General features: G+C 41.6%; 1 protein-coding gene across 7 annotated transcripts; it reads right to left on the bottom strand.

The window, feature by feature from the left end:
- Window positions 1-5,957: 5,957 nt before the first annotated feature.
- TRIM2 (tripartite motif containing 2) lies at window positions 5,958-114,970 on the bottom strand. Of its 7 annotated transcripts, none has more exons than XM_081303628.1 (12): window positions 114,759-114,970; window positions 60,813-60,994; window positions 56,715-56,952; window positions 42,943-43,094; window positions 41,600-41,780; window positions 40,034-40,757; window positions 25,288-25,391; window positions 23,913-24,080; window positions 18,701-18,869; window positions 17,540-17,610; window positions 12,640-12,780; window positions 5,958-6,445 (listed from the first exon to the last, which is right to left on the bottom strand). In XM_081303628.1, exons 1-12 carry the CDS (start codon window positions 114,876-114,878, stop codon window positions 6,293-6,295), a joined length of 2,403 nt encoding a protein of 800 aa, XP_081159754.1. In that variant the 5' UTR covers window positions 114,879-114,970; the 3' UTR covers window positions 5,958-6,292. The 7 variants fall into 7 exon arrangements, with proteins under 7 accessions (XP_081159754.1, XP_081159753.1, XP_081159758.1 ...); XM_081303627.1 differs by having other exon boundaries at window positions 60,813-60,997; XM_081303632.1 differs by having other exon boundaries at window positions 114,487-114,878.
- Between the last annotated feature and the right edge of the window lie 10,976 nt (window positions 114,971-125,946).

A 125,946-nucleotide genomic window follows, 5' to 3' on the forward strand; every position in this document is an offset into this window, starting at 1 on the left:
TAAGTATCTGATCTGTTTCAGCAACCAGACTGTAAGCTTTTGGATGGAACAGTCTTCATTTTTCATCTTTATATCCCTTACACTTAGCTGAAAATCTGGTGTACAAGTGCTTAGATAATTGTTCAGCGACCACGGTAACAACAACAACAACAAAACCAGTAGGATGAATAGAGGACCGAATGTCTATTTGCCCTGCCTGTCTCCTAATTTGGGCAGTAGCAACCTGTAGCTTAAATGAACTCTTCTCGTCAGAGAGATGTATTTGGCTTTATGTGAAATATGTTCCAAATGGGCCATCTGAAATATGCTGAACCCCCCACCCCTGCTGAGTCTGAAAGACTCCAAGGGGGCACAATGGTAAGGGTACCTCCGTGGGTAAAGAAAAAAATAAGTGAAGAATAGAAGTAGGATTCAACAATATTAATATTCACAGTCAGTAGTCAATGGTGTCATGTGGGATCTTTTTCTAATTTCTGTTGTTTCATCTCTCCTTCTAACTTAGGTTTCCTCTTTCAGAGTTCCAATCAATTCTGAATGTTTTTGAACCCTCAAGAAAACAAAAAATCCTGCATTGTTCACAAAGGATACTTAAATTTAACCTCAAACTTAGATGAATTTTAGTGTTCATTCTGTCACAGTAAATATGAATCAGAAGCTTAATGATTAAAGTCTACAAATGTATCTGGAAATGTATGAAAAATGTATGCAAACATGTAAACATGCAAAACAAGCTGGAAACTTGCTTACAAACAACAGAGAGAGGTAAGATTCACTTACAGGAAGACAAAAGAGTAAGCACCAAGCCTGGACACCACACATAATTGTGGAAAAGATACCGGCCCCTAGATAAAGGAATTTAAATGACAACTTTGACATTATTAATAGAGATTATATTTAAGATTTTATTTATTTATTTATCTGTAGATGGATGCAATACCTTCATTCCATTCACTTCTACATGGTGCTGAGGATGGAATCCAATGCTCCATATATGCCATGCAAGTGCTCCACACTGAGCCACATCTCCAGCCCTTAAGAAACATTTTGAGGACATGAAAACTAACTTTTTTGAAAAGATGTGACATTTATACATTTATCATCAGGGTTCTCCAAAGACTGAAGTCCAGGGGGCTGTCCAGGTGTGTTCATTATTCATCTTTGTATCCCTTACACTTAGCTTAAAGTCTGGTGCACCAGAAGTGTGTTCTCCAGATGATTTGACTAGTGCTTGCAATGCATGGCCAGTTGCTTGATATGACATAGAAAGTTTTATCGTAATGAACTCTATGTGATTAAATTCTGGGCCCTAAACATAATGTTTGTAGCGAGTTCGCTCTCAAGTCCTTTGGTCTATAGAAATGTGTCTGCTGTGACTGTGGACGTTCCTGTTATCTTGCAGTTCTTTAAGGATTATAAAGACAATGATTTTCACTTTTATAACTCTCTAAATACATATGCTGGACATGTGTGTCAGGATTTTGCAAATTCTTGATTAACATGCATCCTAAATGCTAACAGATGGTTGGCAACATAACCAACAAAAATTTTACTAAGCTTCTTCTCATTAATATAAACAGTTTGAATTATTGCCATCTTCCATGTATTCTAGAATATTCCTTTAGTCCCCTTCTCTCAGGGAAATAATTTGTTAAATAAATAAACATTCACTCTAGAAATGGAGAAAACAAGCTTTATTATAATGATTTGAGATTTTTTTGTGCATGGTAAAGATATACATGAGTCTTGTTTCTCCTATGTTTCAAGACAGAATTAATTTAAAGTTTTATTGTAGACTAAAGCATCCAAAATACTGTGGTACGTATGTAGCTACGAACATACAAACACTTTGATGCACAGCGTTCATTCTTTAAATAGGCAGTCAGCATTTTGATTCATAAAATAACAAATGATAAGAATATATCAGTATCAATGTCAGAGAGCGCAAGACTTAGTGTTCTATACACAAAACATATGAAACGGACCTATAAAGATGGAATGTACAAAATCTAAAAAGAAAACAAAGGAAGCAAAAACCCTTCATACTCATACCTTGGATTGAAAGGCTATAGAGTTGAGAATGATACAAAAGAATTCTGTTACGAGAATACACTGTTGTGCTGGGGAGTAGCTCAGTGGTAGAGCGTTTGACTACCATGCGCGAGGCCCTGGGTTTGATCCCCAGCACTGCAAAAAAAAAAAAAACCAAAAACACTCTTGATGACAGAACATTCCCCATGTCATAAAGCAAAAGCATTGAGTTGAGTTTAAGGCTGTGTTGCTTTCAAAAGTTAATGGAAGTGCTGTACATTCATTGGAACAACATAGCCAATTTATTAACCTATTCTAGAATATTAATAGCTTTCATACATTCTCCACAAACAGATCACACAATCACTGCCACACAATTCATCTTTAGAAAGTTTTTAAGATTAGCATCATGATTTGTAGCTTACTGTCATTTAAAACAAAACAAAAAAGTATTTATACCAAATAAATCTTTAATGGGCACTTAGTTTCCTTTATGGCAATGCTAGATTCCTAGATATCAAAAATATTAAAAATAATTGTAAAGTTTAAAACCCTGCAACATTTACAGAAAGCAACAGTATTATACGACTTCCGGTTAAAGCAAAATTAGATAAGGTCTGCATCAAATAGCTTCAATTTTATCCTGCCTGGAAATGCCTTGTTTTTAAATTATTCAACTAAAAACACTCCTCCCTTTTCAGAAGCTGGTGAATAGAGAGGATGTCATAGTATTCAAATGTACAAAAAGATTTTTCCCATTTGAAGTGATCTGCAGATTATTTGCTGTTGACTTGCTGTTTCCTCCAATTTATTCAGTAGGTATTACCTAAGCATTTATGTTGACCCTTCAGTATGAGGATCCATAGATACTAAGTAAGGTACTACTATTCCAGTTAATTCCATTCTAGGATACCCTGTATATTTAGTAGTGGAAGCAAGTGTGCAATAGTTGCATGGATCTGGGGTATTAATTGGCCTCAAATCTAGTCTTAAGGAAACCTGGAGACTTGTTTAATTATGGGGTCTAAAACTTCACCAAAATACTATATGCCATTAAAAAAATGGCAAACACAGTCATAAAGGCTTTTTATTTATGTGTTTCAGGATGGTCAAGTAACTCCCTCCATCCCCATGTCCAGCAGGGGAGGTCTGTATTGGGGGAAAATGCATCGTCACTGACCTTCAAATCCTAATTGGCAATACTATGCTATAAGTGCCCGGGGGAATTTTGAGTGAGTACTTTCTCAGTGCTACTTATCATGAATGTATGACAGGTTCTATACACTTGACAAAGCGAAACCAAATAATAATGGTAGCCCAGAATAAAAGCCACTTATTTTAATATCCTTCTCAGTTTACCAGAAACCATTTTCCATAGAATGTGACAAAATTTCATTTAAATCTTATCTATTTGTATCTTATCAGCAGCACTTTCTCCCCAAAATATGCTCACCAGAAATACAGTAAATGCACATATGTATCCAGGTATGAAATGTTATCTATATTTTAATATATATGATTACATATTTTGGGGGAAAAATATAGTGTTTCCTGGAGTGCCCATAGCATAGGTTTAGTTAAGAGACAGCGGAACAGGTCCAAATCAAACTATCTATACATCCATTCCAGTTTGTGCCAAAATTGACATGGAAATAAATTAACTATGTATTTAGGTACTTGGCCTGATATGATATAATGGAGGCTGATTAATTTTTAAATTCATTTCTAAGTTCATAAGTACTTCAAAAGAAAAAAAAAAGAAAGAAAAAAAAGAAAACCCTCTGTAGGTAAACTAGTTTTAAAATCAATAGTCTAGGGCTGGGGATGTAGCTCAATGGTAGAGCATTTACCTAGTATGTCAAGGCCCTGGTTCAGGCCCCAGCACTGCAAAACCAGAGAAATAAACAAACATTAACAAAAAACCCAACAGTCTGTGATAGAATTTAAATAGGAAGCCATTTACACTTATGAAAATAAACTAAAATTAACAACCAATTTAAAAGGTTTTCTTTTAAATAGTCCAGGAACTGTTAAGAGTCTAGCCTCCCTTTTAGGCAGAACATTTTATAGTAAATGGCAAAATGAAATTCCTTCCCCCAGGATGTAAACTCCAAGGAGACAGGGATGTTTTTGTTTGTTTTATCTATTAGTCTATTCCCAGTGCCTAGAACCTAGAAGGGACTCTGTAAATAGGAACATTTTAATTCAAAGTCTTGGGCTGCAGGTGCAGCTCAGTGGTAGAACTGGCGCTTACATTTGCAATTTCCAGCACCAAGAAAAAAATTAAAAAAAAAAATCAAAGACTTATTTCACTGGCATTAGGAAACATCTTAGTTTAACATTCTAAAAATTTTATTGGATTTTATAACTTCATCACACAGACTTGATAATTCAAAAACTAAAAAATTAAAAAAAAATTAAAAAATACTAAACCTAAATGTTACTCTTTCTGAAAAAGCTTTATTTTCAGAGCTGATTTGGGCATAATAAATTTAATGGACAACTGGAAGTTGCTAGATTCCCTTCCAATTTTTAAAAAGTCCTGTATAGAGGATGGCTGAATTTTAAATTAGTAAGTAATAAGCATCACATTCATATAATAATACGTACAGGAAATGTTTTCTTATAGTACAAGTTCTAAGGTGCTTTTAATGAAAAAGATCCCAAAGTCATTATTGAAAACATCAAACATGACATCCTGTTTGGTAGAACTGAGTAGAAAATTAAACAGTGGAAACAGACTGCATCTTATTTTACAGTATCAATGACAGATTGACTAAATTGCTCTTAACATTTCTCAAAATGCATTTATACTTAGTTCAGATGTAAGTCCAGTTCAACTTTTATTTTGACCTGTTTTTCTCATTTTTCTTCTCTTTTGAAAACACAAGACGATCAGCCACCACCATCGTTCCCGGGAAATGGCAAACATCAAACCTGTGTTAGGGCTTGCTCCACAAGGACGGCTTGAGCTGCATTAGTAAAGGAATGTGCTGAAGAATGGCTGGACAGAATGCTTCTGTCTTTCAGAGTGCTGCCTATTTCAATACACCAAAGCTATATATATATTTATATTATACATTCTATCTTACCCTAATCATGTTTACATAGTCCCTTGATACCTCTACTATTCATTGAACAATGATAAATAACCATAACATGCTCTTACCTGTAATGCTCTCAAGATAACAGAACTTTGGTAACACTCGCTAAGGGGAAGTCATTAATCAATCCACATGCCTTTGGTTGACACCATCGGTCCTCCAAAGGGCTGCTTATGGCTCTCTGTCCTAGGATACTGGTGTCCTACTACATGTGCTGACATTTTGCAGAAGGTAAAGCTCTTGCTTTCATGAAGTGGAAGAGGAAAGAAAGACACATGTGAAAACATGGCACAGATACAACATGACCTTTTCTTGATTACGTTCCAGTATATGCATCTGGAGTTAATGGGGCTATTCGTTGACTGTAAGGTAGTATTACTTCTGTAAGATGACTTTTCAAAGCATCAGAGATTTTCAGGTTTCTCGGAAAATGTACTTTGTTTTCTGATACCAGGTGAGTGGGAAAGAGAAGGTGAAAAGAACAGACAGAAAGGATCTTTGATCTAATCCAGAAAGGCTGGGAAATCTGCATTGACTCTCCAGTGTTGTCTGCAAATCAAAGCTGGGAGGATTTTGCAAGACAGCCTCAATTTTTTTTTCTGAAGTAAGTAATATGTAGTTGTCGATTACCAGCTCCCCCTGCCCAAAGAAGGAAGGAAGGAAGGAAGGAAAGAAAGAAAGAAAGAAAGAAAAAACCATACTGTAAAAGTGAGGTTAGAAGGTTCCGCAGGTCTTCTGACCTGGGTTAAATAAAGTATATAAGGACGACAGAATTTGTTTTTGGAAGCTCTGCGCAAAGGCTATCATTCACAGGATCAACAAATATTTTTACATATGCTAGTTTTTGTTTAATGTTTGTTTGATTTGCAAAATTAATTTAACTACATAAATCCCTGTCCTATAAGCCATAGTTCACAGGTGTAAAACTTCGCAGTTTGTATATTCAGTAGAAGACTTTTTTTTTTAAACCCTAATAGTGAATTTTAGAAATTGGATGAGCAGTTTTTTAAGGAAATTGTTACATTCAGAAATAACCATGGAAAGTTCATCAACGATTCCTTCTAGCATGAAAAGTCTAGTCATAATCTGGTCCCGGGTGGAGAAATCCATTCCAGTTTATAGTGCAAGACCGTCTCGAGGGGACATCCGGCTGGCCACCGTTACTGTAGGTATCGATAGACCTTGAAACAGTGATTTCCAGAGTCTGCAACCACAACATGGCCGTCTGAAGTTAGGGCTAGGCCTTGGGGGCCGTAGAGCGGGTCAGCAGATGTGTTAATGTAGGACAAAAACGATCCACTCCCATCAAACACCTGTGAAAACAGAAAGCCAGATCATCAGGGAAGACGTGATGGTAATGTGCTGAAATACGGTTTACAGAACGCTGGATGCTAACAGCTTTAATATAAAAGTGTGCTCACTCCTAGGTTTTCTTAGACTCCTTGGGCATAGCCCTTCCCTCCACTCATTCTTACCTTGCTTCTCCTCCTGCCTCTCTTTGCACCCAGAGTCACTGATAGAGAACACTCCCTTGGCTGCCAGATCTCCCTTTGATTCTGAAACTAGTCGCACAATGATTTGGTAGGGACGGCACTGGATAGTGCTTAAAAAATGAATGAACCTTATTTTTCAGGCTGTTTTGTCTTCTTTTCCTTCCAGCTTTAAATCTCCACCTCATGCCCACTCTTGTTTTGTTTTGGGTATTGGGGATTGAATTCAGGGGCACTGGACCACTGAGCCACATCCCTATTTTATATTTTTATTTAGAGACAGGGTCTCATTAAGTTGCCTAGCGCCTCATCTTTGCTGAGGCTGGCTTTGAACTTGCAATCCTCCTGCCTCAGCCTCCTGAGGTGCAGGGATTATGGGTGTGAACCACCTCACCTGGCTCACGTCCACTCTTAAGGAGAAAAATCAGCAACCAGATCAAAGAATGATCCTGAGTCACAATGGGCTATGGCAAAAATCGAGATTTTTTTTTGCTTTTCCCAAAAAAGAATAAATTGTAAGAAGTCCATGGTTCAATGTGTATGTTTAGATATGAAAAAGGTCTTCTTTTTGATTAATAACCTTCTTATAAAATAAAAGGAACAAATTGAGGTCCTTATGCTTTTTCTTTACCAGAGCCAGCCTGGTTTGTTTTGACCATATACCACTTTCTTTGGCCCACGTGGTGTTTTTGTTGTTGTTGTTGGTTTTTTTTTTTTTGGTAGTGATTTAACTCAGGATTGAACCCAGGAGCATTCCATCACTGAGACATATCCCCAGCCCTTTTTTTATATTTTTGAAAGAGGGTCTCTCTAAATTGCTTGGGGCCTTGCTAAGTTGCTGAGGCTGGCTTTGAACTTGTGATCCTCCTGCCTCAGTCTCCTGAGTCACTGGGATTTACAGGCATGTGTCACCACTTCCACTGGCCCACTTCGTGTTTTAAAAGGCAGTGTAACTAGTGGTGCTATGAGGGCCACAATTTTTAGCACTGATAGTCCCATATAGTCCTATTTAGTGAACTTGGTTTACTTCTGTGGTACATTAGACCCTTGACATAGTTCTCATGAGATAGAGAATGTCTCTTCCAATATAGATGTCCTCTGGGATAATTAAGCAAGGTAAGTAAGTATATTGGAGAAATCAAAGCATTTGTTATATTTATAGTCTCAATTCTTTTCCTGAGAAGTACCTGTTTCATATTCAAACTGATGATGGAAGCGGTCCTCACAGAGATACCTGAAAGTGGCTGGATTTGACAGTGCACTCTGGGTTTTCAGAAACACATACGGCCACATTAGCAAGGATGAAGAGTGCCATCTGGAAATATGTATTTAGATCCATGAAGGTATGAACACAGAGAAACTAGAGAACGGTCTTCCTTCAACTTGAGGATCCAAAAGCTTTGTTCTTAATGTAAAGAATTATGTTTTAGTGCTTTTTTCCATTTCTGGAATGTAACCAGTTTTGTTTTGTTTTTAATATTCAACCAAAATGCCAGATGCCATTCTATTATTCCTAAGCCATGCAAACATAAATTCATTACTGTTATTATAGAATTGTTAATATTTTACTTTGAAATAACTAGATTCACAGGAAGTTACAAAGACAGTAGTAAGAGGTCCTGTTTACCCTTCATCCGGTTCCCTGAATGCTTCTGTCTTCTATACTTACACTGCCGCATAAAACTCAACAAATTGACTAAGATATATGCATATAGATTGTATGTTATTTTATCATGTGTACAGATTTGTGTAACCACCACTAAAATCAACAGAACTATTACATCCTCATGAAGACCTTACTCTTGCTACTCCTTGAGAGTTACCCGACTTCCCTGCCCCGCTGCCCTCACAACCACTACTCTTTTTTTCCCTCTCTATAATTTTGTCATTTTTAGAATGTTACATAAATGGAATCACGTAGTATGTGAACTTTTCAAAGTGGCTTTTTCACTCACCACAATGCCCTTGAGATGCATCCAATCTACTGAGTGTATCATTAGCCTATTTTAAATGCTGAGTAGTATTCCATAGTGTGGAAATATCACAACTTGTTTAGCCATAAATCTACTGAGGGACATCTTGGTTAATTCAGTTTGGGGCTATTACAAATATCCGTTCTATGAATGACAGCATAGAAGCTTTTATGTGGACATAGTTTCCACTTCTCTGGGATACACTCCCAGGAATGCAACTTCTGGGTTGCATAGTAAGTATATGTTTATAGTTTTTTTAAAGAAACTGCCAAACGGGCTGAGGAGGTGGCTCAAGCGGTAGCGCGCTCGCCTGGCATGCTCGGGGTGCTGGGTTCGATCCTCAGCACCACATAAAATAAAATAAAGATGTTGTGTCCACCTGAAAACTGAAAAAAATAAATATTAAAAATTCTCTCTCTCTTTAAAGAAAAAAAGAAACTGCCAAACTATTTTCAAGGTTGATTGTGCTATTATGTGTTCCCAATAGCAATGTAGTAGTGATCTAATTTCTCCACATTCTCACCGGTATTTGGCATTATCAATAATTTTAATTTTAGCTGTTCAAATATGATTGCAATAGTACCTCATCATGGTCTTAATATGCACTTTTCTAATGTCTAATGATGTTGAACATCTTTTCATGTGTATATTGAGTCAATGAAACTTCTCTTTATCTCTCTTGTCTACTTTCTAATTAGTGTAACTAGTGGTGCTATGAGGGCCACTAGGGTTATTTTATTGTTGAGTTCTGAGAATCCTTTTTTCTTTTTTTGGGTACCAAGGATTGAACCCAAGGGTGTTTGACCCCCAAGTCATATCCCCCGACTATTTTTATATTTTATTTAGAGACAGGGTCTCCCTAAGTTGCTTACAGCCCTAAGTTGCTGAGGCTGGCTTTGAATTCATAATCCTCCTGCCTCAGCCTCCAGAGCTGCTGGGATTACAGGCGTGTCACTGCACGTGACAGTTCTGAGAGTCTTTACACACACATGGCGTAAGCCCTTCGTCAGGAATGTGGTTTGAATATGTGAAGGCTAGAGAGGAAAAAGGGACAGAAAGGGTGGGGAAGGGGATCTCATGAAAATCAAAGAGAAATAATAAAACAGGAAAGGGAACAGGGCATGGGAGGATGGGGGAGGGCAGGGGTGACATAATGGGGACTGATATTAACCAAATTATATCATTACACTGTGTGCATGTTTGACTATGTAACTACAAATTCTACCATTATGTATAACTGTAATGCACCAATAAAAAAAGTGGGGGGAAAATGTGGTTTGTAAATATTTTCTCCCATGTCTGTTTGCCTCTATTTTTAGCCTTATCTGTTTCACAGATCCAGATGTTTATGTTTGATGAAGTCTAATTTATTCTACTTTCCCCCTTATGCATAGTTAAAAACCTCTTCACCAAGCTCTAGATCTCCAAAAGTTTCTTAAAATCTTTTAAAAGTTTGTTTTCTAAAACTCCAATCTCCTAGCTTTCCATTTAAACCTATGATCCATTTTGAGATAATATTTTTATAAGATGAGATTTATTTATTTTGCCTCAGTGGTTATCTTATTTGCAACAGCCCCATTTGTCGAAAAGGGTGTCTTTGATTCATCCATTAAATTGCTCTATGTCTTCCTCAAAAAAATCAGTTGGCCATACGTGTGGGGGGACTACTTCTGGATTGTGTCCTGTCGATGTGACTGTCCTTTCACCAGTACCACATAGGCTTAATTAATGCAGGTATATAGAAATCCGGAGAAGCAATTCCTCTCAATTTATTTTTCTTTTTCAGTATTGTTGTAGCTATTCCTGTTTCTTTGCTTTGCCATATAAATATTAAAATAATCTTGTTTGTTATCTACAAAAAAAATACTGCTTAGATTTTGTGTTAAAAACCTGTATATTAATCGGAGTCAGTTGATGGTGCTTCATGTTGATCTATCCCTGTTGAGTCTTGTCATCCATGAACATCCTTTATCTATCCCTTTATTATTTAATCTTCTTTTATCAGCATTTTATAGTTTTCAGCATATAAATACTGGATATATTTTGTTATTATACCTAAATATTTCAATTTTTCTTTTTTTTTTTGCAATTGTCAGTAGTATTGTATTTTGAATTTTTGGCTTCCATGTGCTCATTGGAAGCACACTAGTACAGCTGATTTTTGTTATGTTGATCTGGTATTCTGTGATCTGACTCAACTCCCCTATTAGTTCTAGGAAACTTTTAGAGATTCCTTGGCATTTTTCATGTAAATGATCCTTTATCTTCAAACATGCAAAGTTTTAAATTTCCTCCTTTCCAACTTGTAAGCTTTTCATTTCCTGTTTCTTCTTTATTGTGCTGGCTGAACCTTCCCGTACTATGTTGGATAAGGATGGTGAGGACAGATATCCTTGCTTAGTCCCTGACTGTACACGAAAGGTGTTCAGATGTTCACCCAAGAGAAAGCTGCTAACCAAAGGTTTCACAGATGTTCTTTATCAAGTGGAGAAAGAGGGCTGGGGATGTGGCTCAAGCGGTAGTGCGCTCGCCTGGCATGTGTGCGGCCCGGGTTCGATCCTCAGCACCACATACCAACAAAGATGTTGTGTCCGCCGAGAACTAAAAAATAAATACTAAAAATTCTCTCTCTCTCTCTCCTCTCTCACTCTCTCTTTAAAAAAAAAAAAAAAAAGTGGAGAAAGAGTCTCTATTCCATCATGAAAGTGTATCAAATGCTGTCAAATGTTTTTTATGCATCAATTAATATCATAATTTTTCTCCTTTAGACTTATAATATGGTGGATTAATATTGACTGACTTTTAAATTCTAAGCTGGCCCTGCATCCCTGGAATAAACTCTACTTGGTCATAGAGGGATTTTTACATATTGTTGAATTCCATTTCTCAGTATTTTATTAAAAATTCTGGGATGAACACGGTGTATTTATGAGGAATACGTATGTCTGTAGTTTTGTTTTTTTTTTGTACTGTCTGTGTCTGATTTTGCTATCACAACTTCAGCAGCAGGATTCAAAGTGAGTTGGGAAAGTGTTTCCTTGTTTTCTCTTTTCTGGAAGAAACTATGTAGAATTAGCATTAATTTTTCTTTAAACAGTTAGTAGAATTCTTCAGTGAAACCCTCTGAGCCCTGACATTTCTTTCTGGAGAGTTTGAAAACTATGAATTAAATTTCCTTAACAGTTATAGGGCTATTCAAATTATTTATTTCATACTGAGTGAGTTATACAATTTGTACTTTCTGACAAATTGTCCATTTTATCTAAGCTGTTAAATCTGTAATATGTAGAGTGTTTACAGAATTCTCTCTCTCTCTCTCTCTCTCTTTTTTTTTTGGTAGCAGGGATTGAACCCAGGAGCACTTAACCACTAAGTCACATCCCCAGCCCTTTTAATATTTTATTTAGAGACAGGGTCTCTCTAAGTTGCTTAGGGCCTTGCTAAATTGCTGAGGCTGGCTTTGAACTTTCAATCCTCTTGCCTCTGGGAATACAAGCATGAGCCACTGCACCTGGCTTATGTGTGCTTTTTAAATTGAAACACTAAATAACAAGGAATAGCTAAAGGCTTAATAATTACTATAATTTTATGGTAATGATGAGTATAAGTGACAACTGGGGGTGTCTGCAACAACTGTAATCTGACATAAAAATTTCTTTGATTTTTTTCTTGGTGACAAAATCATAGGTATTACTAAAACTACTGTGGATTGTTACCTATACTCAAAATAAAGGGAAATGACAATTTTCACTCAGAAATTAGTAAAAATAATAATGTAGTATTTTTGCTCAATGAATTTTTTGAATTCCATCCGTAAATGAACCCAAATTGGGGTTCTATGGGATCCATGTTTAAAGCCCTGAAATAGAGGATCTCCTGCTGTAGGCATGTGCCTTTGGTCTACTCCAGCTTGCATTGTTTGGTCCTTCTGGTGACTTAACCAGTGGAGAAGGGAAAACACTCCCAATCTGGGGGACACCAGTTCTTCTTCATTCTGAACAAATCCTAACATCTAACCATATTCATGATGGGTATTCAGTGTACCTGGATCCTGCTGTTTCCCCAGTCTGCCACAATGATGTTTCCATTGGAATCCACTGCTACACCTGTGGGGGCATTAAACTGCCCATTTCCTTCTCCGTTGGAGCCAAACTTCAACATGAATTCTCCTTCCTGATTAAACACCTGTGGAAATATTTTTAAATTGTTTTACATTAAAATCATGGACCCAACATTAGGGACTTAAAAAATCTCTCTCTGAACAGGTTACTTGCAACAAAACCTGTAATATAAGGCATTCTGGGGGGAAAAAAGTAAATCTACAAACTGAAGCTGTCTATCACTTGTGGTTCTTCAACGTACTACAGAAACCTGATTCATAATTTATTTAAGTCACTCTTCTCTTTCTTACGGTTTATATCTAGTTATTAAGTACTGATGTGAAAAATACTTTTGTTGTAAATCATAAAATACAAATATAAGGTGGTATGAGTAAGTAGAGCTATAATCTTCAGCAATATTATTCTTTCTGACTTAAATAGCTCAATTTCAAGAATGGACATTGTATTTCCAGTGGGATAGAAAGTCATTCAGTTTGGACCAGAGTGGGGTTTTTTGTTAGGTCAGAAAGCTCAGAATCTATTACTGTTTTCCTACATCACATAACAAGAAAGAGGAGGCTGGACTCCATACAAGAGGAGATTCAGTGTGTGTGTGCGTGTGTGTATGTGTGTATGCACAGCCACTTGCACAATGGCAGCAGGTGAAGAGTAAGCAAAGGACTTAATCCAGTTAATATAGGTAGTCTATATGATTCTAAGGCTTCGACAAACAGAACCTACAGAGATTGTTAGAAGTGAGGGGATACATAGAACGCTTTTTTTTTTTTTTTTTTTTTTTGGTACTGAGAATTGAACTCAGGGGCACTTAACCACTGAGGCCCATCCCCAGCCCTTTTTTATATTTCATATAAGACAGGGTCTTGCTGGGTTGCTTAGGGCTTTGCTAAATTGCTGAGGCTGGCTTTGAATTCATGATCCTCCTTCCTTAGCCTCCCAAGCTTCTGGGATTATAGGCATGTGCCACCACAGAAATCTTAAGCAAATTCTCTTTGATTTCTGATGTGATCAAGCAATGGAATTTGCTGTGGTTAAGTAAATATTTTTATTAATACAATGTTACTATGTTTTATATATATGTGTGTGTGTATATATATATTTTATATATATTATATATAATACAGAGTACTGATTTTGAGATAATTAACATTTTAATGTGTTAATGTTATCATTAACATTTTAATGATAACACTACAGTAAATATATTCTATCTTGATGCTTAGATGATACTTAATGGTTCTGAAATGTCTCTTGAGACTTTATTTTAAACATCCATCACCATGATGTCTAGATGCACAGAGATAGTCACTAACAAATCAAAAAAGGACTACACTCCAGGTACCTTTAGAGTAAGATGACTTAAATGTGGCCTGAGAAAGTTCACCATATGTGAGCGTAGATCTAATTTGAGGATGAGCTCAGAACCTTTGAGGACTTCTTTGGTTCTTCACAAGGAACAGACATAAGAACAACCAGCTTTCATTATGGTGTTTTAAGTTTTCCCTGACTGAAGGCTGGGGTGTGGTTCAGTGGTTCAGAACTTGCCTAGCACGTTCCAGGACCTGGGTTTAATTCCCAGCACACACAACCCCTCTACCTCCCCAAAAATAAAGCATAAAAAGTACCCTGATTCTTTCTGTCACCTTTTATCCACATCTTTCTAATTTTAAAGACCAATGGGAACAAATAAAATATATAAAAGAAAAAGGCCAATGGGAATGTGTCTATGCTGTTGAAGACACATTTATTATTCTCTGATCTTTCCCTGATTAATTCCTACAAATAATAAGTTTGTTTGTACTTATCTTTCTGAGTCACTGTATTTCCTTGGCATAACTGCTGCTTCTTCATATTAGAATAATGGAGAATGCTGAATCTTGCCTTACTTGTTTTATAATAAAAAGAAAATATATGTAGTCATCTCCCCTAATCTGGGGTTTTATTTTCTTCAGGTTCAGTTACCTATACCACTGGAGCAGGAAAATATGATGTGCAAAATTCCAGAAATAAACAATTCATAAATTATAAGTAACTTTCATTATAGTATATCGTTTTAATTGTTCTATTCCATTATTAGTGATTACTGTTAATGGCTTATTGTGCCTTATTTATAAATTTAACTTCATCATAGGTATAAATAAGAAAAATATAGTATTTATATAGAGTTTGTACTGTATAGTTTTGGGGGCTCCCCCGGGGGTCTTGGAACTATTCCCCAATCATGTACTGCAGGGGCTGGGAAGTGTAGCTCAGTCGTAGAGCACTTGCCTAATGTGTGAAGGCCTGGGTTCAATCCCCAGTGTTACGGGGGGGGGGGGGAAGTACTGTAAATTGCTAAAGAACTAACTAGAGCAGACTTACTTAGTAGCACTGACTTATGAGTACAGTTTTTACATTTACCAACAGAGAAGTGACCTGAGTTCAGAACTACTGCTGTCACGTGGGAAACCAAAGAGCCCACGTATTTCAGACAAGTTGCACGTCAGTAGCTATCAGAGAGAAGAGAAAAACAAAAGGCTATGACTTTCTTAACTAAGAAGAAAACTGGGTTTAAAGAATTAAACTAATCTATCTCTACTGTATTGAGAACTTGATGAGTTTTCAGAACTTTAATGATTATAAATTTCTCATATTTTGTTTTCCATCTAAAAGTCATTGAATTACTTAAAAATCATTCAGATGAAAACATATTAAGAGGCAGAAATATGAGCTGAGATTTTTATAACTTAGCTCTCTGTTAAGTATTTATAACATTAAAAAAACTGACAATAATTCTTTCTTGATTTCAAAATCTTCATCATGTCAAATACCTGAATGATATGAAAGTTTTTCTTGATAACCCTAGCCCTAATTATACAAACACATTCCCCCCTCCCTTCTCTCGTTTGTTTCTAGAGTGTCAGGGCTGATTAATAGGAGCTGTCCCACTACAAACTGTTGATCCATAGAGGCTGCCCAGAGCATAGGACAGGAAAGACTCTGAGGCCACCAAGTAGCTTGGTGGAAAAGAGCAACTGGATTAATCATTGTCTTCCGGTGGGTGGGTGGGTGGGTGGGAGGGCAGCACTTATGCCAGGCATTTCCTAGTCTCTGCCCCTGTGAGGATCTTTCTGGGTTTTGTTCTTGTTGAATGCCCTGGAGCTAAACAAATGGTTCCTCTATAGAGTGATGGAGGGTAGGAAGAAGGATCACAGCCTGTGTTCTAAAAAGTGTCAATCAGAGCTGATCAATAGAAGCTGCCCACAGCGACCCCCTCACAGAAATATGAGCTCATTCTACAGCAGTGTTATGGCCCCTGAAGATAGGTACATGCTCACTTCCTGATGCCTTTTTGATATTTTTTCCTCCTCCTCCTCCTCCCACCCCAGTGGAATTTTCCTATCATCTTCTTCCTTTAGACACCTCCCTTAGAGTGGGACCACAGGGAATGCAGCTTATCTGCAGTGGGTGTAGGGGGCGCTGTACCACTGTATGAGCAACCCTGGAGACAACATCATGGCAGAGAATTGCTATAACAAGGCAGGCAAAGCTGGACATTCTTTGCCCTCATCCTGCCCCATCTCCCTGGCTTACTGTGCTCTACTCTTTGCACAAGAGCTGACATTCATCAAAAAAAGCTCAATGACTTTCCATTTACTCAGGTTAAGGAGATCTTCCAGGATGGGCTGAGAAATGTAGCAATTAAGAAGAACTTCTGAGTATTAAAAATCCTACTCCTTACCTGGCTATTCCAGTTACCAGCACAGAAAAGTAATTATTAACTTTGGTTGCTCAGCGGTTGTCTCTAAGTGCAAACATTAGTCATTGGCCTACCACTTAAGCTGTTTCCTTATTTTTCCATCAAAATGACTCACTTTTAAACACTTAAATGAATTTATAAGAAAAACTTTGGATCAGTTTTATGAGTACAAACAGTACCACTTGATATAAAAGAAGGAAACCCTAAAAATATTTTTCTTTTTTTTGGTAGTGCTAGAGATCAAACCCATGGCCTCAGGCATAATAGGCAAAAACTCTACCACTGAGCTACATCCCTAGTCCTAATCATCCTAAAAATTAACACATTAAAATGTCAATAAATAGTAAGATTTATAAAAACCAAATATGTGTGTCAGAGCACTGCCCATGGCCACCTGACATACATCAGTGGTCAAGAAGATCAATAAGTGTTTTCTCGTCATAACAGTAAAGCAGAAATATGCCTGAGTTACCTTATTAGTTCTTGATTTTCCTCATAATAATGTTTAAATTTTCCTCTCCCTGTACTCAGTAAGAAGGATGTACTATATTATTTAAAAAGGCCCATTATTTTCTAACTAACACCAAAAGTGTGAAAGTATTTTAAATTATGAAATATACCATATGAATATACATAATTCCTAACCCACTTCCCCCAAGTCTGTTGAAGCACAATTCTTGTAGATTTTATTTTAAAGGCATTTTGGTTCATGAAAATTGAAAAAGTGATTTTTGTTTTAATCTGTCAGATAGCCACAAAATATTAAGTTTCAGAAAGTTCTGTTTCTACATTCAAGAATTTGCTTTTTAAAACTTAATTTTCAGATCGTCTTTGATAAATTTTCTAATCATCTTTAATAAAGCAACTGCCACTGTATTTTGTTCAGTTCCCTGACTCTTTGAAGTCTGTATGTCCACATGAAAATCTGCATTTTTAAGCATAAGCAAAATCTACTCTTTTTTGGTTGATTTCCTTAAATCCTGAGTATCTATGTAAGTATTGTACGTTGTTCTCTCCCAGACCAATTTCTCCACAAAAGCAGCTTAAAAAAAAAAAAAGTAAACAACAACTGATGTGTTCATAGTACCTTGACAGAATGATTATGGAAATCTGTAACAATAATCTCATTATTGCTATTTACAGCTGCAAAATGAGGACCTGCAATAAAAAATGGAAAAAAAATTATGTAATGACTACAACAACAAAAATAATTGCAACAGGGCAGTTACTATAACAATAACAAACTGAATACATTAACTTGATTATTTAAGAAAGAACAAATAACCAAAGACCCCCATCCCTGCATGATCATATAGCCAGCCCTTTGTGCTCTAGATAATGTGGATCCTATGTTATTCTGCACTTGGGATTGTCTAGTCTGACTTTTCCCGGATCAAGCAAAGAGTTCCAGCAGCCCTAACAAAGTAGGACCGGCAGTAAGCATCAGAATTCATTCTCCACACCATCATCTGAAAGTCACACCTGACAGCTTCTCTGAATACATTAGTCTTTTTTTAGGATCCTAAAAAAAAAGTGTTTATTAAGGAAAGATATGAGGACACTTAGCCCTGGAAAAGAGACTCCAGTATGTAATTTTTCTTTTCTAAAAAATTGAGCAGGAAACCCACTTTCATAATTTGGAGTGACATTCAGAACCTGGCAGGACAAAGAACTGGAGACAAAGCCACAAAGAAAGATTATGCAAATGAATGTAAAATGCCCAAAGCATCCTTTCAAAATGAAAATGAACTGTGTTCAGCCTCTTCTTGCAGATGTGAAAAAACCGAAGCTTGTGATTGCTAAGTGACACTCCCAGAAGAGAAGTAAGAGACTTCCTCCCTGCACTTGGCAAACATTCTGAACCCTTGTTCTCATAATCACTTAGGTGAAATAAATTCCAACTAGAGGCTCTTTAAATAAAACTTCAGTATGGAAAACAGGAGTTACTCCATTGTTCCTCAAAGAGTTTTATTTTAAATGCATATTTTACCTAACATAAATATTTGAGGAGCAGACTTGTGCACTGTGAATTGGGACCCCAAAGCAACCACACATGAACTGTAGTCTGACTTACTGGTGGAGTAACTGAAAAGCATCTAAGCATGCTTCAGCTTAGATTTCATCCCCAGCATCTTTCCCCAAAGCCAGCAAACACCCTGGGGATGTGGCATCTTCAACATGCTCCATCATGCAAATGAGAGCAGAAGAAGCATAAAAAAGGGGGTTTACATATTACCGTGGAGTGTACCTGCAAACTGCCTGTCCCCATTTCCTCGGCTACCAAACCTGGTGACTATTTTCCCATTTGGTTGGAAGATAAACACGCAGCATGCTTTGTTGTCCACCACAATAATGTGCCCGTTGCGGTCCACAGAAACTCCTTTGGGCCCCATCAGCTTTCCCGATCCAATTTTTGTCTGTTAGAAACAAGTGCAGAAATTGAGTACAGACCTCAAAGTTTAAAACACTAGAGAACATGAACTTAGATACTGTTTCAGTAAACGTTGGCTCGAATGTTCAGGCTGCACAGGTACTCAGGCACCCAGTGATCTCTGTCTCAGCAAACTGGCTTTGTCACATCTAGTATCTGCTATGAGTATTTATATGAAAATCTTATTTTTTAAAAGGGATCGCCACCACCAAAAATGTTCTAGAATTTCCTAGCCTGGGGTCACAATGCCCTCTTCTAAAGAGGCGGTGTAGTTGAGTGACAGGTCAGTCACTGGGTTAGGAGTCAGAGAACTGTCCTGCTGCTGTCACTTGCTTTCAGCACCCCCGATGTGGCCCAAATTTAATTGCTTTAATTTCCAGATTTCTCATCTATTAAAAAAAAAGTCAAAAAACCCCCACCAACCTGTGTTATTAAACTTTCAATGGTACTTCTGGAATATGTGTTAAGTAAAATAATGTAGGTAGGGCTGGGGTTGTAGTTCAGTGGAGAGTGTTTGCCTAGCATGTGTGAGGCACTGGGTTCGATTCTCAGCACCACATATGAATAAAATAAAGGTACATTGACAACAAAAATTAAAAAAATAATAATAATGTAGGTAAAGGGTTTAATGTGGAGCACACAGTAAGCACTCACTAAAAGGAAGCCATTGTTGTTATTGTTACCTAGCACTCTTGATGTTGAAACTGCCAGGCATCTGCCACTGACCTTGACTAGAATTCAGTTCCACATGAGTGGAAGTCGCGTCTGTTTTATCCACCACTTCCTGGTGTATAACAAATACTCAACAAGAATTTACTAAATAAACTTTAAAAGACTAGATTATTAGTGGGTAATCATGATGAAATGGTTTCACTCTTCACTTTATTTTAAAAGGACAGAAAAGCATGAGATTGCTATCAACCATATATCATAAACACTTTAAGTTTCATTCATGTTCCTGAATCAATTAAATTTAGTGAATACATAAATGCATGTTGGAGATGCAGTTTAAATTAGTCTCATTTTTCTACCTCCGTTTTAGAGCGCTCATAAAGAACTGCTTCACGCACTTACCTCTACTTACTAGCTCTACAGACCTGAGCACCCACCATGTACTCGATATTGTGTTCCAGGCTTGTGGTAAATAAACACAGATAAGACACAGCTTCTGCCTCAAGGATGTCTCTGTCACACTGGCACCCATGCCTCAAGCGTCAGAGGGAAGCACATTTATGTGTGTTTTTATGAGAGCTCTTTCAGCTATATTATTGAACAAAGCAAGGTATTGAGTAGGGAGTACAGTCTTGAGTCCACTTGGGTTAAGTGTATGCACACAGGCATGTATGTATAGTCAGCCCAAGCATCCTGGGCTCTGCAAATGCAGACTCAACAAATCTCAGATTGAAAATATTCAGAAGACAAAAGAAAAAAGTCTGTGTGTGTGCTGAACTTACACAGATTTTTTTTTTTTTTTTTTTTTGGTCACTATTCCCTTAACAATATAGCATAACACTATTAACATTGCCATTTACATTGTAGTAGGTATTATAAGTGATTTAGAGATGATTTAAAATATACAGGAGAATGTGACTAGGTTCCATGCAAATTGTACACCATTTTATCTGAGGGACTTGAGCATCTTCAGGTTTGTTATCTAAGGGGTGGGAGGTAGCTGGAACCAATCCCCCATGGACACCAAGGGACAATGGTACTTCTGAAAGGAAAAGTGAGAAACCAGTGTCTCTACCTTAGAAAGCGGTATTAGTGGTGGCAGGAGACACACTCACTGTTCATTTTATACTCTTAGGCACATCTTAAAAGCCTATTTGCATGTATAACTTTTTAAATTAAAAATTAACAAACCCCCATAACATTCTCATAGGTTCGACCCCAGACCTCTAAATTTACTAGCAGAGGGTGGGTGCTTTCTCATAGTAGGGATTCAGATTTGGTACAACCCTTTATTCTTCAAGTTTATAAATGATTGAGATTCAGATTTAATCTCTTTGGACAAAGGAATACAACCAGAGCAAGGAAACCCTGGTTTTCTTGGCAAAGGAATCTGTTGTGTAAATTTGATTCTGATTCTGCAATCTAGCCCAGAGATCAAAGAGGCTACAGCATAATGGCATGTAAAGAAATGGCATAATTCTTTCATGTCTGAATGGAAGGGACGTCAACAGAGATCAAAAGCAGAGCCGGCAATCTGATTACCACCACCCGATGTTATGAACACTAGCAGTTACTTAGAATGGTGCAACCACACAATACCTAATGGATAACTACCTAGAACAAAAAGGGACAATAAGGTATGCCCTCCATTTTGTCATGTAATGGCCACCAGGGTGGACCTAAAAGAACTAGTTACATGTTGAACCAAAACTTCTTTTCCTTCCACCTTCCACCATCACTCTGGTTTTGTTACACTGGATTCTACCAGTAAAATAAAAATCATCTGGATTGACTACGTCCCCTCTGTTAGAATAAAAAGCAAAAACCTCTAAACTGGCTTTGGAATGATCAAATGAGAGTATTTAACTGAACAATTAAGTTCTTAAATCGAAGAGGGAAGAGACGAGCTATTTTAGAATATGGCGGCCATGGGGACCACCACCATATCTATTCTGTGTTTGTTTTGATCACAAAGGTTCCTGGATGGACTAGAAGATTCAAGCCAGGAGGGAAGATGAAAAGGAAAAACCTTAAAGGAGGCAGAGAGGAATAAAACTTGACACAAGCAATCAGTGAATAAAAGAGAGGGAAAAAATAAGATGTTACATCTCTGCAACTATTAGGAATGAATAGAAAGAATCTGCAGTGAGGTTAAAGATGTCTTTCACTTGTTTAATTTTACTGAAGGAAAAAGAGCAACAATATCTTGATAGTAAGATTTCACACTTGAATGAACTCTATTTGTAATACTAAAGTATTTTTGCTTGCTATCCTTTTACCATTGGGTTCTGATCAGCAATCAGAGTATTGCAGAAACTGTACCATATCCAATTTCCCATTCCTCCAGAGGGTGAGAGTGGTTTTTAGTATTTATTCCAACTAATACCAATATTATTCCAACTCCAAGCCTCCAGTTCTTCCAAGAAGAGTGTATATAATACATAGTAATATACATGTAATATAGTATATATCACATAGTAAAGTATATACTACTCTTCCAAGAAGAGAGTATATCACAGTAGATTATTGAACAGTGGTATACACAAAGCTTACTTGAGGAAAGGCTTCTCTCTTAGATATCAAACTCCTGCCTTCCTATGTGAAACCTATTTCAGTTTTAGCTACTGAAGGTACAGACAGACCATGATTTTTCTGGAGTCTGAAACAAGAACAAACAGGTTGCCTCCAAACTACATGAAGGCTTTGGAGAGGTCACTCAAGAGTTTTCATTGCATCCATATTAGAGTTGTCACATTTGGGTATGTCTTACCCAAATATGAGGACAAAACACTAACAGCAAACTTTGTGCCATCATCAGGGAACCAGAGGGGTCATGAAAAGTGGCCTCTCTAGAGTATTAGGTTGGAAATAATGACCACCAGGAGTCCACATGACATCCTGGAGTCAAAATCATGGCTGCTCAAACAGACTTCATTTTTTTTGAATGGGGTTATGAAAGGCATGGAAAAGAACATTTCTTAGATATGCAGCTGCTGAGGTTCAAGGAAGTTTCATAATTTGATGAAAGCCAAAGAATTAATAAGCCAGAGAGCTGGGTTTCTAGTTGCTTGATTTGTCTGAGTAAAAGTTCATATTGTCAATTCAAACAGAAGTCTCTAATAGTTTGAATAAGGGGAATATGGAAGGCATAATACATAAGGTCTTCAAAAAGACCTTTCATGTACAAAATGGACTGGATGATAACAATTCTGGATGACACCTTGGAAGAGAGATTTCTGTTATTACCACTGGGCTGTCTTTGGTGACTCATTGAAGAAATAGAAGCTGTGATGGTTTGGAACTTAAATCATTCTCCAGGCCATATGTTAAAGACTTGGTCACCAGCATGTAGTGCTGTTGGGAGCTAGGGCCTAGGAGGAGGAAGTTAGCATTCAGGATGTACCTGTGAAGGGGATACTGGCTCCTTCCTCTTTTTTTCTGCTTCCCTGCAGCTATGAAGAGAGCAGTTTCCTATGTCCTGCTTACCCACTGTGATGATTCCACAATGGGTATAAAACCACAAGGCCAAACAACGAGGGACTGAAGCTTTCAAAATTATAAACCAAAATGGGTCTCTCTTCCTCTTAAAGTTGACTTTCTCAGGTATTTTGTCACAGCAACAGAAAGCTGATTAACACCAAAACCATTTTTACATTTCCATAAATATGAGAGTGGGAGTAACAGCGAAAAGGTCAAATGATGGCAGGATCCCTCAAAGTGTAGCTCAACCTGCATCTTTTCTTTAAGTTCAGCCTCCATTTTCTTTTCCTTTCAAATCTATGTTCCTTAGCACAATGTTTTTAGATGGTATGAAATAACTTATGACTGATTAGAGGCTGCCATGAATTATTTCCTGTCCTTTCTTGTATATTTATCTTTTTTCCTCCCTGAGCTTATACATTTTTCAGAAGGCAGAAACCATGTCTTATGATTCTGTTTCATTCTGTTTCTTCCATGTCATCTGTTTCAGGCCTGAGAAAGTAGAAGGCACTTCTATGTGACAAGTTATAGGTTAATGCAAGGGTTATAAATTGCTTCTTCCTAACCATTTTCGAAAGGATGATGTTTTTCATTGAAATGGGGTCATAAGGACAGTTTTCCTCTAAATCTGGTTAAAAAAAAGTACCTGTGCAAACTAATTGCTCTATAAAACGAAAACACATTTATGAGCATCTGTATGAGCAGGTTTATAAAAACAATCAGTTATTCTCATTTTACAAAATTTAGATATCAGATGTCTAAGAAGAATTGTTGAATATTGGATTGGATTTAAAAAAGAAAAAAAAAGACCATTTCAACTTTTATTTCCTATTTCTTCTTCTCTATGGTTTAGTGATCTATTGATACTTGAGCTTACCTTAAACTTTCCATCTGATGAGAAGATGCTAACCCACTTATTATCATAATCTGCAATGATTATGTCCCCACTGGGGTGCACGGCTACTCCTGTGGGCCTCTGCAGCTGCCCAGGAGAGCGTCCTCGTATGCCAAAACGACTCTTGAACTGGCCATCATTGGAAAATATCTGTAAAACAATTTATGTTGATTGAAATGTTCACAGAAACCACTCAGGAAGAAACAGGCAAGGAGATCCGTCATAGATACTATAGGTTAGGACATGCCCTCACTGTTTAAGAAAAGCCTACAGACACATTAAAAGGCTCTTGGAGCTGGGATTGTGGCTCAGCGGTAGAGCACTTGCCTCGCTCACCCTGGGTTCGATCCTCAGCACCACATAAAAATAAATAAATAAAATAAAGATATTGTGTCCAGTTACAAACAAAAAATAAATATTAAAAAAAGGCTCTTTCCTTAACTACATGTCTGAAGACATGAATGGTGTGACTCCACATTGTGTACAACCAGAGATATGAAAAACTGTGTTCTATACGTGTAATATGAATTGAAATGCATTCTGCTGTCACATATAACAAATTAGAATAAATTTTTAAAAAAGAAAACAACCACTGATTTAAAGGCAGCATTAATCCGTATAGTTTAATCAATTTCAGCACAAATTTATTCTGGAATAGTACTGTGAAGATCTGTTCAGACTATTGAAAAGATAAATGTGAAATGAACACAAAAAGGTTCTTGTCTTATGGGAACTGAGTGACTGAAATGAATTGTGATAGCAGTCGCTTGGGTTAGAGTGGCCTGTAAGTGGTGTTGTAGAAAGGTCAGTTCAGTTGTCTGCCTGTCAACAGTGTTACTTGCCAGGTTGTCTAGATCTGGTTTGGGCCTTAGCATACGATGAAGCTCTTTCATTTTCTCTACACACATACGGCACATGTTAGAAGATAACGCAATATATGTTGTTGCCTTATGAACTTCTTATAAAATTCTTTTAGATGTTCTAAAATGTATATTAACATTATGCATGCATTTATATGTAAGATTCCTAAAAAAAAATGTTGTGCTAAATGGTTAAAGTACATAACAGATTTGTTGATAATTTATGCAATGAATTAATATTCTAGATTGTTTTAAAGATATAATTACTTATTTCCAGATTCTACAATCTGATTATAACCAATATCAAAATTTATATTGTTTATTTTGATTTTGTTCTACATTTACACATCAAATTAAAGGATAGAATATGTGTGAATGAACATGGAAAAAAAAGGCTCTTTCCTTGTACTATGAATCTTAAGTCTAAAGTAGGAAAATATGTAACTATATTGGTTTTATTAATATAAGTAGTTAAAGGTACACAGTAGGGACTCTACCTGGACACATTGATTGTTACTGTCTGCAATTAATATCTTTCCAGTTGTAGATGCAGCTACCCCCTGAAGATTCGTAAACTCTCCTTTATTTCTTCCTTTGGTTCCTAAAAATAAATGATAAAAGCACAAAAATCAAGCACAAGAGAATTTTATTTCTCAGTTTCAGAAAGGAATTACTCAAGCTTCCATTGGTAATCTGAGAATTCATTGTTTTTATTTTATATTTCCTTTTCTTGTAGGGCTAGGGATTGAATCTGGGACCTTATGTGTGTTAGAATGAGCTATACAATTCCCAGCCCCTACACGGTGTTTAAATAATACTTTTTTAAAAAATGAGATCCCTTCCTCCATGACTTAACCCATATGCTACTGAACTTTTCTTCTAGACCAATAAAGTTTTTGCAAGATCACTATTTTAGGGCTGGGGTTGTGGCTGAGTGGTAGAGTGCTTGCCTAGCATGTGTGAGGCACTGAGTTTGATTCTCAGCACCACATAAATAAATAAATAAATAAATAAATAAATAAAATAAAGGTCTACCAACAACCAAAAATTAAAAAAATCATTTTTTAGGCAAATGCAACCTTCTCATATTAATCTATACATGCATATTTACTTGATTAAAACATACCAATTTCCACAAAGACATAATAATAAAAATGAATATTCTAATCAATGAGATGCAACAAGAGAGGAGCTTTACTTTAGGAATTTTGTCAAAACTCTACCTTCTTACTCAGTAGCTCTTAGAAGAAAACTAGACCCTTGATTTTCAGAGCATTTAACAAACTATAAGACCACAGATAGTATGAAAGGGCAGGCTGATTTGCATATACTGGATCCATTTATGCATTATTTTCTAAGATTCAAGATCTCAATAACTGTGTATTCTTCCTGAAATTACAAAAGGTATCCCAACAGGGTACTTTCCAGATTAAGTAAATTAGAAAGACAAAGGGAAATTAATACAAGGAAATATTCTCACCCTTTTTTTTTTTTTTTTTTTTTTTGATTGGTACTGGGGATTGAACCCTGGGGCACTTTACCATTGAGCTACCTCCCAAGTCTTTTTATTTATTTATTTATTTTCATTTTCTTAATGGTACTGAGGATTGAATGCAGAGGCATTTCATCATTGAGCTACAATCCTAGCCGTTTTATTTTTTATTTTGAGACAGGGTCTCATTAAGTTGCTTAGGTCCTTGATAAATTGCTGAGGCTGGCCTTGAACTTGTGATCCTCCTGCCTTGAGAGGCTAGATTTAAGGGCATGGACCACTGCCCCCAGCTAGACTCCTTTTTTTAAAGGGACAGATAAGGCAGGGGGAAGAAAAGCAATAGCACCTATAGGTTAACAGTTATCTGTTTTTGTTTCAAAAGATGTTTTTATAATTTACTTCAATAGAACTATATAAGTATCAATGGATGGAAACAGAGTAAGCTTTGTTCCAGAACAAATGATCCAGAAGGAGGTGTAAATTTTAATTGCTTGAGAAAGAAAACTATGTCTTGGGTTTTATAACTGAGTTTTATACTCAAAAGAGCCATTTGATGATTTTGTTTTTAGATATCAACACAGTGCCTTAGGAAGGAGGACAAGAGGACCCATACACAAGGACCCACTGAGGTTGGCTGACTTCTAACACCTGCAGAAGTGCCACCTGGGAATCCTGAGCATCAGCTCTCCTGAAACAGATTTTTGGGTTTAAGAAATGAATCTGGTCATGGATTACAGCAGAGCTGCTTGGATCTCAAATGGGCTGGTTCTTACCAGACCCACATGGCCGTCACCTGATTGAAGTCACATCAGGTCTCTTCACTACTTCTGCATCTCGGCTACTCTCACTAGGATGAAAGGAAACTTGTGAGGTCCAGCTCCTCCAAAGAGCTTTTCCTACATTGTGAAGGAAACCGTACTGTTTTATTTCAAATGTACCTGAAGAGAGGATTTTTTATACTTGATCCACACAGAATACCCTGGATACACAGGAATATGGCATCAGGGAACATGCTTTAAAAATGATATGTCGGAGCCGGACATGGTGGTGCACACCTGTGCTCGCAGGTACTTAGGGGACTGAGGCAGGAGTTCAAGGCCAGCAACACTGCTAGACCCCCATCTTTAAATAAATAAATAAGGTGTGGAGGCATCTGGTGGTAGAAGGCAGTGGAAGGTGTAGTTATCCCTTTAAGGGGATGTGTACTAACGTGTTATTCATTTTTGGTCATTTCTACTGATTTCTATATAACTGAGCAACAGATACGGCAAAACTGAAGGACCACAAAAAGGAAGAGTTCTACAACATTCAGCCTAGAAATACTGTTAAAAGATAGTAGAGGAAAGGTTAGGGCTTCCAAAGAATAAAAATAAAAAATTTTCAAAAATATTTAATAAGCAAAAGCAGTGAATTTTGCAAAACAAGGAATGCACAGCCAGTTAAAGAAACATAGTTGAAAGAAGAGTCTTAGAACTCCCATTGGAACATGAACAAAAGAAGAAGTAACTCTGTAAAGAAAACCCAGGCTGCTGTAGATGGTTGCTTACATAGAATTGGAAGTGCATCTGGGGCTTGGAGGGCGCAGAGGTACAGGTAAGAAATACTGAATGTTGGGACCAATGTGATTCTGCAACCTGTACACTCAGAAAAATGAAAAATTATACCCCATCTGATTCAAATGTATGATATGTCAAGATCATTGTACTGTCAAGTGTAACTAATTAAAACAAATTTTAAAAAAGAAAAAAAAAAGAAATACTGAATGTTGGGGCTGGGGCTCAGTGGTAGAGCGCTTGCTCATCACCAAGTAAAAATAAAAAAATAAATAAAATACAGATATTATTTACAAGTAAAAAATATTAAAAAGAAAGAAAGAAAGAATGAAATGTAATGGGAGGGGGCGCAGGAAGACCCGGGTGGAGTAGAGAAACACTGACTTGCTGTGCTTTTGGTCCAGGTAGCAACAAAATGCCTGCAACCCTCCCTCATTTGATCTTCTGTCTGTTACTAAAAACAAAGCTCTATCACTCAGAAAGACTCCGCAGGCAGCAGCAGTAGATAAAAGAAAAGGGGGAAATGGAGAAAATAGTTAAGTAGAAGTCAGAAAGATCCCGCTTGCCTTCTGGAATCATGGAAGTGATGCTGCAAGACAGAGGAAATATAGAAACAAAAATGCACTTTTGTGCGTGTGATGTGGAGACATAAACATTCTTTTTGAGCCTTAGTAGAATCGGAAATAATTGCATTTGGAAGACAATTAGACTCCCTACTAATACTGTTGAGACTCAGGGGAAGGAGAGCCTATGTCCACCTGATGTGAGGGGCTCGGTAGCTGCCAATACGAGGTCACCAGAGCAATGGAACTAGGTTGCAAGTGAACACGCTGCTGCAAGAATGTGTACTTACAAGTTTTTTTTCTGTCTACTTTGATGTCAAAGATTTCATTTGATGGTTATCCAGCAGCTGGAAAAATGAATAATGTGAATTTTGAAAGGAACTATGAACAATTTAGCAATAATCCCATAAGGTCATTAAAGGAGTTTTTCCAGATGCTAAACTAATCTATGAAGCATAAAGTGAAGTTTTTAAGTCCAAAGCTTCTCACCCATGTTCTTCCAGGTCACTTCTACCCACCCTTCCAGGAGGATGACAGAAGGAAGGTGAGCCTGTGCATTGAATGGGGATCAACAGATGCAGTTTTCCTCTCACTACCCACTCCAACTTGGTGTGAAAATTCATGCTCAATAAAGCAAAAATACTCTGAATGGAATAGTGCAACAAAATCTAACTGAGCCACATGTCGCCTCGAACAGTTTCGTCAGCCATGCAGGTGGGTCACAAATGTTTGCTGAATGAACGAGTGCGGAAAAAGACAGGCATGGGAAAATGAAATATTTGAATGTGTTCATAGCATTTCATGTACATTATCTCATGAACTCTTTATAATAATCCCATGAGTAAGTAGAACAAATACTATCATTTCCACTTTATAGATGAGCAAGTTGAAGCTAGCCGCATCACACATGTAGTTAGTGACAGTGGGAAGAATAAAACCAGGTTCTTCTGACCCTTTATGTAACAATTTTTCCAACATATACATTGCTTCTTTCTAATTAGACTTTAAAATACCAGGTTTCAAAGGTAAAGGTAATTATGCTCTAGGCTCATGCTGGTCATATTTTTCTATTAATATCCTTTAGAAAACTCCATCCCTATCACACAGCATTTTAACTGCCTTTCTGTACTCCTGGCTAGACTATAAGCTCACTGAGACCTGGAGCAGCATCTGCCCTATTCACTGCTGCACTCCATACTGCGGTGCTACTGTGAGGATCTTGAATGTCTGGGCCCCCAGCCTATGGTGCTATTAGGAGGTGGTGGAACTCTCAGGAGGTAGAACCTCGTGGCAGGAAGTCAGGTCATTGAGGACATACCTTGGGCTGGGGTGATACTGGAACCCCAGGGGTACTGCTTCCTCACTGCCATGAGGTGAGCAGCTTCCTTCACAGCTGCTGCCTGGCCACAGGCCCAAAAGCAAAGAAGCCAGATGACCATGGACTGGAATCTCCAAAATGAGAAGCCAAAATAAATCTTTCCTCTTTTTTAGTTGATTATAATCATGGAGTTTGTTCTAATCATGGAAAGCTGACTAACAAGGATGAGATTCTTGAGGGGTGGGGCAGGGTTCCTATAATGACCTTAGATGTCAAATCAGCATGACCTTCCTCCTCACATATTTTAGGGAGAGGGTGGTGGCTTGCTGAGATAAGGCAGGGGTAAATGCATCTTCCTCTGAATGCATGCTAAGTGGCTTTACACACCCATTTTAAATTACACTGTTGCAGAGTACAAATGAGTGTTCCCTTCAACTCTCCATCAACATATAAAGGTATGGCGAATGAATCACACAATTTCAAACAATTCAGTTGTAATTCTTCCCCTCCCCCCCACATCTTCCAGTTCCCCTGTTGCTCAATGACTTTCTTTCTTTTTTTTTAAATATTATTTTACACTTGATTTATTACTTTTTTATTTATTTTTTTAAAGAGAGAGAGAGACAGAGAGAGAATTTTTTTAAAAATATCTATTTTTCTTTAGTTCTCGGTGGATACAACATCTTTGTTGGTATGTGGTGCTGAGGTTCGAACCCGGGTCGCACGCATGCCAGGCGAGCGCACTACCGCTTGAGCCACATCCCCAGCCCCAATGACTTTCTTTAGTAGCTAACAACACCAGCTCAGGCTTCTAATCCAACAAACTCTAATAGTCTGGGGGAAAGAATCCCTGGGTTCAAGGAATCATCATCAAGAGATGCTCTAGGCTACTTCTCTAAACTCATTCAGATTGTTTCCCAATACAGTATGAGAGTCCCACAGTAACTCACTCCATGGACAAACAAGTTTTGAGGCATGGGAGGTGCCCAACAGCTCAACTTTGGAAAACCACAGTAGTTAAAGGGCATTCAAAGGGCATAAGTTTCACTTCTCTAAGCCTCTAATTCTTCAGTGGTAAGGATAATTATATGATGTCATGGTAATTTGGCTCCCCAGGGTAGCGGCTGGGAGGGTGGAGGAGGGCTCTGATGGAGCATTTGCCCATTTCCATATCCTTAATGCTCCTATTGTGGCACATGTCAAACCACCAACATGAAACCATGGCAAGGCCAGTATGAACTGGCCCAGTTCTACACCCCCAGGGGTGCTTTACCACTGAGCTACATCCCCGGTCCTCCTCCTTGTTTTTCATTTTGAGACTCACAGTCGCACAGTAGGTGTATTATATTGCATTAGGACCTGCAAGAATATTATGTCTACTAAGAATTTTAAGTGAAATGACATATAGAAATCCTACGTACTAAGGATTTTAAGTGAGATGACATACAGCATACTCCTGGTTCAGAGAATATCTGTTCTCTCTCCTGCATCCATTCCCCATCTTTTCTTCCTTGAGCCACGACTTCTGTCTTTGACATTTCATTAAAGCTCATGGTTTAAAGGAACTTCTACTTTTCATTTACAAATGGATCTCTCTAGCCTTGACTTCTTTGTTGAGCTCCAAATCCACACTCCATACTGCCTACCTGGATGATTAGAACTGAAATGTTCTTGCTTGCCTTCTTTCTTGTCTTAGCTTGGTGGATGATGACACCAACTATGATAATCGACATTTATCAAGTCCCTGCTTTGCGCCTGTATTGTCCTAAGCCTTTACATGCATTCTTTCAATTCTTCCCACAGGAGGAAATGCATTAATGTCGTCCCCATTTTACAGATGAAGAAACTGAGGCACGGAGGTCAATTTTTCCCAAGTCATATGGCTAACGAGTAGCAGCTTGGAATTCACACCAAGACGGTCAGGTTTTCAGCTCTTCCTGTCTTCTTAGCTACTTATCTTAGTTATTATTTCTATACTAGAACTATGAATAATTTATTAATTAGTCCCATTTACTTTGCCTCCCTAAAACTATTGAGGTTTTATTCAATACCAAGCCTTGTTCTAAGCTTTGCTGTGTATTAAATTCATTTAATCCTCACAAAACCCCCTTATGAAGAAAATTCTTTCTTTCTTTTTTTTTTTTTTTTTGCACTGGGGATTGAACCCAGGGGTGCTTTACCACTGAGCTACATCCCCAGTCCTTCTTCTTGTTTTTTATTTTGAGACACAGTCTCCCATCTATTGATGATGATTCTTTTTCCCAGACTATTAGAGTTTGTTGATTAGAAGCCATGAGCTGGTTTTGTTTGCTACTAAATTGTTAGGGTCTTGCTAAATTGCTGAGGCTGGCCTCGAACTTGTGATCCTCTTCTTTCAGCCGCCTGAGTTGCTGAAATTACTGGTGTGTGCCACCATGCCCGGCTTTTTTCTCTCTTTTATAGAGGAAATGAAGGCACTGAGAGTTTAAGTAACTTTGGGGACTGGGACTCAGGACAGCCTAGCTCAGAGCCTGCAGTGTTAACTACCCACACTATTGCCTCCCATCCCTATAACACCCAAGTCCAATAGCTGGGAGTTCAAACTCATCACCAATTTCTGCCCTCTCTCTCCTAGGCATTTTACAAATCTGCTGTTTCCTGTCTATTCCATTATGTCACTCTTAATTCTGGTGCTCATAAGAACTCGTATGGACCACTGTGAGTAGCCTCTTAATAGTCTCTCTGCTTCCAGGTCAACATTCTCAATAGATCTCCTACTGTCCTCAGGTACTCTAGAAAGTCAAAATCTCAGTAAGTCATGACACTACACTACATCATTCAGTGCCTCCTCCCCACAACCTACAGAGCTGTGTTTTTCCCACTTCATTGTGTGTAAGTGTCAATGAAGCCTGCAGAATGCAGACTCAGTTCTTCTGCAGAGATTCAAATTCTGGACGTGCGGTTCAGAATTCAAGAATTTTCATTTTTACCAGGCACCCTGGGACATTCAGATGTGCATGGCTTGTGGACTATACTCCAAGGAAAACAGGTTTACAGAACAAGTCCCAACTCCTGACCAGGGAAACATAAGCTGGTCTCTGCTTGCATCTCACCTCATCTGATGCTTCAGGATGATGGAGTCATTTACAGTTCCTCCAACTACCCAGTTTCTCACGTTCGTGCCTTTGTACTTGGTCTCCATTATCTGAAAGACTCTTTTCCTCCTTCCACTTGAAAGGTTCCTCCTCAAAGCCAGTTGATGTTTAGATGTCATCTGTAGGAATGTTTCCTTAACTGGCCCGCCCTGACTTTCATGCTTGATTCATACTTAAGGGTTAGGGTGAGGGTTAGCAGCTCTACTGCTGAGGCACAACCCCAGCCCCGGGACTAAGTTTTTAACACATCTATCTTCTAAACTGGGGCCTCCTCCAGGATTGCATCCTTCTTTTTCTACCTCAGCTTAGCATAGAAAGTGCTCACAAAGCAGAGCCACATCTAAGTAGGGGGCTGGAGGAGGAATGAAGATGGTGAGAATGCGAATTGCAATTACTCCTGAAAATACTTCACCTCATCCACAAAGGGATTATTCACTTTCATGAATACACAAAATTGACACATGTATTTACGGTGGTGATGGAAACCCTAATATAGATTTTATAAAACTATGTACCCTTATGCACAAAATCAGTGCCACAAGAAGCTTAGTAAACTTGAGATAAGCCGAGGGGACAGCAGACTCGTGGTTGCCACCTCACATGTGCAGTTGAGTTTGGCTGATTTCAGGAATACATGCAGCTGTCTCCAGCACATGCACCGAGAGATTGTCCAAACCATGAATGCTCTATTATGCACTAAGAACCTGAAGTTCTAACATGAAAGTGTTACTGAACAAGAAAGTTGAACTCTTGTCATTATTAATATAAAACCTACCCATGTGTAGCCAAAAGTACAAATCATTGAAAAAGTAAGTTCCTGGGCCGTCCCTGTTTGACATTGTCTAATGTTGTCCCATGCATGTGAATACATGTGAATTTAAGCACTGAAGTCTGATCTGCTTCTCCCTGGGCCTCAGAACTGGGCCCTGATAGTGAGAGAGAAATTAAGGAGGAAAGTGAAATCATGCAGTCCACCGTGACTTGATCCTTCTCAAAGAGACACAGTTCTTATACAACACTACTACTGTCTTCTGAGTATGTGTGTGTGGGGGGGATGATAATGACATTATCTTTGACCTCAAGGAATCTACAGTCTTGTTAGGTCATAAGACCCAGGCATAAATAAAATCACTGTGGATTCTAAAATAGAAGGTAGTCGTTGGGAGAAGGATAACATGGTAAAAACATTCCAGAGACAAAGATACCCAGGAAGGAGAACACTTATGTCATTCGGGAAGCAGTGGAAAGCTGTGCATGGTGGTGCACGCCTACAACCCCAGTGACTCAGGAGGCTGAGGTTGGAAGATCACAAGTTTGAGGTCAACCTGCACAAATTAGTAAGACTCTGTCTCAAAATTTAAAAGGTTGGGTATATGGTTTAGAGGTACAATACTCCTGGCTTCAATGTCCAGGAATGAAGAAGAAAAAAAAAAAACTGTCCAACTACAACAAGAAATAAATAAATAAATATTACAAAAAAATAAAAATAAAAAGAAAGAAAGAAAGAAAGAAAGAAAGAAAGAAAGAAAGAAAGAAAGAAAGAAAAAACAAAACACTGGGCTCCAGCATGGATTTGTCCAACGGCATCCTTTTACCTTCCTGCTCACTCTGCATGAGATGTGCATGGTCTGAAACCATCAATCATGTTTTCTCTTTACCTCCTTATTCTCTTCACACTGGTCCCTCTGCTTGAGATGCCATTTTCACCCATCAATTTGGCTACATCCTACTCAATCATTCCACTCCTGCTTTAAATTCCTTCTTATTTCTGTAGCCATAATATAGCCCATCATAAAAGAGTAAGTCATACAAACTGTAAGCTCTTTGAGGGAAGAATTCTCCTATACTTTCATCAATAGCATAGTGCCTATTAGGAACCAAGTGTCCTAGAAATTTTTTTTTTTTTTTTTTTTTGGTACCAGGGATTGAACTCAGGGTCAACCACTGAGCCGCATCCCTAGCCCCATTTTGTATTTTATTTAGAGACAGGTTCTCACTGAGTTGCTTAGAGCCTTGCTTCTGCTGAGGCTGGCTTTGAACTTGCCATCTTTCTGACTCAGCCTCCAGGGCTGCTGGGATTACAGGCGTGGGCCACGGTGCCCAGCTAGAAATGTTTTTTGAGCTACATTATTACACACTGAGTGCTGTCTTTTGACTAGACTCTGGGTTAGAATATAAAGCTAAAGAAAAATTAAACAACAACTTAAGAATATATTTAACTAAGAAGGTGAGATCTGTACACTAAAAATGGTAAGACAGTGATGAAAGAAATTTAAGGTGACACAAGTAAATGAAAAGATATCCCATGTTCATGGATTGGAAGAATATTGTTAAAATGTCCATCTAAAAATTCACTGCAATACTATCAACATTACAATGACATCTTCCACAGAAATAGAAAAGTAATCCTAAAATTTGGAACCCCAAATTCCCCCCAAATAGCCAAAGCAATCTGAGCAAAAAGAACAAAGCTAGAGGCATCACATTACCTGATGTAAAATCTACTTCAAATCTATTATTAAAAAAACAGCATGGTACTGACATAAAACAGATACATAGATAATGGAACAGAATAGAAGATCCAGAAATAAGTCCACACATTTATAGTTTACTGATTTTCAACAAAAGATGCCTAGAACACAGAATCTCAGTCACACAAGAAGAGTCTCTTCAATAAATGGTGTTGGAAAAACTGTATATATATATATATTTTAATAGCTTTATTTTATTTATTTATTTTTATGTGGTGCTGAGGATCGAACCCACGGCCTCGCATGTGCGAGGCGAGTGCTCTACCACTGCATCACAACACAGCTCCCAGAAAACCTGTATATTGATATACAGAAGAATAAAATTAGATCCTGGTCTCATATTACATATAAAAATCAACTCAAATGGTTTAAAGACTTATACTTAAGACCTGAAACTATAAAACCACTAAGTGAAAACACAGAAGAGGGGCTGGGGTTGTGGTTCCATGGCAGAGCCCTGGCCTTGCACATGTGAGGCACCGGGTTCAATTCTCAACACCACATGAAAATAAACAAAATAAAGATATTGTGTCGATGTATAACTAAAAAAAAAAAAATTAAAAAGAAAAAGAAAATTTAGGGGAAAAAATCTCCATGACTTGGTCTGGGCAATAATGATTTTGAATAGGAACTTAAAAGTATAGGTAACTAAAGCAAAAATAGACAACAGGATCTTCCAAACCTAAAAGGTCTGCACAGTAAAAGAAACAATTACCAAAGTGAAGAGACAATCTACAGATTGAGAAAATATTTGCAAACCACACATCTGATATGGGGCTAATATTACATAAGGAACAATTCATTGGTAAGAAGACAACCTCATTATAAAATAGGCAAAGGATCTGAATTAGACACTTTTCAAAAGAAGATATGCAAATGACCAACAGGTACATAAAAAATGCTCAACATCATTAGTCATCAGGGAAATGAAAATCAAAACCACAATGAGATCTCACCTCAGATCTGTCAGGCTGCCTATCATCAAAAAGACAAACTGTAAGTGCTGGAAAGGATGTGGAGAAAAGGAAACCCTTGTGCACTGCTGGTGGGAAAGTAAATGACTAGAGCCATTATGGAAAACAGTGTGGAGGTTCCTCCCAAATTAAAAATAGAGGTACCATGTGATGTGGCAAACCCACTACCCAATATATATCCAAAGGAGACTAAACTGATATGTCAAAGAGACATCTTCAGTCTCATGTTCATTGTAACATTATTCATGACAGCCATGTTATGAACTCAACCTAAGTTTTCATTAAAGGATGAGAAGACACAGAAAATGTGATATAATGAAATACCACTTAACCTTTAAATAGAAGGAGCCCTTATAATTTGTGACAACATGGATAAACCAAGGGGACATTATGTGTTAAGTGAAATAAACCAGACACAGAAAGACAATTATTGCATGATTTCACTTATACATGGAATCTAAAACAATAAAAACTCAAAAGAGTAGGATGGGGCTATGTCTGTAGCTCAGTGGTAATGTGCTTGCCTGGCACATGTGAGGCACTGGGTTGGATCCTCAGAACCATATAAAAATAAATAAATAAAATAAGGGCATTGTGTCCATCTACAACTAAAAAAATTAAACTAAAAAAAAAAAAAGAGTAGAATAGTGGTTGCCAGAGCCTGGGAGTGGGAAGATTAGGGAGATGTTGATTAAAGGTGACAAAATTTCAGTTTGACAGTAGGGATGGGGGCTCATGAGAACTACTTTACATTGTGGTGATTATAGTTATTAACAATATGTTGTATATTTAAAAATTGCCAAGAGTAGATTTCCAGTATTCTTACTACAAAACTTCATAAGAGTGTGAGGCGATGCATATATTAGCCTGATTTGGCCATTCCATGACATATATATATATATATATATATATATATATATATATATAATATATATATATATTATATATATATTATATATATATATATATATATATATATATATTATATATATATATATGGATATGCACATATACATATATATATATATATATATATATACATACACATATATATACACATACACATCATCTTATATACCATAAATATAAGCAAATTTTACTGGTCAATAATAATAATAATAATAATAGACCAGTAAGACTTGCTTTTCTGTTCCTACATACCTGAGATGCATTGCATTTGTTACAGACTAAAATCCATATGGTGAAATCCCAACTTCCAGGACATCTGAATGAAACCATGTCTGAGAATAAGATCTTTAAAGAGATGATTAAGTTAAAATGAAACCATTAAGGTGGGGTCCTAATCCAATATGATTAGTGTCCTTTTAAGAGGAGGAAGAGACACCAAGAGTGTGTGTAAACAGAGGGACAACATAAAGACAAAGCCCAAGAGGATGACCCTGAACAGATGCCTCAGAGAAACCAACTCTTCCACACCTTGGACCTAGACTCCACCTTGATTTTGGATTTCCAACACTTGATCTTGAATTTGTAACTCAAAAGTTCTAGTTTTAGAACTGTGAGAAGATAAATTTCTGTTAAGTCCCTCAGACTATGCCTTTTTGTTATAGAAGCCCTTGCAAACCCCTTCATTAATAAACTCAATCATCATGCTGTACACCAGGCACTAAGTTCTTTATAAACATTTAAACATTCAAACACCTTTCTACCAGTGTCAGTGAACTATGATGGCTCCATTTCTGAAGAGCGAGGAAGGAAGAAAAGAGTATCTCCTCCTCAAAGAACAACTCACAGAGTTGGGGAAAGTACCCTTCTTAAGAGACAAGTATCAAGACGTGAAGATGGTGTTTATCACTAGTAATAACAATAGTAAAATTTTAGCCAGCATTAACTGAACACTTATTGTACATAGGTGAGTGTCAGGCATGTTATAAGAATTCTTTCTCATTTTCCCCCACAGCAACCTTAAAAGGTAGGAATAGTTCATTCCCTTTATTTACAGAGCTTGGGAAGGGCAAGCTAGTTATTCAGTGAGTACAGAGAATCAGGATTAAGACCCAGATGGGTCTGATTTCAGTATCCTGCACATTGCCTAAGGAAGTGGCTGGGGACAGGTGGTGGGTTTTGAATGGGAGCATGAATTTGTCCTTGATGGAGGAGGTCATTGGAAGCAGCAATCTTTGAAAAGAAAAGGTAGTAGGGAGAATTTAACAGTCTTAATTTAGCTTCTCTTATAGGCCAGGCATTAAGCTTTGAACTTAGAACAAACAGTTCTGAGAAGCAAAAATTCTTGCATTTTTTGTTATGGACATCAAAACTGAACTTCAGGGAAGCTAAAAGATCTGACCAAGGCTCAAGGAAGTGGTGGAACTGGAGTGACTGACATGGGAGGCTCCTAATCCTGCATCTGCCCAACTCCTCTGCACCCTCCTCTGCACCCGCATTTCTGACTGCCAAAGAATGCATGAAGGCCTCCAAGCTCTGAACGGGCAAGTTATATGTCACACCAGTCTTTACCAAGATGCAGCCTCACACATGACCAGAGCAACCCTGCCCAAGAATGTTTCAAGGACCCTCAGTTTTCTATGATGTTCCACGGAAAAAGTCTGATGGTCAATAAAGTTTGCAAGTGCTGCCCATTATCCTTGTCTTGCCTCAGAAATGCAGTGCACAGCAGCAGAATCTAAAGGTGTTGAGAAGTTCTACAGTTTAAAAAAAAATCTGTTTCCTTCATTTGGCTGAAGATTTCCTCAATTTATTTGGCCCACATTGGTCAGTTAATATACTGTGCAGCACCCTTTTAGAGATACTGCAATGTAGGACTAAACATGGGGGAAAGAAAGGCAGGCTGGGGCTACTTTCTGAAACTAACCAAAATGCAGACTTTTTTTTTATAACTTAAGAAGGATCAAACCCTTTGTTGTTTACGTTTAGTTTGCTTTCTACTGAGAGAACAGTTGAAAAGCAAAACAAAATAAAAAATAAATAAAAAAAACGATAGGCAATAAATCAGAGGAGGGAAGGGCTATTTACATTCCTAAACCTCTTAGCTCATCCTGCACCTTCTATCTTCCACACCAACCCCACCCCAACCCCCTTCCATTCTCCACCCTCTTGCCCCAGGGCTGTTCTCCAGCTAGACACAAGTAGTGGCCACCACAGCTTGCAATGCCTCCTGCCCCTAACCCTTACAGCACAGACATGGTGACAGAGAGGCATCAAAGGTCTACCCAGGGCAACTTGGGCTGACAGATTTCAGGGAAACTCAAGAAGCTGCCCGAGTCAATCATCTCTCTGCCACTCCCATGGGGTGGGGGAGGAAGACTGCCAACATTTCCTTTCAAATTTATGGGTGCTGTGCTTCTTCTATTTCTCTTTCTGCTTGTTTTCTAAAATGAAGATGCAGCACTTGCAAGTTAAAGAACAGAAGGAGAAGGGACAGGAGGAGGAGGAAGAGGGAAAGATGAAGGAGGGAGAGAACAAAAGGAGGGAAAAGGAGGAGGAGGAAGAGGAGGAGGAGGAGGGAGGAGGAGGAGGAGGAGGGCAGCGGCAGACAGCTTCAGAGAATGCTCTGCAGGAGCTAGACTAAGAAAACCTACCAGCAGCACCCAAGCCCGTCTGGTGTAAATCCTGAGCTGCAGGGTCTCCCCCTCAGCCACCCCTTAACCAAAGCCACCCAGATGCTCGGGCACCAGGCGCAATGCACCCTCTCCTTACCCACTCGAAAGATCAAATCGTCCTCGATGGGGTTCTCTTTTCGCTTCCCGGTGCTGTACATGCTCGCAGGTCTTTTCACAGCTTTCTGCTTGACGTGGCCGCTCCCTGGGGACTTGACGCGCCGCTTCACGCCTTCAGTGGTGGGAGACACGTCGGTGGACCGGATCACCTTCAGCTTAAACGGGCTGCCTCGTATGTGCTGGTCGTAGAGTCTCAGAGACAGGGTGAAGTCTCCTTCCTTCTGGACCGTGTACAAAAATTCGTAGGTGCCGTTTTTGTTGTCCAGGATCTCCCCGTCCGCCACGCTGCCGTCGGGGGTGCTCAGTTCAGCCGTGAGGTAGGCATTGCCGGTTTTGCACAGCTCGCCGTCTTTGTCCTTGGTCGTTATGGTAACGGACATGGGCTGCCCGATGATGGTCTGCCGCAGCCCCTCGCCCGTGGCCACCGTCTCGGAGGCCACCGCGTTGGTGGTCAGAATGGTCCCGAGGTTGTGGATGGACTTCTTGAGCCCCTCGGTTTCCACGATGAAATCCAGCTGATCGTTTTCACGCGGGTGCAGGGGGAAATCTTGGTCGGCCAGTTCGTTCAGCTTTTCGCTCATCTGCTTCTTCACCAGCAGCACCTCCGTTTCCGTGCCATGGTTGAGGGCCTGCGCTGTGAAGTTGCTGCAGCTCTTGATGCTCTCCTGCCCCTGGAGCAGAGTATCCAGCTGCGACTGCAGCACCTGCCGGGAAACAGGGCTGGTGAGCTCTGTCTGTGGGACTCCTGCCAGGCACGCTGGGGCACTGCCCTCCTTCTGCAAGAACCTTGCTCTACACCTGCCCACACAGAGCGAGCAGCCTTTTAACCCAGTGAACCCAGTTCTAATGCAAAATCCTAAATTGCATTCCCAATACTTTCTGGAGATTTCCCTTTGGCCTCCCCCTGCCTCATCACCCACCTATGTATTGCTTGGATCACGCCTTTAGATAACAGAAACCAAGACGTGGCAAACAAATTGCCACGTTGGACACCTAAAATATGTATTATGTAGTATCTTTCCTGAATGTTCAAAACTCTCCCATTGCCTTGCAAAGGGACAGAAACCAAACAGATGAAAAGCCTCCACAACTGAACATCAGAAGCTTTCCTCCCTGCTTTTGTGAACAGACATGCAGAGTTAAACAAAGAATGCAGGCAGGGTTCACTTTGAAGTTGACTAACAGGTTGGTGTGGATGAGATGGCAATTAAGGGACGATTCCACATTATAATTAAGGAAGGAAAACAATCCAGTTTAACCCTAAACCCTGAAAGAATTACATGATACTCAACCTCGCCTTCTGTCAAATTATAAATTGCTACTTAAGGTCACAGAATTAAACAGTTCTGCTGCAAACAGGAAAGAAAAAAAAAAGAAAGAAAGAAAAGCTAGATATTCTGTTGAATGAAAATTTAGTTACTATACAGTGGGGGACATTGATGGACCCATTTGGGTCCCCTTTGTTGCTGTCAGTGACACAGCCAGTGCTGTGAAGTGTCCAATACCACGTCTCTTTCAGAATATCTATGAGAACATGGAGTCTTACTTTGTGTTTGAGGCCATAGTTGACCTCCAGTTCCATAAGCAGCACGCTCTTTCGCACATTTAACGTCTTCTGGAGCTCATCGAAGGTGGAATGGATGTCATCCACGATGCTGGCCTTTTGGTTGGTTAACTGATGAATGATTTCTGAGATGAACTGAAGAGCAGAATCTATTTCTGGGAGCCTGGAGATGGTTGTTAAAGATTATTATTTAACATCACTCTGGAAGTGGTCCAAAGTCTCTCCAAACACTCTGTTCTGTCAAAACAACAAAATATTTTTCTATCCTTTCATCATCTTTAAAAAATAATAATGGAATAATGGAATGAATGAAAGTTTGAGGTTCCACATCTATTTCAATCTATCTTCTAATTTTAATAATTGATGGTACCAAGACTTGAAGGTCAAAGAAAAAGAAAAAAAAAAAAGACCTGAAGGCCTTTGAAAAGCAATTATGACCAGATAATTCTTTGTTCAGGGGATTGTTCTGGGCATTGCAGGATGTTTAATGGCATCCTGTCTTCTCCCAGAAGGTAACAGCATCCCTCCACACAGTTGTGATAGCAAAAATGTCTTTATACATTGCCAAATGTACCCTGGGGAAACATAATCACCAGAACAGAGTCACTGTTCTAAATATATAGCTGTACCATTTTCCCCAACCACATGAAAACTTATCTAAATTCAGTTTCCTGGGAAGGTCTCATAAGTTTCCAAGTTCTTGTCATTAGTATAGAATAACTTACAGTGTTCTCACTCCAACTATTGACCATTGACTATCAGCAAGAGATCTACTATTTTGACTGCTTTTCAACTGGCTGTTAAAAGTTTCTGGCTCCTGTCTTTCTCACAGGTACTCTACTCCTCATGTCCGTGCCAAAGAAAGAAACGGAAAGCAGGAAAACACAAGGGAAATTGAGCGTTCATTGCTCAGCACCATTTGGTAGGGCTCACACAGAGAGGAGCCAGTGGGCCTAAGTCTGTGTGTCCAGAACAACAGCTCAGGAGTTCCTCAGAGGGCCCAGTCTGAGGCATGAATTTCAGAGATCTCCTGAGAGCATGTTCCTTGAATGCACTTTCATTCATCTCATCTTCCTAAGAGACTCTGACAAAAAATGCTGCGACTCCTCGTATCAGGCAGTTGGAGGTTTGCCAAGGGGCAGGGAAGCCTTCACCACTCACTGGTTTATGATGACAGACCCATAATCATAGGAAAATCTAGTTACGACTGAGATCTCGAAGAGTCACCTGAATGCATTATCGCACTGAGACCACAGACCATGGAGCCAGCCAGGCCTTGGGCACAGAACAGGCCCTGACTGGGAGCCTGTGGAGGGAAGCCGCACCTTTTGTTGACAGCATCCAGCTGGACCTGGAGTGAGGCCTTGTGCTGCTCCACCACGTCCTTGAGGGGGACCGTGGGGTGCTCTGCATGCTCGCCCTCAGTGCACTCCCGACACATGGCGGTCTCACAGGACTGGCAGTAAAATTCCATCACCTGTGGGTTACATGAGAAAAGTTCCAAGTTCATGGCCACTGGTTGAGTGCTCACTCTGCAGGAATCAGTTCTCTCACTTAATTCTCCCACCCACCCCACACTGTTGGCAGTATTATGTCCAGCTTCATGGCAGAAAAGGAAGAATAAACTTGTTTTTGAGCACTGACGATTGAACCAAGAACAGTTTAACACTGAGCTATATCCCCAGTCCTTTTTTAAAACTTTGTTTTGAGACAGGGTCTTGTTAAGTTACTTTGGGCCTTGCTAAACTGCTGAGGCTAGCCTCAAACTTGTGATCCTCCTGCCTCAGCTCCTGAGTCGCTGAGATTACAAGTGTGTGCCACTGTGCCTAGCTGGAAGAATAAACTTTCATGTGACATGTCACAAACAAGGTGGGTCCAACTCCAAAGCTACCGCTGTGGCCATAAAATCAAGATTTTGGGAAGCTATTTTCTAAGGCAGAACTGTGTAGGATTATTGTTTTAAAGCCTTTTGGTCTTGGACTTCTTTATGCTCTTTATAAATTATTGAGAACTCTTTAAGAACCTTTGGGTATATGGATTATGTCTACAGATATTTGCAATGTTAAAAATTAAAACTGAAGCCAGGCATGGTGGCACATGATTGTAATCCCAGTGACCCCAGAAAGACTGCAAGATAAAAGCGCAGCCTCAGCAATTTATTGAGACCCCTTAATTGCATGCCTGTAATCCCAGCAGCTTGGGAGGCTGAGGTAGGAGAATTGCAAGTTCAAAGCCAGCCTCAGCAAAATCGAGGCCCAAAGCAACTCAGCAAGACCCTGTCTCTGCATAAAATTTTAAAAAGGGCTGGGGATGTGGCTCAATGGTTAAGTGCCCCTGGGTTCAATTCCTATTTCCAAAAATAAATAAATAAATAAAGCTGAGAAAAATTTTAAAGTATTAATTTATTAGAAGGTCATTTAAACATTGATGTGAATGATATAGTTTGTGAAAAACAACTACATTTGCAAACAAACAAACAAACCCTGAGAATAGCATTGTTGCCCAGTTTTTGAAATCTCTGCAGCACCTGGCTTAACAGAAGACTGTTGGCTTCTCATGATTGCTTTTGCATTCATTTTGTTGGGACAGCACATAGCCTACAGCCTTTCCAAAGTACCACAGTACATTCTTGAGAGAATGAGAGCAAAAAAGGATATCTTCATATTGCTGTATTGTGAATACAGCATTGACCTTGTGGACCTCTGGAAAGGGTCTTGGAACCCACAAAGGTTCCCGAAGCGCACTTTGAAAATTGCTACTGTTTGGGTCAGAATAAGCTGAACTGAGCGGTCTGCATTTGGCTCTACCATTTACTTTGCTGAATGATCTTAAGCAAAAAATTACTTAACCTGACTGTGTCTCAACTTCTACCTCTGTCAGTGTAGACAATAATAGTAACCTACTTTACTGGGCTGCTATTAGGATTATGTAGGTTAGTTTGCACAAAGAACTCAAGTGATGCCTGGCCCTGGTTCAAAATATGTTCTTAATAAGTAACAGCAGCTATGATGATGATAATGATGATGTTATCTGGTTCCCTGAAAATAAAACCACTGTATCCTGGTCATCCTAGTCCTTGGGCTCTCAGTGAGAAGTAACATCCTCTAATTTATTAAGTTTTTTTTTTTTTTTTTCCTGTACCAAGGATTGAATCCAGGGGTCCTTAACCACTAAGCCACAACCGCAAGCCATTTTTATGTTTTATTTAGAGACAGTCTCACATAGGGCCTCACTAAATTGCTGCAGCTGACTTTGAACTTGTGATCCTCCCATCTCAGCCTCCCAAGCTGCTGGGATTATAGGAGTGTGCCATGGTACCCAGCTATTAACTCTTTCTAAGGTTTTAAGTTTCTAAGTACAGAAACTCACCTACCCTGAGCCTAGTTCAAGCCTTGCCTGTCGTAGGAACTCAGCACTGCTGAGTGAGTAAATGAGAGGGTATTCCTAGCCACAATTTGGATGGTAGGTATTAGGGCAAACAAAAGACACCCCCTGACTTATTAAGACTCACTATTTTACACAGTACTTTCTGGAGTGGATTCTCCCAGGAATAAACAGTCTGCTGAAACCCCAAGGAACCAGATGCAGATCAAAGTCCTTCAAACCATCTTCCAGATTTTAGATTTCATGTTTCATCACAGTTTGAAGTGGGCACATAGTAAGTTAGGGAAACACACTTTTGTGTGTGTATTATATATTTTTTGTGGGTATTAATTCCATATATTTTGCTCCTTTGCAGACCATTTAGGAATGCACTTGGATTATCAATTGGAAGTTTCCATTCTTGACCCTGCTTCTGCTCAAAAAACATTTCTCTACACATTCCATTGATGAGTATTGGGGAATTCAAATGAAAATCCAAATCTCCTAGAGGAAGATCATGATGCTAGGCACTCAAACCTTATTTTGGAGGAGGTCTGATTCAATCTAGCAGAAGGTCCAGCACTTAGAAATGGTTTAAAAATTATTTGCCAAAGGACTGGATGAGCTAAGGAACCCTCCCAAGGGATCGTTCCTTCTCTGGGGACAGGCCTGCTCTCTGAGGGAAGACGCTTCAGTCACTTTCTGTCATTTTACATTCTATTCTTGGACAGTCCTTCACGTGACCAGTAGATGGAGTGATCTAAAACTATATGAAGTCATATAAACTTCCTATCACAAAGTTTTTAGAAATTATTTTGGGGATACAAACATGGTAAGAATTTATAAGCCCTGTATCATATGTATTGTATTCATTATTTGAAAATATTTTTAATCTGATGGGAAAAAAAAAAGGGCTAGTGGAAGAGAGCATGAAAGAACATTCCTCAGTCTATTCTGAGATTCTCCTTGGCATATCCTCCTCCTCAGGGATCTGTGAAGTTTACATAGTTCTCCTGAAGGCTGAGGATCCTTGCCACTCCATGGCTTCAGCCGAAGGTGATTCTTACATCGGAACCTATTCTTTCTAGACTATTAACTGGATTCCTGTTTACTGATATTTCACCTTCACAGTCAGGGCTCAGGAAACCCTTCTAAAGCAGACCCAGTGCCGGGCATGCGTGGCACAGGAGAGTCCAAGAGTAGAATGTGGAAAGACTCCTTCCCAAGCGAGTCAGGGTGTTGGGGCTAATAAAAGTGTCCAAGGGAACAGGACACATTAACAGGGCTATTCAATCACTGGCACACTTCTCACATCACCAAAGGCTGAGACTGAGAGAAAGGGACATGCCCTCACGTCTGGAATGGGTCTGAGCCAAAGGTGAATTTTATTTGGCAATCAGTGTCCATATTGTGTTGAGAAGTCACAAAGGCATATTAGTGACATTTTCCTGTTGTGAGTTAAGTTCTCCAGCAGTCTGGGAGTGAGATGACAAAGGATACAAATGAGAGAGAGAGAGAGAGAGAGAGAGAGAGAGAGAGAGAGAGAGAGAGAGGGAGGGAAATAGATACAAAGTAACACAGAGTCACTAAAAATACAAAAAGTCCTCAAGGCAAGAGCCCATTATTTACAAGAAAGACTAAGCATCTGTTGCCATCACTAATCCTCCTTCAAATTAATAATTGAAAACAGTTGATGGCCGAGGAGTGACATCACTGAAAATGGCAGAGTAAAGAAATCTGTCGTATCACTAGCCGATTAGACTCAACCAGGGGAACGTGTTAGTGGCCACACATGACAAAAATCAAAGACTTTGGGCTGGGGATGTGGCTCAAGCGGTAGCGCGCTCGCCTGGCATGCGTGCGGCCCGGGTTCGATCCTCAGCACCACATACCAACAAAGATGTTGTGTCCGCCGAGAACTAAAAAATAAATATTAAAAAAAAATTCTCTCTCTCTCTCTCTCTCTCTCTCTCTCTCTCTCTCTCTCTCTCCTTCCTCTCTCACTCTCTCTAAAAAAAAAAAAAATCAAAGACTTTACAAAACTGATTCTGAAAAGTCAACAAACCAACAAGAAGACAAACAAACAAAACAAAACAAAACAAAAACACCATAAGGAACAACAAAATATCATAGGGAGAAGGGAGAGTCTGCATTCTGGAGTTGAAACATTATAATATTTTAAATGTCCAGTTTCCATTAAAAAAATAAAGCTTAAAAAAAGGGAAAACAAACAAACAAACAAAATGAAATGAAAAAAGAGAAAAGGAAAGAAAAGAAAGTATGGCCCGCATCAAAATATAAGAAATTAATAGAAACTGCCCCTCAGAGAGTCCAGATTGAATTTCCTAGATTATTTATTTATTTTGGTACCAGGGGTTGAACCCAGGGATGCTCAACCACTAAGCCAAATCTCCAGCCCCTTTTTATTTTTTATTTAGAGAGAGGGTCTTGCTAAGTTGCTGAGGCTGGTTTTGAACTCATGATCCTCCTGCCTCAGCCTCCCAAGCCACTGGGATTATAGGCCTGGGCCATCGTGCCTGGCTGAATTTACTAGATTTTAAATAAACTCCCTTTTATATATCCTCATGGAATTAAAAAAGAAGAAGAAAGAAGAAAAGAAAGAAAAGGAAAGAAAAAGAGAACTAATGGAAACTATGAGACCATGTCTCATCAAATGTAGAATATTAATAAAGGGAGAGAGATTATAAAAAGGAACCAAGTAGAAATATTTTAGAATCAAAAGTAATTATATTAAAATGTGGTGGTGCATGCCTGTAATCCCAGCAGCTTGGGAGGCTGAGGCAGGAGGATTGTGAGTTCAAAACCAGTCTCAGCAATAGCAAGGTGCTAAGCAACTCAGTGAGACCCTGTCTGTAAATAAAATACAAAGAAAAAACAGCTGGGAATGCAGTTTAGTGGTTGAGTGCCCCTGAGTTCAATCTCTAGTACTACCCCCAACAAAAACAAAGATTGAAAAAGGGCTGGGAATGTGGCTCAGTGACTAAGTGTCCCTTGGTACAATCCCCAGTATCTGGAAAAAAAAAAAAAAGTAAAATTCACTAGAGGAGTTCCACAGAAGTGAGTAAGCAGAAGAAAGAATCGGTGAAGGTGAAGACAGGACCATAGAGATTACACAGAAATAAAAAAAAAGGAACGAAGAAAAAGTCACAGAACCTGAGAGACCTGTGGGGCACCCTCACATGTATCAACAATGTACCATGAGAGTCCCAGAAGGAGACAGAGAAAGGGGATAAACTAATGGCTGGAAACTTCCCAAAATTTGAAGAAACGTGCAAATCTATAAATCTGAAAAGTGTAATAAACTCCATGTACACAACACAAAGAGATCCAAATCAAGATACCGTTTAGGCAAACTGTTAGGAGACGTGGAGAATCTGAAATCAGCAAGACAGCAGTGAATCATCACACACAAGAGATACTCACCATGAACGGCAGGTTTCCATCAGAAAGTTCAGTAGGTCCAAAGACCCATTGAGAATAGGTTGGAAGTGAAAGGACAGGAGAAGATATTCCCTGCAAACTGTAACCAAACTGGGGCCACCGTGGCTGGTCTAATGCCAGTCAAAAGAGATGTAAGGCCAGAGTGTTGCAACAGACAGAGGACAGTTACACTTGACCAAAAGGACATAATGTAATTTGACAAAACTAGCTAGACTGACCAAGAAAAAAGACAGAAGCCTCAAATTACTAAAAATAGGAAGGAAAGGGGGAAATTACCACTGACAGGGAAATAAAAAGAATTATAACAGATAAGGATAGTAGTATGCCAGCAAATTGATAACCTAGATGAAATAGACAAACCCCGAGACATATGCAAACTTCCAAAACCTGTTCAAAGGAGAAACGGAAAGTCTGAATAGACTTGTAATAAGACAAGTTCAAAGAAAAGCCCAGAATCAAACAGCTTCACTGATAAATTCTACCAAACATTCATTCCTTCATTGAGATAGGGTCTCCCTAAATTGCACAAGCTGGCCTTGAACTTGAGATCCTCCTGCCTTAGCCTCTGGAGTAGCTTGGTTTACAGATGTACACCCTGGCACCCAGCTTTCCGACAAACATTTAAATAGGAAGCAGTACCAATCCTCAAACTCTTCAAGAAACTGAAAAGGAGGAATATTTACTAAGCCATCCTATTAGGCTACTATTTCCTTGAAACCAAGGAGAAGAAAATTACAGGTCAACATCCTTTAAGAATATAGATAAAAAAAAAAATCCTTAGCAAAATATTAATAAAAGAGGCTGGGCCCTGTGGTGCATGCCTGTATTCCCAAGGACTTGGGAGACTGAGGCAGGAAGACTGCAAGTTCAAGGTCAACCTTGGCAACTTTGGGAGACCCTATATCAAATTTCGTGTGTGTGTGTGTGTGTGTTGCTAGGAATTGAACCTAGGGCTTTATGCCAGGCAGTACTCTACCACTGAGCCTCCTATCTCAAAACAAAAATAAAGAGGACTGGAGTTGTAGCTCAGTGGTCAAGTGTCCTGGGTTCGGTCCCCAGTACCTTCCACACCAAAAATGCTAACAAAAGAACTGAGCTACATATTAAAAGGATTACACAAACACAAGCAAGTGGAATTTATCCCAGGAAAGCAAGAGTAGTTCACAGATGAAATTCACTACATGTAGTATATCCCATTAATAGAAGGAAGGGGCTGCTTATGAGTATGGAGATTCTTTGGGGGATAATGAAAATGTTGTGGAATTAGATAGTGGTGATGTTTGCACGACTCTATGAAGACACCCACAAATTGTGCCCTTTTCAGTAGTTGAAATGTTGAATTTGACGTTGTGTGAACTTCACCTTAAAACCCAAACTCATCATTGCTTTGAGGAGAGAGCAGCAGACCTGGGGTCACTGGCCCCCATTCAATAGCCTAACTGTGTCTTGGAAGCAAAGGCCCTGAAATAATTTTGAAGTGTCCATAGCTAGTCATTCACAAACACTCGTGCTTGGGTTCTGACATCTGCGACTCCAGCTGTAAAGTGTACAGCTCAGCTGAGCTCATCCATCTCATCCATCCCCAGTGAGATGAGGTCGCTGCTCTCAGGGCTGGGAGATCATGCCAGAGGCCAGGATGAGCTTATTGCATCAGAAGAGGAGATTGGCAGGACTGTGTGTATTTCTAACATAAAAAGGATGGTCAGGGCCTAGCAGCTAACCCTGAAATTTCTGTGAGGATCCTAATAATTAATCCTGGTGGGGATCTGAGGACTTGTTAGTGGCAAAACATTCTTCTTTTTTTTAATTGGTTCTTTTTAGTTAAATATGACAGTCTACTGTCCATTTTTATATAATTATACAAACATGGAATATATCTGATTCTAATTAGGACTCCAGTCTTGTGGATGGACACAAGGTGAGATTCAGTGTGGTGTATTCATATACGTATGTAGGAAAGTGATGTCAGATTCATTCCACTGTCTTTCCTTTCCCTATCCCCTGCCCTTCCCTTCACTCCCCTTTGTCTAATCCAGTGTTCCTCTTGAAGGCCTCAACAGGAAGGTCACCTAAGCAAGCAATAACAAAGGTTCCTGGTCATTTGTGTACCTGGGCTCAGGAGACACGAGCTCAAGTGTCAGCCCGAAGTGCAGAGACCCTCTTAGATCACTAACCACTATTCCTCCTTTTCTTTTGTGTTTGGACAGAGCTGAGATGGCAGTTTAATTAGGAGACAGAGTGTCACAGGCACTTAAAGCAGATGACAGGCTTTTATCCACACGTGCTAATCAGCACCAGGCCGTTATGATGGCAGCATCCTGCTTTGCTGTTAATTACCCGATTTTATTAACCTTCAGACGCTTGACTTGTTTTTAAAGATTTACCCATGGCAATTAACTGCAGCAATTTGTCTAGAATATTGCATGCATTTGGCTTGAATATGCAATGAGGACCCCTATTTCAGAGCAGCAGCACTGAACTTCTACAGTCTATGATCAAACAATAGAATGATTTAAGACACACGCTGCTCATTTTCCAAGGCCTCTTGCTGGTTTATAAATTTTATGATTCCAAAGACTCCTAATGACTCAGCGTCACACAGTGCTCAAAATATACTTTAAATAGCTTCATTCACCTCAAGGAGGGTCAAACTCTTCAGATGGAGTTAATTTTTAATGTGAATTGATGAGATGTGTTTGATAGAAAGCAGGATGAAGTTTGTTTGTTTGTTTTAAAGAGAGAGTGAGAGAGGAGAGAGAGAGAGAGAGAGAGAATTTTTTAATATTTATTTTTTAGTTCTCGGCGGACACAACATCTTTGTTGGCATGTGGTGCTGAGGATCGAACCCGGGCCGCATGCATGCCAGGCGAGCGCGCCACCGCTTGAGCCACATCTCCAGCCCCAGGATGAAGTTTTAACCTAAAGAATTCTTTAACTTTGCTGGAATTAGCATCTCTGGGAGTGTTTCCATTTAGCAAGTACCCAAAGGTCTTCATTGCTGAGGTGTGCTCAGGAAATACATATTTAGGAATGCTTTCCTAATTTGTCCTTTAGGCAATGACAACAGATTTCTCTTTCCAAAGTTTCCCTGAGATGGATAGTTCTATTTTATAAGAGTTCATAGTAACTTTAAGGACCCAACTTTGATTTCAGTTGGTAGCACCACCGCTTCTTTGGGCACCCAAGCTACACACCTGGAAGTCACCTAGTGTCACTTGGGACTGGTGCCTCTGCCCACCAGCTCACTCAGTCAACTCCTTGGTCCATTCCTCCAACCTAATTCCCACAGGCCTGGACCAGGGCTCCTCTGAGGGTTATTCTAGCAGGTTCCCAGGTGGGAAACCTCCCCTGTGTCTGGCTCCTCTACTCTGAATCTACCCTCACTATCTCTAGCTTCTTTGAAATGAATTTGATGTAGGGTCTCGCTGAATTGCTTAGAGCCTTGCTTTTGCTGAGGCTGGCTTTGAACGCGAGATCCTCCTGCCTCAGCCACCTGAGCTGCTGGGGTTACAGGCGTGTGCCACTGTGCCTAGTGCTTAACAGCCTTTAATGAAATAGCTCCCCATGATTCAGGACAAACTCAAGCTCCAATGGCATTCCAGAGCCCTCCATGTCCCAGATTTTACCTGTCTAGCCCGTCATCACTACTTCTGGCTCCTGGGAACACTGGGCTGATGGACAGCACAAAAGTCTCTTTGCTTTCTCTACTCTCTCTGCAACTTTGTCTCTTCTGCACAAAAAATCCTTCTCCTTTCTATACTGTATACCCTGTGATCCTACAATTAAAAAAAAAATCTAAACATAAACGTATTCATGTATACCAACAAACATGTCGTTTGTTTTGAAAAACATCCAGTTTGGAGCTGGGGGTATAGCTCAGGCGTAGAGCATGTACTTAGCACATGTGAGGCCCTGGGTTTGATCCCCAGTATCAAACAACAACAACGACAACAAAATAAATAAAAATAAATCCCCCTCAGTTTTAATGGCTACCCAACAATCTGTTATTTGGACTTAACATAATTTAACAATGTTCTTAATATTGCACATTTAGATTATTCCCAATTTTTACTGAAATATAAAAATTGTAACTAACATTTTTTTTCTCTTCTTTTGTGGTGCTGGTGATGTAACCCAGGGCCTTGCACATGATAGGCAGGTGCTCTACCACTAACCTACATTCCCAGACCCACAACAATCATTCTTAATATTAAGTCTTTGTCTTCATATCAAAGTATTTCCTTAGAAATATTTCTATTAGTGAAACTACTATATTAAAAGATGAATGGTGGTAGAAAACACTCATTACACTTTATTAAATTAACATCAACTTTCTAAAGAGCAATTTACCCTTCCACCCACGACATATAAAAATATCTCAATATACATCTCCTCATCAGCACTGGCTATTATCTTTTCAAAAAAAATTGTAGCTGATTTGCAAAGATTTGATTATTTGTGAAGTTTGTTTAATATCTGTGTGTGAGTGTGTGTGTGTATGTATACAAGCACATGCACACAGTTATTGGCCACTTAGAAAACTTCCCCCTGTGGATTTTCTGAGATCCTTCTAATTTTTTTTGTGTGATGATCATAGTTTTCTTAACTTGTAAGTTCTCTTACATATTAAGAATTTGCTACGGGGGAGCTGGGGTTGTGGCTCAGCAGTAGAGTGCTCGCCTAGCATGCGTGAGGCCTTGGGTTCGATCCTCAGCACCACATAAAAATAAATAAACAAAATAAAGACACTGTGTCTAACCAAAAAAAAAAAAAAAAAAAAAAAAGAATTTGCTAGGGTATTTTAATTAAGAAATTCATAGCTACTACCACAGTTGAATTAATAGCTTGTTATCGTCATTAGGTTTTGCCATCAGGGTTATGAGTACATCATACATGAATTGGGTGGTTTTCTATCTTTCCTTTTATTTCTTTTATCCTTTCTTCCTTTTTTTTTTTTTCTTTTTTGTGGTGGTGCTGGGGACTAAACCCAGGGCCTTGTGCATCCTAGGCTAGGACTCCACCACTGAGCGACATCACCAGCCTTTTTAAGACACCGTCTCGCTGAGTTGCCTAGCCTACCCTTGAACTTTCAATCCTCTTGCCTCAGGCTCCCCAGTAATGGGGATTACAGGTGTGCACCACTATGCCCCACAAATTCTCAATCTTAATAGTTTAGTTTAACAGATTTTAGAATATATATTTTCATTTGTGGGAGGCAGATATTCAAGTGAAAGAGTACTCTTTTCTCTGAAATTTGCCTTCTCTTCTCTAGAGCCACTGATACTATTCTAGTTCTATCTGATGGTTTCTCTTTGGAAAACAATAAATTCAGAATTGGCCCAGCAGGGTGGCACATGCTTGTAATCCCAGTGACTCAGGAGGCTGAGGCAGAAAGATTGTTAAATTCAAGGCCAATCTCAGCAATTTAGCAAGACCCTCAACAACTAAGAAAGACCCTGTCTCAAAATAAAAAATAAAAGGGGCTAGGGATGTGGCTCAGTGGCAAAGCACCCATGGGTTCAATCCCCAGAATCAAAAAATAAATAAATAAAATAAAAAATAAATCCAGAATCAGTGTCCCATCCTTTAGTCTCTGCTATTCCATTCCTCCGTAAAGCCACTGAAATAGCCACCTTTTATTTAACAGATCTCAATGCTTTCACACTGCTTAAGGAATTTCAAGCAAACATTTTCTTGATGATATTTATAGCTGGTCACAATCTCTCCCCGTAGCTTTCTAAGCTCCTCTCTGTAACTTCTACTGCCACCTGTGCCCGCCATCACCTCTTGCCTGATGCCCGAGCTGCTCCCAGCTACCAGCCATTTATAAATTCCACCACATCCTTCTTTTGCTTAGTGATGTTACCTTCCTTCCCCACTGCCATCATTTCCTTTTTGACATTTTTGCTACTTTACATTCCAAACTTAGACCAGGGTCTAAAGCAGGTCTCCTCATGTTTCTAAAATTTACCCCTCTATCAAGTTGAGTCTGGCCTACACTTGAAGGGGATTCTCGTGGCTGACTCTAAAGGCCTTCTAGAACTGATAAGATGTGAGTTCCAAGAAGAGACAGACAATGTTCAATATCAGCCAGTGTGGGAATGGTCACAAGAACACCCAAACTGCTGTTAAAGGCATGCCTTTAAGGTTTTTTTTCCCCCCCCAAATTTACCAGGTAATTCTCCTTTGGAGTGCAATGCACAGAACACCTGATAGCTATTAATAGTCTCCTGTGCTTTCAGTTAAATAATGACTGATACATAATACAGTGTTTGATTGAAATTCCTTAAGCAGTGTGATACAAAACACAATGTCTCTCTCTAGTGTGGGCTACCAAAGAGCTCAGGATGCCATTTCTTCCTGGTCTAGCTTTTATGACGTGTCAATTAGCTTTGTGACTTAAACTATTCAAGCCTGAGTCTTTTCATCTAAAAAACGAAGGTAACACCAACTTTGCAGAATGCATTTGAAGAACCAAGTATGTTGTTGGGCAAATCTGTTGGATAAACGTGCACTGACTGGCTTCCATGTGTAAGATTCTGCATTTGGTGCTAAGGGGAGTAATGAACCAGGTCCCTGCCCACATGGAACTCATATTCTAAAGGGAAAGCCAGAGGACCCTTAAGTAGCAATCTGCAGCCAGGTGCAGAGATGCATGCCTGTAATCCCACCTGCTCAGGAGGCTGAGGCCAGAGGATTGTGAGTTCAAAGCCCATCTCAGCAACTTAGTGAGGTCCTAAGCAACTCAGCAAGAACCTGTTTCTAATGAAAATATTTAAAAGAGCTGGGGATGTGGCTCAGTGGTTAAGCTCCCCTAGGTTCAATCCCTGATGCCAGGGGTTTTCCTGTAGCAATCTGCAAACGAAGTGGGAGCGCCATGGAGCCAAGAAGGAAGTGACGTGGAGGGCCATGGTGCAAGAGGTGGCCTGCCTCGGCTAGCCACATAAAGAAGACACAAACAGCATTCCAGGCAGAAGGAACAGGACAGTCAGTTCTGCAGGTAAGAAACCATTTGGCAAGTCCTAGGAGCCCAGGGAAGCTACGGCACAGTGGGCAGAGAAAGTGACGTGACATGACATCATCAAACAGTACTGCGGCTGGTAATTATTACCTGCCTCTAACAATCCCTTGCTTGCCTTAGTGATTGTATTACACATGGGCTTTTTATTATAAGCAGTTAAGTACTTTAAAAGTGGCCAATATATAATGAAAAAAGTGAACAAAGTCATTGATTAGAAATTGTAGTAGGGGTGTAGTTCAGTGGTTGGGCACATGATGAGCATGTCCAGGCCTTTGATTCAATAACATATATATATTTATTATTATTATAATTTTGGGAGCATGGTGCTCGGAATTGAATCCAGGGCCTACTTATGCTAGGCAAGCACTCTACCACTCAGCTACACCCCCAGCCCAAGAAAGAATTTTAATAGCTACCTTTATTGAGAGTTTACCACATGCTCCATATGATTCAAACATTTCATTTTTCCTGTGTCCTATATGGTAAATATCATTATTACTTCCTTTTGACACAAGAGGAAATGAGACACAGAGAGTTTAATAAAGTTGCCAAAGCTGACTCAGGGATTATGATTAGGAACAGGACTTGAATTAGGCCAGCAGACCCCAAAGCCGGTGCTCTTTGCCATGACACAATGCTGTCTCTTCAGGTTACAGAACATACTATAGTCAATCAGTTATCTGATGACACACAAGTGACACTCGTTCTTGCTAATAGGAAAACATATTGGCAATTCATAATCCATGATCTATTACTTCTAATCCTAATCTATGATTCATAGCCTCAAATTCTACTTATAGCCTCAAATTCTATTTATTATTAAGGAATGGGGCATAAGGGAATATAGGAAAAATTTCCATCCCAAGAAAAATAAACAGCTCTAATTAATTAACATCTTAATAATCACTCTCAATTTGCAGAATGTATCCATTATTAAATCTTTACCCATAATTTATGACACAGATGTTGATGTGGGACAAGTTATGCCCAGCTTGCAAACAGGTACTGACTTGCTCTCCTGAGGATACCAACAGTAGGGGCTAAGCAGACACAATCAAAATGGATCTTATTATTTAAATAATTCTGATCAGAGAAAGTGAGCAGCCCAACATATCTGAGTGCTGCAAAAACCAACCAACCAACCAACCAACCCTCACTTTCCAGGTGGAGTTTTTTAACCTATCATCTCTGTTGAGCCCAAGGTCAAAGCCATCGGGCTTCTGGGCAGTGTCCACCATCCCCTTTACTTACATTCCCATCGTGGTTTGGGCAAGAGAGAGGCTTTCCCGCAGCCACAGCGGTGACGGTCTCCAGGATGGAAGACTCCTCTATGTTGCTGCCTGGCGTCCGCTGCAGCACGTCCATCAGGTTTGTGATGAAGAAGTTGTTCTGAAGCGCGGCCACCCCTTTCTCGGGCAGGATGGAGGTCTGGCGGCACACTGGGCAGGAGAGGGTTAAACTGTGGGCGGGAATGTAGTTCTGCAGGCACCTGTTGCAGAGGAAGATAGGAGGACAGTCAGCATGGAGCAGCCCAAGGGATGGAAGCACCACTTCCTGCACATTCCCTCCATGTTCTCAACAATTATATAGACCACGTTGCAGAAATCCCTTCCAGAGTCCTTAACTAGGGAAATGATATTACAAAAACCAAGAGCTAACCTGTTCTCACAGTGGTCCTGTCAAGCAAAGGGCTGTGCTCATGGAAAGAAAAGCGTCATTGACTTCTATAGCGTTTTCTAGAGTCTTGGCACACAGGTGTGGTTCAGGGTGAGCCGCCTACGCCTCCCAGGGAACTGGGTAGAAATACAGAATCTCGGGCCCCGTCCAGACTACTGGATTCCAATGTGTGATTCACACACACATTCAAATTTGAGAAGCAATGGTCTACAATAGTTAGCACAGAGCTTCCAAACGTGTGGACGTGGAAACATGTCCAACATTTTTGTTAGCGCTGAATTCATTATAGAGACCATAATCAGATACTAAAAACACATGAGAGGGGAAATGTTTGGGTGAAGCAGAATGGGACACCCAGACTGAGTCAGACCATCTCTTCTCCTTCCTCCCCTTTAACAGGCATCAACTAAATTCATTTAATTAAAGAAATAAATCACTAATAATGACCACCATATTTATTCAAAGTACTTCCAAAGAAAATCCTATTATAATCACCTTAGACAAATGAGGACACACAGGCAGAGAAAGACTAAGGTGATCTGCCCAAGGTTAAGTGCAGAACAGGATTCAGAACCCAGGCAGTTTGCCTCCATAATCCAAGCTCTAAACAACCAGACTTGGGGCTGAGGGTGTAGCTCAGTGGTAGCACTTGCCTAGCACATGCAAAGCCCTGGGTTCAATCCCCAATGCTGCAAAAATAAAGCACAAACAACAACAAAGACTATTTAATGTTTTCCTGCTGCTTAGCCAAATAGAATTCGAAAATCCCTGAATTGGTCCCACTCTCCTGGTTTTTCAGAAGGAAAAACTGACATTGATGAAGGTTGATTGATCTTCTCTGTATCACAGAGATAGCTAGTACTGAATCAATATCAGAAATGAAACAGTTTTCCTTAAGGTCACAAATGATACCTAAACCCCACAGACCTCTTTCAACCCTATCTTTGGAGACTTCTCAGCAGCATTCACCAAGCCTCACCTTGTCCCTCTCCTCTTCTTTTTTGCTATTTATCTTCCTTTGTCTTTCTTACACCATCTGATCCTCCCTCTGTCTTCTCTCTCTTTTCTGAGTTAATAAAGTTTGGAGTTACCTGAGGTCCCATCCTCAGAGATGTCTCCTCTGAGTCCCATACCTGTGTGTCAACTGCCTTCTTGACATCTCCTCTTAGATATCTCACAGGTCCTAAAACCCAACAAGTCCAAAACCAAACCATCTCTTCTTCCTATCTCGATAATTGGCACTTCCATCCATTCATCAAAGCAAACCAGAAATCAGGAGTCATTCATCAAACAGTAATTCCCGCCGCTGACCTTCATTCCTGTATCCAACCCATCACAAAAGGCTGTCAGTTCCCAGGTATCTTTCTGCCCCCTCCAGTTCTCTTCACTGCTGCTACACCAACCTTTCTTGGACTTCGGCAATGGACTTTCACCTCCATCCTGTCATCTCCCCTTGTACTCCCTGACCCTTCTCCATATCACACTCAGAGTAACCTCATCAGAATCTCAAAACTCACTCTTTATATCTCCCCGTCCTCCCAACATGGATTCTACTGCCCTGTTATGAAAATAAGAATCCATACTTTGTAGCATGGATGACTCACGTATTTTGTCTCTCCCTCTCATGGGTCTGTGAAACTTCTTGTGACGTGTCTGTGCCTTTCACTATAGCACCTCTGCCCAGACCTGAAATCCTTTCCTTTACTCATTCCTCTTTGCTTAATATGGACTCTTTCTTGGGGTTTCTGCTTAACAATTCTGCAGGGATGCCTTCCCTGAAAGAGCAGTTGCCTCTACCCCATGGTTTTCTGTGTGATCATGGTACGCAGCCCTTGTTCCTGTTTTAATGTCACATTAATTGGAGACTAGGGAATTAGGAACTGGCTCTTCACAGCCAAGGATGGTGTCTGGTGTTGCTCCTTCCAAGCCCCGTTGATGGTGCCTTGGAAGACGTGGGGTAAGAGAGCAACTGTGACGGTGTCACCAAGCAGCGGGTACGCGTGTCCAGCATAAGGGGTCCTACGGGTCAGTCTCCTGACAGTGAGCCAAACTGTGAAGTTCCATCTCTACAGAAATAAAATCTTCTCAAGGGAAGGAATTCCCTCCAAAAGGAAATCATTTCAGTGTTCATGGTGCTGGAATAATTCTAACGCATGGCATTCCACAGGGACTCGCCATAGCAGGAGCTCGCGCAAATCTCCACCACTTGGTGTCGGGCAGAGAGCAGGGGTGGGCTGGGCCAGACCCAGGCCAGCTCAGATGCCTTGTTCTCACCTGTGAGTGTAAGGAAAGAGGACCCCCAAAACAGATGGGATACTAAACCAGGAATGGAGTCACCTTGAATGACTCTCAATGTGGTGTACAATGAAAGCCACCCTATGCCAACTGCTGCAATCAAGTAATGAAGGTGCCATGTGGACATGGGGACACATGCACAGTTTTCTGGGATTCATGTTTTAGCTACACCCATTATGTGGTGGGGAAAAAAAATCATACTCTATTTAATTACTTTGGAATATAAGTTACGAAGCCTTTAAGCCAAAGTATAAAATGAGTAAAATAAAAGGTGTTGCTACACTATATATTCCACCACTCAAGCAAACAAAAGTCTATATATACACGTAAACACACACACTCTCACACACACAACCTCAAACAAACAAAAACCCACAACTACAAGTAATAAATCTACCATCTCTCTCTACCAATCACCATCACCAAGGATATGGTTATTCTTTTGCATTTGAGACCTTCCAAAGTAAATCAACAATCAGATAACAAATGTGTGTTAAGTCGATGATAAATATCGTCATCATACATTTGAAGCCATTGGAAATATTGATTTCCATTCCATCATGGGGGGTAAAGCATTTTAATTATGTATATTAAATAATAATAAAAATGTATGTAACAAAATGCTAAAAAACATAATTACCATTTTGCTTTTAAGAAAAATATGTCAACTTTACTATGAAAATACTTAAATTGGGCCACAGATAAATTAATTACTTAGAAAGTTTTTATGTCTAAGTTCTTACAAGGTAAGTTAAACAATAGGGTAAAAGCATATTTTGGTAACTAATACCACACTTCAAAAAAAAAATCCTCTCAATAGAGACAAATAAGAAAGTGTGTTTTCTTAAGGTAATTTCTAATATATATGCATTTTATGTCGTCTTTTCATTTATCTAAGACATCTCAGTGTCCCAAAGTGACATTAATAAGTGTTTGAAGTATTTCTGAGGAAAGAACGCTGTTCTGTGAACTGACCCCTTATACGGTATGTAGGTTTCTCTCTGATTTGTTACAGATCAGGAAAAAAAAAAAATTTACTTACTTTTTGGCCAATTACCACTGCAGTTTGCAGTTGGCAAAAACTATTTCATGAAGAACAAAGAAAAAAATTTTAAATGTTTTTATCTTAAACTACTTTTTTAATGTTCCACCTCCTTTGAAAATGAACCAGTCAGTAGTTACCTGGTTGCTTTCTCTGACTTGCATTATTTGAAATACAATACGTTAGCTCATGATTGGGTTTCTAGATGTCTGTCGGAAGCACAAGCGCTTCATTGTCTCCCTTGGGTGATGGTAGAATTCTGGGAAAGAAGCCTGCGGTAGGTGGTAGGAGGTCAGTCTGTGCAAGTCCCTTCTCCAAGCACCAAAGAGGCTTACCTCTCGCAGAACGTGTGCAGACAGGGGAGAACCTTGGGGTTCTTGTACCGTTCCAGGCATATACTGCAAATCAGAAACTGCTTGTCAATCTGGCGCACCACAGGACTTGGGATGTTGGTGGCTTCACTGGCCATCCTAGACCACTGACATGGGAGGCCGGCTGTCTTTGACCCTGCACACTGCTGCTGTCAGACAGAAAAACCAAAATGGAAAAATATATAATCATCCATAGTGCAAATCAACCCCTGGCTCTTTTACCCAAGGCATCAAGATATACACAGGTGGAAGTCAGTCAGTGACCTCAAAATGACCATAGCCAGCCCTCATGGCTGTTGTTTGTTTTGTATATGCTTGTTGGGTTTCAAGGCTGAGCGGTGGCCAAGGGAATAAATACTTATAGATAGCTGTCTGTTCACACCTTCAGCCATAACTATATTTGAATACATATTTGCCTTTTTCTATTCTTATCTAATTCAATGTCTCCCCAACTATTGTATTTAAAGGGAACAGAATATGCTTAGGCAAAATGTGCCACTTTGGTGTAAGGATTATTTTGAACTAAAGGCTGCTGAGAAACAGCAGACACAAAAGGAGCTCTCTGTCTTCCCCCGTTTGCCTAAAACTGTCATAAAATTCCTTTGTGAGGAGGAAATGTCCATTTGTGAAGGTGCTCCTCTCCTATGCCAGAAAGACCAGAAGACTCTTATCTCTGGAGATGGCAAGGTGATGAGCCTGTTTAACCAAACTAAACAAATCTTAAAATGTAGACATCGTACATTTTCCAGTCACCTTTCTGCAATTTACTGCCCTTTGCAGTCCAGCCCCGCCTTGCCTTTGTAGACAGCTCTCCACAATTTATCACCCGTTGTTAAAATGGTATATAAACCCCCAATTCTAATGACTTCCTTGGGTTTTCATTTCTTCTCTACGAAGTTTCCGTATGTAAAATCAAAAACATTAATATTTACACAATTTGTATATGTTTTCTACTATTAGTCTTTTACCACTTTAATTTACAGGCCCCAGGGAGATAACCTAAGAGAGCAGAAGAAAAATTTTTCTTCCACTACAAATGATTAATATGCAAGATAGAGAAAAGATGAGCTGTGGCTGGGGCTCAGTGGCAAAGCGCTTGCCACACATGTGTGAGGCACTGGGTTCAATCCTCAGCACCACATAAATATAAGTGAAATAGGGGCTGGGGATGTGGCTCAAGCGGTAGCGCGCTCGCCTGGCATGCGTGCGGCCCGGGTTCGATCCTCAGCACCACATGCCAACAAAGATGTTGTGTCCGCCGAGAACTAAAAAATAAATATTAAAAATTCTCTCTCTCTCTCTCTCTCTCTCTCTCTCTCTCTCTCTCTCTCTCCCTCCCTCTCCTCTCAAAAAAAAAAAAATAAGTGAAATAAAGGTATTATGTCATTAAAGAGAGAGAGAGAGAGAGAAAGAGAGAGAGAAAAGATGACATTGCCCCAAGAGCCAAAAATAAATAGGAATTGGGGGGAAAAATGCTAAATGGAGATTATTAGAATTTTGAATTAAAAACTTTATATATAGTGTTTTCCTAAGAACTAAAGGTTTATAGATTGAAAATTAAAATGTTTCTGCCATGGAGCCAGGTGAAAAAGCTGGAGTTAGCCCCTGTAGTTTGAAAGAAATATGCATGGGTATTCATGTGTGTGCATTTGAAGGACATGGAGAAGTGAGTGAATTCAGAGGAGGTTGCAATATGTCAGAGATCACACCAGAAAAGAAGAAATTAGGAGAGAACACTGAGAAGAAAGCAGAGAGCCCAAGAGTGCAAAAAGGAGGAGAAGTTATAATACAAAACACCCATCCATTTACCACTTCAGGTGTTTACCCCAAAGGGGTAAACCAGGGATGAACTAAAATTCACTTCTCAATTTTTCTAAATATTTGATAAGTTGTCCCCAGCCCTATATATAATTCCCAATGGAAATACTCTCCGCCCCTTCCCCTAAAAAGGGATATTTAATATAATTATAGTAGGAAGTGCTATTATTAGTCTCACTCTATAGATAAAACAAACCATACATGCATACACACAAGGACACAAAACAGCACAAGCCAGGTACGGTGGCTCACACCTGTAATCCCAGCAGCTGGGGAGGCTGAGACAAAAGGATCACGAGTTCAAAGCCAGCCTCAGTGGAAAGCAAGGTGCTCAGCAACTCAGTGAGACCCTGTCTCTAAATAAAATACACAATAGGGCTGGGGATGGGGCTCAGTGGTGGAGAGCCCCGAGTTCAATTCCTGGTACCCCTCCTCACCAAAAAAACCCCACATACAACAACACAGGCTCAGTCAAGTTCACCTGCATGTGACATGCAAACTGAAGAGAGATGTATGCTTCTAAAACCCATGGCCTCTTCACTCCCTAAACCCCTACCAGCACCACCTTGACCTTGTTTCATGAAGACTGTACAACAGAAGCTTGGTTTATATATGACACTTGAACTTGACCTGTGACCAGCATTTGAAGCTGGTAAATACTGAAAAACCAGCCCCTACCTCAGAGCAAAGCCTGTCCAAGGAAGGGGGCATGACTCTTGTCCTTGGAAAGACCCACAGAGCACTTGTAGGCACATTCCCTCCCTGCTGAGTTGTTTATCTACAAATAACAGGAGAGATCTGCTGCGCCAGGTGTCCCTGACTCAGTCAGGCCAGGTGAGGACCCATAGTAACCCCCTAGCAGCCACCAATCAGCATGAGATAGGGAAATACCTGGGATGCCAGATGACCCTCCCAGTAGTTTATGGTGTTGGGAAAGTACGTAGTTCAGCAAGAACACCCCTCTTGGCTTAAACCAATCAGTTCAAATGAATCCCCTTCTTGTAGTAACCAATCACCCCTACCCAACTTGCCAGTGAATGTGCTAATCATGTTTTAGAGTTGTTTGATTTTCTCGCGGTTTGTGATGATTTGGTAAGAGATGCTATGATGTATGTGAAGTCCCTGCCTTCCCCAAAGAGTGTATAAAACTGCTGCAAACCCTGGGCTTGGGGCCTCTCAGCGTCACCAGTTGCTGTGCGCGTGGAGGACCGAGCTAGCTCGCAATAAACACCTCTTTGCTGCTTACATTGATCATGGTCTCTGGTGGTCTTTTGGGGGTCCCAAATTCGAGCATAACAATACAACATAATTACAAAGTCAACAATTTGACACTCTTTTCCAGATGTAAATGATAGCTTTCCTTACTCCCCAAGAAATCACCAAATTTTTGAAAGGTATTTCAACTTTCAGTAAGAAAATTCCATTTGGATATATGTGAATACAGTCATATAGGTGACACAACCATTTCCAAACTCCACATTTTGCAGACAGGTTCATCAAAGAGTATGATCAATAAACATATAGCACCTTGGGAAACACGTGCTATCCAAGAGCGTTGGTTCAGACAGAAGTCGGTGCACAGTTAAGCAGTGTAGGTGTGAATGTCTAATTAGCCAGCATCACCAGCTAGGCTTCTCATAGCCTGCCTCCCTAAAGAACCAGAGTAGAGAATTTTATTCACTGACTAAATGCAATGGAGCTAGAATGTTGGTGCACTGTCTGCTTTTTTTACCACATCCCTATGACTTCAGAAAAGGAAAGAATTTGTCTATCTTAAAGATAAGGAAACCAAACCTGAGGGCTTAAATGACTTGCCCAAGGTCATCCAGTAAAATCAGTAATCAGAAAGCTCAGATTTCAAGTTTTCTGCCTTATCAGAGAAGTTGATGAAATCTAACCTTAAACAAGTTTAGGGTTGGGAATGTAGCTCTGAGGTAGAATGCTCGCCTATCAAGTGCAAGGCCCTGGGTTCCATCCCCAGGACCACAAAGCAAAAAAGTTTCACATTTCACAAGTGTGGAGGGCATAAAAATGATAGAGTGCTCACCTCAGCAACATTAAAATTTGAATGACATAGAAAAAAATTGGTATAGCCCCTGCACAAGGATGGCACAAATATTCATATATTTTAAAAAATGATATTGAGGGATGGTCACGGTGGCATACACCTGGATTCACAGTTACTTAGGAGGCTGGGGTGGGAGGATCCTAAGTTTGAGTCCAGCCTTGGCCATTTAGCAAGACCCTGTCTCAAAATAAAAAATAAAAAGGATTGGGTATAGCCTCCTGGTACAGCATCCCTGGGTTCAATGCCCATTACTAGAGAATGAGGAGGAGAAAGACAGGCCAGGTGGCACATGCCTATAGTCCCACTTACTCAAGAGGCTGAGGCAGGAGGATCGAAATTCAAAGCCAGTCTGAGCAACTTAGAGAGGTTATAAGCAATTTAGTGAGACGCTGTCTCAAAATTTTAAAAAAGGACTAGGGATGTGGCTCAGTGGTTGAACACCCCTGGCTTCAATCCCTGGTACAATGAAGGAAAAAAAAAAAAAAAGAAAGAAAAGAAGGCTGGGGGTTGTGGTTCAGAGGAAGAGCTCTTGCCTAGCATGCGTGAGGCACTGGGTTCGATCCTTAGCACCACATAAAAGTAAAATAAAGGTATTGTGTCTACCTATCACTAAAAAATAAATGTTATAAAAAAGAGGAAGAAGATATTGAGGACTGGGATATAGCTCAGTGGTAAGAGTAACATGTATAAAAGTCCTGGGTCCATTCCCCAGCATGAAAGAAATAGGAAAGAATGGAAGAAAGATGATATTGAACTTATCAGTTAAAATAATTTTCTTGACTCCTATAGTGAAAGAATTAAAACCAAGAATCAATAAATGGGATGGAATCAAACTAAGAAGTTTCTTCTCAGCAAAAGAAACAATCTGTGAGGTGAATAGAGAGCCCACAGAATGGGAGCAAATTTTTACCCCTCACACATCAGATAGAGCACTAATCTCTAGGGTATATAAAGAACCCAAAAAGCTAAACACTGAAAAAACAAGTAACCCAATCAATAAATGGGCCAAGGACCTGAACAGACACTTCTCAGAAGAGGATGTACAATCAATCAACAAATATATGAAAAAATGCTCATCATCTCTAGCAATCAGAGAAATGCAAATCAAAACCACTCTAAGAGTTCATCTCACTCCAGTCAGAATGGTAGCTGTTATGAAGACAAACAACAATAAATGTTGGCAAGAATGTGGGAGGAAAGGCACACTCATACCCTGCTGGTGGGACTGCAAATTGGTGCAGCCAATATGGAAAGCAGCATGGAGATTGCTTGGAAATCTGGGAATGGAACCACCATTTGACCCAGCTATTCCTCTCCTCTGACTATACCCAAAGGACTTAAAAACAGCATTCTACAGGGACACAGCCACATCAATGTTTATAGCAGCACAATTCACAATAGCTAAACTGTGGGGTCAACCTAGATGCCCTTCAGTGGATGAATGGATAAAAAAAATGTGGCATATATACACAATGGAATTTTACTCAGCCTTAAAAAAGAACAAAACCATGACATTTGCAGGTAAATGGATGGCGTTGGAAAAGATAATGCTAAGTGAAGTTAGCCAATCCCAAAAGACCAAATGCCAAATGTTTTCTCTGATATAAGGAGGCTGACTCATAGTGGGGTAGGGAGGGAGAGCATGGGAGGATTAGATGAATTCTGGATAGGGAAGAGGGGTGGGAGGGAAAGGGAGGGGGCAGGGGATTAGCAAGGATGGTGGAATGTGATGGACATCGTTATCCAAAGTACATGTATGAAGACTTTATATACAAACAGATATGAAAAATTGTAGTATATATGTGTATTAAGAATTGTAATGATAAAAAAACCAAAGTACATGTATAAAGGCATGAATTCCTTTTAAAATGTCCTGTTTGTTCACAATTGTAGCATGTTTTTGACCTGGCATCTAAAGCCTGTTGTACTGCAGCTGCCAAGACTTGCTCTTGTTCATTAATGTCTCTACATAATTTATGTGTTTAAGTCTTTATGTTTCCATGGTCTAATGGCCTCCTTGCACCAATGATTTGCTTGCTCATAAGCCACTTGTTTTATTAATGGCATTGCTTGTTCTGAATCCCCAAAAACTCTGGTAGCTATTTGAATAAGCCTATCTACAAATTCAGTGTAAGGTTCATTAGGTCCTTGTATTATCTTATGATAATTGACCTTGTAAATCTCCATGTCCTTGTAAAGTCTTCCAAGCCCTAACTGCATCTGCAGCAATTTGTGCGTATACGCCAGGATCATATCTAATTTGTCGCTGCTGATCCTCAAAAGGTCCCTTTCCTAACAACATATCTAGATTTCTGAGGATAACCGGCTGCTGCATTTCGCCTAGCCGTCTCCTTGCAAAATTCCTCATTGGCAACCTTCCATAACAGGTATTGTCCTCCATTTAGCACAGCTTTACACATACTAGTCCAATCTGCTGGCGTCATGTTCAAGTTGGTAATGGATTCGACCAAGCTTACAGTGAAGGGTGCTTGAGGACCATAGGTTGTTACAGCCTCTTTTAGCTGCTTCACTGTTTTGAAATCTAAAACATGGTGATTTCGCTGCCCTCCTGCCGCCTCAAATACAGGGCATGCTAATCTTTGAGGTCCTGTCTCAGGATCCCATCTATCAACTATGGGGGTTGAGGGCCACTCAGCATATGTTGTCTCCATAGGTGGAGCTGTTGGTTGGACACTTATGCCCTCTGGTGATAGAAAGGTGTTAGTAGCAACCTCCCGCTGTAACTTCTCTCCGGATAGACCCTCCTTCTCTAAACTTTTTTCCCCTGTCTGACTAACACAAGAGACTTCCTCTTTTACTTGATTTAAAATGTCTTCTCCTAGACTAAGCAAACAAGATTATACCAACGTCCATAATGGTAATGTGCCAACTGGCAGAGTTCCTGGGCTTTCCTTTTGTATCTTTTTAAAATATTCACCATGATGGTTCCATTGTGATATATTTAAGAACCCCTCTTTAATGAACCATGGGCTACACCTTTGTATCTATCGTCTTAACGTATGCCTTAACTGTTCTTGATTTTACTGAGATGCCTCCTTCCTCTAGCACTTTACTTAACGCCCTTTCGGTTTGGTTCTTATTAATTTTTAATTCCATATTTCCGTGACGAAGATACCCTTCACTAAGATAATGCAAAACAAAACCAAGACAAAATGAAACAAAAATGCAACAAAAATTCATTAGATCAGCCTTTCTATCCTCCTGAAATGTCCATCCGTCCTTTCTCCCTATCTGTTCCTCAGACGCAAATAGTTTTTCCTCAGTGGTGAGCGGTTTTTCTTCGGTCCCACCCATCTCCAGGGACTGGCAACTTAAAACAAACGTGAAACAAAATGAAAGAAGAATCTTTAAATGGTTACCCATCCTCTCGCACTGCCCTCAGGAGCGAGCAGTTTACCTTATCACTTACCCTCAGGCGTTCCCCGCACGGGCCACCAAATGCCTCAGTCTGGCTGGGCACAAAATAACGGAGCCGCCACGAGGCACTTGTAGGTTCAAAACAGGAACTCCTTTATTGCCCGAACTCCCGCCACCCACGGGGCCCTTCCAGGAACCACCAACCGGAAATCCCTCCTCCGGAACTTCCCCAACCAACTGGAACTCCCCAGGAATCCCAGTGATAACTCCAAAGTAGCTGGCAGGGGTCTATATACAACTAAATACGCAGATTAACTTAACCATTATCATCTCAATGGCTCGCTGGGGTCACCTCTCAACCACTCCCTCTGGCAAAATGCTAGGCGTCATTCCGACTTGACTGTGGCCCTCAACATACTAAATATACAAAGATGAAAAATTGTGCTCTATATGTGTAATAAGAATTGTAATGCATTCTACTGCTGTCATGTATTTAAAAAAAATAAAATCAATAAAAGATTTAAAAAATAATGATTTTCTTTACAATAGCTTTTGAAAGTTTTTCATATTATCCTTCGAAATAATCAGAGCCACAATGGGTATGGAAAAAAAGCAAATACATCAAATTGGTATTTATTCTTTTTCTGAACCTTAGAATTTTAGACTCAGGGCAAAGATAAACATTTGTTGTAATCGAATGACATATGTTGACTAAATGGAATTTCTTAAGCCAACATTTTTATGCTTTAAAGTTGAAAATTTTTTTTTCGCTTTCTAATTTAATAATAAGTAGTGTCATGGATGACGCAAGTCTTTGTTAGTATTGCTCATTTACCGAGCAACTGAATTACGTTTACTCATTAACACTAATTTAAAATCATGACAATATCACAAATCTGTCACAAGTGACCTGTTGAAGGCATCTGGATTTTTACAACTCTCAGGATCAACATGAAATTTCCAATCCCCAAAGATCCCCAAAACATTGCCAAGATAACACTCCTTCCCTGAACATAATGGCAGTACTCAGAATAGGGACATGTCTGACTGCTCCTAAAGGGACACTGTGCTCAGAGTAACTATGCCAGTGAGCACTGTGGGAGCCTGCCATCCCTCCGAACATTCTCCATGAGGGATACGCAAAAATACAAAAGAGCCTTTCATCAGAGTGTCTGGGCACTACCAGTTTCTGGTCCCCTTTTCCTCTCTGGAGGTGTCTAGAGAACTTCTGCAGCCTCCTCACCAGCAGAAATCAGTGCACGACAATAAAGGTGACCAGAAGACAGACAGACCTACTCTTCGGCTGGAGATTAGCAAAACTAATTTCTAGAGGGATGCCCGTGACAACGTGCCTGGAACCTTGTACCTGATGGAGCACCCCTGCTTTTGGATGCTGGAGCTAACATCCATCGCAATGACAAAAGGTCAACAGAAAGGACAGGGTAGAGAAGCGAAGGTAGGGAAGCCATTTTTAAATGACGTAGTCAACATTAGATGGATAACGACATTAACCAGTTCTCAGAGCCTCCAAGCGGCAGACTGGCTGGGAAGTGGGAGCAGCAGCAGTGAGCTTATGAAGGTGTTCACTCCCCGCTCCAGGCTCTGTTCAGTGTCACCTGCTCGATGTGACCATCTGATCCTGTGCAGAAGGGCAGCTCATCCCCAGGCCCTTGTACCTTATCCTGACTTTGCTGTTCTCTCCATAGCATGGGTTGCCCTGCTATGGATGCCACCATTGTGCCCCCGCCTCCCAAAATCATATCGAAGCCCTAGTTCCCAACATGATGGTAGGTGAAGACGGAGCCTTTGGAAATTAGGTCCCCATGACGGGATTAGTGCCTTCTAAGACACAAGAGTTCACACTTTTTCTCCCACATGAGGATACAAGAAGGCCATCTGTCGAAACCCAGAAAAGAGCCCTCACCAGAACCTCACCATGCTGGCACCTGATCTCAGAATTCCCAGCCTCCAGAACTGTAGGAAATAAATTCATGTTGTCTAAGGCATCTAGTCTATGGTGTTTTGTTAGAGCAAGAAATCTAATTAAGACACCTTCTATCTGGGGCTGTGTGGCTCAGTGGTAGAACACTTATCCAGCATGCACAAGCAAGCCCAAAACAACCAACCAAAAAACTCCTAATACTGTATGTAATCTATTTATTTTACATACTGTCTTTCTACCCCCTGCACTGCCATCCCACCCAACCAGTGTTAGGTTGACTGAGGGCAGTGATTTTTGTCTGACTACTCATTCCAGTAGTCTCAACATGTAGAACTATGTAAGCCTAGTACTTAAGAGCCACTTATTATTTTTTAAATGAATTGGAACTAACAGAGCATGACATGGAAACGTACTTAAGCACAGTAGCAGAAAAGAACATTTGCGGACTTATGTGACAAAAAGCATAGCGATTGTGAACGTTGTCATTTGTCATTAGACATCACCTGCTCCCTGTGAAGGACAATCTAAGGCTTAGCAATATAAGCTTTCATCTAGAGAGTAATTTTAAAAAAAGATTTTTTTTAGTTGTAGATGAACACAATACATTTATTTATTTATTTATTTAATGTGGTACTGAGGATCCAGGGTCATTCTACCACCGAGCTACATCCCCAGCTCACTTCCCCCCTTGTTTTGAGACAGGGTCTAGCTAAGTTGCTGAGGCTAGCTTTGAACTTGCAATCCTCCTGCCTCAGCCTCCCTGTCACTGAGATTAGAGGCATTGGCCACGAGCCCTGGTTAGAGGGTAAATAGTAGTGACATATTTTAACACGATCACAAATGCAGAAAAATAAACAAACATATATTGAGTACACATATGCACGGTCATAAAAAGTCTGAAAAGATGGCACACGAGTTCCTTGTTAGTGGGGGCTTTGCTGACTAAGTGCAGCCTGTGGTGGGGAAACAACGCAGCAATCCCACAACTAAATCCTTGTGCAGAAAAACCCTGCCCCAGCATTTCTTTCCTCACATCATCTCTGACGTTTTTCCTGGCTTACTTTCACAACTTGGTGAAATGACCACCAAATGGAAAAGAATTTGATAGGAGATGAAAAAAGAGAAAAATGCCTGTGTCCGCAATTCTAAGATTTTGACCATGTTTCTCACCCCCAAAACAAAACTGTTTGGATCAGAAAGAATCCAGACTCTTCGTTGCTGACACCAGCACGAGGAAGAACAAAGAAAGACAGAAGAGAAAAGCGAGAAGGGAAGGGAGTTGGCCAAACTAACTTGTCAGGTAGAGAACATGGCTGGGGAACAGAAACCAAGAGCCCTCTGAAAAATGAAATTCTAACATGTGATTTGTGGGTAAGTAGAAGTATATTTGATTACATGTACTCTGTCCACACACACACACACACACATTCAGTTGTAGATGAACACAATTGATTGATTGATTTTTATGTAGTGCTGTGAATCAAACCCAGGGCTTCACATCTGCGAGGCAAGCGCTCTACCATTGAGCTACAGCCCCAACCTCCTATCTTTTTTTTTTTTTTTTGGCAGCTTGGGCATTGAACTCAGGGGCACTTTACCACAGAGCTATGTCCCTAAGCGTTTTTTTTCATTTTGAGACAGAGTCTTGCTACATTGCCCAGGCTGGCCTTGAACTTGGGATCCTCCTGCCTCAGCTTCCTGGAGGAGCTGGGATTGCTGGTGTGCACCACAGCACCTGGCTTCAATCCCATTCCTACAGTCTAGTTTTATGACATTTCTCTTTGTTGCCCCTTTGGGTAAATGTATTTATTACTACGCTTACATTTTTGTTCTTGGGCCAATGACAAGGGTGTGGGCAAGCAAAAATCACCATCTCTGGAGATAAAAAAAAATCTTTTGGTACATTTATAAAAAGGAAATCTTGAACCATTAAGATTATTTATAATTCATATATTACCCTCTACCTGCCAGAGCAGGTGACACCCAGCGTGCAAGGCACAGGTGAAAGCATGCTTAGAGAAACAGGTATTTGTAGTTATTTTAGGTGATGAGCCTGCTAGCATTCACCTGTAATTTAATTTGCATTGTTACCGAGGAACAACTAGAAGAAAGAAAAGAGGACAATCTTAAGTGAAATTAAAACAGGGTGACCCACTTCCAGTTAAATCAAGTCTCTATCCCAGATGGGCCATTTTGTAAATTAGAAGGCTGGATGCATTCTCTTTCCTGATAGTGTATGAGTGTGTGTGTGTGTGTGTGTGTGTGTGTGTGTGTGTGTGTGTGCGCGCGCTTGCGCGCGCGCGCGCTTGTGTGTAGGGGGCGGGGCATCTAATAAAGAGCTGTCTACTTTAACTTGTCTCCAGGCAAAGATGTACCCAACTTCCCAAGTCACTCCCTTTAATTTCCAGGGTCCAATGTATGATGTGCTGCCTTTTTCCATATCACGGTTGATTTTTGAGCTGAGCTCCAACTTCTCTCCATAATACCTACACCTGTGTCCCCAATGTCTCTCTTCAGTGTAGCGAGGTCATCGTTGGCCATTGCCTTCTTTATAGAAAGCCTCACCTCTGGCTTCAGGTCTTAAGCTTTGATTTGGGTTTTCCAACTTTCAGAGGCTGCTTCTGTGTGATGGAGTGTTAAGTGGTTGGGCTGATTGACCCTTTCGGTACCCTGGGACAATCAAGATGAGTGGGGTCTCTTCTCCCTCCATCAATCATCCTGTCAAGTCTCTCTCCCCTTGCTTTCCTTGTGGGTGACATAAAGAGGCTGAACATTCTTGGACCGAAAGAAAGGCAGCGGTGCTCAGTGGTGGGGACAGACTCTGGGGATGGGGAGAGGCTGACAAGAAGCGGGCAGAGAAATTTATTTATCATCAGAACTTCAAGAGACACAAGCCTAAGTGGCAGTAAACCCCTTTTGGCCACTGGAGTATAGGAAGTACATTATTTACTTCTGTTGTTGGCTACAATGTTTCCTTCAATTAATAGGTTTTCAAGAAAAATAATAAAAAGCACTTAGTGGAAAAATGGAGGCTATTGAGACTATGAAGGCAGAGAGGGTCACGGAGAAGGGATGTGAGATTAGTAGGAAAAAAACAGCAACCCCTGGTTTTTCAATGATGCTATTTGACTACTTAACTCATTTTTTTTTCTCACTTTCTAGTCTTAATCTAAAACTCCAAATTTAAGAAGAAACCTAATTGGTTAAATTCAGACAATCTGCACAATAGAAATATTAAAAAAAAAACAACACATTTGACAGCAAATTGTACTCTGACACTGAAACACTTGTATAAGCAATAGAGACACAGATGGCAACAGAGAATTGAAAAAAGAAAGAAAGCTGTTACAGTTGTGTGCAAATTGTCATTTTGTCACAACGTGGAAGTCATTCACTCACATTTTTTGAGGGAAAAAAAAGACAAACTAAGAAGGGGCTGGGGGGTGTAGCTCGGTGGTACTGCGCTTGCCTAGCACGCACAAGGTCCTGGGTTCCAACCCCCCTGGAAGGAAAAAACCCTAAGATAGTAAATAATTTGGCAGTAAATGCTTTCAAGTTTGGAAGTATTTCTCTTCTGTATATCCCAATAATACCTATAAATATTTGCTTAAAGTGTTAGTTTTATCAGAGAGAATGAAAAGGGGTATGAGAGAATCTTAAAAATTAAACTTTGGTAAATTTTAAAAATTGCTACATATTTGGGATTTTTCTTATTTTTTTTTCTTTTTCTTTTTTTTTTCCTTGTGCAGAAACCTGGGAATAAACAGGATTTTTCCTATTTAATGAAGATAAAAATAAAAGAAGGTCAAAAGCTTAGAGAAATTAAAGCCTAAAGTTATCCGGATGAAGACCATTTTCATTTCTTAGTAAAGACAAAGAATGAGTGTTTTGACTTTCACAAATCACAAAGTCTACTAATCTTTTGTTATCCTCTAAATCTTAACAATTAAGTCATCTCAGGATTGGAACATTAACTATGGTGAAAATGTGTAGATTTTATTCCCCCTTTTTAGACAAACGTGTGGGTTAAATATGCTGCATTCACATATTCTGAAAGCACATTCTATCTGAGAATTTTTTTACATTCAGCCGAGTTTTAACCTTTGCAATGCAAATCACTTGGGTCTTTCTAGGAGAAATTGGAAAGAAATGCTTAGTGGTTCAGGAAGGGCTACCAACTGAGATCTTGGCATAAGAAAGCGGCTTTCTCCTACCACAGTGCACATGAAACTTCTCATTGTGTGCTTGCTGGGGAGGGGCCTGCATTATTTAACATCACAGTGGATTAGGAACAGTGCCAATAAAGCATCTGCCCCCCCAATTAATGAAAGCCCCCCAAAATTCACCCTAGGCAAAATGAATCCTAATACTATTTGAGAAATCAGTTTAAAGATCTGAGCAAACAAATGGCTCTTCTTACATACTGTAGGTTTTTAAGAAGCCTCCGATTGATTCACAAGGAATAAAACTGCTGTAATATGATCCAAGCTGAAGAAACGAACTGATAATTATTTATATACCTCATCCTGAGTCTATATGTTCTTTAAAGCTAGGACATTGAAATGATCTTTTCTTCAGACAAAAATATTTTCTCTTTTGATTCTGAATGCATTGATTAACATTCAATTTTTAGCTTTCAATAGCCTTTCTGCATGCTCTTCTATCTCCTACAAGAAGAACTAATGACAGGGTGGGGCATTCTTGTAGAAAAAGCTCTGACACAAAAATATTACCCACAGTTTAAGGAAGTGAAACCTAAGGGCCAAACCAAAGATTTTTTTTTTTTTTTTCCCTGCTCAGTGTATTGCTACCATTGAGCTCCACCCAGATTTGATTGTACTTCCAAGGCAGGAAAAAAAAAATTGTCTGAAAGAAAGAAATCGTCTGCTGTGTATTTTTGTTTGTTCGTTCTCAGTGGCATTCAGAATTCAGAGGGTCGAGTCGTGCATTTTGAATGAATGGGTTTCCAATGGTAACTGGGAGCCATGGAACTCAACCCCAGGGTTCTCTTAATAGTGGGCAGGGTGGGGGGGAGGGTGCATCCCACGTTCTCCTCCACCCTGGGGTATAGAGGAAGGAATCCTGCAAATTAAATATTTCATCTCGACAGAAAGATACAGGGATTTTTTTTTTTTTACTTAAAACAAACCAAGACAACATTCAAATAAAGACCAGGAAAAAAAAATAAAGATAAAACCTAGCCAATTCACATAGAACTTGATGGAAAAAAAATCTTGCATAACTTTGCCCCCATAACTGGTTAATGTGATGCCTTTGTTTAAGCAAACAGTGGATCTCTAAAGAGTTACGGAGCATGCAGCACCACTAGCAGAAAGGGGTGGGGGTGAGGAAGCCAGATACAAGAGAGAGCAAGAGAAATCAGTTATCAACCTGGCACAGCACGAAGCAACCCGGACCTCTGAACCTACCCATTTCTGCAGACAGATTAATCAGGCAAAGAGGAATTAAATCCTCCCGAGTCTGTCGCTGGAGCTCCGCGGCAATCCAAAAGAACAAAGCCCATTTCTGCTACCATCTCAAGTCTGGAAGCACCATGCAAAGAGACTGGTTAAAATTCCCTACCATGCAGTGCAGCCATCATCAGAAGCCCAGCATATCTTCTGCTCTAGGGAGGGATGCGCCAGCTCAGGAACAGGACAGAGGAGGAGGAAAATGGAGGAAACGAGAGGAGGCTCAGCCAAGTCGGCGGGACTGTTTCTGGGTCATTAACAAGTGGGAGACCCCCTTCGGCACTCAGACCAATCAATCTTTATCTTATAGGACATCTTTTCTCTCGGCGCCGGTGGAAAGGACTGCAGCAAGCCCTGCAAGGGATTGTGGGATAGGGATGCAGCAGCGAGCTGCGCCGAGATTCGCGGGCGGCTGCTGCGCCTCTGAGTCAGCAGTCAGCTGCTCGCGCGCCGGCTCGGCCGCCGGGCTCCATCCCCCGAACGGGGCTGCGGGATGCACGCGGGGAGGAGAGGCGACCGCGCACGTCGCCTGCGCAACGCGGCCAGGATTGGTACCCGAGCGTGACAGATCAGAGAGAAGATGTGCTGCCACGCAGGGAGAAGAGACTCGAGGGGAAAAACCAAGTATCGGGAAGTTCAGATTTAGAGGAGTGTTTGGGGTGCGTGTGAGAGCACCCGCTAACCTTGGTTGGTCAAAAAAAAAAGGGGGGTGGGGGGGGTGGGGGAGAAGTAAGAAAGAAGAAGAAAAAGAACCCATTGCCTTAGATGTTTCAAGTAACTTTTGAAAAAGCAAAAAAAAAAAAAAAAAAAAGGTCCAGTTTCACAAACCTTTACCAAGCTCCCCATTGCAAAAACAAACAAACAAACAAACAAACAAACAAAAAAACAGTTCTCTGCTTTTTTCTCATTCAGAGAAAAGGCTTATGGTGCGTTTATCTGATTGAGGAGACAGCAGACCCTCTTTTCTGATGCTGAAGTTTTCTGTTGAAGGTTAAGAAACTTAACAAACTACATATGCACACAATCTAATTTCTTACCAACTTCTTAAATTTATTTTAAGAATATTAATAGTATGAAAGTGGTCAACAAATAGGTATAGAGAATGATTAGGAGAGCTGAGGATGTGGCTCAGCACTTGCCTGGCATGTAGGCATGGGTTCAATCTCCAAAAACAGGAAAAGTGATAGAGCCTCACATTACAAATAATACTTTCGAATTAAAAAAAACCTTACATATGGGAATGGAATTCACAATCACTCTTTTTTTCAACTCCTTTTTAATACAGAACACTGTATCTTTTTCAGTTATCAAAGTGATCACTAATCATTTTTATTTCAATAAGACTACATATTTGATCTGCATGTTTGATTACATTAATATTTATTACATTGTTTCCATTAATATTTATTATATTCTTTCTGTGTAGTCAAGCATTGCATTGAGCCCTCACAGGGGCCTTGGCTTCGGAGAGCAGTTACCCTTGGTGGTAGCAGAGGTCCAGGAGATCACAGAGAACCCAGTGAAGTCCTGGAAATGCATGGACACGTGAATTTTGGCACACAGTCTTCCAAAGCATAGGTGACCATCTGCTACAGAGTTTCGTGTGTTTAAACAGCTTCTTTGAGATGTAAATTTATTCTCCTGTATAAAATATACGGTTCAGTGGCTTCTAGTACTTTCACAGAAGTGGGCAACTATTACCACTGTTAACTTTAGAACATTTTCATCACCTCAAAATAGAACAACAACAACGTTATACCCTCTAGTTGTCAGGCCCTAACTTCCCTTCTCACCTCCCATATGCCTAAATACTCACCAATCTACTTTCTGACTATATATTTCTACTTTCTATGGGACTCTGCCATACAAGTAAATATATGTCACATAAATGAAATCATCTGTGTGATCTTATGTGTCTGGCTCTGTCTTTCAAAGTTTGTCCATGTTGTAGCATCTATTACTATTTCATTCCTTTTCATGGCCATTGTCCTCTGTGTGCATATAGCACACCCTATTTATCCATTCTCATTATTTGATGGACATTTGGGTTTTTCCACTTTTTGGCTATTATGAATAAGGCTGCTGTAAACATTTGTATGTGAGATTTTGTGTGGACCTATGCCCTACTTCAGAAGCCTATAGTTTAATGAGGATCAATTCCTGAAACTCCAGGCAGGCTGTCCCACCCCACAGTGTCCTCTTCCTAGAACAAGTCCTCACAAAGGTGTCTGGCCTGCTGTGGAGGGAGTCCTCACCTCTTTTCACTCTGCTACTGAGCCCATCCCAAATCCAAATGCATTAAATGCTGGCCCCTCCCCTAGCACATCCTTTCTTCCTTCTCTCCCTCCTTCTCTGTCTCCATGCAACCCAGATTCTTAAGGTTATATATATGGATTGGGTCTCTGTTCGCAGAAGATGGAGAAGTGGGAGAGATCCTGGTCTTGCGGCTGAGCTTAGAGTCAGAGAAGGTGCACTTATTCAATCATTCATTCCAATGAACACTTACTGAACATGAAGTATGTTTCAGGTATTGATTAGGCACTGAGGACACAGAGAAGAATTTAATGAATTCTGAGCCTTTGGCAAGGTCACAGTCCAGTTTGGAAGATGGATTAATAAGCAGGCCATTGTGATGTGGGGTGGCAAGTGCTTGACAACGAGAGGAACTGTGTGCTCTGGGTGCCCACAGGAGGGATATGATTTGCAAGAGCATTTCAGGCACAGAGCACAGCACAAGTAAAGACTTGGAGGTGCAGGCCTGTAATACCAGAGACTCCGAAAGCTGAGGCAGGGGGATCACAAGTCAAAGCCAGCCTCAGCAACTTGGCAAGGCCCGAGGCAACTCAATGAGACCCTGTCTCTAAATAAAATACAAAAAAGGGCTGGGGATGTGGCTCAGTGGTTAAGCACCCCTGAGTTCAATCCCCAGTACCAAATAATAATAATTATAATAATAATAATAACAACAACAATAAGAGTAATAGCTAAGTATGACTGGAATCTGGGTAAGGGTATGACAAATGGGGATCATATTTCTTTTCAATCTTTTGCTTGGAATTAGAAACACCTCTTCCTTAGAAATAGCATTACATAGGATAGTGGGGTTCCAAACACCTTCACCACTATGGTTTAATTACTATATGGGTAAAATGGGGTTTGAGGGCCAGGCTGGAACCTAACAAATACACATAACATTGCTGATTATAGAAAAATGCAGCCTTATTTTTAGTTCATGCTATGGCAGTGAGCACAAGTGCTTAGAAGTTGGGGCTTGGGTTGCCAAAGGATATATTAGCAGTCCACGGTATCTTCGCCTTGGCACTCCCTAGTGACGGGTAGAGGTGATAGTGGCCTTTGATCTTTTTCTTTCTGGGTTAGAGTTTGCCTGGATTGAGATTTCCAGCAACCAGATGTGGGGCCTCAAGGGCAGAGAGGTGGGGCTGAGTATGTCAAGTCAGTGGTAGAGCATGTGCTTAGCATTCACAAAGACATGAGTTTGATCAGCAACACACACACACACACACACACACACCAGAAAAGAGCCCAAGATCCTGGAGATTAAGGTTGCTGCACACCTTACTGACTCCTTGGAGAGATCTTTCCCCTTGTCACTGTTTCTGTCCAGTTGAAGGGACATTAGCATTAATTGTCAACAGCCAGTTTGACTGTGGTGTGCATTTGCATCTCTGATGTGCATTTGTGACTAATAAGGTTGGGCAGGATCCTGAGAGATAGTGATCCAGAATTTATCGACCCTGTATTATGTGCCAGACTCCATCCAAACACTTTGTATATGGTCTATCAAGGAAATTCCTTCTAGGAAGTAATCTTCAGATGGCATACAGGGCATTTATAATCTGCCTTCCTAATTTTTCTCCTCCTTCTGTCTTACCTAGTCATATTCTAGTTCCAATTCCTCCATGAATCTTCTCAGCAGTGTCCCTCAACCATGGGATGCCCCATGAAGTGGTCAGGTATGTATTTTGAACTGTCATATTGGGTGTGGGTATGCGTGTACTACTGACATTTAGCTGTGGGGACAGGGATGCCAAACATCTCCCAAGGCATGGGAGAGGCCCATACATTTGTCCCCGCTAATTGTCAACAACATCCCCTTTGGGAAACACCCACCTCTAAGCTCATGTACCACTTGCTCTACCAGGAACACTCTCATCTTCCTCTGGTTAACTCCTCTGACTCCTTCAGAGCTCAGCAAAATCATAACTCACTTTTGGAAAGATTCTCTGACTTCCCCTGCAGCCTTCAGACGCTCCCACACCCAGTCTGGATGGGGTGCCATTCCTGAGAGCTCTATGGGATTCTTTGCCAAACCCAGTTGGAGGTTTACATCTTTGATCTCTCACTCCTTAGCTCCTAGTGTAATGCCTGTCACGTGTAGCTGCCCAATAAATAGACACAGAATGATACAAGGGATGGGTGATATAATATGGCATAAAGATCAAAGTTCATCTCACAATTGGAAAATATTTGGACTAGACACCATTAGAAAGCAGCAGTTCTACATATCTGCTTAGTGGTTGAAAATTTAGAAAATGCCTTCATAGTAGATTTTCTCTTTGGTCCTCAAAGAAAACCCAGAAATGGGTAGAATAGGCTTTAATTTTAATGGAATTTGAGGTTTAGAAAGACCAAGTCACCAGCTTAGTGTGGAGTAGCTATTATGAAGTAAAAGTAAACTAGAGTCTATGTCTCGTAGCTTTCTCTGTTCCTCTTTTGGAATGCGCTGATGGTCCTTCAGAATTGGCAAGAGCAGAAATGGTCACCAGGCAACTCCAGAGTGGCACAAAGCCAGCTGATTAAAGAGGTGATGTGTTTCAGAGAGAGATAAGCACAGTCAGCCAGAAGGAGGCAACCTGAAATCGAGAGCTTACAAACTCTGCCCAATGCAGTTGTTCTTTCACTTTTCTCGTCTTTGCTTTCCAAAAACTCTATGAAAACTATTGCCCAATGTTCTTATGAAAGAGGATGGTAAGGAACCTCTGTTTCCAGCCTTCTGTTCAGGCATGGGCAGAGGGGAAGAGATGTTGTTCTGAAGGATTTCACAGGTCCACTCTTGGCAGTCAGTGGGGTTGAGTGGTTTGGGGTAAACCCCAACAGATTCCTGATAAGGACCCCTATCTTAGACGTTGGCATCATTCTTCAGTGGCTATCGGGAGGTCTTAGACCAAGTAAGACTGTCAGAAAATGATCGTAGGTGAAACACGTTGGCCTTAGCTGTTGGTATCATATGAACAGATGTGAACTAACCAGAGAACCAATGGAGCCAGCTCCATCCACGAGGTCACACTATAACTGACCTGGCATTGGGATCACCCCTAAATATGGTACATTTCAAAACCATTATGTGATAGGCAGTGTATTAGGTATGAATGATACAAATATAAATGACATAAACAAAACCCCTCAAAATCAGTCCTGGGAACACATTCCCTTCCTCCAACTCACAGTTGATTGGGTCTCAGGATTCAGGACAGCCCTTCTCAGCTAGGTGGTGTTTGAAGTAAAGGGGACACAGATCCTGCACCTGTCTCCCTTGAGAATACTTTTTGTATTTTCCATAGGGTATTGCCTAAAACTGAAGGCACAACCAGGTGGGCTCTGCCCAGCAGAGAACAGAAAATAATCATCTTTTTCCTGACTCCACACCTGTCCTTTTATTAATACTACTGAGTTAATTGTACTTTTCTTGTCACCTTTCTCATATGACATATATGATGCATATTGAACAGACAACTAATATCTGAGTCCAGTAGGTCTCCAAAAGGAATTTCCATTGGTCTGATATAATTTATTCTTACAGAACTCAGGTTGCTTTCTTTTATAGGTGTTTCTGAACTATCTCATTAATAATCCTTCTCTAGAATTACCCTCGATATCAAATTCCTTAGTCTATAATTTGTGGGTTTCAGCTTTTTATTTGTTTTTCTTTTCTTTTTTGGTCCTAGGGATTGAACTCAAGGGCGCTTAACCACTGAACCATATCCACAGCCCTTCTTTAAAAAATTTTTGAGACATGGTCTCACAGGTCGCTTACAGCCTCACTAAGTTGCTGAGGCTGGCTTCAAACCTGCAATCTTCCTGTCTCGGCCTCCCGAGCCATTGTCATCTTTTTGTCTTTGTAAATGAAAATATACTTTCCTATCTTGGTCTTGAGAAAACTCTCCCTTCCCCTAAATCAAGGCCTCTGATTTGACAATCTTAATTATGTCTTCTCCCAAGAACCCGGGAAGTGATTTATGGAAGTCAGGAGACTGATTTATTTACAGCAACAGAGATTTTTCATATATATATTATAATATGGGTATGATCTCATCTTTTATATATATATATATAAAAGTACCACAAACCCACATGGCTTAGGACAATACAGTCTGGAGACCAGAAGTCCAAACTGAAGGCATTGCCAGGGCCATGCTTCCTCTGAAGCCTTTGGGGAGGATGTTTCTCGCCTCTTTCCAGCTTCTGGTAGCCCCAGGCCTTCCCAGGCTTGTAGATGTGTCACTAGGATCTCTATCTCCATCCTAACCTGGCCCTCTGGCCCTCTTCTTCCTGTGTGTCTTTGCTTGTTCACATTATAGCCTCCTCCCTGTGGCTCTGCTTGCTCGCTTTCTCTCCCTCCCTTTCTCTCTTTGTGGTTCTAGGGATGGATCTAGGGCCTTGCACATGCTAACCTCTCCACCACTGGGTCCCATCCCAACACCATTTTCTCTTCTTATAAGGATCCCAGTCACATTGGATTAGGGCCCACCCTAATATGGGTATGAGCTCATCTTAACTTGATTACATCTGCAAAGACCTCTTTCCAAATGAGGCATCAGGGTTTAGGACTTCAATAAATCTTCTCGGAGGGACACAGTTCAACCCAAAACACCTATTGTGGATAAAAGGTTAAGGAGGTCTGGGCTAGTGCAGGCTCTCACAAGAGTGACCTGGCTCTTCCATAGCCTTGTTCTCTTGAAAACAGAAGAAAGATAAATGGAAAATGCTATGTCTGTCTTACCTATGGCGTGACCTGTGGAGCTGGGAGTTGGCTCCATGACCAAGAAGGCATAAAAGATTGGTGGAGAAAAGGGTCTGCAACTTCTGTGGGTCAAGGTGACCTGCACTGGCTCTTCTCCTGGCTCTCCTCCTGGGTGTATTCCTGAGAGGGTGAAGGGTCAATCAAATGCTCAGCAGTCTGTCTGCTGTTCCATGTTCTTTGTAAGCATGTGAACAGAAGGCTCATTTGCTTTGCCACTGTTTGACTTGGGAAGTTCAAAGTGGACTCTCTGTCCAGAGTATACCTGGCATAAAACCTCCCAGTGCTAGCTCCAGATTCCTGAGTCTACACTGATGCACACAACAGGAACGTGTTGTTTTTCTAAGGAGTTTCATGCTGACACTTGTCACATGAACAATGAAATTCAAGGTGATGTGCTCCTTCCTCGATTGCTCCGTGGTTTACCTTGTTTAATTACCAGCGGTTTGGTTTGCAGCGCTGGGGATGGAACCCGGGGCCTTATGCATGCTAGGCTAGGGCTCTACCACTGAGCTACACCCCAGTCGAGGAGTGATTTGGAGTTAGGGATTCTACCCAGCAACTCTCCCTGAGTTGTCATCTTACAGGGCACGTTGCTGATAACGCCTTGCTAGGTTCCCGGCTTCCTCTTGCTCACATTCTGTTTTTTATTTTTATTTTTTTACTCTAATTTGTTATGCCTGATAGCAGGATGCATTTCGATCCATAGTACACATATAGAGCACAATTTTTCTCTTGCTCACATTCTTAAACCAATACGTATTACACAGAGAACCTTACAAATGGTCCTTTCCTGGCCAGGTAATCCGGCCCCTAGGCCTCTCTCTACACAGTGATCTCCAACACCCTGCAACCTCAGCCCTGGCCTCCTGGCCGGCCCTGCCCAGAGCGTCTGCGGCTGTGCGCCCGTCTCCATGGCAACAGGCCCCGCCCCGAGGGAGGCCCGCTGCTGGGCTCCAGCTGAAGAGGCGCGGGCGGGTCAGGGCTGAGACCACGACCGCCCCGTGGGGTTAGGAATTCCTTCCCTCCCAGCCCCAACTCTGTTGCTTCCCTGTCTGTCCTCATCATCCCTCACAGGATCTGTCTGTAAGAGAACGGATTCAAGTAGGGGTGACCTGCGGGGGAGGGGTCTGGGCTGCAGGGACAGCCCTCCAAGTCTGAGGCACTGGGACCCAGCCCAGCCGGCCCTCCAGGAAGGAGCGTGCTCTGCGCTGCTTGACCTTTCCCGGTCCTGGACCACGGCTCTCCTGCCTCCAGCTGTAGCTTCAGGTTCCAGCGGACGTGCCCTGGGTGCTGTGGACTTGAGTGTGACCTCTTCCAGGAACGTGCCTGAGGTTCCCTAGGGCTTCTAGATCAGTGCTCTGGAGTCTAACCTGGAGGGGGTACTAAAGTGGCACCTTGGCAGAGAGAGATAAGCTGAGGACAGGGGCCTGGCATCATCCTCAGAGGCTGCCTCCTCTGACATGTCATCAGAGAGAGTGTTTTCCTAAGCGGGCTGTGGGGCTCCAGGCCCCTCCATCACCCATCCCTCTCTTCCACGCGCACTGTGCAGTCAGCATGTGGCTATGATTAAGGCACAGGCTCCGGAAGCACATCGGGATTGTCTCTACTGTAGATCCCCTTATCTGCCCGGATACGTTTATGGCCCCACCGAATGCCTTGAATTGCAGATGGTAATGAAGTCGATATACAGTATGTTTTCCCCTATACCTACATACATGCACACATATAGCTATGATGAAGTTTAGTTCATAAACTAGGCACCGAAAGAGATTAACAACTAATAATAAAATAAAACAATTGTGGGCTGGGGCTGTGGCTCAGTGGTAGAGTGCTTGCCTAGCACGTGTGAGGCACTGGGTCTGATCCTCACAGAAAAATAAATAAATAAATAAATAAATAAATAAATAAATAAATAAATAAATAAATAGCTTGGTGTCCATATACAACTGAATTTAAAAAAAATAAAAAAATAAAACAACTGTAACAGTAGACTATAATAAAATTTTTCAAATGTGGTCTCTGGCTCAAGATAATCTTATCATTCTTTCACCTTTGGCACTTAAAGGAAACACTTTACAACTCTGTCTGGGATATTTGAATTGCCACCATCACTATTCCTTTGCTTTGGGCCATTATTAAGTAAAATAGGAGTTATTTGAACACAAGCGCTGACCTGATCACTAGGAGGCTACTGCATACCTAATGGGCAGGTAATATATACAGCATGGATACACTGGACAAGGGGATGAGTCATGTCCTGAGTAAGATAAAGACCATGATGTGAGATTTCACCATGATACTCAGAATGCTGTTCAATTTAGGATTTAGGAATTGTTTATTTCTGGAATTTTCTACTTTAGGTAACTGAAATCCTGGAAAGCAAAATTGTGGGTAAGGGATGACTAATAAATATATCTTTGGGTTCCTTCTTGCCTCTGTTAGGTCATTTGCAGAGGGCCACCTTGTAAGGCTATCGTAGATAATTAAATGGGATAGTGTGTGGGTACCTTGGCCCCTTGCTTAACACACAGTGAGTCTCGAGTTACTATAATCAGAAGCAGTGTGGTGCAGTGGTTGAGAATGGGCTTAGAGCCAAGGATGCGTTTGGGTCCCAACTCTGCCACTTACAAGCTGAACGACTCTGAGAAAGTAATTTAACCTCTCTGTTATGGTTTGGATCTGAAATGTCCCCCAAAGGCCAAATGCTGCAGGCCTGTGGACCAGCCTGTGGTCACCAGCTTTAGGAGGTGATGGAAACTCTGAGGCCTAGTGGGAGGAAGTGAGGAGACTGAGGGCATGCCTTTGAAGAAGATGTTGGGACCCTGGCTCCTTCCTCTCCCTCTTTTTATTTCCTGGCCACCAAGAGGTGGGGAGTTTGCTTTACCATGGGTGCCTTATTGTGATGCCTCATCACAAGCCCAAAATAAAGAAGCCAACCAACCATGGGCTGAGCCTTCTGAAATTCTGAACCAAAATAAATCTCTCCTCCTTTTAACTTGTTGTCTCAGGTATTTTGTCACAGTGATGGAAATCTGACTAACACTCTCCCTCTGCCTCCATTTCATCATCAGCATGAAGGGGATAATAAGGGTACCTACTACACAGGTTCAGTTTTTGTCAAGAACCTGATACAACGCCTGACGTATTGTAGGCAGGCACTACACAAATTATTATAATTGTTATTATTAGAGCCACTATTAGATTTATAAGCTTCTTTAGAAAGGATTCATTCTTTTATTCCTGGAACTAGGCTCAGTTTAGGATTCAATCAACATTTGTTTTTTTAGGTATAAGAATAAGTAAGTCTAATATACCACTCTTCATTACCTTCTCTCAGAGCTAAATAAATGAATAAATGACAATGGTCCAAATCATGAAAAATAAGGAGACTCACCGACACACGTCAGTGTGCCAGGCTGGAGGCAGCTTCCCGCAGCCTCCTCACCCACTCAATGCTGGTGTCCCTGCAGGCAGCCTGGATACAGTTAAGAGGCCCAAGTGCAACTTTGTTGCTCCTGTTGAGTCCTCATGTTAACTCCAGTGCCAGGCCAGGCCCAGGAAGGTCCCTGTCCCCCCATCTGCCCCTTATTCTCACCGGAAAGACACCTGATGCTCTCTGCTGGTCTTCGGCCAGTGGAAATGAGTCCCCACTGGCCAGCACGGTCCCTTACAGCCAGCAGCCTTCTTGGGAAGATAAGAAGAAGAAAGACAAGAAACGACTCCTTTGATCCCGTTCCAGAGTCAGTTGTCTTTTTCCCGGAGGCCGGGAGACCTGTCGTCCTGTCCTCTGCATGTCTGAGTGGTCGCTGACTCACCAGGCTCCCTCAGAGGTTGGTAGTGTGTCTGGGCCAGGTGCCAGGAAGCCACGGTGTCACCAGAGGGGAGGGACGGAGGCAGGAGGATAGGAGCAGATGGCCGCAGCAGAAGGAGCACACCACCAGACAGGGGTGGCCATGCCTGTGAGCTCTAGTATGGGGAAGCAGCAGCACGGAGCCATCCACGGTCAGGCCAGTGCCAGGGACACCCCAGCGCTTCCTTGATGATGTCTTTCCTCTTTTTTTCTCTTTCATTCCCCCCTTTTCATGCCTTATCCCCCTCTTCCCTCCTTTCTACCCACTTCATGCAACTTTTTTTTTTTTTTTTGGTACTGGGGATTGAACGCAGGGGCACTCACCCACTGAGCCACATCCCCAGCCCTATTCTGTATTTTATTTAGAGACAGGGTCTCACTGAGTTGCTTAGCGCCTTGCTTTTGCTGAGACTGACTTTGAACTCGTGATCCTCCTGCCTCAGCCTCCGGAGCTACTGCCATTACAGGTGTGCACCACAGACAGAGCCATGCAACAGACTTTTAATTCAGTTTTTACTACATGCAGGGCCACAAACAGCCACTACCCTTAAGCAATTTAAATACTCTCACTGAGAGAGACAAACACAAACTGTCAAGTAAACAAAATTAAATTAATTAAAATAGAAACAAATTAAATCTGGAATAAATAACTTTTATCTGTGTCCTCTACTGCAGACCCATCAAGGACATGCATGGATATTGCACCAGCTGAGATGGCTTTTTGTGGTGGATAAGTGTTAAGGCTCTGGAATCAGACAAATGTGGTTATGAGTCCCAGCTCTGACACTGATCAGCTGTGTGTAATGGGCCAAGTTACACAACCTCTCTGATCCTCCTTTTCTTCATCTCTAAAATGGTGATTAAAAGAAATATGCTGTATAGGTTGTCATGAAGATTCAACAAGACAGATTTTTAGCATAACTGGCTGGTACACAGTAAGACTCAAAAGATGTCGACTATTTTTGCTGTTTTTTAATTTAAACCTGGGGTCAGCAAACTTCTTAAGTGAAGAGAGAGACAGTGAACACTTTGGGCTTTGTTGGCCAATACAGTACCTGTTGCAATGACCCAGTTCTACTGTGAGACAAGGCAGCCTTAGACAATAGGCAAGCAAATGATTACAACTGTGCTCCAATGACACAATATTTTAAACACTGCGATCTGAAATTTTATGTCATTTTCACACATCACAGAATATATTTTTTCATTTTTTCAAATCATTAGAAATCTTAAAAACCACTTTATGGGCTGTCCCAAAAACAGGCTGGGGGCCAGAGTTGACCTGCAGGCCAGTTGCCCACTCCTGCTCAAGCCCCTGAAAAAGCCGGCACTTCCTCTCAGATTTTGCTTCGGAGGAGAATCCAGCTGGTGTGTCCATGACACCCTGGTTCTGTGGATAGGTCCTAGGACACAAGCCAGACTAATGAGGTCAGGAACAAAGGCTCATAAAAGAAAAGTGAAAAGCTCATAAAAGAAAAAACAATACCTATACTCGTGCGCAAGTCAAGATAAGTGAACAGAACCTCCTATTCACTGGCACAGGATGAGGAATGGGGGAGATAATCGGTTCCTTAAATGCGCGATGACTTCTGGGTTTTGCAGGTGGAGGCAAGCCGCTCCAGACAGGCGCGAGAACCTGCTGTGTGTACACTTTGCTTTTCAGCACTACGTGCAAAGAAAAGCTGCCACAGGAGATATCTTACATCAGAGGGTCGTAAGCTCCCTAGACTTTAGACCCTCAGGATAGAAAGGACAATCCATGCTAAGTGAAGAAAGCTAGGGAACATGAGGGAGGGCAGGAGGAACCTGCTGGAAGCAGGCCCAGCCCCACCAAAATGGAAATAAAATCCCATATCATTCAGTTGTAAATCAATCAGGTACCCCAAGTAACATTGTGTGACTCCTCAGTCCCTTTCCTTTCTTTCTCCCTTTTCCTCTTACCTCTGGAAAAAAGACACTGCATTTCACTTTCTGCTACATTCGAAGAAGACTTTCAGTTTCAAGTTCATATCAAATTCCTTGCAGGCCAGATATTCTATCTCTGATGATATGAAGACCTACTACTATTCCAGAGGCATTGCAATTAATAATTCAGCTGGGCTCCCGCGGCCCAGAGGGAATGCAGAGCTTTTCTCATCAACTCACTCTAAGAATCAAACCTGATCCCTGCACATCTGACCGACATCCATATCCAGCCATTATTTTCAGATGAAGAATTTGCTTATCCAGCCCAACTGAAGGACTGAACAGTCTGCCATGTCATAATAATGCCCTCTGACTTGGTGGGGACTCTCCTCTGGGAAGAACACAGACCATGCTTAGTAATTTGAGCCACAGGTAACCAGCTGGGTCCCTACAAAATTGCCTCTGTATTTTAACTGCTGGGAAAGAGTAAGGCTATTACCACCGGCTTCCTCAGAAAAGGTCTGGGATCTGGAAAGGAGTCTAGTCAGGATGGACCCTACTGCACCCAGTGCTCCTTCTTTACCCAGTAAGAAGCACCAGGCCTCCAGGCATGGTGGCATATGCCTGGAATCCCAGCTACTCAGGAGGCTGAGGCAGGAGGTTTGCAGGTTCAAGGCCAGCCTCGGTAACTTAGTGAAATCCTTTTTCAAAAGGGTTGGGGACAGAGCTCAGTGGCAGAATTCATGCTTAACACGAACAAATCTCTGGGTTCAATCCCAGCACCAAATAAAGGGAAGTGCTGTGGGTCCTTGGAAACTGGCCGACACCTCGCACTCATGCTGGCCCCCAGCTAACTCTCAGCTCTTCAAAACACCTGGAGCTCTATGGACAAATCCAATTTTGTCACCAATGCACAAAGAGACACAGGTCTCAGGAGATGGTTTGACTCCCCCTGTGCCATACAACACAAGGGCCTGTGTCGCTCTAAAGTCCCTGCCACCATCATGTACAGCCAGACCTGGGGTGTTCTACAGGCTGCCTGGGGTTCTGTGGAAATTATTCCCCAGTAGAAACTACTGGAAACACAAGAAGCAAACGCCTTGCTAAGTGAGATGAGAAAACTCCGCTGAGAGAGAGCAAAGGGTTCTCCTAACACTACTGGCCTGCTCCAGGCATTAACGGTTTCAGTTCATGAATCTGCACATGCCCCTGTGGAACAGCAGGAGCTCTCCACAGAGTGGAGAGACAGGAACCCGCACAAAGGACCACAGCACTAAAAGGTTAAAATCCAGCCAGTCGCATGGCAAAGGGCAGGGAAAAAATAAACCACGACATCCGGTCAGGGGGGAGTCACACAGAAGGCAGACGCCTGGGAATAGAAAAGGAAAAAAAAAAACAAGTCATAATAGACCAAGGCCAACTACCAGCTCTGAGTGGTTGGTTAAGAGCTGCATGTCCCCAGAGCAGCCATGACAGTAAACCCAACACCAACACAAGCATAGAGAGTAGAGGGTAAGTCATCAGCAGTTGGTGAAGCCTTTTAATCCAGTCAAATTGTGAGCCAGGTGAACGATAAAAACACACGTTTACCCAAAGGACCCATGCTGTTGGCATCAGATGGCCACCCTACTGGACACCTGGCCCTCTTCCTGCTTGTCCCTTCATGGGCCTCTGAAGAATTCCTTTTTTTTTTTTTTTTTTTTTTTTTGGTGCTGAGGATTGAATTTAGGACCTCACACACATCCTACCACAGAACTACACCCCCGGTCCTCCATTCTTTTCTTTTTTTGTATTAGGGAGTTGAAACCCAGGGGAATCTCAACCACTAAGCCACATCCCCAACCCTTTAAAAAAAATTTTTTTTAAAATTTAGAAATTTAGAGACAGGGTGTCTCCCTGAGTTGTTTAGGGCCTTGCTAAGTTGCTGAGGCTGGCCTTGATCTGGTGATCCTCCTGACTCAGCCTCCGAAGTCATTGGGACTGCAGGAGTTTGCCCCCATGCCTGTCAGGCATGGACATTTATATTTCCCTGAAATTTTCCTTCTAATTAAGATAAATATGGATAAAGGAGACATTACCTAACAAAAGTCATGTTGTTTGCTGAAAAGAATACGATAAAGCTAAGAGGATGAGAAGAAAACCTGGTGCAGGCCACTTACTTAGGACATTTATTCTTTCCACTTTTAGTCAACAGTGATGCTAATGTTTACTGGGCACAAGTGGCTTGGACACAGAAGGGGAGTCAAAGCAGTGTTATGGTGATTGCATTCTCTGAAGATGACAGATAGGATAACATTTTCTCTTGGTCGGAAGGGAATGGAAAGAGAACAGACTGCAAAAGAGAGCTTTTTAAAAAAAAATTTCAGACATTGATGGGCCTTTATTTTGTTCATTTATTTATAGGTGGTGCTGAGAATCAAACCCAGTGCCCCACACATGGTAGGCAAGCGCTCTACCACTGAGCCACAACCCCAGCTCCAAAAGAGAGCTATCTTTATGATAAAAAAAATCTCCCAAACAATTCTACGGAAGCCAGAGTTAACTTCTAACTAGAGAGCACCCGCAACAATGCCATGTGGGGTCCCACCTTCAGGATCTCTAATTACCTAAACACCTGTCAAAGGCTCCATCTCCAAATCCATCACACTGGGGCTTAGGGCTCTACCTGTGAATTTTCAGGGGCATGATTCAGTGAAAGACAGGGAGCTTTTAGGCTTCCATACAAAGGAGCCCGTCACTTTTGTCTCCATGACCTCATCTTCTGGCTATGACCAGGGCATGCACACCACTTCTGGTCACTGGACACACTGAGATGCTATGACCCAAGCGCAGGACATGTAAGCACACAGAAAATGCATGCCATTGATCTGCAGCTGCTGCCCTGACTCGCCCTCCAAGCCTTCTTTAAAAGATTTAAATTGCATTTATTCTATGACCATCATAGTTTGGATATGAGGTTTCCCCAAGAGTTAATGCAAGAGTGTTCAGAGGTGAAACAATGAAAGACTGAGAAAGTGACTCATCAGTCCATCCCTATCTGAATGGACTTAGTGGGTGGTAACTCTAGGCAGGTGGGGTGTCCCTGGAGGAGCCGGGTCACAGGGGGCATGCCCTGGAAGGGAGTCCCTTCCCTGAGGCCTGAGCACTCCTGCTTCCTGGCTGCCATGTGGTGAGCAGCTTCTCTCCACCATGTCCTTTCACCAAGTTCGGCCTCATCTCGGGGCCAGAGGAATGGAGCAGGCCAACTGTGGACTGAACCTCCGAAACTGAGAGCCAAAATAAAATTTTCCTCCTCTAACTTGTCTGGTATATTTGGTCACAGTGAACAAAAGCTAACTAATAAGGCCTTCAGAGAGCCCTAGGTTATTTCGCTCCATTTTTTTTTTTTAAACTTCTGTCCCTTTGTACAGGCCTCCCCTCTGCCTGGAGTGCGTCCTTTCTCCCCCCCTCCCCCGTACCAGAGATTCATACGGAAAACTCTCCTGGAAGGCCTCTCACCCTGGCCTCCTTGGAGTAACCACCAATTCTTCCACACACTTCTATTGCTGAGATCACTGTCTGCGGGAATTCTGTTTCAGGTCCGCCTTTCTACATCTTTCATCCTTAGCTATCGCATATGTCTCCAGCACCCACAGATATCGCAGGGTCGAGGTAATGAAAAGTGCCCAGGAAACAGCAGTCACTTATTCTATGAGTAGTAATTTCTCCCCAAACACCTTTTGGCTCATGGCTTATGAAGAGGAAGGGCCATTATATTTTTGACTGCGGATTAGGTACCCAGCTTCTATGCTAGATCATCCCTTTTATTCAAGACAACTTTATAAGATAGAAACTATAGTCATGCATGGCTTCATGACAGGAGAAGTGAGTCCTGGATAGATTTCATCACTGTGCAAACATCACAGTGTACAGAGACCTAGACAGTAGGGGCTACTCTACACCTCTGCTATACAAGATGCACAGAATGTATAGCCTGTTGTTCCTAGGGCTATGATAAATGAAAACTCCACAAGATTAAACCAAACACAACAGAAAATGACACAATGAAACGCTGGGGAAACACAAACTGTCTGAAGGTGCTACTGGCATAAAATGGCAAACTTTTTATCTAAGTGGGAGAACATGTAAAATAACAATAAAAAGAATTGTGCAGAAAAAGCATGAACCAGTCACAGTCATTTCTTATCATGATCCCACATTATGCACGGTACATAATTGTATGTGCTATGCTTTTATAGCACAGGTTTGTTTATATGTTTATACCTAAACATGTGAGCATGTGTTGGGCTGCAACATTCTGGTGACTCCATCAACAGGACAGGAAATTCCCAGCTTATGGTAGGTACTGGGTATTGAACTTAGGGGCACTTAACCACTGAGCCACATTCCCAGCCCTTTTTAATATTTTATTTAGAGACAGGGTCTCACTGAGTTGCCAAGCCTGGCTTTGAACTCGAGATCCTCCTGCCTCAGCCTCCTGAGCTGCTGGAGTTACAGGTGTGCGTCACCGTGCCCAAGCCTAGAATCTTATGGGACCACCATTGTATGTGTAGCCTGGTGTTGCCTGAAATGTTGTTATGCGGTGTCTGATGGTGTAAGTTTGAATGCAACAGAGCCTGAAGAACCATTTTATTAAAAATATTACTTACCAAAAATGTCAAGGGTCCTATCTGGTCTATTTTGAATTAATAATACTGTGGGAGCTTAGTTATATGAACTCCAAAAGAATATAATGCTTGACAGTAAAGGTTTACCAAGTAACATGAGTGTGTTTGTGATTAAAACTCAACATCTTGGCAAAGCTTAAAACTTATCAAAACATGAAAGTGACCAAGAACCGTCAGCTTGGGATTGACAGGAAGGCCACCAATGCGGTAGAGGAACGGCCTACCTTGTTCCAGTTTACTGGTCTGTATCAGTGGATTGCTCTGTGGGACACACCCCTGGTCCTTTCCACCTGGTGGATTGGAACATCACCACTAGTATGATTCCTCAGAGCACATGTTCTTCAATTATTCTATTAGCATTTTTTTAATTGGATGAAAAAATTCTTTTAAAATAATTCCATTGTTTGAATGCATCTGCTGTTGTTTTGATGCCCCGACAGATGATCTTCTATTATTCTGATTTCACGGTCCAACCTCAAAGTACTTGGAAGTCTTTTTTTTTTTTTTTTTTTTTTGGCGGGGGGGGGGTGGTTATCAGCTATATATATATTTTAAAATATTTTATTTATTTAGTTGTAGTTGGATACAATACCTTTATTTTTATTTTTAGGTGGTGCTGAGGATCGAACCCAGGGCCTTGCTCACACTAGGCGAGTGCTCTAGTGCTGAGCCACAACTCCAGCCCAGTCGTATATTCTACATGTCTCTCCTATATCCAGAAAAGATGCCTTTTGTGATCTTTCACAACAGCCAATTCATTACCTTTACCTCCATGAACTCTGCTCGGGTACAAATTGTGAAAGTGCCATGTGTCGTGCCTTTTTAATTTTGGAGGTAAGCTCCCACTGAAACACGTTAAACAACCAAGAACTGGCAAAACCTCCCCCAGACTATGTGCTAACCGGTTGATTTGAGTGCTTTAACCTGCTTCTGAGTGTTGCTTAGAGAGGACATTCACACACAAAAGCTACTGCCACTACCACCTTACATCTCGTCTTAACTCTGGGGTTAGGTGGAGAGAGGGACAGAAGGACAAACAAATAAGAAAGCCCAACTTCCTGGGCCCAGCAGGGAGGGGAACCGGGGAATGAAGAATAGGCACTGTCGAACAGCTGGTATAAGGTACAAGAAGAGGACAGACAGAAGGGAAAGCTGGGACACTAAGTAGAAGCTACCCTGTGAATGGCCCTAACTGCCAACGTTCTCCACGTTCCCTGTCCAGAGCAATTCAAGAAGCACAGGAAGGCAACAGAACTCTGTTTAAGAAGATCAATCTGGCTGCAGTTACCAGGATGAGTTTCCTGAAGGAGAGAAGGAGGGACACAGTTCACTACTCACTCATTCATTGCTGTGTTCTGAATTCTCCACCACAACTCATGTTGAAGTTTAATCACTGTTGCATGGAAGAAAGCAGTGGACCAGAGCTGGGCCTGATGGCGCGTGCCTCTAAATCAAGGAACTTGGGAGGCTGAGGCAGGAGGATTGCAAGTTTGAGGCCAGCCTCAGCAACTTAGTGAGACGCTGTCTCAAATTAAAAACTAAAAAGGGCTGGGGATGTGGCTCAGAGATAAGGCATCCCTAGATTCAATATCTAGCCTTCCCCCCTTAAGAAGTGGACCAGGTGGGACCTTTGAGAGGTGATTAATCCACTCATGCATTAATGGGCTAGTGGGTTACCTTGGGAGTGCCCTTGTTATAAAACGAGCTTCCTCTGTCTTGCCATGTGATGCTCTGTACCACCTTGGGATTCAGCAGAGAGTCCCACTAGCAAGAAGACTCACCAGTTGGGACCCCTTGACCTTGGACTTCCCTGCCTCCAGAACTGTAAGAAATATATTTCCTTTTAAAAAATGTCTTTATTTTATTTTTATGTGGTGCTGAGGATCGAACCCAGTGCCTCACGCATGCTAGGCAAGCGCTCTACCTCTGAGCCACAACCCCAGCTCCATATTTCTTTTCTTTATAAGTAATCCAGTTTGTGGTATTCTGTTATAGCAACAGAAAACAGACTAACACATTCGAGGAAACACTGATTGATCATGGTCTATATATTAGGTTCCTGCAATGTGTCAAGGGAACTCTGGATACAGAGCTAAACATATGGAGCCCTCAGGAGACAAAGAGCCCAGGGGGGAAAGAAGCATTATAGTCCAGGTGGCCAAGTGTTCTGGTGGAGGTGAACACAGGCTCCCCTGGGCCTACCCTAGAGGAGGTGACACTTCAGGTGTAGTCTCCAGGGCCTGTAGGGACTGGTCAAAGGAAGAAGACTGGGAAGGGTAATCTGGTCAGAAGAAAAGCCAGTACAAAGACACAGAGTCTGCAAGAAGCTGTGGTCAGAAGAAGGTCAACTGAGCCTTTTTTAATAGTTAAAATAATCATTATTATAAATCAAATAATGATCTTGGCCATCTTTTACATACTTGGCATGTGCCAGGAACAATTTCTTTTTCTTTTTTGGTATCGGGGATTGAACTCAGGGGCACATAACCACTGGAGCCACATCCCTTTTTATTTTTTACTTTGAGACAGAGTCTTGCTAAGTTGCTGAGGCTGGCTTTGGACTCACAATCCTCCTGCCTCAGCCTCCCCAGTTACTGGGATTACAGGCGTGTGCCACCATACCTGGCAGGAACGATTCTTTTTTTTTTTATTATTATTATTGATTTTATTTTTTAAATACATGACAGCAGAACAGGAACTATTTTTTATACATGATAATTCATCACTTCTCACAAATCTATGAAGGAGGCATTGTTATGCCCATTTTACAGATGCACAAACTGACTCTGACCATTTCAGAAATTCCCTTCTCAGAGTCACACAGCTATCGGCTACAGATTAGGAGATTCAAATCCAACGCCTTTCCAACTCAAAAACCAGTGTTTACTGATCCCTGAAGGACAAGGAAGAATTAGCCAGGCAATGAAATGCGCACAAGCACCTTAGGCAGAGGACACCTGAGGGTATGTGGGTGTCCCTGAGAAAAGACCAAGGACAAGCAATTAGGTGTCACTGGAGTGTGAAGTACAAGGCCAGGGGCAGGGGAGAGGAAAGGCAGCCAGAGGCCGGGCTATATATGGCCTCCTTGTAACCTGAAGGTTGTGGACTTGACCCTGGAAGCCATGAGAGCCACTCAAGACCAGGAACAGGGAAGGCTGAAAGGGCAGGATTCATTTACCAGCAAATGGATGAATCTGGAGACTCTCAAACTAAACGAAGTAACCCAATCCCCCAAACCAAAGGCCGGATGTTTTCTCTGATAGTTGGAAGCTAATCTCCAATGGGGGTGTGGGGGGGTGCTTAAAAAAAAGAAGAGAAGTTCAGTGGAACAGACGAAGGGGAATGACGGGAGAGGGGAGGATGGGAAAGAGAGGCAGTGGAACGAATCTGACCTGACTTTCCTCCGCACATGCAGGAGTAGGCCACGGCGAACCTCACCATCATGCACATCCACAGGAAATCAATTTAAAAAATAGCTGTGGGTAAAGAGAAGAAAGATCTGTAGAGGGAAGGGAGTCTGGGTGGGGGGAGGTGAGGGAAAGAAGAGGCAATGGGGACAGAATTAGGACAAGATACATCCAATGCTTTTATACTCATGTCAAATGGTTTCTATCCTCATGCAATAACTAAATAAAAACAACCAATAACTGAATAAACATGAAAAGAAAGGGGCAGACACACAGAGGCTGGGGTGAGCTGTGGAGCAAGACTGGAGTCAGAAGTTTGGTAACCCAATGAGTGACATGTGACCCAGGCTCAGAATTAGCCCTCCTAGAAGAACCAGATTATGCGCAGGCAGCCCAGGTATGGAGCGAAAGGCGGCACCTCTAGAGAAGCGGACGGCAACAAAGGGGTCTGTGTGCCTGGGAATAGGACAGGCAGTGGCAGGAGAGAGAATTGGGGAGAGAAGGTGGTTTGGACGTTATCCCCATATTAAAATTTAATCCCCATTGTGAGGTTTTAAGAGGGGCACCTTTAAGAGATGAGTGGGTCATGAGGAAAGAGTCATTAATTCATTCCTGGATTATTGTCTTAACAGTGGGTCAATGCCGGGCATGGTGGTGCACACCTGTAATCCCAGCAGTTTAGGAGGCTGAAGCAGAAGGATTGCAAATTTGAGGCCAGCCTCAGCAATTTAGCAAGCCTATAAGCAACCTAATAAGACCCTGTCTCAAAATAAAAAAGAAAAAGAATTAGGGATGGGGCTCAGTGGTTAAGTGCCCTTAGGTTCAATCCCTGGTACCAAATAAATAAATAAATAAATAAATAAATAAATAAATAAAGACTGGGTCAGTGATAAAAAGTCAACTTAGATCTATTTCTTTTTTGTTTGTTCAAAATTTTTTAGACGTGGATAAACTTTTATTTTATTAGTTTATTTATATGTAGTGCTCATATAAATAAGTGAAGGCAGCGGAGGGGTCTGTGTGCCTGGGGATAGGACAGGCAGTGGCAGGGGAGAGAACTGGGGAGAGAAGGTGGCGATGCCCTATTTTCTACTGCTCAGGGTCTAAACCAGTGCCTCACACATACTAGGCAAGCGCTCTACCACTGAGCCACAACCCTAGCCCTTGGTTCTATTTCTTTTAAGTGCCCCCTCACCATGTTTTGCCCTGTGCCACCTTGAGACTGCAGAGTCTCCACCAATAAGAAAACCTCCACTAGAGGCAGCCCCTTGATCTTGGACCTCCCAGCTTCCAGAACAGTGAGCTGAATAAACCTTTTTTCTTTATAAATTCCTTAGTCTCTGGTATTTAGCTGTAGCCACAATATGACAGACATATTGAGTTGGAGATGCTTACAGAACAACAGTGGTGGTCTGCAGCTGTTGAGTTCATAGTTCTAATTCAGAACAGGCTCAGAAGAAAGGTCTGGGTAAGAAACAAAAACCTGAGATGGAAAAGAAATCCAAGAAGGCAATGAAATTGTGACAGTAAGTTTGGCTATTAACCAGGCATAGAAACAATGCTTCTCATGTATTTTCTCTTTCATCTTTACAGTGGCCATACAGAATAGACAGGTAACTATTATTAGCTCATTTTATAGTCAGTGAAGCTCACTAAGCCACAAGAACACTCAGTAACCTGCCTAGGATCATAAAGGAGCCATATGCTTTCTACCCAGATAGAAAGTAACAAAAACCAAACTTTGGTTACTATAATCCACAATAGAAACACATTTTATGTTGGGGTCTAGTACAGACATATATATTTCACTGAAATTAATATGGCATGAAACCACACTGTGCCCTCTGCCCTATTTTCTACTCCATTCTATTTCAAATTTTAAATAGGCAGGTTGCAACCCACAAACTTGGTTCACAACCCACTCGTGAAACCCACAGTTTAAGAATCACACTGTTGGACGCCCTCTTGCCTCCCAGCCCTGAACCAGAGTGATGGAAGTGGGTGTGCAGAGATGAGGGAAGGTGGAAGAGACATCATGGGCATTAAAGAGAAAGCTTCACTTCAGGGTGGCTTTAAGTCAAGCATAACCTGATGAGAATCAAATCGCTGCTTCCAAATCATGCCCTGAAGACGTGTCTGTGGAAGCCAGCTCTTTTGCAGTGAGTCATTTATGGCTGTCACATGTATTTATGGGAAGATAGAAACCATTTTCACGGCCAACTTTTCCCACTGTACAGGAAAAGATGCAGATGCACTTAACCTTGAATTCTGAAGTTGTTAGTTCTAAAATCACTGCAGTGTTACATGCAGCAGGACGTGGGCACGCAGCCCAAAGCAAACCGCCCTGTGCTTGCAAGCCAATTTAATGTCATTCCTGTAGACAGTAATTGCAATAGGAAGTTCTGAGGCCTCTGAGGTGGAAGTTAGATATGACATGGACAACTTGCTTGACAGGAAATGATCTTGCTGGCAGGACCTTTAGGATTTCATCCCCAAAATATATCACAGACCCTGAATGTGAGCATTCATCCTTCCTTCTGCTTTGCAGGAAGAGGGGACACGTTTCTGTTCACCAAGGTAACCCCTTTGGAGTGGCCCACTGCCTGCCACTACCTCCCTGGCTTCTGTGATGGTTCATCTTGGTTGTCCACTTGACTGGCTTGAGGATGCCTAAATAACTGGTGAAGCCCGCTCCCGGGACGTCCCTGTCGGTGTTTCCAGAGAAGATTGGCATGTGCCTCAGTGAACTGAGCCCAGAAGACCCGCTCTGAGCGCAGGCAGCACCTCGGGGCTGGAGACCCGGAGGTCACAAAGCTGGAGATCCAAGCGCGCATGCGCAATGTAGGTGGTACCAGCCTGAGGGCTTTTTTTTTTTTTTTTTTTTTTTTTTTGCTACTACTGTCGCCCATGGATGTCAGACTCCAGATTTTTCAGCCTTTGAACACAGACTTGCACCAGCAACTCTCCAGGGAGCTTCCAGGCCTTCAGCCTTGGACCAGGCTGCAAGATTGGTTGCCTCTGGTTCTGAGGCTTCCAACTTCTTGGACCCAGCAGCTACTGGTTTCCCGGGCTCTCCAGCCTGCAGACAGCGGCTGTGGGGCCTGATCTAATCTCCTGTTACAGGTGTCTGTGCCTTCTGTTCGCTCTGTTCCTCCAGAGAGCCCTAACACAGTCTCTCTCCCTCAGTAACGCTTCCATCTCGAACACTGGCACCTCCACTAGCGTGGGTCCCTTCCCTTCTGGCTTCAGGGACACCGAGGTTCCCTTTTTAAAAGCCTCTGAGCATGAAGGAATTTGGGTGATGAAGTCACTGTTCTATCTTTTTGATTTTAAGATTTTACTAGTTGTGGATGGACCTTTGTTTATGTGTGGTGCTGAGAACTGAACCCAGGGCCTCACACATGCTGGGCAAGCCCCCCACCACTGACCCCAGCCCCAGCCCCAGCCCAGCCCCAGCCCGTCACTGTTCCATATCCTGACAGCGGTCACCGTTGCATGATTACAGCATCTGTCCAGACTCACAGAACTGAACACTAGAAAGGACGGGTTTCACTGTGTAAACTACATCTCAAAAGCCATGACTTTCTAATAAAAGTCCTCCCAGGCTCCTTCCTTGACGGTGCTGCCCTGCGATGATCATCTTCTTTCTCTTCCTTTCTCTTCTTTCTCTCCCTTCTTTCCCTGCTGCTTGCTCTTCCCAGCGTCTCATTTCAGCTAAGACCTAAGTCTTGCCCCCTTGCCCTCACCCATTCTCAGCTCCTCCTCGCACCTTCCCGTGGCTCCTGGCTCTGAAACTTCTACTGGAAACTCCTTTTCTTCAGTTTTGGGAGTAGAGAACCCCACTGTTTCGCCTCTACTTTTTAAGATGCCTTTTGGACTGGTTTTTGGCCATCCTTTAACCCTGGGAATTTGCCAAACTATCAAGGCCACGGTCCTGCTCCTACATTAACTCTGAGATCCCACCCACTCTCGGGGATTAAAGGACGGCCCGAATGCATCTGAATCCCAAATCCATGTCTGCAGGGAGGACAGCTGGCTCGAGCTTCCAGTGGCCCCGTGGACATCTGCACGTGCCTCTCTCACCATGTCAAATGCAGCACGTGTGGCCCGGATCCTGCCTTCCTTTGCCAGCCTAAATCACTCGTGTGGATGACCTCATTATTGGTCCTCCCAAGGCAGAAACCCCAAAGACACCAGGCACTCAGCCCCTCGTTGGTCATCAGGACCAAAGGAGGCAGCGATGAAGAAATGCCCTGGGAAGCACCAGGCTCCATATTAGGAACAGTCTCATCGCTACTGCGTAAGTCCTTCAATTCCTCCTTTAAAAGGTCTGTTTTACCTATTTCTTCTCTTGCATCCCCTCCCCCAGCCTATGGCTCCCTTCCCTCCCTCCACTGTATTCTGCTTTCTGTGGTCAGTCTGCCTTTACCAGAACTTTCTCCTTCTCACTCCGCTGCTCAAAAAAGACTATAATGGCACCTGTTATGGATTGAAGTGTGTCTGCCTGCTCCCCCTGTCTCTGCCCAGGCTCCATTCAAAAGATATGTTGAATTCTCCCAGGATCTAAGAACGTGACCTCACTTAGAAACACAGGTGCTCCTCCTTATGGAGTCAAACATGATAAACCCATTCCAAGCTGAAAACATCGTAAGTTGAAAATGCCCATTACTCTATGATTGGCCAATAGAAATGCAAATTAAGACCACACTGAGATTCCATCTCACTCCAGTCAGAATGGCAATCATCAAGAACACAAGTAACAATAAATGTTGGCAAGAATGTGGGGGGAAAGGTTCACTCACACACTGCTGATGGGACTGCAAATACAGCCATTCTGGAAAACAGTATGGAGAGTCCTCAGAAAACTTGGAATGGAACCACTATTTGACCCAGTTATCCCACTCCTTGGTGTATACCCAAAGGACTTAAAATTAGCATACTACAGTGATGTGGCCACATCAATGTTTATAGCAGCTCAATTCACAATAGCTAAACCATGAAACCAACCTAGGTGCCCTTCAACAGATGAACGGATAAAGAAACTGTGGTATATCTACACAATGGAATATTACTCAGCCATAAAGAAGAACGAAATGATGGCATTTGCTGATAAATGGATGGAACTGGAAACTATCATGCTAAGTGAAATAAGCCAATCCCAAAGAACCAAAGGCCAAATAGTCTCATATGTGGATGCTAACACACAATGGCGGAGGGAGAAGATGAGAAGTTCATTGGATTAGACAAAAAAGAATGAAGGGAAGGGGGGGGGATGAGAATAGGAAAGACAGTAGAATGAATCGGTCATAACTGTCCTATGTTCATATATGAACACAGACCAGTGAAATCCACATAATGTACAACCACAAGAATTGGATCCTAATTAGAAAATGTTATACTCCATGTACATATAATATGCCAAGATACACTGTCATGTATATATAAAAAGAATAAAGTTTAAAAACACATACACACACAAAAAAGAAATGCATTACTCCCCTAACCTTCTGAACCGCACCTACCTTAAATGCACTCAGGACACTCCCATTAGCCTATGGCAAAATCATCCCAAGCCTATTTTATAAAAGTGTTGAATATCTCATGTAGTGTATTGAATGCCTGCTTCCCAAAAATGCAGGCCACACAGTCAACTGCCGTGTGGGTTATTTCCCCTTCTGATCACGTGGCTGACTAGGAGGATGGCTCACTGCCACAGCCCAGGATTTCCAGAGAGGATCATCCTGCATATCGACAGCCCAGGCACAGATCAAAATTCAAAATACACAGCACGGTTTATCCCAAATGCGTATCATTTGGGCAACAGGATAAAGCTGAAAAAATTGTCAATCAAACCAATGCTAAGTTGGGAAAATTCTGTGGTTCTTCCCAGAGGTGATCAAGTTTAAATTCCGTCATCAGGGTGAACTCTACTCCAATCTGACAGCTGTCCTTATAAAAGGGGGAATTATGGACCTAGAGACACTGCTAGAGGGAAGATGAGTGAAGACCCAGACAGAAGCCAAGTACAAGCCAAGGAATGCCTGAGGCTACCGGAAGCCAGGGGAGAGACTGGAACAGATTCTCCAGCACAGCCAGCAGACAGACCTGACTCTGCTCACCCACTCTGCAGTGCCTGAATGTCAAGTCCATCAGGCCAGGAAGATCCTCGTTGATTTATTCCTAGATTAATCCCCACAACCTCCAAGCTAAGACCTTCTGGTCAATTCCTTCTGCAATCAGACGTCTGCTCACTAATCCCCACCTGGAATACAGCCCATTACGCTCACCCCGATTCCCTCTTCCATCCAAATCTTGGACATTCTTTAAGTTCTAACTTTAGTCCTTCTTCCTCAATAACATTGTTTTCTCTCTCTTCTCTGAACCTCCGGCTGAGGGTGTAGTTCGGTGGTAGAGCACTTGCCCAGCATGCAGAAGGCCCTGGGTTCAACTCCAGTGCCACAAAAATAAATAAAGTCTTCTCTGAACCACCATTGTATTTATTGTCCGGATCCCATAAATTGACATGCGATCATGCCTGGTTCACAGAATTCCCTGTTGTTTTTTTTTTTGTGTAATATGCTTGGATCTAGAGTTGAATTTTAAATGACCAATCTCTATTGGAAACCTCTTTTCTGGACACCTTTCTAGATTTGTTTTCACATGGTACAGCCTTTCATCTAGAGCTTCCCACAATTCTGGTATTATTATTGACCTTTTTTATTCCTGTAGTGCTGGGGATGGAACCCAGGGTCTCACGTATGTGAAGCATTGAGCTACATCCCAGTCCCAGGTATTGTTTTAATATGTCATTCAACCAGATGTTACTGAGCACTTGGTCTACTGAGAAGGACATTACTGGAAAAGTCACTCAACTTCTTCAAGGCTTAGTTTTCCCACCTCTAAAATGTTACCTCTAAGAGTCACTGCAAAGATAAGATGGAGCCGTGCGTAGTAGCTCACACCTGTAATCCCAGTGACATGGGAGGCTGAAGCAGGAGGATCACAAATTCAAGGCCCGCCTCAGCAAGTTAGCAAGGCCCTGTCTCAAAATAAAAATATAAAGGGCTTAGGGGGCTGGGTTGCCACTCAGTGGTACAGCGCTCGCCTGGGACACGTGAGGTATTCGGTTCCATCCTCAGCACCACATAAAAATAAAATAAAGGTATTATATTAACCTACAACTAATATATATATATATATATATATATATATATATATATATATATATGGTCTGGGATATAGCTCAATGGTAAAGCACCCCTGGGTTAGATACCCAGTACAAAAAGAAAAAAAAAAAAAGATGGAGTGATTTATGTCTTGGTTTTGCCTTGTTTTGTTTGTACTGTGCATCAAACACAAGGCCTCGTGCTATGCAAGTGCCGTACCTCTGAGCTTCACCCCCAGCCCTGTAATAATTTATGTGAAAGTGATTTTGATTTTGAGGTGCTGGGCAACCAAACTCCGGGCCTCAGGGCCTTGAAAAAGCTAGGCAAGGGGCTGGGGATGTGGCTCAAGCGGTAGCGCGCTCGCCTGGCATGCGTGCGGCCCGGGTTCGATCCTCAGCACCACATACCAACAAAGATGTTGTGTCCGCCGAGAACTAAAAAATAAATATTAAAAAAAAATTCTCTCTCTCTCACTCTCTCTCCTCTCTCACTCTCTCTTAAAAAAAAAAAAAAAAGAAAGAAAGAAAGAAAGAAAGAAAAAGCTAGGCAAGCCCTTTATCACTGAGTCACACCCCCACCTTTTGAAAAAGTCCTTTTTTAAAGGTAAAGGTTTTCTCAACTGTGGGATTAAATCATTGCTATGATCTCAGTGCCGAGTAAGCTCAGCTCGTTAGCTCCCATGCTGAAGGAATTATGGGCTTGAACCCAGTGAGCTCGCTCCTCCCGATTCATGCCACAGGGACCAATAAATTTCATGACTAATAAAGAATGGTAGTAGGGATGGAGAGAATGGCAGGGCACATCCTGGTGGGTCAACAGGGTTACCTGCATAAATAAAAGACAGATAGCACACTGTCACTTCAGTGCACCTAAGGCATGCAGTATCCCAGGCTCTCAGAAGAAATGATTGACGGTTCCCAATACAACCCGTGCTGGGCCATAAATCCACAAGGTAATACATGACGCCTAAGTCAAGAGTTTAATGTTTGTTTTAAATTGAATTCTACTGATTTTAAGACTAAAAACTAACCACAAATTGCTGAATGTGAATTGGCAAGTCTGATTTAGAATCTTGATAGATTTCATCCCAGGAGCATTTCAAACCAGGGAAGAACCCACTGACCTTGTAGTCAACTTCAAATAAAGGTGAACTACAGTAGTATACAGAGTCAGTATGCTTGGTAAGGATTCACATCCAGAAACCACCAAACTACCCCTAAAAACCAGCCATATGACTGTGAGTTAAATGTTTCTATTTTAAAGTGATGAAAAAAAGTTTTTTTCTTTTATATCATCTTTGTTATTTGTTCCATAAACTAGAATCTGAGCAACAATTTTTAATGAATTAAGAAGTGAACATTTTTAAATTGTGGACACCAAACACAGTGCACATATTAAGACAGTAAATACTGTAGCAGTCTTGTATAAATTCCCAAGGCTGGGCCCTGGATCTCCCGGGATATGGGCAGGAGGTCTGGATGTCTCTTTCCCTCCCTCTGGTCTACCTGGGAACTCTTTTTTTTTTTTTTTCCTTTTTAATTTTTAGTTGTAGATGGGCACAATACCTTCATTTTATTTATTTATGTGGTGAGGATTGAACCTGGTGCCCCACATATGAAAGGCAAGTGCTTTACCACTGAGTTACAACCCCAGCCCAATCCGTGAACTCTTGTCCCCCTTGATCAACCATCAACAGAGACTGGCTGAATGGTTGAATAAAGAAGGTTAAAGACTAAACTATCTCAGCAGCTGGGGAAGCTCAGGCAGGAGGATCACAAGTTCAAAGTCAGTCTCAGCAATTTAGTGAGGCCCTAAGCAATTTAGTAAGACTCTGTCTCAAAATAAAACATAATAAAAAAAAAATGTCTGGGGATGTGGCTTAGTGATAAAGTGCCTCTGGGTTCATCCCTGGTACCAACACACACAAAAAAGACTAAATCATACTCACAGAGATGGAAAGACCTGGCAGCACCTCAGTGAACACATTTATCCACAAGACTTCATGAAAAAGAAATGGGTTAGGAAAAAAATATTTAGGAAAAGAAATAATTTGGTCCTATCTAGATTGAGTTTTAGCACAGAGGATCCCATGTGGAATAAGCCCCAAGCATGCCAAGAATATTTTGTACTGCATTACAAATGCAAACCAGCTCCCAAGCAGATGGAATTCAGAATTTTATAGCCCATAAATCTGTCTTCCTCTTATCACAGAAACTGCTTTAACGATTCAAAGCAAATTCTTAATAATTTCCTATTCTCGATGTTTAAAGCCTCTTTAGAAAGTAATATGAATTTGAGGGCTGGGGGGAGGGATTCACAAAGCCCTGGATTCAATCTCCCATCACCAAAAGAGAAAGAGAGAGAGGGAGAGAGAGAGAAATACAAGTAGGATCTGTAATAGGTACTTATTAAAAATTCAGAACCTTTGTTTAAGCAAAACAATTTATTTGTACTACCAGAAAAATCCTTACAGAGGAAATCCCTGAAAAATCCAATATTTTGTCTTTTATCTTTTAATGAAACTGTATTAAAGGTGAATAAGATAGCCAAGTGGCGCAGGTCTGCAATCCCAGCTACTGGGGAGGCTGAGCCAGGACAATCAAGAGTTCAAGGTCAACCCTGGCAATTTAGCAAGATCCTGTCTCAATTAAAAAAGGGCTGGGGATGTAGCTCAGTTAAACCTCCAGCAACACCCCCCCCTTAATTAATTAAATAATTAAAATTAATAACACTTATTTCTTATGCTGATGCAGAGACATGAGAATAAATGTCACAAGAAAAAAAAACCAGCACTCTGCACAGGGCCCACCCACACCTCACTTCCTTCCACCTTCTTCCCTTTCCAGCCTCCTAGACCTACCCCCACACCCCCACCCAGGGCTGGGAATTGAACCAGGGCACTGGCGAGCTAAGCATGTGCTCTACTTCTGAGCAACACCCCCAGCCCCTACTAGATCTTCTCATGTTGTTTGGGTGGGTGGCTTGGCAGCTCTGAGTGGCTTTGAGCCTTCAGGCATCAATTACTTTGTACTGTGCATTTCCGGAAGGAGACTTTGGGGACGGGAAAGGGACAAAGGATGAAGGACCCTTGAAGGGTAATTGCTACTTGATGTCAGAAAATAAGGAAAAACAGCAAAAGACTGCATTGGGCCTCGGCTCATCCCTCTTCCAAGCAAATGGCACCCTGTCACTTCATTGTCCCCTGACTGTGTGCCAGCCTCATGATCGGGGCAAAAGAGAGCGTTTATCATTTAAGCTCATTTGTTAGCCCAAGCGTGTGCTGTAACAGATGGACAAAGCATCGTTCTTATAAAAAAAGAGGAACAGCTTTGTGAAAGAGAATTCTGCTTAATAGTGGCAGAAATCTGGAGACCACATTCTGTAACCGTTTGCTAAATTTGGTTTTGATCGCTAGCTTTGTTACTGGCAGAGTTAGAGGAGAAAAACAGGATTGGGGGATTTTTTTGGTTTGTTTTGGTTTAGTTTTGGTTGTTTATTTTATTTTATTTTTGCGTCACTGGGGATTGACCCCAGGGGTGCTCTACTTCTGAACAACATCCCCAGCACTTTTGTATTTTTTATTTTGAGACTGGGTCTTGCTAAATTGCTGAGGCTAGCCTTAAACTTGGGATAGTCCTGCCTCAACCTTCCAAGTCACTGGGATTATAGGCATGTGCCACCACACTGATTTAGACACTCTGTTTTTTGTTTCTTCGTATGTAGCAACCTGTATGCTAATATCCAGAATACCCTCTGGGAAATCTTACAGATTGAGTGTAAAACTCCAGCCAGCCACACTTAGTTTTTCTCCCTTATAACTTCATCCTTAAAATCAAAGCTGTAAATCATCAAGAACACAAGCAACAATAAAGGTTGGTGAGGATGTGTGGAAAAAGGTACTCTCGTACATTGCTGCTGGGACCGAAAATTGGTGCAACCACTCTGGAAAGCAGTACGGAGATTCTTCAGAAAACTTGGAATGGAACCACCATTTGACCCAGTCATCCCATTCCTAGGTTTATACTTAAAGGACTTAAAATCAGCCTACTACAGTGACACAGCAACATCAATGTTTATAGCAGCTCAATTCACAATAGCTAAACTATGGAACAAACCTAGGCGCCCCTCAACAGATGAATGGATAAAGAAAATGTGGTATATGGTCTGGGGTTGTAGCTCAGTGGTGGAGCACTTGCCTAGCATCTGTGAGGCACTGGGTTCAATCCTCAACACCGCATATAAATAAATAAAATAAAGGTCCATCAATGACTAAAATATTTTTTTAAATGTGATATATATATATATATATATATATATATATATATACACACACACACACACACACACACAATGGAATATTACTCAGCTACAAAGAAGAATGAAATTATGGTATTTGCTGGTAAAGGGTTTGGAATTGGAGAATATTATGCTAATCGAAAAAAGCCAAAGAACCAAAGACTGAATGTTGTCTCTGATATGCGGGTGCTAATTCACAATGGTGGAGGGGAGAATAGAGGTATTTTGGACTAGACAGAGGGGAGGAAAAGGAGGGGAGGGGGGATGGGAGTCGAACATTATTACCCTATGTGTATATAGGATTACATGACCTGTGTAACTACATCATGTACAACCAGGCGAATGAGAAGTTAGAGCCCATTCTTGTATGATGTGTCAGAATGCATTCTACTGTCATGTATAACTAATTAGAATAGATTTTTAAAAAATCAAAGCTGTAACTTAAAGCTACAGAGCACTGCTCATCTCAGCCATTAGAGTCACACGCAGGGTAAAGTCCTGGATGAGCTGTGGTTAAATTCTAGGTTAGAGCAGGAAGTACTAAGTACCTGGCTAGGACCTGAGTAAGAACATGGGTGATGAGGATGATTGAAGCTTGCAAGCAGAGGAAGGGAAGGTGTCAGAGTATTGAGGGTGACATGGGTGTGGAGGTTCATGAGGAAGGAGTTTCGTGTCCTGCAGCCTTCAGCCCACTTGAGGACCCTTTATCCCACTTTTTTGTGGGTGACCTTCTTGACCATGCTACATAAGAGGACACACAAAACAGATACTTACACTGCATAAGAGACTCACTTTTACAACTTCTTTAACTAACATATGATTATGTGGCATTATTAAGTGAATCCAATGCACGGAGTGGGTGGAGGAAGCCCTGGGCAAATTCTGAACAATTAAGGGGAGCCAGATGTCCCAAGTTGAGAAGGAGATCATTCACACACAAAACCAAACAGATTATTACACACCGATAGCCTTTGCTACTGCTCAGGCAAATTGTACTGCCCATCTGGAATTTAAAAAAAAAAAGTTTCTGCCCCCCCAGCTAACCCCTAGTTCACTATTTTAATCATCACTAAGGCAGACGGCCCAGCTTCAAAAGCTAGACGTGAATCCTCCATTGTGTCCAATAAGCCAGGACGTACAGGCAAGCAAACAAGATGCAAATCCCATTCCATGTGGCTAAAGCCTTTTATATCTTTAAGCAAAGGCCCAGAAAACTTACTCTCTTTGGTGGTTTTTATAATACAGCTTCAACACCATTGTAGACTGTGCGACACTCATTTAAATAAATCGCATGTAGCCAGCAAGACAGCTCTTTGTTTAGTCTGAGACTGTTTTCATGATTAAAGAGACCTGATCTCATCCTCGTAATTAATGCAAAGCTCAAGGATATCTATCATTTACCCTGCAGCAATGCTCCCATTATGGGGCATTTTGGAGCTGCCCACGGTCACTGTTGAAGTGGCTGGTAGCTGGGGAAGGAACACCCTGGGAGTAGAGTCATGCATCAACGGGAGTCTCCAGGGTGAGCAGCAAATGCCACCTCATTCAGGTCATGTTGAATGAGCCAAGAAGACCCTTTATACCCACCCAAGAAAGCTAATCTCAGAACAAGGCAACCATCTTCATTCTCTCAGAAAGTGTGCCTGAACTACTGAAGAGGTTCTGGATGTGATTTCCCAGTTTCTCATGAGAAAAGACTTTTGAAGACATGAACGGGTAGGGAGAAGGATGCTCACTCACTAAGGTCTAATGGCTCCAGAAAGACTTGAAATGTCTTCAGGGTACGCTCTGCCTTCTGAATTATTGTACTCTCCAGATCATCAAGCAGGGGATTGGAAATATATTTGCTGCATAAATCCTTGTTGGTTGACAGGCTGGGGTTATGGGCTTGAAAAACATCTTTCCTTCTTTCTACCAAGTTGGTCAGCACAACTAAAATAAAACTGGTTCTAGGGTCTGGGGTGTGGAGCTCAGTGGCAGAATACCTGCTTAGCATGCACAGGGCCCGGGGTTCCATCCCCAGCACCAACCAACAAACCATCCAAGAGTTGTTCTAATTTTTCGCTTTTGGGGTCTTATATCAGATTTCTCTTTGCAGAGATCTGAATCTGAGACACTTTCCATTTTGTTTGATTCTGAAAGTCATCCCTGAAGGTCAGTAATGTTATTCTTGATTTCAATGGGAGATAAGCAGGTTGGGAAATTTTATGCCTGTCTTGATATTTTAGTTTAAATCATTTAAACTGGAAAAAAAAAATCCCTGAAAAGGCGTCTGTTCTGAAACCTGGAGAACACTTCCACTAAGGAGATGGTGATTTATAAGGCTAATCACCTCCTTGGACTCCCGCTGCCTCCAGTAAAGTCAGGCAAATTGTACTGCCAATCTGGAATTACGGTTCCAAAAGTCAGCACATCTTAGCTTGGTTCATTTCTAAAGTGTCATAAGTTAACAATGATGCTGACAGGGACAGTGTTTTTGCTTGACCAACCACAGGGACACTTTTTTCTTTTTTTCTCCAGTTCTAGGGATGAAACCCAGGCCTCCTCACACATTCAAGACAAGTGCTGTACCACTGAACAGTACTCCTAGCCCTGGGACACATTCAAATCATCCAGGGCCAGCCCATCCACAGAAAACAAATTGCCTATAGACATACAGTATGTTATAAAATGGGAAAATATTGAAAATTCTAGAGAGAGCATATTTCTATTCGAGGATTAAGATGAGATTCGAAGGCAGCACGTACAAAAAGAATGCTTTTCAGTAGAAAGGAATCATTATGAGTAGAATAAAACATTTGCCAACATGAGTCAGTTTCTAGCTGGGTATGGTGGCACATGCTTGTAATCCCAGCTGCTCAGGAGGCTGAGATGGGAGGATACCAAGTTTAAGGCCAGGCTCAGCAACTCAGCGAGACTGTGTCTCAAAAGAAAAAATAAAGCGGGTTGTGGATGTAGCTCAGTGATAGAGCACTCCTTTGTTCAATCCCCAGTATCACCAAAAACAACAACAACAAAAACCCTTCAGTTTCTGAGGTTGAATTTACACCAAACCATCAAAAATTACATATAAGCTGAGTGGCAAGGAAAGAGTAACTCAGTGTCACTAGATTTAGCGCCGCCAAGTTTAATTTTCTCTCTACCTATTTATTGAAAAATTGTACTTTGTCAACTGTCTTAACTCTAAGACCAAATACTATCCATATCATGAGACATACATTTTCTTTGAGAGAAAAGAATATATTAAACTCACAGATGATTTGTAGGGATTCTTTCAGACTTGCCAACTAGCAAGTCAGTTTTAAAATCTAATATAGAAGAACCTAAAAAATACAGTAGTCCCTTGGTATCTCAGGGGAATGGGTTTCTCTGGCACCCCCACCCCTGTGGACATCAAAATCTGTGGCTGAGTCTCTCATATAAAATGGTACAGTTTACATATAACCTATGCATATCCTGCTATATAATTTAAATCATATCTAGATTCCTTATAATGCCTAACACAATGTCAAATGCTATATAAATAGTTGTTAAACCATATTGTTTAGGAAAGAGGGACAAGGGAAAATAAAAGTACATGTCCAGTACAGGCAAGCAACCACTATGTGCCAGCAATGACATCTTTTTTTTGATCCCTAGTTATTTGAATCCCAGGATGTGGAAGCTGCAGAATTAGGGCACCAACTATAATATTGATGACAGAGTTAGATAGGACCTCAGCCTTTGCCTCAAGGCTTTTCAAACAGCATTCTCAGTGGGGCATCCCAAGCAGACATCCTGAAACGATTTTCCCCAGAAAAATCAAAAGGAAAAAATGTTCCTTCCTATCTTCATCATTAGCAATAGCATTCAAAGCAATTCACCAGCCCTTGCCAGTATGCATACACTTTTAGTGCTCGAATACATTCAAGCTAACATTGTCTTTCAGATATTTATACCCCAAGATGGGATTTAGTGTAAACCAAAGCAGTACCATTTATTGTGGGGTGATGAGAAAAAGAGAACACTACGGTAATATTATCTTTCCAGGATTTGGGGATTCCAGGATATCATTTTCAAAGCTTCTTTGGGTGCTGCTATATTATCCAACTCAGTTATCTCCATTGAATGGGGTCACGCAAAAGCTCAGGAAAGGACGCACGAATGGGTCACTCCTGATCCACAAGGTAACTATCCAGCTTCTTTCTAGAATAGTCAATGGACAGAAATTCAAAGGAAAGAATGCAACTCAAGAGCAGACCAAAGAAGAGATCACGAGATGTTAATTCTTATGCAGACTCTAAGCCATTTATGTTTAGTATCTTATAAGAAGTTCCTCTGCTTGTACTTCAGGTAAGAAGTAGAAATAACCAGCTGACCAGACAATCAAGAAGCCATGCGATGGAATTTCCAGGGGAATCTAATAAACATAGAATATTCCATGAAAATAAAGGCAGGGATTGGAAAAATGTTCTCAGATAATTACTGATAAGGGATTTAAAAAAAAAAAACAAACCATAATAATGAAAGGTGATGGTATGCTAACATCCCATGATCCAAAAATAGCATGGTAGGGACTTAAATGGGATCCTATAGTACAGGGTTGAAAGAAGTGGGAAGCTGTTGGGAAAAGAATGTGCTGATAGTGGTGCAGTGAGATCTGGTGTGACCCTCCGGTCCCCACCCCAGAGCATGACCAGATTATCTCTCCTAGAAGACATTCCATTAGTGTAGATGACCTTGCCCATCTCAGCCAAACCCATGAGTATCCTAAGGAAGAAGGGAGGTGCAGGTTTTAAAAAACTGATCCTTAATCACTATATGAGAGTAAATTTGAAGGGGAAGGAAATGTAACATGCGTCATCAAAAGTTCCACCAAACACTTTATGTCTTTGGTGTCGGTTGTCAAAGCACTCCAGATCATTCTTGCTCTTTTTGTTTCCTGAGTTAAAGGGCAGGTACTAGTTCTGCCAAGGATGAAATCAAGTGGAAATCTGAGACTAGAGGTCAAATAGAACAGGGAGGTACTGACCCCACCGCAGTACCGCCTCCCACCCCTGGTAAAGGAATCTGGAAATACAAGTTGCCTTGCAACAAGTCCATAACTATATTCTAAAATTACAGATGAAAAATTTAATCTCCATTTTTAGAAGAAAATAGGTTAAAATCTGTTTCATGAAAAAAGCATAGCTATGCAGACTGCCACATGAACCACCTTTCATGCACACCCTAGGAGCTGACCTAATCTAATGTTGGACCTCCAAAACTCTAAAATTAAAATGTTTTTAAAAATTAACTATTTAAGGGCTGGGGTTGTAGTTCAGAGGTAGAGCGTTTGCCTAGCAAACGTGAGGGACTGGGTTCGATCCTCAGCACCACATAAAAAAATAAATAAATAAAATAAAGGTAGCCTGTCCATCTACAACTAAAAATATTTCTTTTTAAATTAGATATTTAAAAAGCGTTTGGGTGGGAGGGGAGGGGAGGGGGGATAGTAGAGGATAGGAAAGGCAACAGAATACAACAGATACTAGTATGGCATTAAGTAAAAACGTGGATGTGTAACGATGGGATTCTGCAATCTGTATACGGGGTAAAAATGGGAGTTCATAACCCACTTGAATCAAATGTATGAAATATGATACGTCAAGAGCTATGTAATGTTTTGAACAACTAACAATTAAAATTAAAAAATTTAAAAATAAACTATTAAAAAAAAAGCGTTTGGGGGTTGGGGGAGTAGGCTAGTGGTTCAGATCTTGCCCTAACACGGTAAGGTCCTGTGTTCAATCCCCAACACAATCAATCAATCAATCAATCAATAAAATAAAGTTTGGATCTAAGCTGTCTATTCCATAAATTAAATTTGGTGGTTTACAGGGGGGTGTAGAGGAAATTATTAGCTCTATGAAGTTGGATCTCAGGTGGGAATCCATATGGGGTTCATAAGGTGGGAATGGATATGGGGTTCATCAAACGCTTTGGATCTGATAGGTATCAGGTGAGACAAGCCTCCCTCCCCACCCCCAACCTTTTATCTAGTTTGTCAGCAGCGTGCGGTTTTCATCATGGGACAAGTATTTCCAGAATAAATACATCAATCAAAAGAAGTGCTGCAAGCCCTCAAAAATGAACATCTTCCTCCTTAATAAAACCACAACCATTTGGCCAGAGAATGAGTAGAGGCTAATAGGAAGGGAATCTAATGGAATTTTCCCTTTTAAAAAACGACCAAAAAATGTTGTAAAATAAACAGAAAAAGAGAAAGAAGCCCGTCTTTTCAAGATCATTACAACTACTGCCTTAAGATTGCAGAATATCTTGAATATCTTTTTTTTTTCTTTCCCCAAGGCAAAATGACTTTAAAAGCTTTACACACACACACACCCGCCCCCCTCCCAAGTCTGGAACCGCCGAGGGTCGGGGTCGGGGGGGACGGCGGGGCCTGGCAGCGGGCAAGGTCAGGCTCAGCGCTTCCGCAGCCCCCGCCGCGCTCCAGCTGCACGGTCCTGGCGGCCCCTGGGCACCGCGGCGAGGATCCGGAAATGGATTCCGGGCAGCCTTCCCGCACACCTCGGTCCACCCCGACCTGGCCAGAGCCCAGCGCTCCAGGTGGCCGCCGCGCGCTGCGGCCCGAGCTGCCACTTACTGCGAGACCCGGGCTGGCTCCGCGGAGGAAACGCGCGCGGGAAGGGGACCCCGCCACTGCTCCGGCGCCGCTGCGCCCCCAGCCAGAGCCCTGGTCGGCTGGCTCACGACATCAGGCGGCGGGCGGGCGACCCAGGCGGCGGCGCCAGCTCCTCTCCGCCTCCTTCCCTCCCCCGCAGCCGCACTCCTGCAGCCCGATTTTTGTCTGAAGGTCAAACCGCTTTATCGCCTGACGTTGGCGGAGCCAGCGGCCCGAGTAGTAAAAGCACGCACGAGGGGGAAAGTCTGCCTCCCGGCTGGGCTCCGAAGGACCTGCGCTCGGGGTCCCCGGTTCCAGATGGCTCCCGGGCTGGTCACTTCCATTCTGTGCTCAGTCCCAGGGCAGCCAGACATCTGCTTTCCATAAACCTCGAGGCGGAGGCAGATCCCGGATTATAGGTGGCCGGGATCGCACAGCTGATCCCGCACCGGGAGGCCGAGACAGACACGCAGTGGGTGCCCAACTCCAGAAGGATCTCTCCGTCCCATGACTAAAGGCTCCTGCGCCAATCGCCGGCCAGGGGGGCTGGAAAACCGGGTTGGCTCGGTTTTCAGGTCTACTCCTCCTCGGTCCTGTAAACAAGAATGCAAACACTGTCCCTTCAGGGGAAGTGACTTCAATTGGATGGGGCCTGGACCGCTGAAAAGGGCCGGCCTCCTTTATGGGACAGCTCATTATTAAAAACAAACGTGACCAAATATAAAAGGAAAAAAAAATCTGGTTTTTATTCCAACAAACAAGTCAGCTATGATACAATCAGCACTGGAAATAGTGAGATATCACCGTCTCTCCGGGATTTATTTTTTAACTCAGTGAATTAGTCCTTCCACACTGAGGAGTGCCTTAGGAGTGAAAGTTGGACAAAGCACCAAGTCTCTACTCCCAAGCGCCTTACAGTCTAGTGGGGCGGGGGCGGGGTACATGGGGGATACCTAAAATTACTGTGATAGAAATGCGTGACTAGTGGGTGAGAAAGAGATTTTAAATCACACGGAAAACCAAGAACGGCCTCCCAGAGCAGGCTGGCTTTGAGTTTTGAAGACTGAACAGGTTTGTAGAACAAAGAGAAAGGGCTGTGGGAGGCAGGAGCTGGTGAGAGATCCAGTTACTGATGGTGACAAAGAGTGAGATCCCCAGGAGCTTGTTTGCTAAGCCAGGGGATATGAACTTTCTCTGAAAGTCAGGGGAACTCTCCGAGGGATTTCCGCAGGGCAAGTAAGTGACCAGATTGGATGTGTTTGAGAAAGATTATTTCAGAAGGGATATCAAAGGAGGCCAACCTAAGAAGGGAGTGGGAGTGGAGCTCTGTAGATGGAAAAGACTCCAAAAGAGAAAGAGAACTTTTTTTTTTTTTTTTTTTTTTTTTTTTAGGGTTTGATGCCTACAGGGAGGGGAGCACCCATAACAAAGTACCACCTTGGCTTAAACAGAAACTTATTGCCTCACAGTTCTGGATGCTGGAAGTTTGAAATTAAGGATCTCTTCCAGGCCTCTCCCCTAGGTTCTTTTAGTTCCTTGGCTCATGGCAATGTAACTCCTCCAATCTTCACATGGGGTTTTCCCTGCACCCTTGTATCCAAATTTCCCTTTTCTAAGAACACCAGTCACTTGGATTAGGGACCCACCTGCTGCAGAATGGCTTCATTTGAACTAATTGCATCTGCCCTTCCAGTTACTATGACAAAATACCTGAAATAATCAGCTTATTAAAAGGAAAGTTTTATTTGGGCTCATGTTCTGGAGATTTCAGGACACAGTCACTTGGCCCTGTTGCTTTGGGCCTGTAGCAGCACACTACATCATGCATGGTGAAAGAGGCCTGTTCATTTTGTGGTGACCGAGAAGCAAAGAAACAATTCTACCCATAAAATTCACCCAGTGTGAACTGATTGACATGAGGATGGAGATGAGAAGAAATATCAGCTGTAAGTAAATAGGCAAAGAGAGTTGCTCTGAAAGGAAACAGAAAATTAGAAAGTACAAGAGGGGCTGGGTATAGTGGCGCACACCTGTAATCCCAGAGGCTCAGGAGGCTGAGGCAGGAGGATCAAGAGTTCAAAGCCAGCCTCAGCAAAAGCAAGGCGTTAAGCAACTCAGTGAAACCCTGTCTTGATACAAAATAGGGATGGGGATGTGGCTCGGTAGTTGAGAGCCCCTCAGTTCAATTCCCACTACCAAAAAAAGAAAGAAAGAAAGTACAAGAGGGGCTGAGTGTGATGGTGCATACTTGTAATCCAAGCTACTTGGGAGGTTGAGGCAGGAGGATCTCAAGTTCAAGGCCAGCCTGGGCAACTTAGTGAGACCCTGTCTCAAAATAAGAAAGGACTGGGGTGCACGTCAGTGGTAGAGTATCCCTAGGTTCAATCCCCAGTGAGGATGGGGGTAGGAAGAAAGGAAGGTGACCAACAATCAGGGAAGTAGAAGTGAAATGTTTAAGAAAGGAGTGATTAATATTGTCCAAAGCTTAGAAGGTCAGACAAGATAATGTTTTTCTAACATTCTGAGAAACTGCCAGACAATTTTCCAAATCTGCACCATGTGGGAGTTACAGATTTTTTTTTAATTGAATCCAGGGACACTTAATCACTGAGCCACATCCCCAGCTCTTTTTTATATTTTATCTAGAGACAGCGTCTTGCTAAGTTGCTTAGGATCTTGCTAAATTGCTGAGGCTGGCTTTGAACTTGTGATCCTCCTGCCCAGATTATTTTTTTAAAAAAATTTAATTAATTTATTTATTTATTCTAATTTGTTATGCATAACAGCAGAATACATTTAATTCATAGTGCACAAATGAAGCACAATTGGGCATTTCATTGTGGTTTTGATTTCCCTAATGATGAATAATGTTAAGTATCTTTCTCTTGCTTATTGACCATTTGTGCACCTTTGTAGAAATGTCTCTTGAAATCCTTTGCCCACTTTTCAAATTTTATTTTTAAAATTGTGGTTATAGGGCTGGGGATGTGGCTCAAGCGGTAGCGCGCTCGCCTGGTGTGCGTGCGGCCCGGGTTCGATCCTCAGCACCACATACCAACAAAGATGTTGTGTCCGCCAAGAACTAAAAAATAAATATTAAAAAAATTCTCTCTCTCTCTCTCTCTCTCTCTCTCTCTCTCTCTCTCTCTCCCTCTCTCCTCTCTCACTCTCTCTTTAAAAATAAAAAATAAAAAATAAATAAAATTGTGGTTATATATCCCTACCATAAAATTTATCATTTTGAGAAGTTTTACGTGTCCAGTTCAATCCCATTGAGTAGATTCACATTGCTGAACAACCAACATTCTTTGCCCATTTTTACATTGTCTTTTCATATTTCTCTTTTGTGGTTTGAAATTGTGCTATTCTGGATACAAGTCCCTAATCAGATATTTGATTTGCAAATATTTTCCCTCATTCTTGGGGGCGGCCTTTTACTTTTTGGTTGGTATCCTAATATTCTCTAATAAATTCCTTTAATTCTCATACCAACAAGAATAATTTCTATCATCAGTAGCTAAGAATGCTGGCAGATGCACTGGGGTCTGTTAAATAACATCCTTTTATATTGTTTTCTATCACCTATCTTATATCTTCTATCCAAACTTGCCACTGTACTTTTATTTTTTCTTAAAGTTTTTTCCATGCTATCCAAACATACTATCCGAACTATCTCGAACTATTCCGAATCCCAGCCACATTGTGTATTTCCTGGGCACAGACGCACAGCATCAATGGCTGCCATTAATACAGCTATAAGCATAACTTCCAGCAGCCTTCCATTTATTTTTATTTTTATCACAGTCATGTGGGATCTTACAAATGCATCAACGCCCTAGTTAATCCTTTGGCTTTGCAAAAACTTGGAACACAAAAATTGTATGTTTGATGGAACTAAATCTTGTGCTATTTTCCTTTTTTTTTTTTTTTTTGGTACTGGGGGTTGAACTTAGAGGCACTTGACATTGAGCCACATCCCCAGCCCTATTTTATATTTTATTTAGAGATGGGGTTTCAGTGAATTGCTAAGTGCCTTACTTTTGCTGAGGCTTAGTGATCCTCCTGCCTCAGCCTCCCCAGCCACTGGAATTATAGGCATGTGCCGCCTCACCAAGCTCTTGTGCTATTTTTCCTTCTTGTGCTGGGAATCGAAAACACACAGCCTCATACATACTAGGCGATAGCTCTACCACTGAGCTACACTCCAGGCCCCTCCCCCACTTCTTGAGACAGGGATTTATGTTGCTCTGACTAGTTGAAAATTCCTGGGCTCAAGTGATTTTCCTGCCTCAGCTGTGTCTGGCTCCTTAATTTAATTTTTTTATCCTAAAATAATATTTAAGAGAGTTATTGATTCTTAACTTTTCTCTCAATGGCCTCATTTGAAGGAGTAGAACCTGACATTGGATTTTGGGACTAATCTCTAGTGTCCATTTTGTGACTGGAAGGATGGAGTTTTTTGGGGATCTAATTTTTAGGAGCTTCCGAAATGGTGAAAAGAGGGAGGATATCCTAGATAAAGACTTCAGGACCCAGGAAGGAGCTACGATGTATTATTTGAAATATCACAAGTGTAAAGTGAAATCCTTTCCTGGTAGGTTTTTCAGGTGGATTAGGCTTTGTGACCATCACTTTGTATCTTGGATCTACTCCTTCTTTGTGGTCTACTTTTTGGGGTAGAGATGGGTACTGGGGATTGAACCCAGGGGCACTTAACCACTAAGCCACATCTCCAGCCCTTTTTAAATTTTTTTAAAATTTAGAAATAGGATCTTACTGAGTTGCTTAGGGCCTTGCTAAATTGCTGAGGCTGGCTTTGAACTTGTGATCACCTGCCTCAGCCTCCTGAGCTGGGACTACATGTGTGCACCAATGAGCCTGGCTTGTGGGCTACTTTTAATCTCACCTCCTTGTTCCTATACCTGCATAGCAATCTATAGTTTTATATTAGGGATTAACAGAAAGATGCCTTTATAAAATAGCTGGAAAAGAGCCCGTATTTGTACAGCCACAAAACCAGCCTGTGTTGACTGAGCACACAGGTTATGCACACCACCACCCTGGCACAAAGGGAACCGAAGTACCTTTCCTATAATAAGCAGTTGGATGACTAATGGGGGCGAGGGTCAACACAAACACAATTAACTCTAAGCCTCTCCATAAAAGAGGCACTAAAAGCCATTTTGAGGATTCAAAGGAAGGAGAAACACATTTTTAAAAAATTATGTTTTTGACGTGCAGGGATGGAGCCCCAGAGTCTCATGCATGCTAAAAAATGCTCTACCATTAAACCACATCCTAGCCCCAAACTTTTTTCTTTAGTAGTAGAAAAGGCTTCTTGGAGAAGGTAGGAAAGGAGAAGTGTGGTGCACAAAGGAACCATGACCTGTTGCCACATTGGAGGAAAAGCCTGGTGGTGTGAGACTTGTCGATCCCACACTTGCCCAACATACATAATCATCCAGATTGCCCAGGACTGTGAGTCACTAAAACGCTCCTTTTAGGTGCTGGTTTGAGAACCTAACTTCTTTCTATGTACTAAGATTAAACTCCATGGTATTCAGTGGCTCCCTCAATTCTACCTAAGCTGTGCTCCCTTGGTTTTGTGATCTCTGCCCCTTCTGAGCCTGGTGTGGCCTCTTCTTCATCTCCCCCAGTCCACATGCTGCCCACCTTTGATTATGGAGCTCAGCTGGTGGCCCTTGACCCACTGTTTCACTGACAGCACTTCCAGCCTCTGGGTGCTCTGGCTTTTTTGTGTATGCAACTCATCTCATGACTCTGCCTACTCCTCGAGGAGCCTAGGGCTTCTTAACATCTGGATTCCTGTCATGAAGTTAGTATCAATTCAAAATTGTTTTATAAATTGCTATAGTTAGGATAAATGTCCCCCAAAGGCTCAAGTGCTAAAAAGCTTGATCCCCAGATTTGCACTACCTGCAGGAGATGGAACCCTTAGGAGGCAGGGCCTACTGGGAGGTCCTCAGATCATGGGGGCCACGCTATTGAAGGGGATGGTGGGACCCCACCCCTTCCTCTTCCTCTTTTCACTTCCAGCCATGAGGTCAGCAGGTTTGCCCTGCAACACACTCCCACCATGATGCCCCATCCTCAGGCCCAAAACAAAGGGGCCAACCGACCATGGACTGAAACCTCCAAAACTGTGAGCTAAAATAAATTCCCTACCTTTGAGGATCTCAGGGATTTGTTACAGTAATGGAAAAATGAAGGACACATAAACTTATGAAATAATGTCATTTAACAAAACACTAGTTTTTTTTTTTTAAAGAGAGAGTGAGAGAGGAGAGAGAGTGAGAGAGAATTTTTAATATTCATTTTTTAGTTCTGGGCGGACACAACATCTTTGTTTTGTATGTGGTGCTGAGGATCGAACCCGGGCCGCATGCATGCCATACGAGTGCGCTACCGCTTGAGCCACATCCCCAGCCCCTAACAAAACACTAGTTTTAAATAAAAAGAGAACTACTTTGAAAGAAAACAAAGCTTAATTTTAGTTGTATTGATTGTGGTCATAATGTTACATAGAAATGGAAGACAGTCGGTCTAAGCAAAGGAATATTAATAATTCAAATAAAGAACTCACAGATTCTCATTGCTATGGTCTGAATGTGTGTCCTCAAATTCATATTTGAAATCTTTTTTTGTTGTTGCCATACTGAGGATTGAACCCAGGGCCTCACGCATGCCACAAGTGCTCTATGACAAAGCTACATCTTCAGCCCCATATATCGAAATTTAATTGCAAATGTGATTGTATTAAGAGTGTGTAGGTCATGAGGACTCCACCCTGTGGATGGATTAATGCCCTGATACAAGGGCTCGGGGGGAACTAGCTTTTGTCCCTCTGTTTCTTCTGCCGTGGGAGGACACGGGGTTCAAGGCACCATGTTGGAAACAGAGAGCAGCCCTCACCAGGTACTGTCCCTCCCTGCACCTTGATCTCAGACTTTCTGCCCTTCACAACAGTGAGAAATGATTTTCTGTTACAGTCATACATGGCTTAGCGACAAGAGCACATTCTGAGACCCGTGTTGTTGGATGATTTCATCACTGTCCAAACCTCGCAGAGTCCACCCACACACACACAGATGACATAGCCTACTGCGACTACCGTATGGCTTCTGCAAGGCAGCATCAGCAGAGGATTTGGTACACTTAGGAGCCAAGGTGAACCAAGATTAAATCAAGCACAGGAGAAAATGATGCCATCAAGACTCGATGAACCTGAGATGAATGAGGTTGCTGCCCACGTTCACAGCACACGGTCCTTCTAGAAACCTTTTTTGTAAGTGGAAGGCAGATGCTCTCAAATAATGATACAAAGCTTGGTATAATAAATATATAAACCAGTCACATAGTAGTTTATTATCATGACCAAGTAGAATCTACTGTATATCGCTGTACTTTAATACAACTGGCAGCACAACACGTTTGTGGACACCAGCTATTATCACCACAAACACGTGAGTAAAGCACAGTGATATGATGTTACGTCAGCTCTGATGTCAGTTGGCACTGAATGTCAGCTCTATTATAATCATTTTTTTTTTTTTTTTTTGGTACCAGGGATTGAACCCAGGGGTGTTTAACCACTGAACCACATCCCCAGCCCTCTTTTGTGTTTTATTTTGAGACAGGGTCTCAATAAGTTGCCTAGACCCTCACTAAGTTGCCGAGGCTGCCTTTGAATTTGTGATCCTCCTGCTTCAGCCTACGGAGCCTCTGGGATTGCAGGCATGCACCACCATGGCTGGCCACCATGATGATCTTATGGGACCACTATGGTGTCTGTGGTTTATCACTGACCAAAACAGCACAAACGGCACATGGATGTATTTATAAATTACCCAGACTCGGGTGTTTTTTTTATAGCAGCACAAATGAACTAGAGTTCATCTTTACAGTGTTTGGGGGTACAGGCTAAAGGAAGCCTGGGGAAACATGTCTCCTTTTGCTTCATCTCAAAACCCGCCTGCTTATTCTGCAACCCCTTAATCCCTCTGTGGAAGAGGAATAAAAACATAAGAATTATGACTATGGTCCAGGAACTAAGAAATGGGGTGGGGTGGAACAATGAATTTTAGATCGACTATGGAGTCAGTTCAGGAACAGAGGCACTAACGATATTTCAGAACGGTTAGGAAACTGACAAGGAAATCACTACTGGATTCCATTAGAGGAAGAGCGGAGTTTCCTGTAATGTTTTCTTGAAATGATGATGTATTGATCTTCCTGGGCTCATCCATTAGCCATAGAGGGTCCTGACTCTCCCTAGATGTTGCTCAATGGAAGCTTCAGGTCACATCACAAAACCATAAACTTCTTCAAAATGAAGTCCTAAGGCAGAACATTAGAAAGCCAAGACAGGGAGAGAACTCATGGGGACACTGGTGTGACCTGCAGTCCCAGCTTCTCTGGAGGCTGAGGAGGGAGGATCACCAGAGCCCAGGGGTTGAAGAGGGGTCTGACCCTGCCTCAGATAAAACAAGACAACAAAAACCTCTTTCTGGGACTTGATTACTTTTCTCAGTTCCTTCCCAAAAAAATCTCTCATAAATCTCCTTATTTTTTTATGCATGTCCTGGAATTTGAAGTTTTGAACCAAAAAGTCTTACTTGAATAAACCAACACAAAACAATTAAAACAGGCAAAGTACTTAAAAACTCTGCTTCTAGCTGGGTACGTTGGTGTACACCTGCAATCCTAGTGGCTCAGGAGGCTGAGACAGGAGGATCTCTAGTTCAAAGCCAGCTTCAGCAACTTAGTGAGACCCTAAGCAACTTTGCAAAACTCTGTCTCTAAATAAAATATAAAAAAGGGCTGGGGATGTGGCTCAGTGGTTAAACGCCCCTGGGTTCAATCCCCAGTACAAAAAAAACCAACCAACCAACCAACTAAACAAACAAAAACCAAAACTGCACTTCTTAGGACTATGGGGACTTAATGTCCATTCAATTCTTGCTTGTGGGTGAAAAAATAAACCAAAAAGGACTCATAGAAGTATTTCTTTCAAAATCTCCTCTTATCCAACGTGTTCTTATTTTTCATAATTGATTTTAATGTTTGTCTCTAACTTCCAAAAGGTTCTCTTCGACATGTAGAGGTTTTTTTATTTTATTTTTGCAGTATGGGGACTGAACCCAGGAACATTCTACCTCTGAGCTGCATCCCCAGCCCTTTTCTTTTTTATTTTGATACAGGGCCTCACTCTGTTGCCCAGGCTGGCCTTGAACTTGTGTTCTTCCTGCTTAAGTCTCCTGCATAGCTGGGACTACAGGTGTAGTCCAATACACCTGGCCAATAGATTGTTGTTTTGGCATTGAGGTTGAAACCAGGTGCACTTTAACCACTGAGCCACATCTCAGCTCTTTTTTTGCATTTTATTTAGAGACAAGGACTCACTGAGTTGCTTAGTTCCTCACTTAGTTGCTCAGACTATCTTTGAACTTGAGATCCTCCTGCCTCAGCTTCCTGAGCCACTGGGATTACAGGGGTGTGGCACTGCACCCAGCTGTTGTTGTTTTTGGTAACATTTTTGGGAGGTGCTGGATTAAACCCAGGGCTTTACTGTGATTGTGAGCCATCCATGGGCTGCCTGTGGGCCACCACGCATCAAGCCTAGTGGATAGGAATTACCAGTGTCTGGGAATGTGTCTGGGAATTACCAGTGGATATTTTCTCTGGTCAACTGCCCAGGGACATTGTGAATTTCTACCTTGCTCTGCCGTGTCCCACACAGCACCTGAGATGGGTGTGTCCTGCCAAGATGCCAATCAACCTGCTGACTGCAAGACATCATGAAGCAAGAGTCCGCCCTTAAAATCTTATCCCTGCCTTTGATGCACCCCCTTATATAAACCTCTGACATCTTTCCTATGTCTAGTTCCAGCTGTGGTGTGACTGGATCTATCAGGGGCTCCACTTGTGAAAATACATTTCTGACTCTTTGTCTTTTGTTCTTCACTAATGATTTTAGACTTTTAAGTTTTCAGGTGGCTTATATCCTCCTTGGCAGGAAGAAGAACCCCCCCCCCCCCATGGATGCTGGCCGTCGCTCCTCATATTACTACATGCTCCACATGCATTCTACCACTGAGTTACACCCACAGTGGGGGAAAAAAACCTTAAATAAACATAACTTACAAACAGAAAAGTTCACAGTACCAAGACTGTAACAGCTCAGCGGGTTACCATAAAGAAACCACAGCACAGCAAATACCACCAGACCAAGAAGTAGGACTCCCAGCTCGCCACATGCCCCTCTCTCAAGTATAGCTTTGAGCTAGATATATTTTCCATGGAAATAATATTATTGATGTTAGTAACTGCCCAGATTGCCCAGAAAAGCCACAGAATGTCCTGGGACTCTAGCAAAATGGCATCCTATCAACACCACTGTTTTCGTGGGAAATAGGTCAGGGGCTTGTCTGGATTCATCATCCTTGAATTTCAAGGACTCTGGGTGGGTGGGGGACTTGTGGAGGGAGAAGGAGCTATGCCAAGGTCCCCCCTACAGTGGCTCAGGTCAACCCAACCCTGGGTTCAACTCACTGTAGGCTGAATTTTTTTTTCCTTTGGAAGATGGGGCATCTCTCTCTGCTCAAGAGAGCCTCTGGTCTGAGCCCTCCACAGTATTTGTGTTAGTTGGGAGTTCAGGGACATCCAGGTGGTAGAGACAGGGTATTAGAAAGAAGCTGTTAGAGGACAAGAGAAGAGTCCTGTTCCTATTTACAATCAATCCTCTTACCATGACAACTCCCACCACCAGGGACTTATCACTATGGCAAACTCCATGCTGAGGTTCAAATTTGAAATGACCAATGGGGGGTAAAGTGGGCAATATTTCTAATTAGGTTTTCTAAAGTAACCAATGGGGCAGGGGGATTGGAAAATATTCTAATCAGGTAACCAATGGGAGCAAGTAGGGTAAGGTCTTCAATCAGGTCCGCATAAGGAAGCGAATGCCCCACAGCTCAGGATACAAGGCCTTAGTTTCTAGACACTGAGACCCTGAGTCAGTCTCTCCCTTCCTCTCTCCCTCCCTCCCTCCCTCCCTCTCCCTCCTCTCTCCCTCCCTCCCCATTCCCTCAACCTCGTGCTGTACTCTGTTACTTCTGTGTGTCTTGCTCAATTCTTTGTTTGGGACACCAAGGACCTAGACTTCAACTGGACTCCCCAACAGTAACATTTGGGGACTACAGGTGTGTACCACCCTGCACTTAGCTCAATTTGGGGAGGGGATATATATATATATCTCAAAGGGCTGGGAATGTGGCTCAGTGGTCAAGTACCTCCGGGTTCAATCCCTGGTACCAAAAACAGAAACAAGAAAACAAAACACAGACTTAAGAGATCCAACCCAGATCACTGAATCAGAACTTCCCTGGGGGAGGCCTGGCTATCTGTTTAACAACAACCCAT

This window comes from Spermophilus citellus, assembly GCF_964194105.1.
Source record: "Spermophilus citellus genome assembly, chromosome: 8".
NCBI classification, from domain to species: Eukaryota; Metazoa; Chordata; class Mammalia; order Rodentia; family Sciuridae; genus Spermophilus; species Spermophilus citellus.

What these genes read in the sequence shown, in the direction of transcription:
- TRIM2 (XM_081303627.1), bottom strand. Translation starts at nt 114,878, where the DNA reads ATGTCTGGCTGCCCTGGGACTGAGCACAGAATGGAAGTGACCAGCCCG. An exon ending in CTGGATGCTGTCAACAAAAG is followed by an intron (nt 41,781 to 42,942) that starts GTGCGGCTTCCC and finishes AACCATCTCCAG; the next exon opens with GCTCCCAGAAATAGATTCTG. An exon ending in ACTATGGCCTCAAACACAAA is followed by an intron (nt 40,758 to 41,599) that starts GTAAGACTCCAT and finishes GTTTCCCGGCAG; the next exon opens with GTGCTGCAGTCGCAGCTGGA.